General features: G+C 43.2%; 3 protein-coding genes across 5 annotated transcripts; 1 reads left to right on the top strand and 2 right to left on the bottom strand.

Moving 5' to 3' along the window:
* Positions 1–13,693: 13,693 nt before the first annotated feature.
* LOC106573602 (ATP synthase subunit delta, mitochondrial) lies at positions 13,694–33,984 on the bottom strand. The gene is made up of 5 exons (XM_014148792.2): positions 33,714–33,984; positions 32,581–32,734; positions 21,474–21,562; positions 17,441–17,584; positions 13,694–13,830 (listed from the first exon to the last, which is right to left on the bottom strand). The coding sequence occupies exons 1-4, from the start codon at positions 33,828–33,830 to the stop codon at positions 17,462–17,464; spliced, it is 483 nt and encodes a 160-aa protein (XP_014004267.1). The 5' UTR covers positions 33,831–33,984; the 3' UTR covers positions 13,694–13,830; positions 17,441–17,461.
* Positions 33,985–62,726: 28,742 nt separating this feature from the next.
* Positions 62,727–104,698, bottom strand: LOC106573605 (serine/threonine-protein kinase STK11). 2 transcript variants are annotated; one of them, XM_014148796.2, is made up of 11 exons: positions 104,406–104,698; positions 102,527–103,422; positions 102,041–102,124; positions 99,976–100,065; positions 98,159–98,291; positions 97,856–97,992; positions 97,634–97,761; positions 97,249–97,306; positions 82,337–82,536; positions 67,000–67,280; positions 62,727–63,291 (listed from the first exon to the last, which is right to left on the bottom strand). In XM_014148796.2, exons 2-10 carry the CDS (start codon positions 102,805–102,807, stop codon positions 67,042–67,044), a joined length of 1,350 nt encoding a protein of 449 aa, XP_014004271.1. In that variant the 5' UTR covers positions 102,808–103,422; positions 104,406–104,698; the 3' UTR covers positions 62,727–63,291; positions 67,000–67,041. The 2 variants fall into 2 exon arrangements, with proteins under 2 accessions (XP_014004271.1, XP_014004272.1); XM_014148797.2 differs by lacking the exons at positions 99,976–100,065; positions 102,041–102,124.
* Positions 104,699–106,625: 1,927 nt separating this feature from the next.
* Positions 106,626–113,948, top strand: LOC106573607 (follistatin-related protein 3). Of its 2 annotated transcripts, none has more exons than XM_014148798.2 (5): positions 106,626–106,910; positions 107,695–107,880; positions 111,673–111,888; positions 112,056–112,283; positions 112,431–113,948. In XM_014148798.2, exons 1-5 carry the CDS (start codon positions 106,838–106,840, stop codon positions 112,481–112,483), a joined length of 756 nt encoding a protein of 251 aa, XP_014004273.1. In that variant the 5' UTR covers positions 106,626–106,837; the 3' UTR covers positions 112,484–113,948. The 2 variants fall into 2 exon arrangements, with proteins under 2 accessions (XP_014004273.1, XP_014004274.1); XM_014148799.2 differs by having other exon boundaries at positions 112,056–112,327.
* Positions 113,949–121,171: the final 7,223 nt, after the last annotated feature.

The raw sequence follows: 121,171 nt of genomic DNA, 5'->3' as shown, positions 1-121,171 counted from the left end.
CCATTCAGCCACAAGAGCATTAGTGAGGTCGGGCACTGATGTTGGGCGATTAGGCCTGGTTCGCAGTCAGTCTGTGTTTAAATACATCCCAAAGGTGTTCGATGGGGTTGAGTTCAGGGCACTGTGCAGGCCAGTCAAGTTCTCCCCCATCGATATCGCAAGACACTTCTATATGGACCTCGTTTTGTGCAAGGGGGCATTGTCATGCTGAAACAGGAAAGGGCCTTCCCCAAACTGTTGCCACAAAGTTGGAAGCACAGGATAATCTAGAATGCCATTGTATGCTGTAGCATTAAGATTTACCTTCACTGGAATTAAGGGGCCTAGCCCGAACCATGAAAAACAGCCCCATACCATTAGTCCTCCTCCATCAAACTTTACAGTTGGCACTATGCATTTGGGTAGGTAGCGTTCGTCTGCATTCGCCAAAACCAGATTCGTCCGTAGAGCTCACTGCAGAGAAAGCGTTGCCACTGCTCTGAAGTACAATGGCGGTGAGCTTTACACCACTCCAGCCGACGCTTGGCATTGGGCATGGTGATCTTAGGCTTGTGTGCGGCTGCTTGGCCATGGAAACCCATTTCATGTAGCTCCCGGCGAACAGTTATTGTTCTGACGTTGCTTCCAGAGGCAGTTTGGAACTCGGTAGTCAATATAGCAACTGAGGACAGACAATGTTTACGCGCTACGCACTTCAGCACTCGGCTGTCCCGTTCTGTGAGCTTGTGTGGCCTACCACTTCGCAGATGAGCCGTTGTTGCTCCTAGATGTTTCCACTTCACAATAACAGCACTTACAGTTGACAGGGGAAGCTCTAGCAGGGCAGAAAGTTGACAAACTGACTTGTTGGAAAGGTGGCATCCTATGACGGTGCCACGAAAGTCACTGAGCTCTTCAGCAAGGCCATTCTACTGCCAATGTTTGTCTATGGAGATTGTATGGCTGTGTCCTCGATTTTAAACAACTGTCAGCAACAGGTGTGGCTGAAATAGCCAAATCCACTAATTTGAAGGGGTGTCCACATACTTTTATATATGTAGTGTAAGAGAATACATTTATGGCACTGAGCACCACACACACAATATGGTTAAACACTGCTCCTATTGAAGCTGAGGCTATAGGCTACCTCATGATTGCACACACCCACCCGTGCACACACACACATGACTCAGCTTCCTGGCACTGATACATATGTTGGTTGTCCAGTGTTTACAGGACAAAAAAAGGGTTTCATAACAGCCTGTTCTCCTCAGGGGGCAAAAAACATTCTTGGCTGAGAAGCGGGCATTTGTTTTAGAGGGAGTGACACATTCTACCATCGCCCTTTGCTTATTTCTTAAAAGTTTAATCCGTTGGGTGAGGGTGGTTCTAAGCTGGCATATGGAATTGTTTAAAGAAGGTCATACCATACATCATTTAGCTAGAATTTTAGGACCCCTTTAGGTATCTTCCAAAGATATGTGAAGTGATATTTTTTGTTGTTGGCACAAAACTACCTTCACACTTCCATTCATTTGTATGGGTTACCTTTAAATGAGTCCCGTGACACTTGTGGGGGTCGTAGAGCATACTAACAGAGTTACCATATACAGTATACACAGCAACTTCTCACATACTTCTGGACAGGAAAGAGTTTATTGACAAGGGAGCATGAGAGTGGTGTGGGTGGGTTGTAAACATTTCACATTTGATATCAGATGTTTGTGACAGTGAGTATGTTTGTGGGAGTGTGACACTGTGAACGTGTGTCTGTGTGTGTCTGTGTGTGTGTGGGGGGGGCCTGTGTGGGCATATGTGTGTGGGTGAACGGCATTCCAGTCCATCAAAGTCACCAGTGGACCGCCCTCGGCTTCGGTGAAAGACACAAGCCGGATTTAAGCGGTTCACGGCTTGTTAATCTCAAGCGATGATATCCTCCTGAATCACACGGCAAGGCAGTGGGACACACCTGCCACAGCCTAATGACACTGTATATAAAGACAGTAAGTGGATACACAGACACAGATGAGTGAGCCTTATAGATTTACGATGTGGGAAGTTAACCAACCTGAGAGTTTAGAGATGAGTCTGAACTTGAGTTATTCAAGTATGTCATAGGTGCACCTGTATACTGGAGGGCAGAATATTGGTATTCAGATCATATAGCCCATGGCAGATCATCAAACCTCTTAGAATACATGGAATTTACCTACAGGAAAGCTCCCACTCACCACTAGAACCAGTTATCTGACCCCCAGGCCTGTTTGAAGAGAGAGCCTGGGAAGTACAGTAGTAGGGCTGGAGGGCTGGGCTGGGGTACAGTCAGGGCTATGATCCCATACCTGCACCAGGAGGAACTCCTTTCAACTGAAGTGGTTCACAGCTCAGTCACAGACGATTGATGACACATCAGTGGTTTTCCAGACGACAGCGCAGAACATGCGATTGAAAAATTGTCAAACGTGCCAACTAGGTTATTCAATGTTCACATTATAAATGGTTAGACTAGTAAGTCAAACACAGTTTCCAGAATAAGTAATCAACCCCATTTGTCATGTTTTAAAAATGTATGTGTACTGTACACTAAAAATCCATACAACAACAAAACAATTCATATATACTCTCGCACTAGTGAGTTTAACTTTGAACCAGAAACCTGGTAGCCTCTTGATGGATATAGTCCAAGCATTTCACCATCAGGCTGACATTTACTCCATACAACATATGGCAGTTATGGTGTATCTTGGCACACTGTTCTTCTGTCTTTCAACTGCCACTGAACAACATTTGAGGTGTCATCACACGATCACAGTCTTGGTCAACACATTCCTAAGTGTCAGTTATAACAGGATAAATGTACATTGTCTACTGTGTAATCAAAGAAACCATTTGTCAATAATAGGTAATTCAACTGTTGAGTAACATGACTAGCTCTTACACCTGGACCAGTGTCTATAGGCAGGTCTGTGTCAATCAGGAAGAGAAGTGTGGAGCTATGAGCTTGGCCCTCCAGGCAGCACTGTCAATGATGGCTATCAAAACATCAATTACCTCACCATCCATGACTAAGAATTCTGACTTGAATTCTAACTATTTGGTTCAGTATGTAGTGTACTGCTGCTACATCATTGGACAAACACCAAGAAATGACTCAAAGCTGGTGGTGTTGTTTTCAGATCATGTCCTGAGCCATAATAATTTATCTTATTTCACAGCACATCCCAGTTCGGAAGGCAGACAGTTGGACACCCTGACTGGCTCCTCAGCCGGACATCACCCCTCCATCCCAGCAGCCACTCTTACAGAGCACAGCCAGATCCAAACGTCGTAAACTTAACACCCCCACAAAGTGGACCTGATAATTGCTGCCTTTTATGGCAGTGGTGTTGTCACATTGAAAGGCACCACAAAAAGACTCCCCGCCCACCCGAGCTCGATAAGAACCTTTATAGCGGTGAAATTGGTCACGCCGGGAGGGTGTTAACTCAATTTGTTTATATGCTTGTTTGGCAGCCAGATGCAGTGTGTCATAGGGACATAGTGTGGACTGGAAAAAGGTTAAACGTCAGTTCATGGAATGGGAAGTGCCCGGCAGAGTAGAACATGGGACACCTTGGCACTGAGGAATGAACTTCTGGTACATCACTCATTTCTTCTGTTAAGTCTTAGTGACTTCTTTGAGACTGGCCTTATGAATATAAATCCCATTAGTTTTACCACACCTTTCCAGCCAGCGGTCATTGACATAATAGACACTGCCATGTTGCTGTTCCTGTGTTTTCTAAAGGAGCAAAGTACATATAATAGGTCAAATCGAAGTGTACAGGTACACACATTTGCAGGTGCAGCAAAATGCTTATATTTCTAGCTTGAACAATGCAGTAATGCCGAGCAATACAAAACAATACATACATAATCCAAAAAGTTAAAAGAAAGAAATTAAGAAATATCAGAACGAGCAATGTCAGAGTCCTGAATATAGACAGTATGGACAGTATATGAATAGAAAAGGTGTGTACAGCAGTAGTTATACAGGATGAGCCTTGACTAGAATACAGTATATACATATAAAGTGGGTAAAACAGTATGTAAACATTAAAGTGAAAAGTGTTCAATGACTATGTACATAGGGCAGCAGTCTCTAAGATGCAGGGTAGAGTACTGGGTGGTAGCCGGCTAGTAACAGTGACTAAGGTTCAGGGCTGAATTAGGCAGTATCAGGGCTGATGCAGATACTGTGCACAGATATACTGTGTACAGTACACAATGATCAGTACAAGATACACCCATTTCCTATCTCGGTCCAAACAAGTTGAGAAACCACCCACTCACCCTCCTCCCACACACATGCATGAACACATCCACACCTACATGCCTGGACTCTGCAGAATCCCCTGGCCACTAATCCTTGATTATCCTGGGCTTAGCGTTGGACTAGCTAGGCTAATTTAATCAGCACTGGACGGGCACTCCTCCCCCTTTTTTCTCTCGCTCTCTTCATGCAGTCTTTATTTACTCCATTTCTCCTCGCAATCTCTCTCTTTCCCTGCATCTCCCCCTCTCATGGTTCTCTCTCAGAGCAGGGGCTCTGCTCTGCAGCGACTGGCTGCAGACCTGCAGCACACTGACAATTCCCCTGTATCCTCTCCTCTCTCCTGGCTGCAGTAATCTAATCATTGATACAGAAGGTCATTATCAGTCACAGGGCCCCGCCTGCCCAGCCAGCCAAGGCTAGCAGAGCAGCCTGATTTCATCTGTGACGTCAGGGGAGTAGAGCGCGCTGGCTGCGGCCTTCTCCCTATCACACGCTTCAAATAGCACACCATCGTCACTGGAGAGAGACGTCATTCATTCCTGTCTCCTTCTGGTTCGGTCCCAGGCTCTCTTTCTCCCCGCCTCCCTCATCCTCCCTGACTTTCCTCTCTCCCTCTGCCAGGTCCTTTCTCTCTCCCCCTTCTCTGATAAAGGGTGGAAAGCTTCAAGTTCCTCGGCGTACACATCACTGACGATCTGAAATGGTCCACCCACACAGACAATGTGGTGAAGAAGGTGCAGCAGCGCCTCTTCATCCTCAGGAGGCTGAAGAAATTTGGCTTGTCACCAAAAACACTCAAACTTTTACAGATGCATAATCGAGAGCATCCTGTCGGGCTGTATCACTGCCTGGTACGGCAACTGCACCGCCCGCAACCGCAGGGCTCTCCAGAGGGTGGTGCGGTCTGCCCAACGCATCACCGGGGGCAAACTACCTGCCCTCCAGGACACCTACAGCACCCGATGTCACAGGAAGGCCAAAAAGATCATCAAGGACAACATCCACCCGAGCCATTGCCTGTTCACCCTGCTATCATCCAGAAGGCGAGGCCAATACAGGTGCATCAAAGCTGGGACCGAGAGACTGAAAAACAGCTTCTATCTCAAGGCCATCAGACTGTTAAATAGCCATCACTAGTCGGCTACCATCCTATATACATAGACTTGGAATCACTGGTCACTTTAATAATGTTTACATACTGCTTTACTCATTTCATATGTATATACCTTATTCTACTGTATTTTAGTCAATGCCACAATGCCGACATTGCTCGTCCTAATACTTATATATTTCTTAATTTCATTATTTTACATGTGTGTGTTGTTGTGAACTGTTAGATATTACTGCACTGTTGGAGCTAGGAACACAAGCATTTTGCTACACCCGCAATAACATCTGCTAAATGTGTGTATGTGACAAATAAAATTTGACTTGATTTGATAACAGCCTAGTGTGGGCTGTAAATCTACAGCTGAGGGTTCATTGCACTCTAGACTGCAGACTGGGAAGTCAGGTGTTTTGAGAATAGTCTAACATTAGCAGGATATGCCAGTAAATTCCACAAAGGGACTGTACTACTGTACAAATAGATGCAAATCAAATGTAGCCATCTTTCCTCACCCGTAACTTCCCCAGTTACATATACATCGCACAAACTGATGACTTACTGCTCTCAATAGATGATTTCTGAGAAGGCATGTACTGAAGATGTTATCCATATGCAGTAACAGCATTTACTCCTGAGAGATTACATTAGAGAAACCAGGAGTGAGTCAGAGCAGCAACTTCAAACTGACCGTCTATATCTACACTATTATATCATATGACTAATGTAGGGGAGACTTGAGAGATCAAAAGGACAGACTTGAGTTCATAAGCAGCCGAAAAGGAATTTGTGGCTCGACTTCTTAACTACCCACTGCCAGAGAAAAGCATCCCGTAGCTATAAAACTTGTGAGGGGAGAATTCTCCACACCAAAGACACTTCTCAATGTTTTATTTCTAGGATTGCATTATTCTCTGAATAATTTATATTAACAGATGTTGCACAAAATCCTCACACTGTCTAGAATAGTCTGGGGAATAAAGACCCTAGTCAAGGTTAATACTGCAGCCTAAGTCCAGCGAGATAGCTATCTGGCTATGTTTAGTCAGGTTGGTGTATTATTTCTGTTGACGTTACTTGATACAGCCAGTCAGCCAAGAAAAACTTCAGAGTTAATTAGTCAGATGTGTCTATTTTTACCGTCCAGTTGACATCTGACATTAACTGCTTGTTAAGGATGTGTTTATCATGCAGGGCTAATATTAGCCAAATTAATTATTTAAGAAAATACTTGGCAAGGGAGTCAGACACCTAATAATGGATAATGTAATACTCCTGGCCTGACAGTATGTTCTCATAGATGCAACACTACATTATTTACTTTGACTGTCAATGAACGATCAGTACCAAGTACCACTTCAAACACACATTTCCATCTTTTATAGCATTTTGGAAAAATCCCCTGAGAATCTATTTGTAGGGAGTTCTGGAATGACCTCCGTCCTTTCCTAACGCACGTGGGGCACTGACCAATGACGGCATTTTGGGGATGCCTGACCGCCCTGGCCGGGGCTGAACACAATCATAACCACTGAAATACAATATGTCCTCTGACAAACAGATAGCTGCAATGGAAAGGGGCAAATTGAACCATATTTGTCCCTGTAGCCCTGTTTGGTCTGACGTATTAGGTCGCTAGGGCACAGGCCATAATATGCAGAGATAAGCAGTGAATGTGGTTTTCAAGACCATGAGGGTGGAAAATCCTAAATGGGCTGACGTCGGGGGGGAATAGGAGGTTGACGCAGGAGGAAAGATGGATATCATTGGGAATCCTCTATGGAACATTCCCCCTTTTGACAGGGATACATTCTGAAGGACAAGCTGGTGGTGGTCTCTAAGCCTATACCAATCAGCACGTGATAACTGTGATAACTGTATTAACAGCCTTCCTTGTAGCTCAGTTGGTAGAGCATGGTGTTTGCAACGCCAAGGGTTGTGGGTTCGATTCCCACGGGGGGCCAGGAAAAAAAAAATGTATGAAATGTATGCATTCACTACTGTAAGTCGCTCTGGATAAGAGCGTCTGCTAAAATGACTAAAATGTAAAAATTTATTCCTCTGTGCCGGGCCACAGCCACACGACAGGCCGCCGGAGCTGACATTGGTGCCAGCACCACTGTGCCCTGGACTGGAAGTTGTTGGATGGAGGTTGCATGCAGGCGTGAGGAGGACAGAGCTGGAATCTGGGCCCTGTCAGAGCTGGTGTAAGCGTGTTAAAGGAGTTATGCCTGCCTTGGTGGAAACTAGCTCGATGACATATTTTCCAAGTGCTTCAGCAGAGAGGCATGTGATTAGGGAACCACTGAGCACTCAGTCACACAGGGAGAGGAGGGTCACCAAGTTAGCCAGGGGGAGGAGGTGACGTGAGTGACAGACCACACATTGTGGGCAAATTCTGTTTTAAAGTCCACTGAACTTCACTGCTTGTCAAAAGGTTCCAAATAACTCATGAGCCAGAAAAATGAAACAATATACCCAAAAAGGTGTTCCCCCTGGTATCCGTTCCCTTTGGCACTAACCCCCAATAAAAGTTACTTCCAATCATATAACCACATTATACTTGTCTGGACCTACCAGGCTATTAAAAGTACACTGACATGTCTGAGCCATCACTTGACTCTCTTGAGAGTCCTAGATGTCTGTGTGTGTGTGCCTGTGTATTTGTGTGACGCAAGCTTGGGTGTGTGTAACACAAATGCATTCCTTTGTGGTGCTCTGTGTTATGGAAAGAGAGAGAGCAACCAGAACAGCTTAGTACTGTAACCTTGATACAGAGGAAAATGGACAGCTCATATGGGAGTGACTGATGGAGAGTTGGAGGAGAGGGATATAACTGGACAGGAAAGCTCCACACAGCCAAAATATATGACTAAGACAAACGGCTAGTGAACTCAGGCACACTGAACCAGCATGGCTACCACAGCAATCTGCAGTGATACGCCATCCCATCTGGTTTGCGCTTAGTGCGACTAACATTTGTTTTTCAACAGGACAATGACCCAACACACCTCCAGGCTGTGTAAGGGCTATTGGATCAAGAAGGAGAGTGACGGAGTTCTGCATCAGATGACCTGGCCTCCACAATCACCCAACCTCAACCCAACTGAGATAGCTTGGGATGAGTTGGACTGAAGAGTGAAGGAAAAGCAGCCAACAAGTGCTCAGCATATGTGGGAACTCCTTCAAGACTGTTGGAAAAGCAATCCAGGTGAATCTGGTTGAGAGAATGATAAGAGTGTGCAAAGCTGTCCTCAAGGCAAAAGGTGGCTACTTTGAAGAATCTAAAATAAATGATGATTTGTTTAACACTTTTTGGGTTACTACATGATTTCATGTGTTACTTCATAGTGAAGACATCAAAACTATTATTCTACAATGTAGAAAACAGTACAGTGGCTTGCGAAAGTATTCACCTTCTTGGCATTTTTCCTATTTTGTTGCCTTACAACCTGGAATTAAAATTGTTTTTTTTGGGGGGGGTTGCACGCACCACTTTTCTATTGTTTGTTTTTTAGAATTTTTGGAACAAGTCATTTTTTTCATTTCACTTCACCAATTTGGAATATTTTGTGTATGTCCATTACATGAAATCCAAATTAAAATCTATTTAAATTACAGGCTGTAATGCAACAAAATAGGAAAAACGTCAAGGGGGATGAAATGAGTAGGTGTCCAAACCTTTGACTGGTACTCTCTCTGTGTTTTATTGTAACATACACTGGATTGGTGCAGTGAAATTTGTTGTTTTACAGGGTCAGCCATAGTAGTACGAGGGCCATGGAGAAAATTATGGTTAGTGCCTTGCTCAAGGGCACATTGACATTTTTTCACCTTGTCGGCTCAGGTATTCGAGCCAGCAACCTTTCGGTTACTGACCCAATGCTCTAACTGCTAGGCCACCTGACGCCCTAGAAGAGGCTCTCCCAATGGACCAGGCCACCATGCAGTATAATGGTAGTAATACGCTGTGAATAACATGTAGAATTGACTGTGCGTGATCAGTAATGATAATACATCACAGGATAAAAAGGTTACTAGGACATAGAAAAACATGAAAGTGTTCGCTCATCGCAAAGTCCCCTCTCCCTCCCAACATGATGACATCACTGGCCAAATGGACATGAATGGCTTGGCAAATTAACAACGTTGGGGCAACGTTATATTTTTACCGCTGTTGCAAAGTAATTTTCTACCAACCTATTTATTGACTAAATCTAAATGTACATAGGCCTACTATTTTAGTGGGAGCATGAAAGGACATGCTGCTTGCTCGATGAGCGCTTGCCCCCACTTACACAGTGAATCACACAAGTGTTAGTAAGTGGAGGGGGTTAACACACTTCTAGACCCCTGTGCCCATAGCCTCACCCAGGCACTCCCCAAATCCCTCTAGAATGTGACACCCCTCCTATTGGAATGAAACACTGAAACAAAAACATTGTCAGCAGCCCCAGGAAGAGCCGGGGATATTTTACACATCGACCCCAGCCAAGTCACAACCATGCCTAGACCCAGACAGAGACACACCCTTTCAGCCATTTTGTATTGCACAACGTCAGAGAGGATTCATTAGGCCCTAATCTATGGATTTCACGTGACTGGGAATACAGATATGCATCTGTTGGTTTAAGATACCTTAAAAAAAAGCACCTCACAATGGGCCTCAGGACTTCGTCACGGTATCGCTGTGCATTCAAATTGCAATCGATTAAATGCAATTATGTTCATTGTCCGTAGCTTATGCCTGCCCATACCATAACCCTATCGCCACCATGGGGCATTCAGTTCACAACGTTGACATAAGCAAACCGCTCGACCACACGCGGTCTGCGGTTGTGAGGCCGGTGGACGTACTGCCAAATTCTCTAAAACGATGTTGGTGGCTTATGGTAGAGAAATGCATATTAAATTCTCTGGCAACAGCTCTGGTAGACATTCCTACAGTGAGCATGCCAATTGCATGCTCCCTCATGACATTTGTGGCATTGTGTAGTGACAAAACTGCACATTTTAGTGGCCTTTTGTCCCCAGCACAAGGTGCAACTGTGTAATGATAATTCCATTTAACACAATTCTTGATATGCCAAATCTGTCAGGTGGATGGATTATCTTGGTAAAGGAGAAAATGCTCACTAAGAGGGATGTAAACAAATGTGCACAAAATGAGAGAAATAAGCTTTGGGTGTATGGACAATTTATGGGATCTTTTATTTCAGCTCATGAAATATGGGACCAACACTTGTTGCATTTATGTTTTTGTTAAATGTACATTGCTTTTATACCAATAAAGAGGTCTTACAAACAAGTATCCAGTGCGCCCTTATACCCAGGAGACACTTGAGCGGCTTTAGGGCTGAAAGTAGTCTGTTCATGAGATGACTTATCTACTATATAAACATCATTTGGTCATAGCTACGGTACCATTTATGCAAGATTTTAGTTGTGGGTTAAACGAGATTAGTAAATGAGTCACCATCTATCAGCATAGACTGAAATAGAAGTTCAATAAGCCTGGTGCAGTTAAGGGGGACTGACAAAACGTTTAACCAGCGTATGGCATCATATTATGACATATTGTTGAGCAATGCTATTGCAAAACAAGAACTCTATACCCCTGTTCTCGGCATTCACTTGATTCAGTTTCCTCAGATCTCATTCATATGTCACAGGACAAACCTCAAAATGTCCTCCCCTTCCATCTGTACAATAACTGGAATTCCCAAAAAAGTGACATACCGCTCTAGATGACATCTCGATCCACAGCGTCACCACTAAGAAACTAATATGTAGAGAGTAGTTCACAGCCAACAGACCAGTAAGGGAAGAGAATAGAGTATGCAGGATGTGGAGACTTTAAAAAAATATCCCATGTTAATGGAAACTGGTGTTTCTACTACTGTGAATCACAGGACTGTACTCTGTATACCATTTAGTATAACCTTGCTGAGAATGTGGTTATGACAGTTGTTGAATAAACAGTGCAAGGGGGCCTCTGTCTATCAATGGATACAGTTGAAGTTGGAACTTTACATATACTTAGGTTGGAGTTACTAAAAATCATGTTTCAGCCACTCCACACATTTCTTGTTAACTATAGTTTTGGCAAGTCTGTTAGGACATCTTTGTGCATGACAAGTCATTTTTCCAACAATTGTTTAGACAGATTATTTCACTGTATCACAATTCCAGTGGGTCAGAAGTTAACATACACTAAATTGACTGCCTTTAAACAGCTTGGAAAATGTCATGGCTTTAGAAGCTTCTGATGGGCTAATTAACATCATTTGAGTCAATTGGAGGTGTACTTTTGGATCCATTTCAAGGCCTACCTTCAAACTCAGTGCCTCTTTGCTTGACATCATGGGAATATCAAAAGAAACCAGCCAAGACCTCAGAAAAATAATTGTAGACCTCCACAAGTCTGGTTCATCCTTGGGAGCAATTTCCAAACGCCTGAAGGTACCCTGTTCATCTGTACAAACAATAGTATGCAAGTATAAACACCATGGGACCACACAGCCATCATACTGCTCAGGAAGGAGACGTGTACTGTCTCCTAGAGATAAACCTACTTTGGTGCGAAGTGCAAATCAATCCCAGAACAAACAGCAAAGGACCTTGTGAAGATGCTGGAGGAAACCGGTACAAAAGTATCTATATCCACAGTAAAACGAGTCCTATATCAACATAACCTGAAAGGCCGCTCAGCAAGGAAGAAGCCACTGCTCCAAAACTGCCATAAAAAAGCCAGACTACGGTTTGCAGCTGCACATGAAGACAAAGATCGTACTTTGGAGAAATGTCCTCTGGTCTGATTAAACAAAAATAGAACTGTTTGGCTATAATGACCATTATGTTTGGAGGGAAAAGGGGGAGGCTGGCAAGCCGAAGAACACCATCCCAACCGTGAAGCACGGGGGTGGCAGCATCATGTTGTGGGGTGCTTTGCTGCAGAAGGGGCCGGTGCACTTCACAAAATAGATGGCATCATGAGCGTGGAAAATTATGTGGATATATTGAAGCAACATCAAGACATCAGTCAGGAAGTTAAAGCTTGGTCGCAAATGGGTCTTCCAAATGGACAATGATCCCAAGCATACTTCCAAAGATGTGGCAAAATGGCTTAAGGACAAATAAGTCAAGGTATTGGAGTGGCCATCACAAAGCCCTGACCTCAATCCAGAGAAAATTTGTGGGCAGAACTGAAAAAGCGTGTGCGAGCAAGGAGGCCTACAAACCTGACTCCGTTACACCAGCTCCGTCAGGAGGAATGGGCCAAAATTCACCCAACTTATTGTGGGAAGCTTGTGGAAGGCTACCCAAAACATTTGACCCAAGTTAGATTTAAAGGCAATGCTACCAAATACTAATTGAGTGTATGTAAACTTCTGACCCACTGGGAATGTGATGAAAGAAATAAGCTTAAATAAATCATTCTCTACTATTATTCTGATATTTCACATTCTTAAAATAAAGTGGTGATCCTAACTGACCTAAGACAGGGAATATTTACTTGGATTAAATGTCAGGAATTGTGGAAAAACTGAGTTTAAATGTATTTGGCTAAGGTGTATGTAAACTTCCGACTTCAACTGTACTTGCTCACTAGTAAAAAAAATAATTAGAAGAGGCGAGAGTTGATATCCATAAAACCGGTTGTGGTTGGAGGACTGAAAGTCTTGAGTCAGAACATGATTAGAACTCTGGAGTGCTCCTGTGAAGATGAAACCTATGGTTGAGACCAGAGGCCTGTTTTAAATGGGCAGCACCACAGAAACCTGAGGTAACCATATTGACTCCCAGAACATGTCCACACCGAGAGACAAAGAGGGAGTGATGGAGATCTTTACACGGTCAACATCCCCCCCATTACAGACATTGAGTAACACCAAAGCTAACCACCTGCTGACAAAATGTGAAACAAAAATCAAGCATACCACTAAAATCAGTATGGACAAAAATAACACTTGATGCCTTCATTAAATTAATTATAACGCTTGAGAAATCACAACATAGCCAACTCAACAAAGGTGATTATAATAGCTACCCTTGGTTAATGGGTTTGTCTCACCACAATAGAACAGACTTTGTTCCATTTGCTACTTGCTGTGACTATGAAAACACTGTCACCAAGTGGCAGAAAGGAGAACTGCATTAACTATAACCACAAAATACGGGAAAAACACATTGTACACAGAATACATCTATGTTTGGTCTCTTTTCCCTTACAAAATATAGCACACAATACCAGTCCTTGAATCCTACATAAAAGGAACAAAAATACAGAATAATTGGCAGGTAGATCCAAATAAATTTATTGGTCATTTCATTCCACTGTACAAAGCAAGCATGAGATCATGCAGTTACTGACTTGACTGGTCCGGGAAACAGTTGGAGAATTTTCATTTCCTTTATACCAACACGCCACCTGGAATAAAGGCGAAAATATGATTACCATAAGTATACAGTCATCCAGCAATAAAAACAGTCTGACATAACATTGGGGTGTGCTAAATCCTTACTGAACCATAGAGATAAAATGGAATAGACTCAGCTTGATCCCCTCGGTCAAGGACACTTGGACCTTTGATATTTTCAGTGGTATTGTTAACAAAACACGTCCCCATAAAGAAAACACAAATAAAAAAAAGACATGTCCAGCCCCTGGTTCGACTGTGATCTTGCAGTTACTCCACTTCTGTTGATCTAACCCCAAGAAGTTCTGGAAAACGGTTAAAGACCTGGAGAATAAACCCTCCTCCTCACTGCTGCCCATGTCCCTTAAAGTTGATGTGGTTGTTACTGACAAGAAGCACATGGCTGAGCTCGAATCACCACTTCATTAAGTCAGGATTCCTATGCCTCAGCCATGCCTCCTTGCCCGTCCAATATTTCCTCATCTCCCACCCCTTCTAATGCAACTATACCCGATGCTTCTCTTTTTCCCCTGCCCCTCTACAAAGTTTCTCTCTGCAGGCAGTCACCTAGTCCGAGGTGCTAAAGGAGCTCCTGAAACTTGACACCAAAAAACTGCTATTTTTATTGACTTGGCCAAAGCTTTTGATAGTTGGACCATTCCATTCTTGTGGGCTGACTAAGCAGTATTGGTGTCTGAGGGGTCTTTGGCCTGATTTGCTAACTACCTCTCTCAAAGAGTGCAGTGTATGAAGTCAGAACATCTGCCGTCTCAGCCACTGCCTGTCACCAAGGGTGTACCCCAAGGCTCGATCCTAGGCCCCACGCTCTTAATTTACATCAACATAGCTCAGGCAGTAAGAAGCTCTCATCCATTTATATGCAGATGATAGGCTTATACTCAGCTGGCCCCTCCCCAGATTGTGTTAAATGCTCTACAAAGATTTTAGTGCCCAACAAGCTCTCTACCCTTAACCTGTTATAGATAAGAGGCAGTATTTTCACGGCCGGATAAAAAAAAACATACCCGATTTAATCTGATTATTACTCCTGCCCAGAAACTAGAATATGCATATAATTATTAGCTTTGGATAGAAAACACTCAAAAGTATCTAAAACTGTTTGAATGGTGTCTGTGAGTATAACAGAACTCATTTGGCAGGCCAAAACCTGAGAAGATTCCTTACAGGAAGTGCCCTCTTTGACCATTTCTTGGCCTTCTACACTCTCTTTATTGAAAACTGAGGATCCCTGCTGTAACGTGACACTTCCTACGGCTCCCATAGGCTCTCAGAAGGCGGCAAAACGCTGAATGATGCCTTTGCAGGCCCAGGCTGAAAAACAGTAGCGCATTTGGATAGTGGTCGATCTGAGAACAATGAGACTGAGGCGCGTGCACGAGGCGACACCATGTTTTTATTTTTTCGTCTTTGAACAAAAACAGGGTTTCCCGGGCGGAATATTATCGCTTTTTTTATGAGAAAAATCGCATAAAAATTGATTTTAAACAGCGGTTGACATGCTTCGAAGTAGGGTAATGGAATATTTCGAAATCTTTTGTCACGAAATGCGTCGGGCACGTAACCCTTCGGATAGTGTCTTGAACGCACAACAAAACGCCGCTATTTGGATACATCTATGGATTATTTGGAACCAAACCAACATTTGTTATTGAAGTAGAAGTCCCGGGAGTGCATTCTGACGAAGAACAGCAAAGGTAAGCCAATTTTTCTTATAGTAAATCTGACTTTGGTGAGGGCTAAACTTGGTGGGTGTCTAAATAGCTAGCCTGTGATGGCGAGCTATCTACTCAGAATATTGCAAAATGTGCTTTCACCGAAAAGCTATTTTAAAATCGGACATATCGAGTGCATAGAGGAGTTCTGTATCTATAATTCTTAAAATAATTGTTATTTTTTTTTGTGAACGTTTATCGTGAGTAATTTAGTAAATTCACCGGAAGTTTGCAGTGGGTATGCTAGTTCTGAACGTCACATGCTAATGTAAAAAGCCGTTTTTTGATATAAATATGAACTTGATTGAACAAAACATGCATGTATTGTATAACAATGTCCTAGGAGTGTCATCTGATGAAGATCAAAGGTTAGTGCTGCATTTAGCTGTGGTTTTGGTTTTTGTGACATTATATGCTAGCTTGAAAAATGGGTGTGATTATTTCTGGCTGGGTACTCTGCTGACATAATCTAATGTTTTGCTTTCGCTGTAAAGCCTTTTTGAAATCGGACAGTGTGGTTAGATAAAGGAGAGTCTTGTCTTTAAAATGCTGTAAAATAGTCATATGTTTGACAAATGGAAGTTTTGGGATTTTCGAGGACTTTGTATTTCGCGCCACGCCCATCATTGGATATTGGAGCAGGTGTTCCGCTAGCGGAACGTCTAGATGTAAGAGGTTAACCTTGTTCTGAACACCTCCAAAACAAAAAGGTCATGTGGTTTGGTAAGAAGAATGCCCCTCTCCCAACAGGTGTGTTTACTACCGCTTGAGGGTTTACAGCTTGAGGTAGTCATCTCATACAAGTACTTGGGAGTACGGCTCGAAGGTACACTGTCCTTCTCTCAGCGCATCTCAAAGCTGCAGGCTAAGATTAAATCTAGATTTGGAACGCTCTATCGTAATCGCTCCTCTTTCACCCCAGCTGCCAAACTAACCCTGATTCAGATGACCATGCTAGATTACGGCATTTATAGATTGGCAGGTAAGGGTGCTCTCAAGTGGCTAGATATTCTTTACCATTCAGCCATCAGATGTGCCACCAATGCTCCTTATAGGACACATCACTACACTCTATACTCCTCTGTAAACTGGTTCTCTCTGTATACCCATTGCAAGACCCACTGGTTGATGCGTATTTATAAAACCCTCTTAGGGCTCACTCCACGCCCATCTGTGATACCTACTGCAGCCCTCGTCCTCCACATACAACACCCGTTCTGCCAGTCACATTCTGTTAAAGGTCCCCAAAGCGCACACATCCCTGAATCGCTCATCTTTTCAGTTCACTGAAAATTGATTGTCAGATCCCTCCTGATGACCCGGTTGGATCAGCCAATGAAGTAGAAAGTCCAACCCAGTTGACTACATTAAAACGTTATAATCCTTCAATGGCGCTACCCATGCCAATAAAACCTTTTTGCTACCAGAGGCCTCTATCATTCTTTATGGTCCCACCTAGTTGACTACTTCAAAATGGTGAAAGTACTCAATAGCGCTGCCCATGCTGAAACAAGCTCTGAACTCACTTGCGTGAGATCAGTGATCAAGTCATGGAAATCTCTCCTTCAAACAGAACGCATGATGGCAATTCTGTTAGCCAATGTCAAAGCTTGGTGACAAGATCTACCCTGCACTGAATGGCTGAAATGTGCATAACTCGTCATCACCCATTAAGTCACTATGGGTTGTCTGCTTTCATAAAAAAATAGCTGGTAGGCAATTAGCTCAGCAACTGTAAGCCTTTAAAATACACACTGATCGCTTCAAAGGTGGATATGAGCAAGGATTGGATGCATTTTAAAGCTTTTCCAACAGCGTCTAGGTCAGATGTGAAGCTCATTCTCTACACTTCTACCACCTCACAGAGGTACATGGTTGCAATACGTACCACAGAGACCAGTCGCGCGGCCTACTCCAGGGCTTTGACGATTGCCTCGTTGGCGTCTATGTTGATCTGGACCTCAGCCCTGGCAGCCTCGTCAGACACAGACGCCATTTCAGACTGGGCCTTCTCCAAGTTGACCTTGGCAGCCTAAAAATCAGAGAGGTCAGATACACAACAACCATATCCATACTACGAAGTGCTGGACATCATGCATACTAAATATGCTAGCACAGTACCAGTCTATTTTTTACATTCAACTAAATAACCAATTAAGGCTAATAGGGATGCGTTTACACAGGCAGCCGAAATGTTTCATCATTGGTCTTTTGACCAATCAATTCAACTCTTGCCAATAATTGGGCAAAAGAACTGGGCTGCATGAGTAAACACAGCCTTAGACAAGGGTCAGAGCTAGGCGGCAGGTCCCTGTAAGCATAGTTTGGGGAAACACTGCTTCATAATCCAATCCTGTACAGATAAATCTTTGAGCAAAGAACATAGTACAAAAAAAGGACAGCCTGTTCTTTATGCTTCTGCCAGGCAAAACAAACTATTTTCAGTGGGTTTGATCCTAAATTAAATTGAAGTGGTATCAATAACTCATTGTTCTAGGTTATATGTAGGGGTAATGACTATTCTAATTAATAGGTGTCTTTATGTGGATAGTCTAGTGAAAACATAAACTGGCTTAATTTTGTTTGGGGAGATTTTTTTTTTTTTTAATAACTCAATTACTGGATGCAATGTAGTAGTCTAGCTTACGGTAGGTAATTTGGACTATGAAACTGAACTAGGCCTATGGGCTTGTTTCAGATCTCCATCCCTGACCTAATCCATCAAGTTAGGTGTGATTACTACCATTCATTCAACATGCCTTGTCATTGGTGAACTGACTATTATCACATCATTAGCAGCCGATTGTTGACATTTGCCAATTTTACAAATATTCCAAAAACATGCTCCCTGTTTGCAACAAGGCACTATAGTAATATTGCATAAAAACAAAGCAAATCACTTTTTTTCTTCCATGAATACCAAGCATTATTGGATTTGCCCCAAAAGTACAACATTACTGAGTACCGCTCCATATTTTCAGGCACGGTGGTGACTACATCATGTTATGGGTATGCTTGTAATCGTTAAGGACTAGGGAATTTATCCAGGACAAAAAAGAAATGGAGATAAACACAGGCAAAATCCTAAAGGAAAACCTGGTTCGGTCTGATTTCCACCAGACACTGGGACATTAAATTCACCTTTCAGCAGGACAATAACCAAAAACACAAGGACAAATCTATACTGGAGTTGCTTACCAAGAAGACGGTGAATGTTACCGAGTGGCTAAGTTTTACTAGATCAAAGTGTGCCTTTGGAAAATTTGTAGTAAACATACCTTTGACAAGATATTCTAAATATTAATTTATAGTGTCAACGTTTTTATTTAGGTCCTTGAACTGCACAACAGGCAATAAGCGTGAACAAAAAAATATATGAATAGAATCAAAGCCGTGGGGGTGTCTACTAGGACAATATGGGATTGTTTTAAGATAGCTAAATGATCGATGGTATGACTATTGGAATTAGAATTTTAGGACGCCTTAAAGTATCAGAACTGTTTTTATTTGATGAAACATTGAATTTGGCCTTAGTGCTATTCGCCCATAGAAACCTTGAATAACAGCTTCATGCATGGATACATTTTTTTTTTTTTTTAATGGTTTGTTCTGAAGTGTCTGTCCTATAGCTGAGAGATAAGGATCACTATTTGTATTTATTTAGACTAGCATTTAACCCCTTATTTTAAACATTAAAATATCTCCATATATAAACTCAGCAAAAAAAAGAAAATGTCCTCTCACTGTCAACTGCGTTAATTTTCAGCAAACTTAACGTGTGCCCAATCTATTCGGACACTACATTCAGAACTTGGCAGATCGGCTGTACCGACTACAAAACGAGTCCCATGATGCTTGTGGGGGTCATAGAGCACTATCGTGAGGTTCTCAGACATCGTGTTCATGGGAGCTACATCTTTCCATTTGTGGGCCAAACCTTTCGGACTCCGCACTAGTTCTGTCACACTTCACCGCAGACACGGAAGGGCAACGTCGGCAGATGTGGTGGATTGAGACGCAGCCCATGCAAAAAAATCTTTCAAACTGACAAGATTGATGGGGATTCTTTTATTATGCCAATTAGATTCCCGCGGAGAGCAGACAGCGACTCTAGGGGGCTAATATTCTATTTTATTTTGTTTATTTTAAAGGTAGGAAAATCTGATTTTTTGTGAAGTACAGTATCAGCAGAACAGCTCTCTGCCATGTCTGTTTCCATCCGTGCAGCAACGTGCACTGAACTATCGCAACACCACATTTCCTTTCTCGACAATGCGCTCGCACCTACTGTTGCAGAGATTAAGTGCTCACAAGAAAGCATTCTCTTAGTTGACTAAACGTCGTAGCTAACTACTTCATCGTAATGATGCCTTAGCGAAGGAGACTACTACAAAAGTGGTTGTGCTCGACTAAGACCCAATTATGGAAAAAGTATTTAGCGAAAGGCTCGTTGTCCATTATCCCTATCTATTTTCATCACAGTGGTATAAATGGACGAAGTGGAACTCGAGGGAGCAAAACAGTATTAAGACTGGGGGGGGCAGGAGGGTAAAGCTAGAGATTTTTTCTCCTCGCCAAAGTCTTCCGATTGGCTCAGTTCCAACTTCAGAGACAGTTGGGTCAAAAACCACAAGGTGCCAACGAGAAGACTATTTTAGGGCAGTTTCTCATTCCAGCGTACTTTAACCTAAAATTGTGTGTATGTTGGCAGGTCTGGAAGAGAGAGACTAGCATTGCAAATTCACATTGCCTCTTTCCTGTGAAAGGCCCATTTGTTACAGTAGCGATTACAGCGTAGAAATGCCAAACATAGCTGGGAGTTAAAGGTCTCCCAGTGGGAACTTGGCACATCTGCTATAACTCAACAGTGACTGACCTTTCCTGCCTTATTAACAGCAGGGTTTCTCCTGTGCATTGTTCACAGAGGAAGAAAAAAAAAGTCATCCATTTCTTTGGAGTCAACTTGACAGTGTGTGCCCTTCTCGGACAGGGTCAGAGAGAAAGAGGGAGCTCCTCTACGATGAACGTTTAGTCGGCTGATGGGGCTGCGAGTAATAAAGAGCAACATGGCCTTAGGGACAATTCACACAAATACATATTTAGACTGACATTTGAGCCAATGCTGTGCGGAATTCTGTTGAGTAAGGGATTTGGTCATTTCATGGAAGGTTTCCTTTTACAAAACTAAGGTCTGACTGAGCAGAGCTGCATACAGTTAACATCTTTATAAAAGGTTGGGTTTCAATCAATGACTGGCATCATTCAGCCAATGCAGTCAATCACAACTCTAGCCTAGCTTTTCAGAGAACAAAGCAATCCTAATGTAGAGGATGGGAAATGTTCATGCAATTGTTATTGCTCTGATGAAGAGCATCTTGTGATTGCTCTGGTTCAATGATTTAAGGGCATTCTGCTCCCATTGGCGCAGGAAACATAAGTAGCCCTCCGCGGCCCTTCTTCCTGCCCAGCTCTAACACACTACACCAGGTGTGTAACCATTAGCCAAACAGTTGAAAAAAAGAACACGACAAATTCAGGTAGGTCCATCAGTTGTTTGCTTCCATTAAATAAATGTTTCGAGACAGAATTGAATACGTCCCAGGGGTGTAATCATTCCGCCGATGCTTTTGCAAAATATTTTGTCTGTTGCAAAACGTTTAGCAACAGAAACCGTTTACTCCAAAAGGAAAACACAAATGAGAGTTTCTATTTGAAAAATTCAGGTAGGAACCTCCGTTTCGTTCTGGTTCTTAAAATGGTAAACGGTTCCCGTAACGAACACACCCCAGTCCAACTAGACAACTATGATTTGTTTATTACTAGAAATCAGGTGTGATGCGGTGGCCTGCCCACGCTGTGGCCTGCCCACCTGTTGCCATAGAGATAATAAATAGGTTTATGAGTGGGTGCTGGGTACTTACAGCCACATCCAGCTGGTCCAGGGGGAAAGCCTCTTCAGCCAGCAGCTGCACCGATGAGTCTGCGTTCACTGTGATTGACCCGCTGCTCACTGAAAAACAGACCAAATTTGAGTAAAGCAACCCATTTCATTCAGCCACCCCACCAATCATACCAGGCCGACTCTTCTCTGTATGCATCAATGATGTCGCTCTTGCTGCTGGTGATTCTCGGATCCACCTCGACGCACACGACACCATTCTGTATACTTCTGGCCCTTCTTTGGACACGTAACTAACCTCCAGATGAGCTTCAATGCCATACAATTCTCCTTCCATTGCCTCCAACTGCTCTTAAAATGCAAGTAAAGCTAAATGCATGCTCTTCAACCGATCACTGCCCGCACCTGTCCACCCATCCAGCATCACTACTCTGGATGGTTCTGACTTAAAATATGTGCACAACTACAAATACCTAGGTGTCTGGTTAGACTGTAAACTCTCCTTCCAGACACACATTAAGCATCTCCAATCCAAAATTAAATCTAGAATCGGCTTCCCATTTCGCAATAAAGCATCCTTCACTCATACTGCCAAACATACCCTCGTAAAACTGACCATCCTACCGATCCTCGACGATGTCATTATCAAAATAGCCTCCAACACTCTACTCAACAAATTGGATGCAGTCTATCACAGTGCCATCCGTTTTGTCACCAAAGCCCCATACACTACCCACCATTGCGACCTGTATGCTCTCGTTGGCTGGCCATCGCTTCATACTCGTCGCCAAACCCACTGGCTCCAGGTCATCTACAAGTCTCGCCTTATCTCAGCTCACTGGTCACCATAGCAGCACCCACCCGTAGCACGCACGCCAGCAGGTATATCTCACTAGTCACCCCCAAAGCCAATTCCTACTTTAGCCGCCTTTCCTTCCAGTTCTCTGCTGCCAATGACTGGAACGAACTACAAAATATATATATATATATATAAAAATAAAATCACTGAAGCTGGAGACATATCTCCCTCACTAGCTTTAAGCACCAGCTGTCAGAGCAGCTCACAGATCACTGCTCCTGTACATAGCCCATCCAACTACCTTATACTGTATTTATTTAGCTCCTTTGCACCCCAGTATCTTTACTTGCACATTCATCTTCTGCACATCAGTGTTTAATTGGTATATTGTAATTACTTCACCATGGCATATTTATTGCCTTACCTCCCTCATCTTACCTCATTTGCACACACTGTATGTTTGTTTATTCCATGTGTAACTGTTGTTGTGTGTGTCGAACTGCTTTGCTTTATCTTGGCCAGGTCGCAGTTGTAAATGAGAACTTGTTCTCAATTAGCCTACATGGTTAAATAAAATATACCGGCCAGCCCCATGTAGACAACTTACTCTATTGAAATTAAATAAATGCATTTCCTTCATGCACAGACTGCAACAGTCTCTTAAAGTTCAGTCACTAACATGCAGAAGTTTATTTTAGCTGATTTCAATCCAGGGAAGTAGACTACAATTTGAAAGTGTTACGCTAAGTCAGATTTCTCCAGGCCTAGGATGCAGTCATCCCCACAAGACAGGACTGACCCCTGCTGGAAGTTCCATGTTAAAAGAGGTCCAATGAAGCAGTTCTCAATATCAAATCATTTCTGGGTAACAATTAAGGCCCTTTCTGTGATTAATTGAAAACAAATTGTAAAAAAAAAAATAACAAAGAACAATCAAGCAATAATGTTGCTAGGACTGGAGAAAACTGAGAAGGAGCTGTTATTAGTAGATGGGTTTGAACTGTTATTTGTTTATTAAATAATTCACCGCCTGGTGTTATCACCAGACATGCCAAAACTCCATCCCACCAAAACAGGCTGAAATTTCAGGCATTTTTTTTTTTTTTTTTTTACAAACAGCTCCCCTGTTAGGGCTAGGGGGCAGTATTGACACGGCTGGATAAAAAACATACCCGATTTAATCTGGTTACCACTCCTACCCAGTAACTAGAATATGCATATACTTATTACATATGGATAGAAAACACCCTAAAGTTTCTAAAACTGTTTGAATGGTGTCTGAGTATAACAGAACTCAAATGGCAGGTCAAAACCTGAGAGATTCCTTTACAGGAAGTGGCCTGTCTGACCATTTCTTGAACTTCTTTTCCATCTCTATCTTTTACTAAGGATCTCTGCTCTAACGTGACACTTCCCACGTCTTCCATAGGCGCTCAGAGCCCGGGAAAAAACAGAATGTCGTCATTCCAGCCCCAGGCTGAAACACATTATCGCCTTTCTCAAGTGGCCGATCAAGGGACTCTGGGCTTATGCGCGTGACCCGACCGCCCCCGCCTTTGTGATTTTTTTCCTCTGTTTGCCGAAAAGGAGATTCCCTGTCGGAATATTATCGCTTTTCTACGAGAAAAATGGCGTAAAAATTGATTTTAAACAGCGGTTGACATGCTTCGAAGTACGGTAATGGAATATTTAGAATTTTATTGTCACGAATTGCGCCATGCGCGCGACACTTCTTTACCATTTCGGATAGTGTCTGGAACGCACGAACAAAACGCCGCTATTCGGATATAACGATGGATTATTTTGGACCAAACCAACATTTGTTATTGAAGTAGCAGTCCTGGGTGTGCATTCTGACGAAGACAACAAAAGGTAATCAAACTTTTATAATAGTAAATATGATTATGGTGAGTGCTTAACTTGCCGGGTGTCTAAATAGCGAGCCCGTGATGCCTGGGCTATGTACTTAGAATATTGCAAAATGTGCTTTCACCAAAAAGCTATTTTAAAAATCGGACATATCGAGTGCATAGAGGAGGTCTGTATCTATAATTCTTAAAATAATTGTTATGCTTTTTGTGAACGTTTATCGTGAGTAATTTAGTAAAATGTTAGCGAATTCCCCGGAAGTTTGCGGGGGGTATGCTAGTTCTGAACGTCACATGCTAATGTAAAAAGCTGGTTTTTGATATAAATATGAACTTGATTGAACAAAACATGCATGTATTGTATAACATAATGTCCTAGGGTTGTCATCTGATGAAGATCATCAAAGGTGAGTGCTGCATTTAGCTGTCTTCTGGGTTTTGGTGACATTATATGCTGGCTTGAAAAATGGGTGTCTGATTATTTCTGGCTTGGTACTCTGCTGACATAATCTAATGTTTTGCTTTCGTTGTAAAGCCTTTTTGAAATCGGACAGTGTGGTTAGATTAACGAGAGTCTTGTCTTTAAATATCTGTAAAATAGTCATATGTTTGAGAAATTGAAGTAATATGATTTTTAAGGTTTTGAAAATCGCGCCACAGGCTGCAAGTGGCTGTTACGTAGGTGGGACGCTAGCCCATAGAGGTTAAACTAAAAAGGGGCATTGTACATTTTCAGAATTCCACAGTATTATTCCAACCTCACCGTGGATGGAGAGAGGTGTATCTCTATATAAATAAAACTTGAAAAATACAAGTTTGACTGCACTGGGACTTTAAAGTAAGGACGGGCAATATGTAGTCTTAAGGTATACTGGTATGGATCCACATAACGATATTCATACTACCGTCTATTTCTACTCCCCAACTTCGTTTCACATACACCCTTTAAAAATGTTCAGTGCAGACACTTTTGCAAATGTGCCATTTTGTTGTAGTGGATTTCAAAGCAGGGGAAGTAGCGTAACACTTAAATGTAGGCCAAGTTAGATTTCTCAAGGTCTAGGATGCAGTCAACGTCTTACCCACAATTCGAGACAGGACTGACCCCTGCCGCATAGTCCACATTAAAGTGGCCAGTTATTGATATGGAACTGACCATTGCGATCACCTTGAAAAACACAGAAGGCATGCTCAAGCACTGTCCCCATTTGGTATGTAAGTAGCTTAGAAATCATTGCTTTTATTTAATCAGATATCACAAGATCATTAAAAATGTAATCAAAGCTTCCAAAATGATGTATCGGCCTACCACACAGACACTGGCATTTGTACACATATGGGTGTCAAGAGGAAAAATCTAGCCATAGTGAATCAAATCAATTTTAGGTGATACCACTAGTCCCTCTTGCCATAAACGTCAGAAGTCAGACAGACTCACCCACCATTTCATAAAGGGTTAAAAACAGTGGAACTCCCACCATGTTGCAACACCTATCGAACTCTAACCCTTTTAGTTAGAGCTCATACAAGGGGCTAGAGGTTAGGGACAGAGCCTATGAGTCCTATTGTGGATTGGGCGATCCTGAACAGCACCGTGTCTCACAGCATAGACTTGTGATAAGAGATTTTACACTATAAAACAGACAAGACAGGCGCACACAAACATCAACGACATCACTCCTGCCCAGACCCGCATGCTCCCAGCACCTGCAAGACTATTCCATATGACCTCGAACTGCTCCACTGCCTTGGTTACCCACACCCTTTTCAACACTCAAATAATAATGCATTTGATTCTTCTACCGTCGCAACAATGGAGGATCACTTGATTTCCAGTTAAGCAAAAGTTTCAAAATGATTGAGGAGAAAAGTACAGTCCAACCCATTTCCAATCTCAACCCACCCTCATATACCATCACTTGAAACATACAGAGAGCTTACATTTTTGTTAACTGTAATTTTGTTCTAACACCATCTTTAGTTGGATAGGCTTTCTGCAAGGTTTTGTAGGTATCTGACCCATCATTTTAGTATTATTTTCTGACTCAGAACTCCCTCTACATTGCTCTGATGTCCAAAGATTTCAGCTCGAACTTGTGATAAGTTGCATGTACAGTTCAAGTCAGAAGTTACATACACTTAGGTTGCAGTTAATAAAAATTGTTTTTCAACCACTCCACAAATGTCTTGTTAACAAACTATAGTTTTGGCAAGTTGGTTAGGACATCTACTTTGTGGATGACAAGTAATTTTTTCCAAGAATTGTTTACAGACAGATTATTTCACAATTCCAGTGGGTCAGAAGTGTACATATACTAAGTTGACAGTGCCTTTAAACAGCTTGGAAAATTCCAGAAAATTATGTCATGGCTTTAGAAGCTTCTGATAGACATAATTTGAGTCAATTGGAGGTGTACCTGTGGATGTATTTCAAGGCCTACCTTCAAGCTCAGTGCCTCTTTGCTTGACATCATGGGGAAATCAAGAAAGCCAAAAGTCAGAAAAATATATATAATACATTTAGACCTCCACAAGTCTGCTTCCTCCTTGGGAGACATTTTCAAAACACCTGAAGGTACCACATTCATCTGTACAAATAATAGTACACAAGTATAAACACCATGGGACCACGCAGCCGTCATACCGCTCAGGAAGGAGACACGTTCTGTCTCCTAGAGATGAACATATTTATTGCGAAAAGTACAAATCAATCCCAGAACAGATGACCTTGTGAAGATGCTGGAGAAAACACATACAGAAGTATCTATATCCACAGTAAAACAAGTCCTATATCGACAACTTGAAAGGCCGCTCAGGAAGGAAGAAGCCACTGCTCCAAAACGTCCATAAAAAAGCCAGACTACAGTTTGCAACTGCACATGAGGACAACGATCGTACTTTGGAGAAATGTCCTCTGGTCTGATGAATCAAAAATAGAACTGTTTGGCTATAATGACCATTATGTTTGGAGGAAAAAGGGGGAGGCTTGCGAAGAACACCATCCCAACCGTGAAGCATGGGGGTGGGGGGGGGCAGCATCATGTTGTGGGGGTGCTTTGCTGCAGGAGGGAGTGCAAAGTAGATGGCATCATGAGCGTGGAAAATGATGTGGATATATTGAAGCAACATCAAGACATCAGTCAAGAAGTTAAAGCTTGGTTGCAAATGGACAATGACCCCAAGCATACTTCCAAAGTTGTGGCAAAATGGCTTAAGGACAAATAAGTCAAGGTATTAGAGTGGCCATCACAAAGCCCTGACCTCAATCCTGAGAAAATTTGTGGGCAGAACTGAAAAAGCGTGTGCGAGCAAGAAGGCCTACAAACCTGACTCAGTAACACCTGCTCTGTCAGGAGGAGGCATGGGCCAAAACTCACCCAACTTGTGGGAAGCTTGTGGAAGGCTACCCAAAACGTTTGACCCAAGTAAAATTTAAAGGCAATGCTACCAAATACTAATTGATGGACGTAAACTTCTGACCCACTGGGAATGTGACGAAGGAAATAAAATCAACACTATTATTCTGACATTTCACAACCTTAAAATAAAAGTGGTGATCCTAAGTGACCTAAGACAAGGAATGTTTACTAGGATTAAGTGTCAGGAATTGTGAAAGACTGAGTTTAAATGTATTTGGCTAAGGTGTATGTAAACCTCCGACTTCAGCTGTATTTTGTAAATGTCTACATTGGTCAGTCCAAAATTCCTTTTTAATTCTGTCATTGAAATGTTATTTCATATTAAATCATTTACAGTTTCTATGCCTTCAGGCTTTCCATGTGGGCGAATTTCAGAAATACTATGTATCATTATGCCATTTGATTCTGAATTTTAGGACGCCTTTAGACATCACGTGCTGTAGGCACCCATCCAGGCGCTAGTGTGTCGCACTCCTCGCTGAATGACAAATGGATGAACAGGTAATAATTGAGCACCTTACTTCACAATTCAATTTAAAATTAGGCCTAACTGAATGATGAGGGTGAAGAGGTTGATTTAAACTTAGAAAGACAAATTGTGTAATGAGTGTGTATGCCTATTCAAATCAGCAACAAATAATTTGACAGCGCGCCTTGTGGGTTGATACTGTTCTCTTTTACGTTTAACTTTGTAAAAATAAGCAGTTACAGGATTGTTTTATTTACTGTAACCATTACTAATCAAATGTATTCTAATGGAAATGAAAACATGCTGTGTTGCAGTAGGCCTTTAAAATAATGCAAGACATCCTTGACTCTATCCAACTTGAGCAGGAATCAAAATATGCCAGTCAGCCTGCACATCGAAACTAATTTCACACAATAAGAGCCTATAGACAAGATAAAATTGACAATCTGATGAGTGACAATATTAGGCTTAACAGCTGTCAAATTGTACTAAGAGATGGGCACATCTTTAAATTTAAAGATGCAGGAAAGGATCATCACGATCAAATCGTCCTTCAGAGTCACATGCAGGTAAAACACTGATTTCTATATAGTATAAGAAAACAATTTGGTGTTTCGATGACACTTAACTTTGTCATAATTCAAGAGGTGCAGCTCTATTTCCAAATGTCACTTTTGCAAGAATATGCGTGCCGCTCACACAGCCAGCACGGCCGCTCACACAGCCACTCACACAGCCACTCACACAGCCACTCACACAGCCACTCACACAGCCACTCACACAGCCACTCACACAGCCACTCACACAGCCACTCACACAGCCACTCACACAGCCAGCGTTGCTCTGGCTACTAAGCAGAAATATGTCATTCATCCCTTACAATTGTTCATGCACTGGTGCTTTTGTTTAGGAAGACAGAAAATAAAATTTCACTTGGGCACCTGTCTGGTTATATTAATACATTTGTTTCTACCATGTCAAAAGAAGCTGTAACTTGACTATAATGAAATCTACAAATAAAGTTGATCAAATGGATTACAATGTTTTTATTGTAAAGGGAACTAAAATAAGTTAGTTATAGGCCTTGTTGTTTTCTAGGACTGTAGAATTATACAACACATATCCTTAATTAACAAATAACTTTTTCCAAACGTGTATATATTCCCACGAATAAACTCAGCAAAAAAAATACATCCTCACTGTCAACTGCGTTCATTTTCAAACTTAACGTGTAAATATTTGTATGAACATAACAATATTCAACAACTGAGACAAACTGAACAAGTTCCACAGACATGTGACTAGACATGTAACTAACAGAAGTGGAATAATGTGTCCCTGAACAAAGGGGGAGGCAAAATCAAAAGTCAGTCAGTATCTGGTGTGGCCACCAGCTGCATTAAGTACTGCTGTGCATCTCCTTGTGGAGTGCACCAGATTTGCCAGTTTTTTGCTGTGAGATGTTACCCCACTCTTCCACCAAGGCACCTGCAAATTCCCAAACATCTGGGGGGGGGAAATGGCCCTAGCCCTCACACTCCAATCCAAAAGGTCCCAGACGTGCTCAAAAGGATTGAGATCTGGGCTCTTCACTGGCCATGGCAGAACACTAACATTCGTGTCTTGCAGGAAATCATCCATACTGCTCTTTCTGTGCGTGGTGGCATTGTCATGCTGGAGGGTCATGTCAGGATAAGCCTGCAGGATGGGTACCACATGAGGGAGGAGGATGTCTTCCCTGTAACACACAGCGTTGAGATTGCCTGCAATGACAAGCTCAGTCCGATGATGCTGTGACACACCGCCTCAGACCATGAACCCTCCACCTCCAAATCGATCCCGCTCCAGAGTACAGGCCTCGGTGTAACGCTCATTCCTTCGACGATAAACGCGAATCCGACCATCACCCCTGGTGACACAAAAGCCACGACTCGTCAGTGAAGAGCACTTTTTGCCAGTCCTGTCTGGTCCAGCGACGGTGGGTTTGTGCCCATAGGCGACGTTGTTGCTGGTGATGTCTGGTGAGCACCTGCCTTACAACAGGCCTACAAGCCCTCAGTCCAGCCTCTCTCAGCCTATTGCGGACAGTCTGAGCACTGATGGAGGGACTGTGCGTTCCTGGTGTAACTCGGGCAGTTGTTGCCATCCCGTAGCTGCCCCGCAGGTGTGATGTTCAGATGTACCGATCTGTGCAGGTGTCGTTACACGTGGTCTGCCACTGCGAGGACAATCAGCTGTTCGTCTGGTCTCCCTGTAGCGCTGTCTTAGGCGTCTCACAGTACAGACATTTCAATTTATTGCCCTGGCCACATCTGCAGTCCTCATGCCTCTATGCAGCATGCCTAAGGCACGCTCACGCAGATGAGCTTTCTTTTGGATGTTTTTCAGAGTAGAATGGCTCTTTAGTGTCTTAAGTTTTCATAACTGTGACCTTAATTGCCTACCGTCTGTAAGCTGTTAGCGTCTTAACCGTTCCACAGGTGCATGTTCATCAATTGTTTATGGTTCATTGAACAAGCATGGGAAACAGTGTTTAAACCCTTTACAATGAAGATCTGTTAAGCCATTTGGACTTTTACGAATTATCTTTGGAAGACATGGTCCTGAAAAAGGGACGTTTCTTTTTTTGCCGAGTTTATTGATTCATGCAACTAATCCTTTAATTATTAAGCATTGGCGCTTATGTTTGTAGACGCCCGGCAATGTTCTCTAGCGGGTACTTATAGCCTGAAAGGCCAGGCAGTTCTAGTGTTGAAGGATTGCTGTAGATCCTGAGGTTGTCTTTTCCCTATATTAGTTTTTTTTTTTTTATCTCAGGATATAAAATTATTTTCAAAATATTAAAAAAGGGGGCATTGAGTTTAATATCAGTCAGTTATATCGTTGGCAAATATGCTTAGTTTATATTCATCTGTACCAATACCTGTTACGTTTGGGTCCTGTTTAGAACTTAACAGCGCCTAATATTTATTTTTGGGTGATACCTATTTTTAGTGATTCTTGGTCTGCTGATATAAATCTGAAGAAACTATAGGTGCTTTTAAAATGTTTAAGTTCAGAAATTGTATTTTCTTTACCGTATAAAAACTTACCAAGACATTTCAAAAAAAATATACAGTCTTCAACAATCCATGATATAGGATCATTCTCCTGTATCGCGCAGAATTACACCAACAGAAAATGCTGTTAAATGCACTTAGTGACAGAATATGGAGAACAAACAGAGCAAAATTTCTTAAATGCGTAAACGTAAAAATAAAGACCTTTTACCATTACAAATATAGACTGAGGAAAGCAGACACATGACATAATTTGGGATCCTTTTTATGCACACTTTAGGGGAATGATAATCTCATACTCAGTTAAATCTGAGTAAAGTAAAAAAAAAAAAACACTAAATGTTAGAAAAAGCCCATAAAGTATTTACAAGATAAAGAAAATAACATTTCTGGACATAAGCCAGAATATGATATTTTAATTTTGAAGAGAGCCAAACTACAGATTAAACAAAAATAAAAACACTGCAAATAAACCTGGTAAACACATCAGACATCCCAGATTTCATTGTCATTCAGATGTCAACTCTGGAGTTCAGATAGCAATCATGCTATATTAGAGCAAACCCAAAAGGAACTATTATTTTGGCAGGGGACCTAAATCACAGTCGTCTCGTTTGACATGGCAATAAAGGAAAATAAAATGATTGTTTATAGATAAATCCTTCTTGCCCACTTTCACAAGCCAAACATGTCCCTCTCCAGCTCCCAGTTCTTTCCTCCTTAGCAGACAGGTCCTGGACCAATCAAATAGTCTGGCCCTGGATTTTGACCAACTTCCCCCTTGACTTTGGTCTGATAGTTCCATAGTTTGATGATACCCATGAGTGGGTATTTAGCATTCTTCTGTTTCACTCCGATCCAATGGTATCTTTCCAGAGCCTCTGGTGATATACCCACGACAAGTTCCTCTGATATCAGTTTGACCACGTTGCTGGAAGGTCTCCTTTTTCGTTATCTTCTGGTCAGGACAATACTCATGTTACGTCGGCTTGTGTTTTCTTGCTGGTCCAATTCTTCTAAAATTCACAACCTTGTTCCCAAAAGGCAAATTTTGTTAATTCATGCACACGCCTTGTTTGTGCGCATCTGACACAATATCCTCCGTCTTTGAGCGAATCTGCTTTTTGTTCAACAATTGTAGCAGTTTTGTTGTGCATTGAGAGTATTAAAGCTATGTTTTCCTGGACAGCATTTAACTGTTCATAACTTTTGTTTGCATCTCCAAGTTGCCATTTCCTTCGAAGGTGGCAATTGTCTGTTGGATTCATGTCGCGGCGCTGTTTAACAAATGGATTGCTCACTCTCCCAGTTTCTTGGGGACTTGATTAATCAAGAGGCTTGCTTTAAAACTTTATCTGATTTCTACATATAACCACAGTTGACAGTACAAAACAGAGCTACTCACACCCCATGCATCCAACCGGTACACTCATGCACCTCCTCTTTGCTCTTTATGTTTGATGCATAAAATCATAAGAGGTAATCAGACCACTGAGCCATCAAGAAAAATCTCACCAAAGAACTTTGTTGCGGAGCCATCATCGTTGAACACGGTGACCACTCCGGGCCGGAGAACCTGCAGCGTGGGGACGTGGGCAGGGAGGATACCGAAAGCACCAGTCAGCGTGGGCACGTCAACCTGTTTCACACTGGCCTCCTTGAAGTACACCTGGGAGAAGGAGAAACACACATTACTGTACATTGACTATTATTGATTTTCTTAGAATTGAAGTTGAATATTAAGTGTGGAAATATACAGTATCTGCATGCAGTACTAGATAATTGTTCTAATGGATAAAGTCCATGCATATTTACTGAGGTGTTATGTTACTATATTTTAGTTGAGGTTCTGGTAAGGTACATTGCAGTTATGTTATCATACGTTATATAATATGCCATTACAGCCTGACAGGTTGAAAAGCAAACAGAATTATCTTCAATTCATATTTAATGTTGACTTGAGTTATGTAACTAGGTAAAACTGTTTCCAATTAGCTAGTAAATTACTGTCAGATGCACTTCAGTGACATCTAGCTAGCTATAACGCTAACTTGTACCTAGCTAATTAACGAACAGAATAGCTAGCTAGTTATGTGGGTGACTAAGGTGGAGTCAGCACACTCCTGAAGATTTAGCCAAACTAATTATTAAATCAGAAATAGTTGCTAACAATTGAAGAGTACTGTAATCCAGTTCTAGTCCCAAGGTGAAATAATAAGAAAGTGCAAGGGCCTGTGACCCATTGTGGTAACTAGCTTTGACAAACAGTTTATTTATTGCAATCTAACGTTAGCTGGCAAGTGGCAACACAGTAGGGGCATATTGTTGCACAGAACAATTTAGGCATGCCAAACTGATTTGGCGAGGCTTGATTGGAAGAATATACACGCGCGAGCGTCAATTTACAACTAACTGTTACATGCAGAGGTAAAAAGTAGGTACGCTAACGTTACCAAGTTAAACTAGCTAGCCATTGAGCGGTGTGCACGCCACAGGCATTTGTCGCTAGCTAACTGTATGGTTAGATAATGTGTCTTTATTATTAAGAGTGACGTTATATCTGTCTTTGGCTTTATCATTGGAGATAGCTAGCTAGGAATCTACCGTAGGCCAATAACATAAGCCTTGTCAACCCCGGACTATTTTACCTGCGTTGGCGAGGCAAATGTGAAGGACATCTGGGCAGAGCCCGAAGCTGCTTCGGCGTAGCATCTTGCTTGCCTCAATACAGGGAGAGAGCGACGGAGAAACCTTGCTGCCATCATTTTGTCAGAATGACTATAATTCAAGCACAAACGAATCCCCAAGCCCTTGCGCGAAGTCAGTCAAACAGTGTGCGTCTGATAGGACAAGGACATCGATTGAACCGACCCACAATGCCTTATGAGCGTTCAAAGGATGACGGGGAATGTAGTTATTTTCTAGAGGCAACACATTCAATCCAAGGATTCGTATCCACCAGTGTTCAATCAGAAAAGGTGTCTCGTTCGGTGTTATCTTTAACACGGAATATTTCATATTTTGGTTATCTGCCGTTGTAAATAGACAGATTTATTAAAAAAGTGAGGCATGTGTGGTAGTGTGGAACATTTCACAGCCAGGGGGTGGCGCCGTTAGAATGTCAAACAGGATCCACTGATGACATGATTGATAAGATCATCACTGGTCTGTCAGGTGCCAACTGACCCATCAAGGTGAACAAAATCAAAGTTAAAGTGTGATTCTGTTTTACCAAAAGCTGCAAAAGAATACAGAGCTTGATACTACAGTATCCACTATGGTTGCTCAGATAATAATGTTCAATATAAAGTATAGCCCATATAATAAAATATTAGAGCTCTATATATAATATTATAAATAATAACGTATCAACCATTATTCTAGCCCTATTAGAATTCTTTATTCCGAACATAATGTGAATGTACATATTTGCATTCTGTTCCACCAGAAGCGTGTTCATAACGTCTCCCCCCTCCCCACCCCCTCCCCCCTAACAGCCTACCTTTGAATGGAAGGATGCTGATGATCTTCAGCGCACGCCTCCTCCAGCTCTTCAATCACTTACGTCACGTGGTGCGTCCCGGGTGGTGGGTGTGTCTTAAGCCATAGGGTTTCATTCATAAATAGTTTTTGCTTTTAAATCAGACTTTAAGTGTTCGGCGAAGGTTTTGGCGCTATTGGCTTCTGCCTAAGTTCCCTCACATGGACCATCTCAATTTTAATTAGGTGAGTGGCATTTCTTTTTTTTTTTGTTGCAAATTCACGTTTGTGATGGACATCAAACCTTAGCCTATCGGTTCCACATTAAAATCAGGAGATTTTAGTATTATATTTAATCGATTACTGTCGGTATGACGATTTCAAAATCCATCTCACTGTTTTCAATGAATACCAGTTTAAATCGGTGATATTGCAGACAGTCCCTGTAGAAAGAATGGAAACAGCTGGCAGCGCAAGGGCCGTTTTTCTATAATTATTTGACATAAATATAATCAAATATAGAATAGAATAGCCTGTAGATTATCAGGCACGCACAGAGACGCGTTCTTGCTATAGGAATATGCAGTCGATACGCTATTAGCGATCGCTATACTTTTCTGTTGATCAAAGCCAATTCATCCCAACGTCATGGACTGTACAAAGGAAATATCAGAAAGAGACGATCAATTCAGATGTTATGTGCTCTTTATAACAACAACGGCAAACAACATAAGGTAACATTTGGGATTCAAAGTATTTTGAAATGTCTATTGCGTAGCAGTTTATGAGGAATGCAGCAGATCCAGGGAGAGAAGAGAAGGCTGATATATGAGATGTAAAAGACTAGTGGAAAATGATCAATAATCATTTTCAGTTTACTACCACCAAGCAGTCAACTGAGCAGTCACACTGTAAATCATAGACATCATGGATGATTATGCATGTAACAGCATTCAGACAGGTGGTGAACTATAAATAATGAGTGACTTATTTGCATGCATGGTTTTACAGTAGGCTACTTAACATATAGGCATAATATAAACGCAACATGCAACAATTTCAACGATTTTACTGAGTTACAGTTCATGTAAGGAAATCAGTCAATTTAAATAAATGATTTAGGTCCTAATCTATTTTTATTTATTTCACCTTTATTTAACCAGGTAGGCTAGTTGAGAACAAGTTCTCATTTGCAACTGCGACCTGGCCAAGATAAAGCATAGCAATTCGACACATACAACAACACAGAGTTACACATGGAATAAACAAAACATACAGTCAATAATACAGTACAACAAAAGAAAACAAAGTCTATATGCAGTGAGTGCAAATGAGGTAAGTTAAGGTAATAAATAGGCCATGGTGGCGAAGTAATTACAATATAGCAATTAAACACTGGAATGGTAGATGTGCATACGATGAATGTGCAAGTAGAGATACTGGAGAGCAAAGGAGCAAGATAAATAAATAAATACAGTATGGGGATGAGGTAGGTAGATAGATGGGCTGTTTACAGATGGGCTATGTACAGGTGCAGTGATCTGTGAGCTGCTCTGACAACTGGTGCTTAAAGCTAGTGAGGGAGATATCAGTCTCCAGCTTCAGAGATTTTTGCAGTTCGTTCCAGTCATTGGCAGCAGAGAACTGGAAGGAAAGACGACCAAAGGAGGAATTGGCTTTGGGGGTGACCAGTGAGATATACCTGCTGGAGCGCGTGCTACGTGGGTGCTGCTATGGTGACCAGTGAGCTGAGATAAGGCGGGGCTTTACCTAGCAGAGACTTGTAGATAACCTGTAGCCAGTGGATTTGGCGACGAGTGTGAAGCGAGGGCCGACCAACGAGTGCGTACAGGTCGCAATGGTGGGTAGTGGCCACCCTGTGGCTCAGTTGGTAGAGCATGGTGTTTGGAATGGTGTTTGCAATGTGGGTTCGATTGTGGGTTTGATTCCCACGTGGGGCCAGTACAGAAAAAAAAATGTATGAAATTAATTGAAATGTAAGTTGCTCTGGATAAGAGTGTCTGCTAGCCTTCCCTGTAGCTCAGTTGGTAGAGCATGGTGTTTGCAACGCCAGGGTTGTGGGTTTGATTCCCACGGGGGGCCAGCACAGGGAAAAAAATAAAATAATGTTTAGAAATGAAATGTATGCATTCACTACTGTAAGTTGCTCTGGATAAGAGTGTCTGCTAAATGACTAAAATTTAAAAAATGTAGTGTATGGGGCTTTGGTGACAAAATGGATGGCACTGTGATAGACTGCATCCAGTTTGTTGAGTAGAGTGTTGGAGGCTATTTTATAGATAACATCACCAAAGTCGAGGATCGGTAGGATGGATCACGACTGGGTAGAGGCACATCTGATTGCCGATGCCTTGTTGTTGTTGCTTCCTAAGCAGCTGAGCTTCTGGTCAGAGCCTAGGCAAGCCTATGCTGAGAGGACAAAACAGCCCTGAGAAGGCTGGCCAGCCAGGTGGGTGGGCAGAGGCAGGCTGAGAATGCAGCAAGGGAGCTGAGGAAGAGTTGAGCAGGGAGACCCCAACATCCAGAGCTGCTGCACACAGCCCTCCATCAGGGTAAGACACTACGACAGGCAGCTCCAGCACGTCAGGTGCGTGTGTACACTGTATGCAGTGTGGTCGGAAGCAGCAATGGCTAGGATCTGCTGTGTGTGAGGGAACGCGTCAGGCCATAGCTGAGAGAGAGAGAGAGAGAGAGAGAGAGAGAGAGAGAGAGAGAGAGAGAGAGAGAGAGAGAGAGAGAGAGAGAGAGAGAGATGCTAGGCTAATGACTCTTACCATTCAGCAGACACTTTTGGTTATGCTTTTTGCCACAGTCTTTTATAGTCTCTCATGTCTGGAGATGTTGACATTTGTAGTCGTTCATGTATGGACAAATATGTGAAGCTACAGTATATGTATATATATATATTGGTATATGTTCTTTACTGTATATGTTCAGTTTAAAAGGCACTTTTCGAACAGGTTGATAAAGTTGGCCTATGACTGGCCTGTATTATTCTGTTTTGCTTTTCTGCATATTCATCAATTATTTTAAAGAGGAACATGTATCTGCAGATATATGTATAGTAGATATCTGCGATATCAAACAAACATTTCTACCCAGCTGCCTGTGTTCTGACTGCATGTCTGTCAGTGAGGAGAGCAGAACCGGTGTCCAAATCTCTCCGGAGTGTTTTGTGGTGTGTTCCCTTAGCTTCCTAACTTCCTGTTGTCTGTTGTCTCAGGGGGACGCTCACGCTCGCCTGGACCATGAGCAATGAGTCTACTGTCTGGATCAGACTCACCGAGAACTCCACCGTAAGTCATTGCCAAGACCCCCTCCTCATCCTCCTTCCGTTGTGTGTGAGCCGTGTGTGCATGCCTGTGTGTTTGCATGTGTGTGCTCTGCTAACTGCTCGAGCTGACTGTGTTCTCCTTCTATATAGCCTTACTGGCTAATAGAGAGAACATCCTGGTCTGTGCCTGAAATAATTGAATCCCTGATCTAATCTCGAGTTTAATTTCCCCTTTTAGAGAATTTACAATCTGACATCAGTGTCAGCGGTCATTAACGCTGGGGTACCATGCATATTACTGAGTGTATGGTACAGTTGTTAACCTTGGTTACTATGTGTCTGTGGTATTAAACAGATGTACTTGAGCAGCATACCACTGTATAACAGCTGTGTACTGCTGCTTCTCTTGAGCGCTTTGCATCTAACAATGCAATGGATCAAAGAAGCTGCAGAAATTAGTTTCTGATTGAACTAGCTAGTTTCCAAGCATTTGTTTTGATAGTAGGGCATCAACAGAGCAGATGCCAATGCTCAGCTATGTTGCCTTTTCAATTACCCACACATAGCACACACCCTAGAGCCAGAGCGACTTGATGTGGTGCTGGCAAGGTAAAATTTTACTATCTGGCCAGTGGAAAAGGCATTCTGCCTTGGCTGATCCAAAAGCTTTTAGATAGACTACACATAATTATATCGAGTCCAACCTCATTCAGAGTCTGACATTTTTTGTCTTAGTCAGACAGCTAGACACCCTAAAATCTCAGTCAGTTCCACCCCTCAGAGCATATTGTCCTGTCTTAGGTGCAGACAGGTTCATAGCACAGGCCTCAATGGATTAATACCTCTGTGGCGTTTATAGATTCATGGTGCACAAACCAGTGGGGGTAAATCAATGGCTTTAAGCTGCATGCTGTAATTGGTAAGGTAATGCCTCTGCCCAGTGGGCTGTTTAGGGAGGCCTGTCTCGTAGCATTGTGTGTTTTTCACATCCAAACACTTCCTGACTGAGATGTGGCTTTTTTTGTGATCAGTCTAACCATTCCTGGTCTTACCCAATAGGTATAAGTATGTATGGAGTGTAATAATTGCTCTCTAACAAGATAAAGCAATTAAAAGAAAAACTGTTACAGAGGGAAGTGCAGAGAAGCGCAGTGTTGCTTTTTTTCTTCCATTTAGCGCTCCTGCTGCCTTGTCTCACCTGAATAGCCTGCTCACAAAGGGACCAGCGGAAGAGTTAACCAAGAGGCCCTTCTACAAGTGGCTTCTCTCTGGGCTTTGATGTTCATGTGGGAAGATGCATGGCTCTGTGTTTTTTCTCTTCTCTTCCCTCCACACACACACACACAGTCTTAGTGACTCAGGTCTCCACCCTGTCTCCCTCTCAGTAAACCCCCATACCTCTCAGGATCTTATAGCCGTGCACTTATCGTCTAAACCCCAGAACAATGAGCACACCTGTGCATACTCTCCCTCCGCCCACTCACCGCTAACCACAGTAGCATGACACACAGGCAGGGTATGATCTACCAAACCTCAATCTGAAACAATAGATTGAATAATATATGGAGATTAAATGTAATTGTCTGAAGGGGGGCATGTTTTATAGTTCCAAAGGTTCTTTTCTTTTTATCCCTGGTTTAACCACCTTGATTAGTTCTATTATATTCCATTCTTCCATCAGTCCTTCACATCCCTACAGCTTTGTCTCTAGTCTACAGTTCCTGCTTTCCCTCATCCTCTCTCCCATGTTTTTCCAGGGGGTCCCATTTGAGCCTGGTAAACAACAGGATGGTTACGTCCTACTGCTGGTGCTCCTGTCTATCTTCCTGGGGGGAACACTGGTCCTGCTGTCTGTCCTGCTGATCGTCTGCAGACGTTGCTGTGATGGAGACTGCCGCCATGCCAGGTCAGACCACTAGTCCAGTGGTTCCCAACCAGTGGTACTAGGACCCTGGGGGTACTTGGCCTATCCACACGGGGTACTTGAGAAGACTCATGAGAACATAGGCTTAGTGGTAAAATGCACATGAGAGGGTACTCCGGGCAGAGTAAAATTCCGTTGGTGGTACAGTAACCACGGCACTAGTATGCATGGTTTAGTGACTATGCATGTCTATGAGTGAGATGGAGACCATTCAAATCCTGTTTGCACGTGTGTCCATCCCTCTGACATAAAGAGTGCATGCAGAGATGTAACAATGCATGTTGTAAGTATGGTAAAAAAAAAGACTGTACAGTGCATTCCGTTATTATTGGGTTCTATTGTCTGTCTACAGACCATTGTTGATCTAACATGGAAACATCATTATATTCATTTGTAAGTGATTTTTAATCGTCTTCGTTTAGAAATAGCACCTTTTCTGTATATATTATGTCTGAGAGATACAGACTTCTATTTGTATATGATATGTTTATTCCATTTCCATGCTCCTCTCTTCTCAGTACACAGTAGCAGAGTCAGGCAGTGGCAGGCTGCAGGCTGGCCGGGATAGAGTAGTGCAGACTGGTACAAATGATGAGTGTAATGAGATTTCATAGCAGCCATCAACGCTGATTCATTTTGCGTCTCATACTGTCATAAGCTCTAGCTGCAGCACACACGCACGCACACACACACACACACACACACACACACACACACACACACACACACACACACACACACACACACACACACACACACACACACACACACACACACACACACACACACACACACACACACACACACACACAGGAAATGAAAGCACAGAGCCGGGCAGCCAGATAAATCCCTCAAGTCATTCTCACACAGATATTATGAACTGGGTGGCTTGAGCCCTGAATGCTGATTGTATATCAGACCGTAAACCACAGGGATGACAAAACATTTATTTGTACTACTCTAATTACGTTGGTAACTAGTTTATAATAGCAATAAGTCATCCACGTTGCGTCGTACCTAAGAACAGCCCTTAGCCGTAGTATATTGGCCATATACCACACCCCCTCGTGACTTTTTACTGAAATATCAAATCACATTTTATTTGTCACATACACATGGTTAGCAGATGTTAATGCGAGTGTAGCGAAATGCTTGTGCTTCTAGTTCCGACCATGCAGTAATATCTAACAAGTAATCTAACCTAACAATCTCACAACCACTACCTTATACACACAAGTGTAAAGGAATGAATAAGAATATGTACATAAAAATATATGAATGAGCGATGGCAGAACGGCATAGGCAAGATGCAGTAGATGGTATAGAGTACAGTATATACATATGAGATGAGTAATGTAGGGTATGTAAACATGATATAAAGTGGCATTGTTTAAAGTGGCTAGTGATACATTTATTACATCCATTTTTTCATTATTAAAGTGGCTAGAGGTGAGTCAGTATGTTGGCAGCAGCCACTCAATGTTAGTGATGGCTGTTTAACAGTCTGATGGCCTTGAGATAGAAGCTATTTTTCAGTCTCTCGGTCACTGCTTTGATGCACCTGTACTGATCTCGCCTTCTGGATGGTAGCGGGTGAACAGGCAGTGGCTCAGGTGGTTGTTGTCCTTGATGATCTTTTTGGCCTTCCTGTGACATCGGGTGCTGTAGGTGTCCTGGAGGGCAGGTAGTTTGCCCCTGGTGATGCGTTGTGCAGACCTCACTACCCTCTGGAAAGCCTTGCGGGTTGTGGGCGGAGCTGTACCAGGCGATGATACAGCCCGACAGGATGCTCTCAATTGTGCATCTGTAAAAGTTTGTGAGAATTTTTGGTGACAAGGCGAATTTCTTCAGCCTCCTGAGGTTGAAGAGCCGCTGCTGTGCCTTCTTCACCACGCTGTCTGTGTGGGTGGACCATTTCAGTTTGTCCGTGATGTGTACGCCGAGGAACTTAAAACTTTCCACCTTCTCCACTGCTGTCCCGTCGATGTAAATAGGGGGCTGCTCCCTCTGCTGTTTCCTGAAGTCCACGATTATCTCCTTTGTTTTGTTGACATTGAGTGTGAGGTTATTTTCCTGACACCACACTCCGAGGGCCCTCACCTCCTCCCTGTAGGCCGTCTCGTCGTTGTTGGTAATCAAGCCTACCACTGTAGTGTCGTCTGCAAACTTGATGATTGAGTTGGAGGCGTGCATGGCCACGCAGTCATGGGTGAACAGGGAGTACAGGAGAGGGCTGAGAACACACCCTTGTGGGGCCCCAGCGTTGAGGATCAGCGGGGTGGAGATGTTGTTACCTACCCTCACCACCTGGGTGCAGCCCGTCAGGAAGTCCAGGACCCAGTTGCACAGGGCGGGGTCGAGACCCAGGGTCACGAGCTTAATGACGAGTTTGGAGGGTACTATGGTGTTAAATGCTGAGCTGTAGTCGATGAACAGCATTCTAATATAGCATAAAGGAACCACAGACACTCTGACAGAGAAGAGATCTCCGCTGCTCTACTGCTCCAGAATAAGGCTATGGTGGGAGTCAAAAACACAGTGCATCAATGAATTTAGGGCAATTACAGATAATATAATAGGGAGAATTCCTCCCCTTAGAGAAGTTATTACGAAGAGAACTGCATATATTTCATTTGTATCATAGTAGGCATTAATAGAGATCTAATTTGTAATATTTATTAGTAGAAATAATACCCTGTATTAGTATTAGAAAGAAAACCCATAGTATAGAACTGACATCCCATTCTCTACTGAAGAGGTCAAGAGGCCCATTTTCCCTGAAGGTTTCCATGTCACCTGACATGATTTACATGAGTATTGATTATGCTGCTACTAGTCAGATTGACCTTGCTGTGAGAGTATGTTTGTCCTCTCTATGTGCTCCTGTCAGCTCGCCTACAGTCTAGGGCTTAGCATATGGCTATATTTCAAATGACACCTTATTCTAGATGTAGGGCACAACTTTTGATGCGACTCTGGTCAGAAGTTGTGCACTACATACAGAATAGGGTGTGATTTGAGACGTAGCTATAGACTTCAGGGGTAAAGATGTCTGCATTGATCGGTGCTCCTCTGTGCTGCAGGGCCAGCGACGACCCTGAGAAAACCAACACCAGCTACATGGAGGAGTCTCAGCCAGTACATGGTAAATCAAAACCCCCGTTTCTCATTTGTCAGCACTTGGAAAAATAATGTATAGAAGCTGAATAAAACACTCTTGCTTCAATGCAAATTATTGATTTAAAGTCACTAATGTTTCGGCTTGCCTCCATCAGGGTTTCTTTGTTGTCTCCAGTAAACACCCATGGGCATTGACCATATTGCTATCTACTGTACTAACCCAAGAACAAAAGGTTCTGTGAAAGTGAAGCCGTGCTCCTCTGCTACAGTATGCAGTCATGCCATGTACGGTGCATTCGGAAAGTATTCCGAGCCCTTGACTTTCTCCACATTTTGTTAAGTTATGGCCTTATTCTAAAATGAATTCAATATTTTTTTTCCCGCATCAATATACACACAATACCCCACAATGATAAAGCGAAAACAGTAAAAATACAAAAAAGTTAAATACCTTATTTACGTAAGGATTCAGACCCTTTGCTATGAGACTCGAAATTGAGCTCAGGTGCATCCTGTTTCCATTGATCATCCTTGAGATGTTTCCACAACTTGATTGGAGTCCACCTGTGGTATATTCAATTGATTGGACATGATTTGGAAAGGCACACACCTGTCTACATAAGGTCCCACATTTGACAGTGCATGTCAGAGAAAAAAAACAAGCCATGAGGTCAAAGGAATTGTCTGTAGAGCTCCAAGACAGGATTGAGTCGAGGCACAGATCTGGGGAAGGGTACCAAAAAAATTCTGCATCATTGAAGGTCCCCAAGAACACAGTAGCCTCCATCATTCTTAAATGGAAGAAGTTTGGAACCACCAAGACTCTTCCTAGAGCTGGCCGCCCGGCCAAACTGAGTAATCGGGGAAGAAGGGCCTTGGTCAGAGAGGTGACCAAGAACCCGATGGTAACTCTGAAAGAGCTCCAGAGTTCCTCTGTGGAGATGGGAGAACCTTCCAAAGGACAACCATCTCTGCAGCACCACCAATCAAGCCTTTATGGTAGAGTGGCCAGACGGAATCCACTCCTCAGGAAAAGGCACATGACAGGCCGCTTGGAGTTTGTCAAAAGGCACCTAAAAGACGCTTAGAGAACGCATGAGAAAAAATATTCTCTGGTCTGATGAAACCAAGATTTATCTCTTTGGTCTGAATGCCAAGACTCACGTCTGGAGGAAACCTGGCACCATCCCTACGGTGAAGCATGGTGGCGGCGGCATCATGCTGTGGGGATGTTTTCAGTGGCAGGGACTGGAAACGGAGCACAGTACAGAGATCTTTGATGAAAACCTTCTACAGAGCGCTCAGGACCTCAGACAGGGGCGAAGGTTCACCTTCCAACAGGACAATGCCCTAAGCACACAGCCAAGACAATGCAGAAGTGGCTTTGGGACAAGTGTCTGAATGCCCTTGAGTGGCCCAGCCGGAGCCCGGACTTGAACCCGATCGAACATCTCTGGAGAGATCTAAAAATAGCCGTGCAGTGACGCTCCCCATCCAACCAGACAGAGCTTGAGCGGATCTGCAGAAAATAATGGGAGAAAAAAACTCCCCAAATACAGGTATGCCAAGCTTGTAGCATCATACCCAAGAAGACTTGAGGCTGTAATCGCTGCCAAAGGTGCTTCAACATAGAACTGAGTAAAGGGTCTGAATACTTATCTAAATGTGATATTTCTATTTTTTATTTTTTTGGCTTCATTTGCAAAAAACATAATCAACTGTCTTTGCTTTGTAATTATGAGATATTGTGTGTAGATTGATGTTGAGAAAAAAACTATTTAATAGATTTTAGAATAAGGCTGTAACGTAACAATGTGGAAAAAGTCAAGGGATCTGAAAACTTTCCGAATACACTGTATATACAGACATTTCAATGTGGTTTATCTGAGGATCTCAGCTCTCTCCTGGATATGATAATTCTGGAGTACATTTACATTCATTAAGCGAGACAAAGTAATTACCTAAGGCAAGGGACATTTAGTACACAATATCATATCTGCTTTGTCCTGAATATATAGGAACAAACAAAGTTCTATTTTGAAAAATGCATGTGACGGAAAAAAGTATTTGATCCCCTGCTGATTTTGTACGTTTTCCCTCTGACAAAGAAATGATCAGTCTGTATTTTTAATGGTAGGTTTATTTGAACAGTGAGAGACAGAATAACAACAAAAAAATCCAGAAAAACGCATGTCAAAAATGTTATAAAATGATTTGCATTTTAATGAGGGAAATAAGTATTTGACCCCTCTGCAAAACATGACTTAGTACTTGGTGGCAAAACCCTTGTTGGCAATCAGAGGTTAGACATTTCTTGTAGATTGCCACCAGGTTTGCACACATCTCAGGAGGGATTTTGTCCCACTCCTCTTTGCAGATCTTCTCTAAGTCATTAAGGTTTTGAGGCTGATGTTTGGCAACTCGAACCTTCAGCTCCCTCCACAGATTTTCTATGGGATTAATGTCTGGAGACTGGCTAGGCCACTCCAGGACCTTAATGTGCTTCTTCTTGAGCCACTCCTTTGTTGCCTTGGCCGTGTGTTTTGGGTCATTGTCATGCTGGAATACCCATCCACGACCCATTTTCAATGCCCTGGCTGAGGGAAAGAGGTTCTCACCCAAGATTTGATGGTACATGGCCCCGTCCATCGTCCCTTTGATGCGGTGAAGTTGTCCTGTCCCCTTAGCAGAAAAACACCCCCAAAGCATAATGTTTCCACCTCCATGTTTGATGGTGAGGATGGTGTTCTTGGGGTCATAGGCAGCATTCCTCCTCCTCCAAACACAGCGAGTTGAGTTGATGCCAAAGAGCTCAATTTTGGTCTCATCTGACCACAAAACTTTCACCAAGTTGTCCTCTGAATCATTCAGATGTTCATTGGCAAACTTCAGACGGGCATGTATATGTGCTTTCTTGAGCAGGGGGACCTTGCGGGCGCTGCAGGATTTCAGTCCTTCACGGCGTAGTGTGTTACCAATTGTTTTCTTGGTGACTATGATCCCAGCTGCCTTGAGATCATTGACAAGATCCTCCCGAGTAGTTCTGGGCTGATTCCTCACCGTTCTCATGATCATTGCAACTCCACGAGGTGAGATCTTGCATGGAGCCCCAGGCCGAGGGAGATTGACAGTTCTTTTGTGTTTTTTTCATTTGCGAATAATCGCACCAACTGTTGTCACCTTCTCACCAAGCTGCTTGGCGATGGTCGTGTAGCCCAATCCAGCCTTGTGTAGGTCTACAATCTTGTCCCTGACATCCTTGGAGAGCTCTTTGGTCTTGGCCATGGTGGAGAGTTTGGAATCTGATTGATTGCTTCTGTGGACAGGTGTCTTTTATACAGGTAACAAACTGAGATTAGGAGCACTCCCTTTAAGAGTGTGCTCCTAATCTCAGCTCGTTACCTGTATAAAAGATACCTGGGAGCCATAAATCTTTCTGATTGAGAGGGGTCAAATACTTATTTCCCTCATTAAAATGCTAATCAATTTATAACATTTTTGACATGCGTTTTTCTGGATTCTTTTGTTGTTATTCTGTCTCTCACTGTTCAAATAAACCTACCATTAAAATTATAGACTGATCATTTCTTTGTCAGTGGGCAAACGTTGAAAATCAGCAGGGGATCAAATACTTTTTTCCCTCACTGTATATACATGCACACACTTAGCATGGTGCTTGCCTGGATCATAGGTTCGATTCTTCCATTGACCAACCTTCCACCAGACACTGACCTCCCTCCCTCCCTCTCTCACCCCCCCAGGACAGATCACCATCCGTGTAGACGAGTCAGACTGCCTATCGGCCGCAAGCTCCCACGTGGACATGGAGACAGAGCGCTTCCTGTCCACAGGCACCCAGGGTGGCCGCCGCGTCTCTTTCAATGAGGTGGCACTCTTCGACCACGGCAAGAAGGCCCAGGAGAAAGGCCGTAGGTCAGACAGATTCCTCCGCCAGACACCCACTCACTCCCCCGCAGTAGACTACTCTGAATACGCTCATATTCTACAATATAATACAACGATGGCCTTAGCAACAAGCTGTTTGTGTGTTTATAACCGGTGAAAAGATTGGCTCTTACTTTGTTACATTAGAAGACATTATGGAGACACTTTGTAAGAGCCATCTGTGTAATACATTATAAAGGCAGTTGGAAGAGCTGTTATGATGCTTTATTATAGGATAATAATAGGGACTGATGCTCTGAAAATGCATCATACACACATTAATCATAGAAAGGATTTCCAAAATGCAGACATACTTGCATAACATAATTTTGCGGTGTAGCCTACTTTCATAATGTATTATGTATGGTATGGTAACAAAGCTCTGTATGATCCAATGACTGAATATATGAATGGACAAAGCCATTGATCACATGACACCATTCATTCCTATGTGAAGCCTCAATAGCGCATTGAAGCCAAATGTCGGTTATGATGGCTTCTCAGGGAGAAATAAAATCAGAGAGGAAGAGGTGAAGCGAGAGGTTTTACTCAGCCCAAAATCTGTCCACGAAATAAGCCCACGAAGATTCGTTTTTTTTTTTTTTTTTATGGAGGTGGGATGACTTGGGAGCAATCAGCCAATGAAAAATAAGAAGGCCTGAATGGCACTGTCACAGATGCTATAATGGTGCAGTTACAAAGATGACTCATATATCTATCTCTATGTCCTGCTGTTCATACGCATATCTACCCTGTCATTGGTTAGAATGGTCCCACCTGATCTTGCCTCATCCTGCTTGCCTTCCATCTTTGAGGACATGTATTTCCATTCTTAGATCGGTCACTTGACTATCTTGTCAATATAATAGACAATCTTTGATAACGTGCAGTTTGAGCTACTCCAGGAAGTGACGTTGCAGGCTAGCACAGTGCTACCCCCTCTCAATGAGTAAATCAAGTTGAAGGGCGACCGGAGTACTACAGGCTGCCATTAGCAAATAAATTATCCTTATTACTACTTCTCTATGCAATTTTTAATTAATTGGTTTAAAGACATACACTACATGACCAGAAGTATGTGGACACCTGCTCGTCAAACATCTCATTCCACAATTATGGGCATTAATATGGAGTTGGTCCCCCCTTTGCCTCCACTCTTCTGGGAAGGCTTTCCACTAAATGTTGGAACATTGCTGCGGGGACTTGCTTCCAGTCAGCCACGTGCATTAGTGAAGTTGGGCTCTGATGTTGGGCAATGAAGCTTGGCTCGCAGTCGGCGTTCCAATTCATCCCAAAGGTGTTCGATGGAGCTGAGGTCAGGGCTCTGTGCAGGCCAGTCAAATTCTTCCACACTGATGTCAACAAACCATTTCTGTATGGATCTCGCTTTGTGCACAGGGGGCATAGTCATGCTTAAACTGGAATGGGCCTTCCTCAAACTGTTGCGACAAAGTTGGAAGCACAGAATTGTCTAGAATGTCATTGTATGCTGTAGCGTTAAGATGTCCCTTCACTGGAACTAAGGGGCCTAGCCCGAACCATGAAAAACAGCCCCAGACCATTATTCCTTTTCCACCAAATTTTACAGTTGGCACTATGCATTGGGGCAGGTAGCGTTTTCCTGGCATCCACCAAACCCAGATTTGTCCATCGGACTGCCAGATGGTGAAGAGTAATTCATCACTCCAGTGAACGTGTTTCCACTGCTCCAGAGTCCAATGGTGGCAAGCTTTACACCACTCCAACCGACGCTTGGCATTGTGCATGGTGATCTTAAGCTTGTGTGCGGCTGCTCGGCCATGGAAACCCATTTCACGGAGCTTGCAATGAACAGTTCTTGTGCTGATGTTGCTTCCAGAGACAGTTTTGAAATTGGTAGTGACTGCTGCAACCGAGGACAGACAATTTTTACACACTTCAGCACTCCGCTGTCCCGTTCTGTGAGCTTGTGTGGCCTACCACGTTGCGTCTGAGCCGTTGTTGCTCCTAGATGTTTCCACTTCACAATAACAGCACTTACAGTTGACCGGGTCAGCTCTAGCAGGGCAGAAATTTTAGGAACTGACTTGTTGGAAAGGTGGCATCCTATGACGGTGATATTTTGAAAGTCACTGAGCTCTTCAGTAAGGCCATTCTACTGTAAATGTTTGTCTATGGAGATTGCATGGCTGTGTGCTCGATTTTATACACCTGTCAGCAACGGGTGTGGCTGAAATAACCAAATCCACTAATGAATGGGTGTCCACATACTTGTGTGTATGTAGTTTATATCTGTTTTTTTAGAAGCAATTATTGGTACCATGATTGTCTTTGAATTTTTATTTATTTACGTACACAAACATTGACCATGAAGATTGCTATTTTTCCATTCACTATAATGGGGGATCCTGTTTTCTGCTAACCATGCCTACGGTACCGAGGTCGGCCTTGAATTTCCGTGGCTTCATTGAGAGGAGGCGGTCCTTCTCCACTCATGTGCTGTCTCTCTCTCCCGCTCTCTAAATCTTTCTCTCTCTCTCTCGCTCTCACTCTCTCTGACTGTCCGAATTCTTTGCTTGAGCCCCACCTCATTCTGATGTGCAAATGAGGTTGAGACAAATTCTGTAGGGCAAAATACACAATACAGCTGAGTCTTGAGTTTGAAGTGAGAATTCCTCAGTGTGTTCCTGCCCAGTACTAAAAGGCTTGATCCAACAAATGAAACACTTGATGATTAGTGAAATCAGGTGTAGTGATAGTTGAGAAGAAAACCCTTCACTCCCTGCAGGTCCCAAGGAGTAGGATAGAATAACATTCCTTGAAAGTGACAGCAGCACTTCTATTGTGTCAGCCTCTAACTCTCTGAACTGTTTGTCATGTTTCTCAACCCCTTTCCACCTCAGGTTTACGTTGACCGAGGGTGACTTCCACCACCTGAAGAATGCGCGACTCACACACCTCCACATTCCGCCACTGGCCCTCAAGATTGTCACCATCCACGAGTGTGAGTCATCCGAGAACAGCATCGCCATGACGACCCGCCCCGCCGCCAAGTCCAGCCTCTCCATCTTCCAGGTGACAGCCGGTCTACTGTGCTGCTATTAGCAGTGATACATCATTAGTCATGACTGGGCCCATTAGGCCATCCATCAATGTGGGGCCCACAACATGTATCAAGCCTATCAAATGCAGCCCATGGATAATTCTGCTTCCTCATTCCAATGGGCCATATACATTGATTTTGCAATTATCTGAGGTTTCTCAGTCATTTTGCAATGGACTTGCTTGAACTTGATTTGTCACTAGCTAGTAGGCTAACGTCCTCTTCCAGTCTCAATATAGAATTCAGTCTGTGTATTTGTATCCTCCTGGCTGTGCCTTGATGGTGTATATTCTGTGTATGTGCATGTGTTTGCGCGTCTGTTTGCATTTGTGTGTGTTGGCGCGTGTGTGTAGCCGGCTTTGTGTGCCCGACGGCCCCTGTGTCCCCTGCCCCAGACAGCATTGACCAGTCTGAGTGTCAGTCCCAGCTCAGCCCTCCCTGGGGACACCCTTAACTCGGTGGTGGACACCAGCTTCAGTGAGGGTCCCCTGGCCCCGGGTCCCAAGGAGCCCAGCACCAGCAGCGTGAGTCACTTACCCCTATCTGTCAATCAACCCAATAATCAACCAATCACATTTTATATTATGTGCAATATTGAACACTACGTTAAGGGACTCGGTTAATCATTCATCATCACATACAAAGTGTCTACCTACATATGACAGGGCTGAATGGCAGTGTTGTTGGGTTGAATCTAAACCTTTATGTTTTAATTAACATTTTACTATGGAATACAGTTAGCCACTAGTCATGTGTATGATGGGTCTGAATAGAGAATATCATTTTTATTTGATTAATTTCTTGGATCAGCTTTGAAATGTGCATATAGAATTGGAGTTAGATCATTTAAATGGAGATTTGACATAATTGCAAATATACAAATGTGTTGCACACACACAATAGCACACACTAAGCTTGAGTGAACATTGAAGCCGAGAGGTTATTATGAAGCCTCTGATGTGTGAGAGGAGAAGTAAGGAGTGTGGATCCACAGTGTCCCTAGTCTCTCTGTCTTAATGACAACAGTGGTGGAGGATGATGGATAAATAAGGGAGAGCCTCTGGAACAGCCTTGTCAAGGGAGATTACAGACACCGCTGCTCCCCACATTTGCTCATCGCTCCTGGCTGCTCACTGGCCCCACTCTCCCTCTCCGTGGTAGATAGAAGAAAGTTAACAGTTGCATGGAAAATTGTATAATTTTTGTTTTTCTTAACCTTGGGAGGAAGGAGAGAGAGATTAAAATCACATATTTATATCAACTTCTATTTGTTCTTAGAGTATCTGTCATATTTTGTTGTCCACACAATATGGACAACTCCCTTATATCCCCTCCCTCTCTCTCCCCCAGATTGAGGTGATGGTGTCTGGCTCCAGGAATGGGGGAAGTCCGTCTTTGAGTGAAGGGGCGTCGGTGACGTCTGTGACGGGTGCATCTCCTGGCGCAGGGGTGGGGCAGGGCCCTGTGCTGCAGTTCTTCACCAAGCTGAGGCGCCATGCCAGCCTGGAGGGAGCCAGCCCATACTTCAAGATCAAGAAGTGGAAGCTAGACAGCAGCCAGCGGGCCTCCAGTCTGGACACCAGAGGTACAGGACACTTGGCTTTTAATATCTATTATTATGTTATGATGATATGCTTATGTACATATTGATGGAGCATCAGCTTGGATTTACATGATCGTTTGTTTTTTGGATTTAGTGTACAAATTCTATTTTGATCTGGGCCTGGTTTAACAAAAGCATCTTAAGGCTAAGTTCATCATTAGAACGACAATGAACTTAACCTTAAGATGCTTTTGGGAAACCGGCTCCTGTTCCCTTGTGGAAAAAGACAATGCCTCTTAAGAATGAGGTCCCACTTTAAGAGGCTTCACCATACTGGCAAGGTGCATAGTGCACAATAACACACAAACATGTACACAGGGCTCTCACACTGTGCTCACACGCTAACAGATGGTTTTATGACGTAGGGCTCTTCTCTTCCAAGGCATTGTGAGTCTAACTGAAGCCTCCCCACAGATCCCCTCATACACAAACACACATACCACTCCCTTTCCCGCTTCCCCTATACTCAGGGAACAACAGAGCACACAGGACTAACACCCCCAAAATATCTCAAAGCCTGCTGGGATCTCTTCATGACATCATTGTGACACATATGTCACCTCCAGATCAATTTTGATGCTGTCTTCAGATATGCTGAACATTCACTATGGTGAATGTTTGTGCCAACGTCCTTTTCCATCCCATGTCCCTCTGTACCCTCGGACTAATGTGTAAGGTCCTCTGTCTCTGTGTGTCAGGGTCCCCTAAGAGGAGGCAGTTCCAGCGGCAGCGCGCTGCCAGCGAGAGCATGGACCAGGAGGATAGCGACGCCCACCACATTGACCTCATCCAGTACATTGCCAGCACCCAGGACGCCACCTATCACCCCTGCCGCCCCTCAGCCTCGGCCTGCCTCCTGCCCCCCTCCTCCCCCCCCACGCCACCACCCTCCCTCGGCAGGTATCTTTAATTCCCTCACCATCCTTCCACCCCACTGCTTTGCCTCCGTCATCACTACAGTAGATAGTGCCTCTCTCCTTAACGGAAGAATTAGTCACAGTTGCCTCTAGACACTGATAGAAGGTCAGTTTTGCATATTTTTTCCTGTTAAGGTCAGGATTTGGGGAGAGTAAGCTGATCCTAGATCTGTGCCTAATGGCAACTTTTACCCACAGCTGCTTAACAAGCTAGCCCATTCCATCGCTGACTCAGAGTGATGGACAGGAATGGTTGTCAGGGTCAATGGCTGCGTTTCAACTCATGAAAGACACACCCTTGTCCGCTTACACTCGCTTATGCCCTTGGGGGAATCCCCGCGCCATATCTGTCGTCGGTCCAAATGATTAGCCAAGCAAGGGAAGTTTGCAACGTAAGCCCCTCAGCCCTTGTTTTTAATGGAGTTTGCGAATGTACAATTATGTTCACTTTGGGGCCTGAAATGCCTCAAAATTCAATTTGCGATGATTGTACATCCTCTAAGAAAAGTCAGTCAAAACTTAAAACCTCAACGTCAATATGGAGTCAACATACAAGTGTAGGTAAAAACGAATGTAAATAAGTTAAATTGTGCTACTAATGCACATGGCGGAACAAACACATCTCGTAAAAGTAATGATGTTTTTGTTTGGTTATCTTTCGGAAATTGTACAAATAAAACATTTTCCTCCTAAATAACCGTGACCAGAAAGATCACAATGTAGGGAAGTTCAACACATTTGCAAAGCACATGACATTGGTGCATTGCAATTCAGTGGTTCGTGGACAACATGCTAATACCATTGCAAGTCATGGTGACCACTTGTAATCACAGCGGCTGCAAACATCAGACATCAGATGTGTGTATGGGCGTCATGAGAGTGCTCTGTGTCTGACTCTTGTACTGTGTGTGTGTGTGTGTGTGTGTGTGTGTGTGCGTGTGTGTGTGCGTGTGTGCGTGTGTGCGTGCGTGCGTGCGTGCGTGCGTGCGTGCGTGCGCCTGTCTTCGTACTTGTGTGTGTCACCACAGGTTAGAGGTAGAGGTGGTGGTGGAACCCAGCTGCAGCAGGGGCCAGGGGCTGGAGGTGATCGGCTTGTCCCCGGAGCCCCAGGACGAGGCAGCGAGCCTGGGGGACTGTAGACAGGAAAGCTCGGCATCAGACCACCAGGCCCTGTACAGAGACATCTGGACACTCCGGGCCTCCCTGGAGCAGTACGGCTCCTCAGACCAGATCAACAACAACGACAGGGACTCTGTCCGCAGCGATGCTGACAGTGTCTGCTCTCTGAGGGGGCAGACCAAGAGGGGGGGGCTGCCCAGTTACCTCTTCCAGGACATCGGGGATGGGCCCGAGGGGGATGTGGAGCTGCCCATGGATGAAGGGATGGGAGAGAAGGAGAAAGGGGGGAAGCAGGACAGTGTGAAGTCAGAGAGGGGCAGTGACGGGGAGTCAGGGAACCGTAAGTTAATGCAGATGGACAGTGGCTATATGTCTATAGAGGCTCCATCACGGGCGCCAGAGGAGCTGAGACTGTTTGGCAGTAGTGGCAGCAGTGGCAGTATAGACAGGTCGGCCTTGGAGAAGAGACACTACTTCACCAGTGCAGGGCGCACTGGCACGGTGGTCGAGAGCTTCGAGGCCCGCATCTTCGAGGAAGAGCCAGACGAGGAGACGCCGGCGGGTGCAATGGGCGGCATGACCATAGAAACGGCCAGGTCTCCCCTGGGCTGGTCTCCGTACGGTCAGATGTTCACCCCGCGAGAGGTGCAGCCACACCCCCACCCCCCCTTATTAATTCACCACCGTGACTACAGCATCGACGAGAAGACAGACGCGCTCTTCCACGAGTTCCTCCGCCACGACCCCCAGTTTGACCAGCAGGAGACGCCGAAGAAACATCGCTCGCGCATCCACCTCCGCAAGCAGTGGCAGCGCCACAAGCAGTACAGTGACCCAGGCGTTCGCTACCAGTACCACTCCTTTGAGAGGCAGCGGAACCCCCTCCGACGAGGCGATAGCGTCAACTACCCGCTGGACACAGGCTACCACAGCACGCTTCCACGCATCATCAGTGCGCCTGACGAGGAGGCCAGCGAGGGGACCCCCAGCACCCCCCAGACGCCCAAGGCTGAGGCAGTGGTGGCGGGAGGGGCAGAAAGTGCTGAGGTGGAGGAAGGAGACAGGAGAGAGAGTCCCAGCAGTAGCTGTGGCAGTAGCACCGTGACCATCACAGACGACAAAGGGATGGCGTCCTGTTCCCCTCCCCCTGTCCCGGAGAGAGATGGTCTGCTAGAGGAGCAGCCCGACCCCCAGGAGGACACTAGGCAGGCAGAACACCCCCTTGAGCCACCTGATGAGCCCCCCCAGCCCCCTGAGAAGGGCTACGGCCCACAGACCATCACAGCCGAGCTGACGGACAAGCTGAGCGCCACCCTGGATGAGCGGCTGTACACGGGCCTGCGACGGACAAAGGACCCGACGGCGGTGACTGAGTGTATGGTGACAGTCACTCACGCCTCCCCCGACCACAGCCCAGTGTAGCATGTCTCCAGTCCTCCACCACTCCTCCCTGATCTTTGTGTTTGATTTGATTTCAGTCTGCGCCAGGTAACTGCGATGTCTCTGTATCTGTCTGAATTAGCATGTTCCAGACCCGTAACATGAAAACAGGCTACACTATACAGTATCATGTAGACTAGCTGAAGAATCCACCCCTAGATAGTGTCTACAGTACCGTGGTGTCTCTGACTGCTATGATTCCTTTCTCCTCTGAGAGAAGTGACGATGTTAAAGGGACACGCCACTCAAACTATCTTTTGGTAATTTTTTTTCATTAGTCCACTGTTGATACAGTACCAAAATGTTTAGCATGTGTCACTGGCCACATCATCATGATGACACTTTGCTTCTTGAAAGGCCAATAACATTTTGGGACTGTATAAATCATGAATCAGTCGATTAATGGAAAAAAGTTGAATAATTATGGATTCTTTTGGGGGGGGGGTGGATTTTCCCTTTAAGAGCCAGTATGCCCACTGCTCTAGTCTATCCACTGTGAAACCAGGTGCTATTAAACATCTAAAGATCTGGATACAAACTTTACCTGGGCCCTATAGACCAGTCCTGGCTGAATATCAAAATAGGTTTATCTATGTTTCCATGACTTTTTCATCACTTAATTTGTTACATATGGCTCCGGATATATGTTGTCTTTGGCCATTGACATATGTCATATTCTTTCCATGTGGCATTTTGACTCTTGAAGTCATCATAATTGTTTTACAAATGATTAGGTATCCCTGATATTTTTTTGAAGCCACATTTCACATTGTCCACATATTAGTTTGAACATGTTTCTCGGGACATATGAATATAGTAATCTACTACTTCAGTACCGTATTGGTCATTAATTGAAGCAATTCCGTAAATTGTAATGTATGATTGAATGTTTTCGTACAGATTTCTGTTGAATCTTGATGTAATTGAATCAGAATCTATGGTACTAGGAACAGATGACAGTCCACCATGAATTTGATGGAGAAGATGAATTGTTTCTCATACGCTGTCATTAAATGGATATGACGCGGGCCGAGGCTCTCCTAATTTGGACACTGACTATATTACAGCATTTATATAATTACAGCCTCATCATATCCACTCTGGATCAGAGCATTATCCTTCATCAAATGTCCCTGTCGCTGAATGTCTGGACTCATGTTTCTATTCAAAGATGTTCTTAAAGGGGAAAACTGCTTTCCAGAAAAGTTATGGTTGTTAGGACATGTTGTTCAATGCCATTGTATTTATTGTTGACAGATTTGATTTAAATGTGTCTATGCTCGTTTTATATTTCCTCTGCTTGTGACAATAAGTGGCTTACAGGAGGCCAGGGTGAGAGTTAAATTCCAGGTTTTTGACTAATTTCTGTGTCAGAAAAACCTAGTCTGCAAATAGAGGGATCGCAGTAGTGTTACTGACAACTCTGTTAGGAGCACATATCAAAGGCAGGCTCCCTTGGCCTCCCCCAACAGTGTTGGTTAGTGCAGGTCTATAGCTGTAACAGTTTAAATTAAGGCTTTGAATGGGACCAAGGTTGCTCTCGCAGACATTTGCGTTAATTGAATTTCTTCATGCTTTCTCGTGCATGGGTTCACCGAACAGGCTTTTTTTGTTTGCTTATATTCTGTTGTTTCCCCCTCCTTCTCCTGTGAAAGTAGACAACGCAGCAGCGATCCCCCTGGGCTATAAGGACTGCACTTCCAAACCAGAACAAATTCCACATTTTCTCCTCTGACTTCCTCTGTATAGACTTTGCCACCCAATGCTGCCATTCAAGTATAACCGCATTATCAGATTATGTTTTATGGGCCAAAAGAAGGCAAGGAATGGCATGCCCATTCCAGAATTACCTTGGAAACTATTTTGCACTTAGCTGTGTAATGGCTGGGAGTGTGCTACTTCTCCCACATGCTACAGTCAGCAGCAGCAGCTCTGGCTCCCAGCTCTCTGACCCAAACTGTAAAAAAATCCAGTTGTTTTTACGGTAACTTACTGGCAGCCAGTTACCTGTAAGTTACTGTAATAAAAGGTACAGTATGTTATCGTAAATTCAAAAGAAACTTTGGTTTAACAGTACTGTAAACTTTATCCCCAGTTTCCTCAGAAGCTAGTTATTGCTTTACGTTCAGAGGAAAATGCTGCAGGAAAAGGTGCTGAATATGAATCAAAAAACGAAGGGGAGTCCCCCTCCCTTAGTAGTCCTCTCTGCTTGGTCTCTGGCTGAGGGTGTAACACAATTAAGATTAAGATCGCTTTATTGGTCAATTGTACACAAGGTCCAACCGAAATTTGACTTCTGATTTATCCCAACCCCTCCGAAAGATACGCATACAGATAACTGCCAAAATGATGGATTCAATGTATATTGAAAGCAGGTGCTTCTGAGTTAAACGATTAACATCCAAGCATGCTTAGGGTCATTTATCTGACTTGCCTAGTTAAATAAAGGTTAAATAACAATTTCAAATAAATGTATAAAAGTGCTGGGGAGGCCATTATTTTGGCTACCATGGAAACGCTCCCATAGAATGACAATGCCCCCATCCACAGGGCACGAGTGGTCACTGAATGGTTTGATGAGCAGGAAAACAATGTAAACCATATGCCATGGCCATCTCAGTCACTAGATCTCAACCCAATTTAACTCTTACAGTATGGGAGATTCTGGAGCAGCGCACGAAACAGTGTTTTCCACCACCATCAACAAAACACCAAATGGTGGTATTTCTCATGGAAGAATGGTGTCACATCCCTCCAATAGAGTTTCAGACACTTATAGAATCTATGCCAAGGTGCATTGAAGCTGTTCTGCCTCATGGTGGCCCAACGCCTTATTAAGACACTTTATGTTGGTGTTTCCTATGTTTTGGCAGTTACCTGTACACACACCCATACATACACACACACACACACATATATACATACATATGAATACATATATATATATATATATACACACACACACAGGTTGGAGCAGGGGGCTGCCACACTGGGCACCTGTGGAGCAGTTGTTGTGGGGGAGTTAAGTGCCTTGGTCAAGGGCACAACGGCAGGCAATGGCATCTAGGATTTGATATTAGCAACCCTTCAGTTGCTAACTCCGTTCCTGACAGATTTTTCCCAGCAGACCTGGGACTCAAACTGGCAACCCTCCAGATGCTGGCTCGCCTCTCTAACGGCTAGGCTACCTGCCATTGCAATAAAGATAGACATTTATGTAATTAGAAAAGAGGGAGATATTTCTAGCTGTCATTTCCCTATGTTTGGGTGTGATTGTGCTACTTCACAGCCCTGGGGAATCAGATCTGTTTCCTCTAACATGGAGATCAGACAGCTCCTTGTTATAGCAGAGTGGACTCACAGGCAGAAGGCACCTTCCCTCATTAGACAAACAATGGTCAAGATGAAAGGTGGTGAGAGGGCTTGAATTTGTCTTCTAGTGTGGAGAGGCTAGTGACTCCTTCACTTAGCCCACACATCAGTGCACATTACGTCACCATGGGAAACCCAGGGGCTTCACGTTTCAGCACCATTTTGTGTCATTACCAGGTGCCTTTATGGAGGTGTTGGAACATCATCAAGGAAGGAAAAAGGCCAATCCTTCAGCCAGTCACCTTAGGAACAAACAAGATCAGATGCCTTTGAGGTTACTGGTTACTTAGCATTCTCTGATTATTGTCAGAAATTAGAGGAATAGTGCATAATTTCTGCCATTTAGTTGAATTGATGGAAGAAAGGGGGTGAAAACTCCAACTTAATGAAAAAGACTAGAGGGGCGAACAAATTAGTACATTTGTACAAAAATGTACTTTGTTGTGAGATACAAGCACAATGTTGGAGGAGCTAATGTAGTCTATGCCTTTTATTAGGTGTAGACGTAACTGGAGGAGATAATGTAGTCTATGCCTTTTATTAGGTGTAGACGTAACTGGAGGAGATAATGTAGTCTATGTCTTTTATTAGGTGTAGACATAACTGGAGGAGATAATGTAGTCTATGTCTTTTATTAGGTGTAGACGTAACTGGGGACACTGGTCAAATACTTTTTGTATACTAACAAGTAGCCTGTCCAATGCATTGGTGCATAGGTTTGCATGACAATTAACCATTTTAATACATATCGCCATGTTTCTCAGAACTACTGTACCAAATGATTCCATGGTTGTTGGTCGACACTTTGTTTGAGGCAGAACATAGACATTTAAATCAGCACTGGTACTTCTAGAGGTTTTGTATTCTATGACATCTACCTTTGTTTAGGAGTCATGCAATGCTAACTGATATGCTATGATTGTGAGATTTATTTCCATGAAAGAAAAATATATTTCTGTATTCCTGCTTGTTAGTTATTACTGCTCAATTTCTCAAAGAACTAGTTAAAAAAGTAGAGCTTTATAAACAACTTAGCCTTTGTTGACCCAGACCTATTTGAGCCTTGAGGGACCAAACAATTTAAAATGTTATTTTGGGGTTTTCCAATCAGTAAATAAATGAATGAAGCATTAATGATTGTGGTTTGTCTCATTTCAACCTTTTAATGGTACTCAGAGGAAAAAGAAGAGGAGGACGAGAAGAGGAGAAAGGCAAAATGACTGCAACGCTTTCCTTTAACCTCCCTCACTTCTTTCTCCCATCTTTCCTTCCCACTCCAGTGTGTTGTTCCCTCCAGGTGTTGAGGGTCGACACATGTTGTTACGTTACAGCCTTATTGTAAAATTGATTAAAATATCATGTTCTCATCAATCTACACACAATACCCCATAATGACAAAGAGAAAACAGTTTTTTTAGAAATTTCAGCAAATTTAAAAAACAGAAATACCTTATTTACCTAAGTATTCAGACCCTTTGCTATGAGACTCGAAATTGAGCTCAGGTGCATCCTGTTTCCATTGATCATCCATTGAGATGTTTCTACAACTTGGAGTCCACTTGTGGTAAATTCAATTGATTTGACATGATTTGGAAAGGCACACGCCTGTCTATGTAAGGTCCCACAGTTGACAGTGCATGTCAGAGCAAAAACCAAGCCATGAGGTTGAATTGTTCGTAGAGCTCCGAGACAGGATTGTGTCGAGGTACAGATCTGCAACATTGAAGGTCCCCAAGAACACAGTGGCCTCCATCATTCTTCAATGGAAGGAGTTTGGAACCACCAAGAAGACTCTTCCTAGAGCTGGCCACCCGGCCTAACTGAGAAATCGGGGGAGAAGGGCCTTGGTCAGGGAGGTGACCAAGAACCCGATGGTCACTCTGACAGAACTCCAGAGTTCCTATGTGGAGATGGGAGAACCTTCCAGAAGGACAACCATCTCTGCAGCATTCCAACAATCAGGTCTTTATGGTAGAGTGGCCAAACGGAAGCCACCCCTCAGTAAAATGCACATGACAGCCGGCTTGGAGTTTGCCAAAAGGCACCTAAAGGACTCTCAGACCATGAGAAACAAGATTCTCTGGTCTGATGAAACCATGATACAGAGTACAGAGATCCTTGATGAGAACCTATTCCAGAGTGCTCAGGACCTCAGACTGAGCACTCCAACAGGACAATGACCCTAACAGCCAAGATAATGCAGAAGTGGCTTCAGGACAAGTCTCTGAATGTCCTTGAGTGGCCCAGCCAGAGCCTGGACTTGAACCCAACCGAACATCTCTGGAGAGACCTTAAAATAGCTGTGCAGCGACGCTCCCCATCCAATCTTCCAGAGCTTGCGAGGATCTGCAGAAAATAATGGGAGAACCTCCCCAAATACAGGTGTGCCAAGCTTGTAGCGTCATACCCAAGAATACTTGAGGCTGTAATCGCTGCCAAAGGTGCAAAGTACTGAGTAAAGGGTCTGAATACTTATGTAAATGTGTTATTTCATTTTTTTATTTTTTTGTTGACATTTGCAAAAATGTCTAAACCTGTGTTTGGTTTGTCATTATGGGGTATTGTGTGTAGATTGATGAGGAAAAAAAACGATTTAATACATTTTACAATAAGGGTGTAACGTAACAAAATGTGGAAAAAGTCAAGGGATCTGAAAACTTTCCGAATGCACTGTATGCACCAGAGCCAAAGCACATCAATTAATGATGATTCCACAGTGATAAGGATTCCCTGTCTATAGCAGAGCGGAGGGAAAGTATGGTAGCAGTCTCAGGCAATCAAATTCAGATTTATTTCTCACTAATTGGTCTTTTAACCAATCAGATCAGCTCTGGAAAAGAGCTGATGTGAAAACATCTGATGTGATTGGTCAAAAGACCAATTAGTGGAAAAAAATTGGGCTGCTTGTTTAAACCCAGCCCATAAGAACCTTATAACCATCAATATCAGCAAATATGACAGAATGATAAATGCCAGCATTCAATCAGATTCCCTGATAGGTTATTTTAATCAATGGAGTAAATCTTAGTCACATTATCACTATAATAAATAATAAACCACTAGCACTAGGGTTGCTAAACTACTGGTAATTTACCAATTTACCATTTACCGGAATCTTCAGTAATTAATAGAATCTATGGTAACTTTTAAAACATGTATTCATATATACTATTCATTTATTATATCTGTTTATATTGTCCATGAGTTTCTAGTAGATAAACCATACTGTATGATTTAAGAAAAATAGCCAAATTAATTTAAAAAGCATCTAGTCAACAATGGCATTATTTAAAATTAACACTGGAACTCTTGCAACGGTTGACTTTTTTCACAACTGCCACCAATTTGGCGCCAAAACATTTCAAACAAAGACATATTTCTATAAATAAATAAAAGTGCACAAAAAAAAGGATATTTCATGCTGAGACCCTCATATTTAAACACCAATGGTATTCACTAAGTTGATGGTTTATATTTAGGATAATATTTTACAGCTTTGACATTCTATTTTTTTTTAATTTTAGAATCATCTTATTTGATTATTTTATATATTCTATATTTGATAGAGCCACAGAGGGCCAGAGATAATTACACCACACCTGTTATAATCTGAATAACCCAAAAAGGCCTCTAGATATCTGATAAAATTCCCCAAAAACTTTAAAGTTACCAAAATGATGGTCGTTTACTGGTAAACTTAGAAAGATTTCAGTAATAAACCCTCCCTTTGCAACCCTAGACTAGCACTAATGTGTGGATTTATTTACCACCCTACAGCAAAGCTATAACTTCTGTTCTTTCCATTTTGCTCTTAGTTTTATTGAAAATCTATTGTTGCATAGTTTGAGAAGCATGTTGGGTCTGTGTGAAGATTCCTCTGTTGTGCTCCAGTTCAGGATAAAGTAACACCCTGGATCAATACCTTGGCCAGGCCAGTTCTACTAAAACAAGCCCGTCACAGCAGGAGCCACATATCATCTTATCAAAGTAGGCTGCAGCCAACCCTCCCACCAGCCAATAGACCAGTAAGAATAATACATCAAAGTCAAGGTGAAGCGATCTGCAGTACAGTGCTGTGCCTCTAGAGCAGCCTGCAGGGTTGACTGCAACAGCACACTCATGTAACCAATTACAGCTGTTCTTTAAAGAAGCTGGAGAAGTGAAAAGCAGACCAAATGAATTTATGTCAGTGAAATGTCATAAGGTTTGTAATCTCGCCCATCAGTCAGCTCTCTTTCTCTCTCTCTCTGAACCTAGAAATTGAGCCTGGGGACTAAAGTTTCAAACTGCCTATTGTTTGATTGACCAGATACATTTATAATACAGCCACAAATAAAGAGAAATCACTGAAGAAACACAGCTGGTGAGGTTGGGGTGCGTTTTATATAAATAATAATGATAAACATATTGTGGGGAATAAAACCCTGAAACAAAACCCAGACGCAAAATTAAAAACCAAGCCAAGACATTCCTGAATAGTTATGTATGCTTGGAGTATCTATAGATCCCTTTCTTTTATCCTGCATAGCATGCAGTTTATGCATTTTATATCAATTATCATTATTATTACCAATATTGTAATTTATTGAAATGATCAATGTCATTCAATACACATCACGATGTGCGCTTTAATACAGAGTAACTGTAGGATAAACAGTGTAGTAGTCTAAAACGAGCTACATTAATACAGAGGGATCCCAGAATATGATTTGCAGAGAGGGGGAAGACCTAGTCCTCCTACCCTCTTCTTCATTTCTTTCTGGTGCTTCACTCTTGGATCATCATCATCATCGTTATGTTGTCAGTCTTCAGACAGGCAGATCATGTGAAACAAACCACTGTAGTGCAGCATGTCCTGCTATCGCATCCTGTAGGCCAGGCTGTCAAAACATGAATCTCCCCAACATCAGGGAGCAGGGAATTAGAGACCTACGAGGGAATCAAAACACACAATTAGCTCAAGACTTTTACAGTATTACTCAGTCAGTCATTTAACATTTACACAATACAGTTAGAGATGTCTGAATAATGGAGGATTCACATAGTATTACAGTCTATGACACCAATGGAACCAAGGTTTTATGGATAGTGTCCTGCATCTGTATCTGTCAGCCATTCAGTTGGCGCTGTAAGCCTCCCTGTGGCCACTCTCAGTGAGTGGGATGCCGCCCACACAGAATCAGCCAGCGTGACACGCAGAGACGGATGTGGAGGATTTCCCTCTGTGAACCAACCAGGCAGCAGGCTGTTACCGCTGGACTTTCTGTCAGGCAGCAGGCTGTTACTGCTGGAATCTGCTGGACGTTCTGTCAGGCAGCAGGCTGTTACTGCTGGACCTTTCTGTCAGGCAGCAGGCTGTTACTGCTGGACCTTTCTGTCAGGCAGCAGGCTGTTACTGCTGGACCTTTCTGTCAGGCAGCAGGCTGTTACTGCTGGACCTTTCTGTCAGGCAGCAGGCTGTTACTGCTGGACTTTGTCAGGCAGCAGGCTGTTACTGCTGGACTTTGTCAGGCAGCAGGCTGTTACTGCTGGACTTTGTCAGGCAGCAGGCTGTTACTGCTGGACTTTGTCAGGCAGCAGGCTGTTACTGCTGGAATCTGCTGGACTTTGTCAGAAAGTAAGCTCCAGACTGCAGCCAGGACCTCGATCAGTCCGACTTTTACCAAACACAATATCCTGTCCAGTCCATTACGCCCAGTCTCAGCCGGGCTGTGAGTCATTCATTGCACAAACTAATATAGATTGGATGGTGTCCCCCTCCTCCCCCACGTCCTCCATTCCACCCTTCTCTCCCTTATTGTGAAAAGGCTTCTCAGTATTCTCGGATGTCTCTTGGATGATGCTGTGGAGGAGTGATCACCCTCTCCCCCTCGGCAGACTGCGTGGGAGATGCCTGCATGCCGATGACTCAGAAAGGATGCCGCTCGGCTCGTTGCTGCTATTGGACAGCTATTCCATTTCTCACTGATTAGCTGTGGTCCCAGATCCATCCATGTGACTGACGGCAAAAAACAAGTTGGAGATGATGTCATCTTATCAGTCACACTCAATTACATACAGTACTGTAGATGATGTGGCATTTCAAATATGACAATACAATTAGTTCTCCGGTCTATTTGATTTTAACTCATTATTTTTGAACAAATAGTCAGACAAATCGTTTTTTTCCATATAGCACCATCACAATGTTGTAAACTATGATAAAATGGCCAAAAACATGTGGGTTAGGAAGGAATATTCTTGTCAGAAGTATTCTTCAATCAGCATCAGAATCCCCTATTGGTTCGGGTGATGGTGTGAGGGTATTTGTGTTGGAACACAATGCATTTGTATGATCCTGTTAACCAGGCAGGGGTACAGCAGCACATTTGATGGGATCCTTAATTTCTCCTTCAGAAAGAGGAATGTGAGGCGTGAGGCAGGGGGAGCTTGTTAAAGAGTCAGAGCGCGTACTCAGGAATGACTCATAGAAAGACACTGAGGGAGAGAAAGAAAGGAGTGAGAGAGGAAGAAAGAGAGGAACCCACATGAATAAGCAGGTACCACAGGGAGAACACGGAGAGAGGGAAAGAGAAAAAATAAAAAGGGCCGACAGAGAGAGAAAAATGTATAGAAAAAGAGGGAGAGAAGAGAAAACCCTCGAAAAAGCTGATTATGCTACATCTCCTTTCCACACAGTCCGCCCACACACTCCTCCTCTCCTCTTCGACTCCTCTGCATCCATACAGAGCATCAGCGTCAGTCAGGGCTCTTCCTGCCTCCCCCACCCCTCTCAGTACCCTAAACTGCGTCATCCAGCCCCCATTCAGGCTCTCCACCAAACCAGCCTGCCTCTCCTCTTCTCTCTCCCTGGAGACACCCAGGCAGCACCACTCCACTGTTCTATTTGGCTCCATAATTACACTCACACTCTTCTGGCCTGTTGTTTACATTGAGCGGCTGAGAAGAAAGAAATCAAGGCACTGATGGATAATTACTCCAGGCAGACTAAATCAGAATCTTATTTCCCTGATATGTTGGGTGGGGGCATACATTTTCAATTAGCTGTATGTTTCAGTAGGGGATCAAGGGATCAGTTCATCCTTGTATTTGTATTTATTGAGGATCTCAGAGAAGAGAACATCTCAGATAAGACAACATCTTAGTTGGATTAAGTAGCATCATCATCTCAAGGTCACTGTCACGCCCTGACCATAGAGAGCCCTCGGTTCTCTATGGTGTTTAGGACAGAGCATGACTAGGGGGGTGTTCTAGTCATTCATTTTCTATGTTGCTGGTTTGTATGGTTCCCAATTAGAGGCAGCTGGTAATCGTTGCCTCTAATTGGGGATCATATATAGGAAGCCCTTTCTCCCACCTGCTTTGTGGGATATCGTTTTGTTTAGTGCATTGTGTGCTACGAACGGCACATTCATTTTGGTCTTTGTTGTTTCACTTTGAAATAGAATATGTGGAATACGCTGCGCTTTGGTCCCGTCCTTCCGACGAGCGTGACAGAATATCCCACCAACGCAGGACCAAGCAGCGTGTTATGGAGGTTAAGGAGTTTTGGACATGGGAGGAAATCATGTCCGGATGTGAGACCCTTCCTTGGAAGGAGACACCAAGGAAGGTGGAAAGACAGCGACGATGCTGGGGAGGGGGGGCACGAGGGGTGGTCGGTGGAGCAGCGGAGAGTGGAAGAGCGGGTCATCAGTCCGGTGCCATCTGTGCCAGCTCCCCGCACCCGCCCTGAGGTGCGTGTCACCAGTAAGGTGCCACCTGTGCCGGCTACACGCACCAGGCCTCCAGTGCGCCTCCCCAGTCCCGCTCCAAGGCCGGAGCCTTCCTCTGCGCCGGTGCCCAGTCCAGGCACGGCGTTCAGCCCGGCGCCATGGCCGGATCCGGGACGGCGACCCGCACCGGAGTCACCACCGACACTAGTCACCCCCCCTACCCTCCCCATTTGGTTTCAGGTTTTGCGGCCGGAGTCCGCACCTTTGGGGGGGGTTCTCTATGGTGTTGTAGGTCTGGCCGTGACTAGGGGGTGTTCTAGTCAATTATATTTCTATGTTTGGGTTTGAGTATGGTTCCCAATAGAGGCAGCTGATTATCGTTGTCTCTAATTGGGGATCATACTTAAGGAGTCCCTGTTCACACCTGCATTGTGGGATATTGTTTTTGTGTTAGTGTGTTGAGCGCTACGACTTCACGTTCATTGCATGTTTGTTATTTTCTTAGTTTCACTGTATATTAAAGAACTCAACTCACGCTGCGCCTTGGTCCGTCCTTTCCGACGAGCGTGACAGTCACAGAATCAGTCCCAAAGGGTGTCTCCATACCCTTAAGTAATAAGGCACGAGGGGGTGTGATATATGGCCAATATACCACGGCTAAGGGCTGTTCTTATGCACAACACGGAGTGCGTGGATATATTGGCCATATACCACAAACCCCCGAGGTGCCTTATTGCTATTATAAACTGGTTACCAACAATTAGAGCAGTAACAAGAAATGTTTTGTCACACCTGTGGTATACGCGCTGATATACCACGGTTGTCAGCCAATCAGCATTCAGGGCTCGAACCACCCAATTTATAATTAGATGTAGACCACAACATTGTACAGGTGTCCTGTATGACTACTCCTTCTCCTCACCTGTCCAGTGTGTGTTCAGGGCTGGGGGTCTCGGGGCTGCTCTCACTGCTGCTTACAGTTGGACAGCTTGCGGATGTGGCTGTAGGTGGACACTCCTTTGCGTGAGGGGTTGGAGGAGGAGCTGGAGAGGCGTTCTGATCGGGACCTGGTTCTGCTGGTGGTTGGGTAGTGGTCCTGGTCTGTCTCTGTGCCGCTCACACACAGGGTCCTGAGCCCCAGGCCCGGCCCCACACACCCACCCTGGTACCCGTTCTGCTCCAGCCCGTCCTCATGCACCCGTCCTGGGGAGAAGACACAGAGAGGCAGGGGTTAGAGGTCAGCGGTCTGAGATGGCTCACTAGAGAAACATACAGTATGCTGTCAGCCATCTTGTTAAGACTCCGGGTAGAAGTCGGCTTTATGCACAAATCTAGGATCAGCTTACTCCCCCAAACCATTAGGGGGAAATGACAAATTGACATTAGATCTGTGTCAGATACTGTAAGTGTCTAGTAGGAGAAACTTTTCCTTCTCACCTCCACACACTGTTAGAAACAGGTCAGAGTAATCAAGATAATGTGGGAGGTGAGCACAGAGCAGCATTGAACAACAGTTTGTAGACAGACAGAAAGTCCTGGGAGACTTGCTAAATGTAAGCCTATTTTTACTGTGTGCTTTTACAAAATGTAGGCTTATTTTTAACTTGTGCTTCTGTGGTTTGCATTTTTACAGAGATGGTTGATGACAGGCACTTTTGACTAACTGGCTAATTTCTAAGATTCTTTTATTAGGACATTTTGCATACAGATAAAACGCTGCATTCACAAACACAAGAAAAAGCACATTCACACATTAACTGTCGATGAAAATTAAAATGTCTCGCCTACAGAGAATATATTTAATTTCAAAGTGTTTCATGCTATTTTTGTGCTCTTCACTGTGTGAAAGCACAACCCAAAACAGCCCGCTTCATTTACAGCTGATATAGTTCTTCTGGAGTAAAAAAACTAAATAAAAACCCACTTGCCAAATCAAACCCTCCAGTAGCAAACAGTTTTTCCACTAGCACAGAGCACAGCTATCTACATATAGGGCCAGTTTCTCCTGACACAGATTAACACTAGTCCTAAACTAAAAATCATGTTCAATTGAGATTTTTCATTGAAAAAGTGTTTTATTGGCCAAGACTAGACTTGTGTCCTAGTAAACCGTCCCCTAGTGTAGAGTAGCTGATCCAAACTGAAGTTGTTCAACAACAGAACTTCAGACAGGAAACCCACGTATTAGATGACAATACATGTGGTCTTGGCATTAGGCTCTGCTCCTTCAGGGGAGCTTACTGCCAGAGCAATGCATCAATTATTACCATTATTAATCAACTACAGGCAGTGATTGAGATATATACCAATCCCCCTCTGAGAAGAAAAGCAGCCAAACAGGAGCAGGCTGGGGTACAGGTGAGCTAACAGAAAACAGACTAGTATAGAGAGTAGCAGTAGTTAACAGCAGCAGCAATAAGCAGCTGGTTTCACTTCATTATAGAGAGCAGAACATGTTACATCTGTCAGTCATCTGTTGCTTGAGGAACCAAGATTACAAAGTGTCTAACAGGTAAGTAAAATATGCCAAGTAGAAATAGGAAAATAAAACTCAAACTACATGACATTAATAATGATGAGTCATGATTTTTCATGAATTGGGCGATGAGTTGGCCTGATGTGAACACAAAGCACCAGATGACTAAAGCCACACGCATAACAACAATCATCCCCTTAATTAATCAAAATGTACATCCACACATTATTAGACTTGTTCAATCAGAAATCCAAGCACTCTGGGCATTCTCAGCAAATGAAGACCAGCTAAATGAAGTCAGTCTGGGCGCGCTCTCTCTTCCTTTATCCCCGTGAAGCTGTCGACACTGGGATTACTGATTAGCCTGGGCCATAAATAAGTAATCAAAGGCAGCACAGTGACACTCGGGTTGTCCTCATCAAACTCCCCGTCACAGCGCCTCTCTACCATCCTTGACTCACGACTCTAACAGTGGCTGACCTGTAAAGACCTGCATCTGCCACCCCCTCTTTGACGACAGCAAAGGTGACAAAAGAAAAGGTAGAATCATACAGTGTCAGAGCGAGAGGGAGGAAAGGAGGGAGAGAAGGAAGAGGGAGGGATATACAGTGCAAGTGTGACTAAACTGACCGCAGCGGGATGACTCACCCAGTTGCCATGGCAACTTAAACACTTGCTACTCTCTAATCGGCAATTTCAAACTGCTGCTTCTGGAGCCGGCGAGCGGAGGGAGGAGGGGGGGTGTATGTTTGCGGAAATCATTGAAATAAGTGGTGGTGGTGTTGTGTGTGGGCACAAACTGAGCAAGAAAGGCTTATACGGGGGTCACAAACCAGGACGTTTGACGTCAAATACACCACAGGCCATATGCACACCTCCCTCTCTTTCTCAAAAACACCTCACCGCTCTAATGTAGTCAAGCTATGGCTCCCTCTATAGTGGGATGCATTGTTGCACAGTAAGAGTTGGTGTTCCTGGGGTGGTTTTTAGTCTCTAGATAAGCAGCGGTGGTATACTGAGCTTCCCTACACACATATAAACCCCTTAGGAATTCTAAAACCTCTTAATGCTTCAGCCTTCAGCGGAATGACAAAGAGAGAGAGAGCGAGAGAGAGATACAGAGATAGACAGATATGGATTAATGGAGGAATGATGAAGAATACTGTGTGTTGTGCAGTATAGGAGGCTCAGACTGGGGAGGAGTTGGGCTGGAAAATAGATTACTATATGAACAAATTTAAACTCAATTGAATTTGCACATTTCTATCACACTTCTACATACTCACATTGTAGTTCTTCTTTCTCCCAAATCAGCCTCCCAACAGGCATTGCCCTACAAAGCCACGCTAGTACAAATTATTGTGATTCCAGTTATTTTTAAGCTCTATTCTACATGTTTTAACAGCCACAGCATGGCACAGAGAGCAAACACAACAGACTGACGGCAGCAAGGGAAAATGAAAGTATAGTGGGTATAATTTCACAAATACCTTCCACAGGCCGGCCAACAGCGGAAGCAGCGGTGAATCAAATCGAAAATACAAATAATCTTTTTGTGCTTCCCTTTGAAGGGGAGAGGTGGGAATGACATTTTCCCCCAACATAAACAAGATTCAGGTTTAAATGGGCTTAACTTTGAATAATTGGCAACACATAATGCACAAGAAACCCCAGCAGACAAATGACAAAATAAAAGACTGCTGTGTAGGGGAGGAAAGGTAATTGAGGGAAAGAAGAAATACGTGATGGATAGTCTCTCTCCATGTTGTCCTCATGTAATTGGGTAAGGCCAGATTGGACACGTTATCACAGTTCAAACAAGCTCATAAAACTCTATTGTGGAAAGATGAATAATGTCATCTACTTGAAAGCTAATATAATAAAACAATTTCCATCACTTCTTATCTCTAATATAAGACAAGAAAGAAAAACTAGGAATGATTGAATGAGTTTTGATTTTGAAATTCACTGTTATCAGAGAGGAGGCAGTTTGGGCAGTCTTTTATATGGTTTGGGCAGTCTTTTATATGGTTTGGGCAGTCTTTTACTTTTATGGGTGACAGCGTAGCCTAGTGGTTAGAGCATTGGACTCGTAACCGAAAGGTTGCAAGTTCAAATCCCCGAGCTGACAAGTTACAAATCTGTCATTCTGCCCCTGAACAAGGCAGTTAACCCACTGTTACTAGGCTGTCATTGAAAATAAGAATTTGTTCTTAACTGACTTGCCTAGTTAAATAAAGGTTAAAAAAAAAAGATGACTCAGGTAGGCTAAATCACTGCAGTCAATAGGAAAAATTAGCGAATGAACCCAAAACTAACACACTAGCATGAGTCATTAAAACAGGCAAGTAGCTGTATGGTCTTATGGCATCTATCAAATGTACTGCTATCAGTGAAAAATCTGAAGATTCCTGGGACAAAGGAAGAATTAGATTGTATGGCATCTAGGAATCTCCATTGTATCTTTTGATGTCAAATGCCTGATGTGCTTTTTGTATTCATTCAATACTGGATCCCTCCCGTTTTGAGGTTCTGAAACGCATAGAAATACATTGTTTTGTGTGTAGTGTGCCCTAAAACACAGCCAGTGCCTAGGGCTTTAGCAGTGGGCCAATAATGACTATACTGTGTCTCTAACCAGAGCCATGACACCAACAACATGCAGTAATTAGCCAAGGCAGGCGAGGACATATTGAGTGCTTCTAGCACCTTATGTTACAAAACAAGTACAAGACAGCAACATAAGTCTACCTTCAGGCCACAACTACTGCTATACCAGCCTGTCACATTCAACAATGTTAGTGCCAATGTCATCAAATATAATGAATCAGATATCATGTGAAAGTCCAGGCGAGCACATCACAGCATCTGCCTTGTGTTACTAAGAGAGAAGTTGACTGAGTGATTAGAGAAAGAAATGAGCTCTACCATGGAAAGTGGAAATGAACCCCATGACCACGTCCATGGACATTCTCTGAACCTGACGTAGTCAACTTTACCTGCTCTACTCCCTCCTCCATGGACATTCTGAGCCTGACGTAGTCAACTTCACCTGCTCTGCTCTCCCATGGACATTCTCTGAGCCTGACGTAGTCAACTTCACCTGCTCTGCTCCCTCCTCCTCCAGAATCCTCTCCTATCAGCTCTGACCTTGTTCAATCACTAGTCTCAGCCTGGGCAAAGTGAATCACTGGTCCATAGTGGCTACCAGCCCACATACGCACTAGGCTGACGCAATCACAGACAGACTGACAGACAGCAGCTTGAGCAGATCCTCTGCAGAGATGGACACACCAGAACACACACACAGTGAGATAACAATCCAATCCATACGAAGGAAAAAAGTTTAGTGAGAAGCGAGTAAAACTTTGATTTGAGGATGTGGGCATGACATAACTGTCGTGTTAATGGCACCACTACAGAAGGCTAACTGACAAAGGATTGTGCATCCATGCCAAACAGTGCTTTTGTCATTAAAAAAAATAAATAATAATAGGAGAAAAAACAAGCAACAAACAAAGAAGATAGGCTTTTGAAAAATAACTATTTTTCATAAAATTGTAGTTATCTTAGCTAGCTGAATTGTATACCAGTTGCTAAGCAGTTGCTAGGGACTCTTTTGGAAGAAGCTAGCTAGCTAACGAAGAACAACAAAGAATATCTAGTTAACAGAAGAAAAGAAAGAGAAAATCAGGACAGAAGAAAAAGGATATCAAAGTGAAACAGTTCTCTAAAGACACAGGAGACAATAATACAAGAAACAACACTTCTGTAGCTTGTCAACTATGTGTCTGTCTATCCCTGTTCTCTCCTCTCTGCACAGGCCATACAAACGCTTCACACCGCGTGGCCGCTGCCACTCCAACCTGGTGGTCCCAGCGCGCACGACCCACGTGGAGTTCCAGGTCTCCGGCAGCCTCTGGAACTGCCGGTCTGCAGCCAACAAGGCTGAGTTCATCTCAGCCTATGCTACCCTCCAGTCCCTAGACTTCCTGGCGCTGACGGAAACATGGATTACCACAGATAACACTGCTACTCCTACTGCTCTCTCTTCGTCTGCCCACGTGTTCTCGCATACCCCTAGAGCATCGAGCCAGCGGGGTGGTGGCACTGGAATCCTCATCTCTCCCAAGTGGACATTCTCTCTTTCTCCCCTGACCCATCTGTCTATCTCCTCATTTGAATTCCATGCTGTCACAGTTACCAGCCCTTTCAAGCTTAACATCCTTATCATTTATCGCCCTCCAGGTTCCCTTGGAGAGTTCATCAATGAGCTTGACGCCTTGATAAGTTCCTTTCCTGAGGATGGCTCACCTCTCACAGTTCTGGGTGACTTTAACCTCCCCACGTCTACCTTTGACTCATTCCTCTCTGCCTCCTTCTTTCCACTCCTCTCCTCTTTTGACCTCACCCTCTCACCTTCCCCCCCTACTCACAAGGCAGGCAATACGCTTGACCTCATCTTTACTAGATGCTGTTCTTCCACTAATCTCATTGCAACTCCCCTCCAAATCTCCGACCACTACCTTGTATCCTTTTCCCTCTTGCTCTCATCCAACACTTCTCACTCTGCCCCTACTCGGATGGTATTGCGCCGTCCCAACCTTCGCTCTCTCTCTCCCGCTACTCTCTCCTCTTCCATCCTATCATCTCTTCCCTCTGCTCAAACCTTCTCCAACCTATCTCCTGATTCTGCCTCCTCAACCCTCCTCTCCTCCCTTTCTGCATCCTTTGATTTTCTCTGTCCCCTATCCTCCAGGCCGGCTCGGTCCTCCCCTCCTGCTCCGTGGCTCGACGACTCACTACGAGCTCACAGAACAGGGCTCCGGGCAGCCGAGCGGAAATGGAGGAAAACTCGCCTCCCCTGCGGACCTGGCATCCTTTCACTCACTCCTCTCTACATTCTCCTCTTCTGTCTCTGCTGCTAAAGCCACTTTCTACCACTCTAAATTCCAAGCATCTGCCTCTAACCCTAGGAAGCTCTTTGCTACCTTCTCCTCCCTCCTGAATCCTCCTCCCCCTCCCCCCCTCCTCCCTCTCTGCGGATGACTTCGTCAACCATTTTGAAAAGAAGGTTGACGATATCCGATCCTCGTTTGCAAAGTCAAACGACACCGCTGGTCCTGCTCACACTGCCCTACCCTGTGCTTTGACCTCTTTCTCCCCTCTCTCTCCAGATGAAATCTCGCGTCTTGTGACGGCCGGCCGCCCAACAACCTGCCCACTTGACCCTATCCCCTCCTCTCTTCTCCAGACCATTTCCGGAGACCTTCTCCCCTTCCTCACATCGCTCATCAACTCATCCTTGACCGCTGGCTATGTCCCTTCCGTCTTCAAGAGAGCGAGAGTTGCACCCCTTCTGAAAAAAACCTACACTCGATCCCTCCGATGTCAACAACTACAGACCAGTATCCCTTCTTTCTTTTCTCTCCAAAACTCTTGAACGTGCCGTCCTTGGCCAGCTCTCCTGCTATCTCTCTCAGAATGACCTTCTTGATCCTAATCAGTCAGGTTTCAAGACTGGGCATTCAACTGAGACTGCTCTTCTCTGTGTCACGGAGGCTCTCCGCACTGCTAAAGCTAACTCTCTCTCCTCTGCTCTCATACTTCTAGACCTATCTGCTGCCTTTGATACTGTGAACCATCAGATCCTCCTCTCCACCCTCTCCGAGTTGGGCATCTCCGGCGCGGCCCACGCTTGGATTGCGTCCTACCTGACAGGTCGCTCCTACCAGGTGGCGTGGCGAGAATCTGTCTCCGCACCATGCGCTCTCACCACTGGTGTCCCCCAGGGCTCTGTTCTAGGCCCTCTCCTATTCTCGCTATACACCAAGTCACTTGGCTCTGTCATATCCTCACATGGTCTCTCCTATCATTGCTATGCAGACGACACACAATTAATCTTCTCCTTTCCCCCTTCTGATAACCAGGCGGCGAATCGCATCTCTGCATGTCTGTCAGACATATCAGTGTGGATGACGGATCACCAGCTCAAGCTGAACCTCGGCAAGACGGAGCTGCTCTTCCTCCCAGGGAAGGACTGCCCGTTCCATGATCTCGCCATCACGGTTGACAACTCCCTTGTGTCCTCCTCCCAGAGTGCTAAGAACCTTGGCGTGATCCTGGACAACACCCTGTCGTTCTCCACTAACATCAAGGCGGTGACCCGATCCTGTAGGTTCATGCTCTACAACATTCGCAGAGTACGACCCTGCCTCACACAGGAAGCGGCGCAGGTCCTAATCCAGGCACTTGTCATCTCCCGTCTGGATTACTGCAACTCGCTGTTGGCTGGGCTCCCTGCCTGTGCCATTAAACCCCTACAACTCATCCAGAACGCCGCAGCCCGTCTGGTGTTCAACCTTCCCAAGTTCTCTCACGTCACCCCGCTCCTCCGCTCTCTCCACTGGCTTCCAGTTGAAGCTCGCATCCGCTACAAGACCATGGTGATTGCCTACGGAGTTGTGAAGGGAACGGCACCTCCATACCTTCAGGCTCTGATCAGGCCCTACACCCAAACAAGGGCACTGCGTTCATCCACCACTGGCCTGCTGGCCCCCCTACCTCTGAGGAAGCACAGTTCCCGCTCAGCCCAGTCAAAACTGTTCGCTGCTCTGGCACCCCAATGGTGGAACAAGCTCCCTCACGACGCCAGGACAGCGGAGTCAATCACCACCTTCCGGAGACACCTGAAACCCCACCTCTTTAAGGAATACCTAGGATAGGATAAAGTAATCCTTCTAACCCCCCCCTTAAAATATTTAGATGCACTATTGTAAAGTGGTTGCTCCACTGGATATCATAAGGTGAATGCACCATTTTGTAAGTCGCTCTGGATAAGAGCGTCTGCTAAATGACTTAAATGTAATGTAAATGTAAATAATAATCCAAAAGAAAACACTGACATTTGTCTTCGTGTGGGTCCCCAAGTAGGTCCTAGTGCTGCACAATATCAGCAGCATCTGGTTGGCTCCACCAGGCCTGGCTGTCTCCTCTCCTGCACTAGATAAGGCTCTGGCTATTGGCAACATCACATTATTATGACAAAGACAAAGAGGAGAGGGGGTGGAGGGACTTCATTAACTCCATTCCTCCCTTAAGGTGAAACATTTTGGGAAACTAATAGGTCTAGCAGGTCTAGACTGAAGTAAGAACTGGCTGACACAACACTGCTGTTTGATGTGTTGCTCATATTTGAAACATCCTTCAAATAAAAAAAATGTGCTTTGATGTGAATATGGCATTTTAACAATCATATCCTAAAAACAGGACAGGTCAAAGTAAAATGGACCACATGTAATGGCGTTTGTATCCGTACATTTATGACGAGATGATCATAGGGAAAAACACAATACTTCTGAATTACCCGCTGTGTAAACACATTGATTCTCATTGCAAACAGGCTCAGGATAACTCCTGATACAGTTGGATAGCTGACATTCAGAGCTTAAAGCTGCAATATGTAACTTTTTGGGTGATTCACATAGAAAATATGAGTTACAGATCTGCCATTCTCATTGAAAGCCAGCCTAAGAAGCGGTAGATCTGTTCTATGTGCTCAATTTTACTGCTGCCCGTTCTTAAATTCTGTTTCGGAGTCTTTTACTTTCGGGTTTTGTACACCAATTTCAAACAGCTAAAATACAATATTTTCATTTATGGAAAATATATTTCACAGCGGTTTAGATGTTACAATGATTCTCCACACAATGACTGCTTGTTTTGTCACATACAGTAAACTGAAATTTGGCGCACTACTGGAATTTTAACAACCAGGAAATGGAGAGATTTCTGCATATTGTATCTTTAAATAGCCAAATCGATTAGTCACAGGAATCAGGACTAATAAAGCCAATGCAACCATTCCACAAACGTTAGGCCTACCACATGGATGGCCATTCATAAAATTCAATTGTGGTTCGACACTGTAGGCTACACCACAGTAAGCCCGAACCGACGCCGACATCTTTTGGACGTAAAAAAATTAATAAATGGTGCGGTCTAGACCTTCCTTGAGTTCAACAGTCAGACCGGACCAAATCTGAACCAATCATAGACATCCACATTGATTGAACTGGCCAGATATTAAAATACATTTTTTAGGCTATATTATTATCTTATTATTTCAAGGCTATAGCCTACAAATAAATAAACTGAAGCATTTGCGAGTGCGACACACTAGGCTGGCAGGAACATTATAGTGCTCAGCATTTAAACATTGTATTAAATCATTATAGTCCATAAATTGCGCATATAGGCTGTGACTTAGACTTAAATCAAAATGAAACGAAAAACGCTTTATTAGGCATGATTTTAGTCACAGTCTGTAGCTTCAGACTCATGTGATGGTGCCTGGAGAGTAGTCCAGCAGCAGAGAATACCCTCTCTGCACTTGCAAAGCCACTGGGGATGCTAAATACCCTTCGGGCCACTCTTGCCAGGCTGGGGAGGGATGCGGAGTTGTATGTTTTTTTCTATAGGTAGGCCTAAAAAAAGGTATTTAGGCCAAATAACCCTAATAAAACAGGAAGCTCCTTGAAAGAGGTCATATTTCAGGCCTACAGGGGCAAAATCAATGACAGCGTATTATATATACTGAAAAATATAAAATGCAACATGCAACAATTTCAAAGATTTGACTGAGTTACTGTTCATAAGGAAATCAGTCAATTGAAATAAATGAATTAGGCCCTAATCTATGGATTTCACATGACTGGGCAGGGGCACAGCCATGGGTGGGCCTGGGAAGGCATAGGCCCACCCATTTGGGATTTGGGTCCACCTACTTGGGAGCCAGGCCCAGCCAATCAGAATGAGGTTTTCCCCACAAAAGGGCTTTATTACAGACAGAAATACTCCTCAGCATCCCCCTCCCCCTCAGACGATCCCGCAGGTGAAGAAGCCGGATGTGGAGGTCCTGGGCTGGCGTGGTTACACATGGTCTGCGGTTGTGAGGCCGGTTGGACGTACTGACAAATTCTCTAAAATGACGTTGGAGGGGGCTTATGGAAGAGAAATTAACATTCAATTCTCTGGCAACAGCTCTGTTGGACAGTCCTGCAGTCAGCATGCCAATTGCACGATCCCTCAAAACTTGAGACATCTGTGGCATTGTGTTGTGTAACAAAACTGCACATTATAAAGTGGCCTTTTATTTCCCCCAGCACAAGGTGCACCTGTTTAATGAACATGCTGTTTAATCAGCTTCTTGTTATGCCACACCTGTCAGGTGGCTGGATTATCTTGGCAAAGGAGAAATGCTCACTAACAAGGATGTAAACAAATTTGTGCACAAAATTTGAGAGAAACATTTTTGTGCATATGGAACATATCTGGGATCTTATTTCAGCTCATGAAAAATGGGTTTACATGTTGCGTTTATATTTTTATTCAGTATATATAATAGAACGAAAATGAACACTTTTAAGAGATCTGATTTTTAGTTTAGAAATACTTTGCTCCAATGACACACTTAGCTAGCTAGCATTTACATTTTTTTTTTACATTTACGTCATTTAGCAGACACTCTTATCCAGAACGACTTACAAACTGGTGCATTCCCCTTATGATATCCAGTGGACATTTTTTTTTGGGGGGGGGGGGGGGTTAGAAGGATTACTTTATCCTATCCCAGGTATTCCTTAAAGAGGTGGGGTTTCAGGTGCCTCCGGAAGGTGGTGATTGACTCCGCTGTCCTGGCGTCGTGAGGGAGCTTGTTCCACCATGGGGGTGCCAGAGCAGCGAACAGTTTTGACTGGGCTGAGCAGGAACTGTGCTTCCGCAGAGGTAGGGGGGCCAGCAGGCCAGAGGTGGATGAACGCAGTGCCCTTGTTTGGGTGTAGGGACTGATCAGAGCCTGAAGGTACAGAGGTGCCGTTCCCCTCACAGCTCCGTAGGCAAGCACCATGGTCTTGTAGCAGATGCGAGCTTCAACTGGAAGCCAGTGGAGTGTGCGGAGGAGCGGGGTGACGTGAGAGAACTTGGGAAGGTTGAACACCAGACGGGCTGCGGCGTTCTGGATGAGTTGTAGGGGTTTAATGGCACAGGCAGGGAGCCCAGCGAGTTGCAGTAATCCATACGGGAGATGACAAGTGCCTGGAATAGGACCTGCGCCGCTTCCTGTGTAAGGCAGGGTCGTACTCTGCGAATGTTGTAGAGCATGAACCTACAGGATCGGGTCACCGCCTTGATGTTAGCGGAGAACGACAGGGTGTTGTCCAGGGTCACGCCAAGGCTCTTAGCACTCTGGGAGGTGGACACAATGGAGTTGCCAACCGTGATGGCGAGATCATGGAAAGGGCAGTCCTTCAACGGGAGGAAAAGCAGCTCCGTCTTGCCGAGGTTCAGCTTGAGGTGGTGATCAGTCATCCACACTGATATGCTAGCCACCTCCTTCCTTTCTGTTAGCATGGACACATAGTAAGTACCCATCATGCTTGCAGGATATGTGTCTTTTCAGATCTCACAATGATTATTTAGTGGTGGACACTACATCATTGCACTCCCTCTCTTGCTCTTGGTCCTCCTTATCTTTGTAAGTCACCTTGATTTTTAACCTGTTTGTTTCATCAGTTTATGAAAATATTTAGCGAAATCCATGACAGTAGCTAAGGGGCTATAGCAGCACACAAGTACCCTACAAATGCATGCTGGGCCGGGCATGCCCAGAGCTCGTGAAGTGAGCACTACCGGAGTGTGTAAGAAGGCCGACGGGCCAGTCTTTGGCAAACTCGCTCTGCGCTCCAGTCAAATTGGGCACACTCCACACCTCGCTCTACTCCAGCTCCGCTCACATACTCTGTCCAGGACCTCTACACCAAGCAGTGTCAGAGGAAGGCCCAATAAATTGTCAAAGACTCCAGTCACCCAAGCCATAGACTGTTCTCTCTGCTACCGCATGGCAAGCGGTACCAGTGCACCAAGTCTGCAACCAGCAGGACCCTGAAAAGCTTCTACCCCCAAGCCATAAACCTGCTAAACAAGACTGCTAAATAGCTAATCAAATGGCTACCCGGACAACCTGCATTGACACTTTTTGGACTAACTCTTGCACACACACACTGGACACACAGCTGCTACTGTCTATTATCTATCCTGTTGCCTAGTCACTTTACCCCTACCTACAGTACCAGTCGCAAGTTTGGACACACCTACTTATTCAAGGGATTTTCTTTATTTTTACATTGTAGAATAATAGTGAAGACATCAAAACTATGAAATAACACATATGAAATCATGTAATAACCAAATAAGTGTTAAACAAATCAAAATATATTTTATATTTGAAATTCTTCAAAGTAGCCACCCTTTGCCTTGATGACAGCTTTGCACACGCTTGGCATTCTCTCAACCAGATTCATGAGTTAGTCACCTGTAATGCATTTCAATTAACAGGTGTGCCTTGTTAAAAAGTTAATTTGTGAAATTTCTTTCCTTCGTAATGCGTTTGAGCCAATTAGTTGTGTTGGTAGGGGTGGTATACAGAAGATAGCCCTATTTGGTAAAATACCAAGTCCATATTATGGCAAGAACAGCTCAAATAATAAAGAGAAACGACAGTCCATCATTACTTTAAGACATGAAGGTCAGTCAATCTGGAACATTTCTATAACTTTAAAAGTTTCTTCAAGTGCAGTTGCAAAAACCATCAAGCGCTATAATGAAACAGGCTCTCCTGAGGACCGCCACAGGAAAGGATGACCCAGAGAAATTGCAGCCCAAATAAATGCTAGAGTTCAAGTAACAAACACATCTCAACATCAACTGTTCAGAAGAGACTGCGTGAATCAGGCCTTCATGGTCGAATTGCTGCAAAGAAACCACTACTAAAGGACACCAATAATAATAAGAGACTTGCTTGGGCCAAGAAACACGAGCAATGGACATTAGACCAGTGGAGAACTGTCATTTGGTCTAATGAGTCCAAATTTTTGATTTTTGGTTCCAACCGCCATGTCTTTGTGAGACGCAGAGTAGGTGAACGGATGATCTGGTTTTCACTTAGTGGGACTCTCATTTGTTTTTCAACAGGACAATGACCCAAAACACACCTCCAGGCTATGTAAGGGCTATTTGACCAAGGAGGAGAGTGATGGAGTGCTGCATCAGATGACATGGCCTCAACAATCACCCGACCTCAACCCAATTAAGATGGTTGGAGAGCAGCCAACAGTGTTCAGCATATGTGTGGAACTTTAAATAATGCCACTTTAATAATGTTTACATATCTTACATTACCGTAATTTCCGGACTATTGAGCGCACCTGAATATAAGCCGCACCCACTGAATTTTTTCAAAATTATTATTTTGAACATAAATAAGCCGCACATGTCTATAAGCCGCAGGTGCCTACCGGTACATTGAAACAAATGAACTTTACACAGGCTTTAACTAAACACGGCTTGTAACAAAAAATTTGCAGTAAACAGTAGCCTACCAAGAAAGTCATTGGTCACTATCTTCCTCCTCCTGTGCACTGAAACCACTGAAGTCATCTCCTTCGGTGTCGGAGTTGAATAGCCTCAGAATTGCTTCATCCGATATTGGATCGTTTTCATTGTCGCTCTCATCACTGTTTGACCTTAACCGGTTCGGCAATTTCATTGGTCTAATGAAAGCTTCATGCTGCCAAAAAACTGAGCACGTCACAGAATGTGTTTTTTTGGAGAAAGTAAAAAATGAAAGCGGGAAAAATCCATATATTAGCCGTGTCATTGTTTAAGCCGCGAGGTTCAAAGCGTGGGAAAAAAGTTGCGGCTTATAGTCCGGAATTTACGATACTCATATCATATGTATATACTGTATTTTATACCATATATTGCACCTTGCCATCACTCATCCATATATTTATATGTACATATTCTCATTCACCCCTTTCAGATGTGTGTATTAGGTAGTTGTTGGGGAATTGTTAGATTACTTGTTAGCTATTACTGCACTGTCGGAACCAGAAGCACAAGCATTTCGCTACACTCGCATTAACATCTGCTAACCATGTGTATGTGACCAATAAAATTTGATTTGAAACTCTGTTGGAAAAGCATTCCAGGTAAAGCTGGTTGAGAGAATGCCAAGAGTGTGCAAAGCTGTCATCAAGGCAAAGGGTGGCTACTTTGAAGAATCTCAAATAGACTATTTTGATTTGTTTAACACTTTTTTGGTTACTACATGATCTTTTAAATTGTATTTAACTAGGCATTTCATGTGTTATTTCATAGTTTTGATGTTTTCACTGTTACTCAACAATGTCGAAAAGAGTAAAATAATGAAAAACCCTTGAATGAGTAGGTGTGTCCAAACTTTGACTGATACCGTAAATGTACATAGCTACCTCAATTACCTCATACCCCTGCACATCAAACTCGGTACTGGTAATCCCTGTATAGAGCCATATTATTTTTACTCGTTATTGTTATCCGTTATTCACTGTGTATTTATTCCTGATGGCACTATTTAAAATGTATCTTTAACTCTGCATTGTTGGAAAAGGACCCGTACAGTAAGTAAGCATTTCACTTTTAGTCTACACCTGTTGTTTGTAAAGAATGTGACAAAAAAATGTTATTTATCACTCAAATTCTCTCTCCCAATAACCCTCACTCTCCACCTCAACATCTCTCCACCTCCCTCTATCCCGTGTCTCTCACCTTGCATAGCAAAACCCTGGTTGGAAATGTGGTTTTCTCCATAGAGCAGCTTGTCATTATCGTCCTAGTCCTTATAAACATCACTCTATTAAGTCATGTCTCCATCCTTCTCTCCCTCCATATCTCTGTATCTCACCTGGCATAGTGAAACCCTGAGAATAGATGTCTCCAGCGCCATAGAAGAGTTCATCATCATCCTGGTCGTCCTGGTCGGTGTAGCCGTGCAGGTTCTCCAGGTAAGGCAGTACAGTCATGCTACGCCATGCGTCCCTCCGGTCAGCACTGGGGGGCATTGGCACCAGAGGCTCCATGGCAGGGTGCTTCTTCCTCACCCAACTGAAACCACACAAAGATTGGTTTTAAGGTTATACAGTTGAAGTCGGAAGTTTACATACACCTTAGCCAAATACATAAAAACTCAGTTTTTCACAATTCCTGATATTTAATCCTAGTAAAGATTCCTTGTCTTAGATCAGTGAGGATCACCACTTTATTTTAAGAATGTGAAATGTCAGAATAATAGTAGAGAATGACTTATTTCAACTTTTATTCCTTTAAATCACATTCCCCAGTGAGACAGAAGTTTACATACACTTACCTAGTATTTGGTAGCATTGCCTTTAAATTGTTTAACTTGGGTCAAACGTTTCAGGTAGCCTTCCATAAGCTTCTCACAATTAGTTGGGTGAATTTTGGCCCATTCTTCCTGACAGAGTTGGTGTAACTGAGTCAGGTTTGTAGGCCTCCTTGCTCACACACACTTTTTCAGTTCTGCCCACAAATTATCTATGGGATTGAGGTCAGGGCTTTGTGATGGCCACTCCAATACCTTGACGGTGTTGTCCTTAAGCCATTCTGCCACAACTTTGGAAGTATGCTTGGGGTCATTGTCCATTTGGAAGACCCATTTGCGACTAAGCTTTAAACTTCCTGACTGATGTCTTGAGATGTTGCTTCAATATATCCACATAATTTTCCTCCCTCATGATGCCATCTATAGCACCAGTCTCTCCTGCAGAAAAGCACAACATGATGCTGCCTTTCAGGTTATGTCGATATAGGACTCGTTTTACTGTGGATATAGATACTTTTGTACCTGTTTCCTCAAGCATCTTCACAAGGTCCTTTGCTGTTGTTCTGGGATTGATTTGCACTTTTTCGCACCCCAGTACGTTCATCTCTAGGAGACAGAACGCGTCTCCTTCCTGAGCGGTATGACGGCTGCGTGGTCCCATTGCGTTTATACTTGCGTACGATTGATGGTACAGATGAACGTGGTACCTTCAGGCGTCTGGAAATTGCTCCCAAGGATGAACCAGACTTGTGGAGGTGTACAATTGCTTGTCTGAGGTCGATGGCTGATTTCTTTTGATTTTCCCATGATGTTAAGCAAAGAGGCACTGAATTTGAAGGTAGGCCTTGAAATACATCCACAGGTACACCTCCAATGGACTCAAATGATGTCAATTAGCCTATCAGAAGCTTCTAAAGCCATGACATCATTTTCTGGAATTTTCCAAGCTATTTAAAGGTACAGTCAACTTAGTGAACGTAAACTTCTGACCCACTGGAATTGTGATAGTGAATTATAAGTGAAATAATCTGTCTGTAAACAATTGTTGGAAAAATTACTTGTGTCATGCACAAAGACGATGTCCTAACCGACTTGCCAAAACTATAGTTTGTTAACAAGAAATTTGATGACTGGTTGAAAAATGAGTTTTAATGACTCCAACCTAAGTGTATGTAAACTTCCGACTTCAACTGTATATGTTGTATATACACTACCGTTCACAAGTTTGGGGTCACTTAGAAATGTCCTTGTTTTTGAAAGAAATGCACATTCTTTGTCCATTAAAATATCATCAAATTGATCAGAAATATAGTGTAGACATTGTTAATGTTGTAAATGACTATTGTAGCTGGAAATGGCAGATTTTTTATGGAATACCTACATAGGCGTACAAAGGCCCATTTTCAGCAACCATCACTCCTGTGCTCCAATGGCACGTTGTGTTAGCTAATCCAAGTTTATAATTTTAAAAGTCAGCATGCCAATTGCACGCTCCCTCAAAACTTGAGACATCTGTGGCATTGTGTTGTGTGACAAAACTGTACATTTTAGAGTGGCCTTTTATTGTCCCCAGCACAAGGTGCACCTGCATAATGATCATGCTGTTTAATCAGCTTCTTGATATGCCATACCTGTCAGGTGGATGGATTATCTTGGAAAAGGAGAAATGCTCACTAACAGGGATGTAAACAAATTTGTGTACAAAATTTGAGAGAAACATTTTTGTATGTATGGAACATTTCTCGAATCTTTTAATTTTAGCTAATGAAACATGGGACCACTTTACATGTTCCGTTATATTTGTGTTCAGTGTATAAAGAAGGCTAACCAATGGAATAAGCAGTTACTTAAAACAACTGATACGTATAATTGTGGTGTGCAGTTAAGAGATGGCCGGTCAAATGTGTCTGTAGGATAAGAAGCTGTGTGTAGGGTATAATAGTAAGTGGGTGTGTGTGTGTTTGATTGGACTGTCATTTCTCTTTGCTTATTTGAGTTCTTCTTGCCCTAATATGGACTTGGTTTTTTATCAAATAGGGCTACCTTGTCACAACACAACCGATTGGCTCAAACACATTAAGAACTAAATACATTTCACAAATGAACTTTTAACAAGGCACACCTGTTAATTGAAATGCATTCCAGGTGACTACCTCATGAAGCTGGTTAAGAGAATGCCAAGAGTGTGCAAAGCTGTCATCAAGGCAAAGGGAGGCTACTTTGAAGAATCTCAGATATAAAATATATTTTGATTTGTTTAACACATTTTTGGGTACTACATGATTCCATGTGTCATTTCATAGGTTTAATGTCTTCACTATTATTCTAATGTAGAAAATAGTAGAAATAAAGAAAAACCATTGAATGAGTAGGTGTGTCCAAACTTTTGACAGGTACTGTAGATAGTTTTTGTCATTTGTGGTTTTTGAACCCACAAGTCGTCGTGACATCGTCTGCCCTGTACGGACATTGCGCACGCCTAGTATCCAAACATGCAAAAACGCATGGCTTGAGATGCAGTCACTGGTCGAGTGTGTGTAGCTAGCTACCTAGTTTCAATATAAACAGTAGTGCCAAAGAAGCATAACGTTTGAGTAGCATTTAAAAACACCTGATTTAAATCATCATCATCAATATTTGATCTGGTTGGCTGAAATGCGCCGCAGAGAGAGGAGCAGCTGCATCAACGACCCTCCGACCCAACTTCATCCCTCCTTTAGTCAGGAGTTGCACGTGTGTGTCAGGGCAGCAGCAACACAGCTAGTCTAGACTCAAGCTAACCACCATACACTAAAATATCCACACAAGCCACTAGCCGGCCAGCCAGCGATATATCATGAGTTAGAAGATTATTAATAATAAGAAGTTATGTAAGAATTTTAAGAGCATTGCAGATAAATCACCCAAAAACAAAAATCTACAATCAGCTGATAGCCCAATCTCTTTCCCCAATGTCAGTCATGTCTTTAGGAGGCAATGTAACTAGCTTGCTTACAATTTGTGATGTGTGTTGTTGCAGAAATAAATAGGCCTACGTGCCAAATTTTATTTGCTACAGAGGCAGTTGGTAAGTTAGGAATTTAGATATACAGTATGAATTATGACAGTAATTTTCTTTCAAGCGCTGAGTGCGCCCTGTTTTCGTTTTGAGCACTTGATCCCGGTCTGTGCACGGCCTTGTGTGTGCGCACGGCCCTGTGTGTGTGTGTGTGTGTGTGTGTGTGTGTGTGTGTGTGGGATAATACGTGATCAAGCCTCCATAATGCAGCCTAGTGAAGCTGCTACACCTTAAGAATAGGGTGCACCTCAGGAGCCGGGACATTAAAGTTGCATTGACTCAGCATGGCTACTCTACCCATTGTAATTCCCCTTAATGTTAATATTTGCAGAGCTTGGAAATGAATTTTAAAGACCCATCTGCCCTTTTGCCAGGTGAAATATTTATACAGCTCTTTTTTCCCCAGCTTCTATATACTCCTCCTTATCCTTCCTTTCGCCTTTTGGCATGACCACACGTGGAAGGACCACATGTTAAGGAGAGATTGATTCGATTCTGATTTATTAATTGTTATTACCTTTTGGTATTAACATGCACTAAAATAGGTTAGGTGACACAGGACGCACCACATTCTATCATGGTGTCTAATCTATACCTGCAAGTGAAATAAACTTGTTCAAGTTAAACTCATTACATTTTAGTCATTTAGCAGACGCTCTTATCCAGAGCAACTTACAGTTAGTGCATTCATCTTAAGATAGCTAAGTGGGACCATTACATATCACAGGCATAGTAAGTACACGTTTCCTCAAAAGGGGGGGGATTATTTAAGATACTCTTTGAAGAGGTAGGGTTTTCAGGTGCTTTTGGAAGATGGGCAGGAACTCTGCTGTCATAGCTTTAGGGGGAAGGTGGTTCCACCATTGGGGTGCCAGGACAGAGAAGAGCTTGGACTGGGCTGAGCGGGAGCTACCCTCCTGTAGGAGTGAGATGGCCAAGAGACCAGAGGTGGCAGAACAGAGTGCTCGGGTTGGGGTGTAGGGTTTGAGCATAGCCTGAAGGTAGAGAGTGGCTGCAGCGTTCTGGATAAGTTGCAGTGGTTTGATGGCACAAGCGGTGAGCCCAGCCAACAGCGAGTTGCAGTAGTCTAGAAGGGAGATGACAAGTGCCTGGATTAGAACCTTCGCCGCTTCCTGTGTGAGGTTGGGTCGTACTCTACGGATGTTGTAGAGCATGCTTTGATGTTTGCAGAGAATGACAGGGTGTTGTCCAGGGTCACGCCAAGGTTCTTTGCACTCTGGGAGGGCGACACTGTGGAGTTATCAACCGTGATGGAGAGGTCTTTGAGCGGGCAGGCCTTCCCCGGGAGGAAGAGCAGGTTGAGCTTGAGGAGATGGCCTGACATCCAAGCTGAGGTATCTGCCAGGCATGCAGAGATGCGTGTCGCCACCTGGGTGTCAGGTGGAAGGAGGAAAGTAGTTGAGTGTCATCCGCATAGCAATGATAGGAGAGACCATGTGAGGATATGACGCAGCCATCTGACTTGGTGTATAGAGAGAAGAGGGGAGGGCCTAGAACAGAGCCCTGGGGGACACCAGTAGTGAGAGTACGTAGTGCAGATACAGATCCTCGCCACGTCACCTGGTAGGAGCGACCTGCCAGGTAAGCTGCAATCCAAGAGTGTGCAGAGCCTGAGACACCCAGCCCTGAGAGAGTGGAGAGGAGGATCTGATGGTTCACGGTGCCGAAGGCAGCGGATAGATCTAGGAGGATGAGAACAGAGGAGCGAGAGTCAGCTTTGGCAGTGCAGAGCCTCCGTGACACAGAAGACCTGTCCTGGTTAGGGTAAAGAAGATCGTTCTGAGAGAGATAACAAGAGTTTATCAGAGACAGCACGCTTAAGTGTTTTGGAAATAAAAGAAAGGGATACAGGGCTACAGTTTGAGGTCAGATGAGTCATATTTGCTACCATGTTAAAAAAACATGAATAACCTATTTCAATAACTGATTATTCATAAAGCATATATTAGACATATCTAAACCATGAGAAACTTCCAATGTAAAAAGTAACTACAAATGTTTCTATAACTAGGCTATAACTCTTCAACATACACTACCATTCAAAAGTTTGGGGTCACTTAGAAATGTCCCTGTTTTTCAAAGAAAAGCAAAATAAAATTGTCCATTAAAATGACATCAAATTGATCAGAAATACAGTGTTAATATTGTAAATGACTATTGTAGCTGGAAACAGCAGATTTTTTATGGAATATCTGCATATAAACACTCAACTCCAAGATGGCATAGCAGTAGGACATGTGTGTTTGTCTTCGTCTTATACTGTGTCTTATCTGGTGTAAATATCCGGTCTTCTTCGTATACATCTTAATCTCACTTTCGATCTACGAACTAAATATACTTTCCTGCAACCCGCCTCACCCAATGTGGTACAGATCTGCTATTTTTATTCCTTATAACTGGAATTAACATCAGGAGCTAGCCAGCTAACTAGCTACTAGTTGTTGTTAGCAATGGCTAGCGGTCTTCACCTTTTTCTCGGTCACCCGCCAGCCTTAGCTCGGATAACACCTGCTAGACTGCACAGCGCGATATCAACCCAGAGCATATTGGACTGCTTCTCTCTACAACATCACCGGATTCCTGCTGCTCAGGATCATTACACCGGATCATCGCAGCTAGCTAGCTGTTACTGTTAGCTAACGCCTCTGTCCCGAAGCAAGCACCAGCTAGCCTTGAGCTAGGTCCATATACCAGCTATTTCTAGGGCTATAATACCTCCTTTGCCAATTGGCCTGTACCCTTTATTGTCGACACGGAGCCCCGCCGATCCATCACGACTGAACTGCTGATGTGATTGCTCGATGTGGTCGCAACAGGCTATTCTGTTACGATGTCGCCGAAGAACCATCTACTAGCCCCGGCCCGCTAGCTTTTCTGAACGCAGTGTCCCCTGCTCGCCTAGCGTATTAGTGACTACCGAACGGCACCCTGACTCACCTACTGCTCCTCTTTTGACCCTATGATCACTCGGCTACACAGCTGATGCCCCCTGGACTGTTTCAATAACACGGTACCTCATTTTGTTTACCTGTCGGCCCCAGCCTCAAACTCAGGTCCTGTATGTACCTAACTGACCCGCTCTGCCCATTCATCGCCTTTCACCCATTGTTGTCTTAGTTCTCCTGATCAACACTTGTGATGGCTTTATGCCTAACTCTAATGTCAATATGCCTTGTCTAACGCTGTCTTGGCTAGTTCTTATTGTTTTATTTCACTGCAGAGGCCTCAGTCCCGCTCAAAATGCCTTAGATCGCTCTTTTATCCCAACCTACACACATGCGGAGACCTCACCTGACTTAACTGGTGCCTACAGAGATGAAACCTTTCTCGTCACTCAATGCCTAGGTTTACCTCCACTGTACTCACATCCTACCATACCATTGCTGGACATTATGCCGTGAATCTATTCTACCACGCCCAGAAATCGGCTCCTTTTATTCTATGTCCCCAATGCACTAGACGACCAGTTCTTATAGCCTTTAGCCGTACCCTTATCCTACTCCTCCTCTGGTGATGTAGAGGTTAACTCAGGCCCTGTAGCCCCCAGTTCCACTCCTATTCCCAAGGCGCTATCATCTGTTGACTTCTGTAACTGTAAAAGCCTTGGTTTCATGCATGTTAACATCAGAAGCCTCCTCCATAAGTTTGTTTTATTCACTGCTTTAGCACACTCCGCCAACCCTGATGTCCTAGCCGTGTCTGAATCCTGGTTTAGGAAGGCCACCAAAAATTCAGAAGTTTCCATCGCCAACTACAACATTTTCCGCCAAGATAGAACTGCCAAAGGGGGTGGAGTTAGCCTGCAGAGTTCTGTCACGCTATCCAGGTCTGTGCCCAAACAGTTCGAGCTTCTACTTTTAAAAATCCACCTTTCCAGAAACAAGTCTCTCACTGTTGCCGCTTATTATAGACCCCCTCAGTACCCAGCTGTACCCTGGACACCATATGTTAATGAATTGCCCCCCATTTATCTTCAGAGTTTGTACTGTTAGGTGACCTAAACTGGGACATGCTTAACACACCGGTCGTTCTACAATCTAAGATAGATGCCCTCAATCTCACACAAATTATCAAGGAACCTACCAGGTACAACCCTAAATCCGTAAACATGGGCTCCCTCATAGATATAATCCTGACCAACCTGCCCTCTAAATACACCTCTGCTATCTTCAACCAGGATCTCAGCGATCACTGCCTCATTGGCTACGTCCGTAATGGGTCCGCGGTCAAATGACCACCCCTCATCACATACAAACGCTCCCTAAAACACTTCAGTGAGCAGGTCTTTCTAATCGACCTGGCCCAGGTATCCTGGAAGGATATTGATCTCATTCCGTCAGTAGAGGATGCCTGGTTATTCTTTAAAAGTGCTTTCCTCACCATCTTAAATAAGCATGCCCCATTCAAAAAATGTAGAACTAAGAACAGATATAGCCCTTGGTTAACTCCAGACTTGACTGCCCTCGACCAGCAAAAAAACATCCTGTGGCGTACTGCATTAGCATCGAATAGCCCCCGCAATATGCAACTTTTCAGGGAAGTTAGGAACCAACATACACAGGCAGTTAGGAAAGCAAAGGCTAGCTTTTTCAAACAGAAATTGCATCCTGAAGCACAAACTCCAAAAAGTTCTGGGACACTGTAAAGTCCATGGAGAATAAGAGCACCTTCTCCCAGCTGCGCACTGCACTGAAGCTAGGAAATACTGTCCCCACCGATAAATCTACGACAATCGAGAATTTCAATAAGCGTTGTTCTACGGCTGGCCATGCTTTCCACCTAGCGAGCCCTACCCCGGTAAACAGCTCTGCACTCCCCACAGCAACTTGCCCAAGCCCCCCCCCCATTTCTCCTTCACCCAAATCCAGATAGCTGATGTTCTGAAAAAGCTGCAAAACCTGGACCCGTACAAAATCAGCCGGGCTAGACAATCTGGACCCTCTCTTTCTAAAATTATCCGCCGCAATTGTTACAACCCCTATTACTAGCCTGTTCAACCTCTCTTTCGTATTATCTGAAATCCCTAAAGATTGGAAAGCTGCCGCGGTGATCCCCCTCTTCAAAGGGTGACGCACTCTAGACCCAAACTGTTACAGACCTATATCTATCCTACCCTGCCTTTCTAAAGTCTTCAAAAGCCAAGTTAACAAACAGATCACCGAAGATTTCGAATCCCACCGTACCTTCTCCGCTATGCAATCTGGTTTCCGAGCTGGTCATGGATGCAGCTCAGCCAGGCTCAAGGTCCTAAACGATATCATAACCGACATCGATAAAAGACAATACTGTGCAGCTGTCTTCATCGACCTGGCCAAGGCTTTCGACTGTCAATCACAGCATTCTTATCGGCAGACTCAATGGCCTTGGTTTCTCTAATGACTGCCTCGCCTGGTTCACCAACTACTTCTCAGACAGAGTTCAGTATGTGAAATCGGAGGGCCTGTTGTACGGACCTCTGGGAGTCTCTATGGGGGTGCCACAGGGTTCAATTCTCGGGCCGACTCTTTCCTCTATGATGTCGCTCTTGCTGCTGGTGATTCTCTGATCCACCTCTATGCAGACGACACCATTCTGTATACTTCTGGCCCTTCTTTGGACACTGTGTTAACAAACCTCCAAACAAACTTTCATGCCATACAACACTCCTTCTGTGGCCTCCAACTGCTCTTAAATGCAAGTAAAACTAAATGCATGCTCTTCAACCGATCGCTGCCCGCACCTGCCTGCCCATCTAGCATCACTACTCTGGACGGTTCTGACTTAAAATAGGTGGACAACTACAAATACCTAGGTGTCTGGTCAGACTGTAAACTCTCCTTCCAAACTCCTATTAAGCATCTCCAATCCAAAATTCAATCTAAAATTGGCTTCCTATTTTGCAACAAAAAATCCTTCACTCATGCTGCCAAACATACCCTCGTAAAACTGACTATCCTACCGATCCTTGACTTCGGCGATGTCATTTACAAAATAGCCTCCAACACTCTTCTCAGCAAATTGTATGTATCGATCACAGTGCCATCCGTTTTGTCACCAAAGCCCCACATACTACCCACCACTGCGACCTGTATGCTCTCGTTGGCTGGCCCTCGCTTCATATTCGTCGCCAAACCCACTGGCTCCAGGTCATCTATAAGTCTTTGCTAGGTAAAGCCCCGCCTTATCTCAGCTCACTGGTCACCATAGCAGCACCCACCCGTAGCACGCACTCCAGCAGGTATATTTCACTGGTCATAACCAAAGCCAACTCCTCCTTTGGCCGCCTTTCCTTCCAGTTCTCTGCTGCTAATGACTGGAACGAATTGCAAAAATCAAAGCTGGAGACTTATATCTCCCTCACTAACTTTAAGCATCAGCTGTCAGAGCAGCTTACCGATCATTGCACCTGGACACAGTCCATCTGTAAATAGCCCACCCAACTACCTCATCCCCATGTTATTTTTTTGCTCCTTTGCACCCCAGTATCTCTACTTGCACATTCCTCTTCTGCACATCTATCACTCCAGTGTTTAATTGCTAAATTGTAAATAATTTTGCCACTATGGCCTATTTATTGCCTTACCTCCCTAATCTTACTACATTTGCACACACTGTATATAGATTTTTCTATTGTGTTATTGACTGTATGTTTGTTTATCCCATGTGAAACGCTGTGTTGTTTGTGTCGCACTGCTTTGCTTTATCTTGGCCTGGTCACAGTTGTAAATGAGAACTTGTTCCCAACTGGCCTACCTGGTTAAATAAAGGTGAAATAAAATAAAAATAGGAGTACAGAGGCCCATTATCAGCAACCATCACTCCTGTGTTCCAATGGCATGTTGTGTTAGCCTTTTAAAATGATAAACTTGGATTAGCTAACTGATCATTGGAAAACAGTGAAGAGGCGACTCCGGGATGCTGGCCTTCTTGGCAGAGTTGCAAAGGAAAAGCCATATCTCAGACTGGCCAATAAAAATAAAAGATTAAGATGGGCAAAAGAACACAGACACTGGATAGAGGAACTCTGCCTAGAAGGCCAGCATCCCGGAGTCGCCTCTTCATTGTTGACGTTGAGACTGGTGTTTTGTAGGTACTATTTATTGAAGCTGCCAATTGAGGACTTGTGAGGCATCTGTTTCTCAAACTAGACACTCTAATGTACTTGTCCTCTTGTTCAGTTGTGCACCGGGGCCTCCCACTCTTTCTATTCTGGTTACAGCCAGTTTGCGCTGTTCTGTGAAGGGAGTAGTATACAGCATTGTACCAGATCTTCACTTCCTTGGCAATTTCTCGCATGGAATAGCCTTCTGTTCTTAGAACAAGAATAGACTGATAGGTTTCAGAAGAAAGTTATTTGTTTCTGGCCATTTTGAGCCTGTAATCGAATACACAAATGCTGATGCGCCAGATACTCAACTAGTCTAAAGAAGGCCAGTTGTATTGCTTCTTTAAAATCAGCACAATGTCATGGATCCCTCTGGAACTTTCATTGCGCACACCTGGCCCCTATTTCCACTGATTGTATTTGTGTGTGTAAAAAGGGCATATATATATATGTGCCCTTTGTTCACCATGGTGCTGTCGATTATTGTTACAATGTCCATTGGTGCGTGTGAGTACCTGTGCTGTGCGTTTTGGGCTTTCGTGCCCTTGTGGATTGCGCAGATGATTACGGGTCTCACCCCGTGTGTTAATCATCGTGTGCATGTGTTATTTATTCGAGGTACTCCTCGCTCATTTGTTTGGGTTTCAACCCTGTATTTTGTGAACGTGTTTGTTTGGTCTTCGTTCCTGTGCCTTTACACACCACGCTGTAATTTTGGGTGTAATAAAAAAAAAACGATTACGCATTCCTGCTTCTGTCTCCCGATCCTTCATGCCAACGTGACACACAACAGTTTTTAGCTGTGCTAACATAATTGCAAAAGGGTTTTCTAATGATCAATTAGCCTTTTAAAATTATAAACTTGGATAATCTAACACAACGTGCCATTGGAACACAGGAGTGAAGGTTGCTGATAATGGGCCTCTGTACACCTATATAGATATTCTATATAAAAAAAAGAAAATGTAGTTTCCAGCTACAATAGTCATTTACAACATTAATGTCTACACTGTATTTCTGATCAATGATGTTATTTTAATGGACAAAAAAAATATTTAAAAAAACAAGGACATTTCTAAGTGACCCCATACTTTTGAACGCTAGTGTAGTTCATTACAAGTGTGTGTGTGTGTGTGTGTGTGTGTGTGTGTGTGCATGTCTACACTCTACAAGAATCTGCCAGTTTTCATCATTTTCTCTCATTCCATTTAGCACCCAATACAGTGAGCCAAAATGAAATATGATTTTAAAGCAGTTTCGAGACGCCCACGGCCCCTCCCTCTCTGTTCTCTTTCAGTGGTCTAACATCACACCAGCACACAGATATGCTTCAGTCATTTGTTGCCATGGTAACTGCAGCCGACATTCGCCAAAGCAACAGCTCGTGTAGTCAAGAGTCTTTAAGGGCTGTAAAAAAAAGACTGGAAAGTTAGGAGAGAGAGAGGCAGCGATAAATAGGAAAAATTTCTCAGCCCAGCCAGTCTGACTGATGCCTTTTTAAAAGGTCCAATGCAGCAGTTCTCAAAATCCTTTATGGGTAACAATTAAGTACCTCAGTGTGATTGTTTTCATTCAAATGGTCAAAAAGAAACTAAATAGCTTCTTAGCAAAGGGCAATTTCTCAAGCAAGAATTCTGCTACAACTGCCTTGGAGTGGTCTGAGTGGGGAGAGGAAAACTGAAAATGAGCTGTTATTGGCAGAGAGGTTTGGAATTATCGTTCTTATTGGTCAATTAACTAATTTATCACATGGTGATCTCACCAGGGAAAGCCAAAACTCCATCCTACCAAAACAGGCTGAAGTTTCAGGTGGTCTTTTCAAACAGCTCTTACCCTAAAAAGGCATTATCATAACTTTTACAATATCATAGTACTATAGCAATCTCATAGTGTGAAAAAAGTATTTATAACACACACACACACACGTCTTATTTGTACTTTTTTCTACATTGTAGAATGATAGTGAAGACATCAAAACTATGAAATAACACATGGAATCATGTAGTAACCCAAAAAAAGTATTCAACAAATCAAAATTCATTTTATATTTGAGATTCTTCAAATTAGCCACTTTGCACACTCTTGGCATTCTCTCAACCAGCGTCACCTGGAATGCGTTTCTAACAATCTCGAAGGAGTTCCCACATATGCTGAGCACTTGCTGGCTGCTTTTCCTTCACTCTGCGGTCCAACTCATCCCAAACCATCTCAATTGGGTTGAGGTCGGGTGATTGTGGAGGCCAGGCCATCTGATGCAGCACTCCATCACTCTCCTTCGTCAAATAGCCCTTACACAGCCCGGAGGTGTGTTTTGGGTCATTGTCCTGTTGAAAAACAAATGATAGTCCCACTAAGTGCAAACCAGATGGGATGGTGTATAGCTGCAGAATGCTGTGGTATCCATGCTTGTTATGTGTGCCTTGAATTCTAAATAAATCACTGACCGTGTCACCAGCAAAGCACCCCACACCATTACACCTCCTCCATGCTTCACGGTGGGAACCACACATGCGGAGCTCCGTTCACCTACTCTGCGTCTCACAAAGACATGGCGGTTGCAACCAAAAATCTCAAATTTGGACTCAACAGATCAAAGGACAGATTTCCACCGGTCTAATGTCCATTGCTCGTGTTTCTTGGTCCAAGCAAGTCTCTTCTTCTTATTGGTGTCCTTTAGTAGTGGTTTCTTTGCAGCAATCCGACCATGAAGGCCCGATTCACGCAGAACAGTTGATGTTGAGATGTGTCTGTTACTTGAACTCTGTGAAGCATTTATTTGGGTTGCAATCTGAGGTGCAGTTAACTTTAATGAACTTATCCTCTGCAGCAGAGGTAAGTATTGGTCTTCCTTTCCTGTGGCAGTCCTCATGAGAGCCAGTTTCATCATAGCTCTTGATGGTTTTTGCGACTGCACTTGAAGAAACTTTCAGAGTTCTTGAAATTTTCCAGATTGATTGACCTTCATGTCTTAAAGTAATGATGGAGTGTCGTTTCTCTTTGCTTATTTGAGCTGTTCTTGCCATAATATAGACTTGGTCTTTTACCAAATAGGGCTATCTTCTGTATACCACCCCTACCAACACAACTAATTGGCTCAAACGCATTACAAAGGAAAGAAATTCCACAAATTAACTTAACAAGGCACACCTGTTAATTGAAATGCATTCCAGGTGACTACCTCATGAATCTGGTTGAGAGAATGCCAAGGGTGTGCAAAGCGGTCATCAAGGCAAAGGGTGGCTACTTTGAAGAATCTCAAATATATTTTGATTTGTTTAACACTTTTTTGGTTACTACATGATTCCATATATGTTATTTCATAGGTTTGATGTCTTCACTAATATTCTACAATGTCGAAAATAGTAAAAATAAAGAAAAAACCTGGAATGAGTAGGTGTATCCAAACTTTTGACTGGTAATATATATCTTTTTTTAAGACAGGAAATCGTGTTTTTACTGCACTGGGCCTTTAACTACAGCTCATCAGAAGCCCTCACATCCCAAAAAATACTACCACATGAGTTCTCTGATGTTAGATAGAGGCGTACAAAAGGTTGGAAGATGAATTGGTTGTAACAAACTACAGCGTTTGTGCTAACTAGCAAATGTGAATATTTCCTTTTGGTGTGTAAATTAACACCACGTCATTCCCCATTTGTCCCCACAACATCACAGTATAGCCTAATGAAATTTGCCAAACTATTGTCTACTTGGTGTTCCAGACTAGAAAGTGCATTCCTTGGGCAAGGCCAAAGAAAAGTAAGGTTAACATCATGAAAAGAGATGAATATGTGAATCTGTAAGCAGCAGCAAGTCGTGACTGAGATTCAGAGAGGGGAAGGTTGTTGACCTTCTGTAGCTCCTATTTACCACTGGACAGGAGTCCGCCTCCACACTGAGCTGAGGGCTTGGTCAAGTGCACACACACATGCAGATAAAAGAGACAGAAAACAAACAGATATGCGCTAAATGATCATAAAAGCCTGTTCCAACACAATGGACCTCACATAAGAGCTGCAAATGATAGAGCGAGGAGATGCATTTTCTTTTTTCTCCTCCAGTCCCCTGTTACCCACCATTATCAAAATGAGACAATTTGGCATTCAGCGGAGCTCAGATGCAAATGACAACAAATCTATCACAGAAGAGATGCATATTACATTCATCAACGTGTGTTGAAAATAAATAGACTGGACATCGCTCATCATCGGACTGCTGTTTTCCCCAATTCATCTCCTGTTCAATTTGTACTTCTAGCACTCTCTTCAGCACATATTCTGCTTCAAAGACAAAGGGAGTATGATGACTTACTTGTGTTGTCTAATGTGTTGTATTGAGAACCTCTTCTCAGGGTCATACTCAAGCATTCCTGGAAGAAAAATACAAAATAAAATATTTTCTATCAACTGCATATTCATGAAACATCAAAATGATAATTGTTGTGCTGATGTAAAATTACCACAGTGCCATCTACAGCCCCTAAAGAAAAACCTCCAAGATTGAATCACCACTACTTACAATAAAGTACATCTGAGTGGACGAATTAAGTCCAATAAAGAGGAAAATCTATAATTCTGTGGTCATACCCTTCTTGTAATACTCATACTACTGCAACTAATGCTTTCATCTCTAATAAGGTTTAATACCATGAAATAGAATATCGGGAGTGCCAGTGTTAGTCAGTCTAGACTCTTACCTCTTAGCAGGCCAGAGAGCAGAGGGCCACACTCCTCTGGAACACTGTAGTGTCCCTTCCCAATGTTCTCAAACAGCTTATATATGTTATCCCCTTCAAAAGGGTACAGGCTGGTCGTTATGTTATATCTGAAAGGAAAAATCCAATACATTCCAAAAAAAATAAATCTGGCATGAAATAAATATGCCATCTGAAACCATTAATCTGCGAGTGGCCACTCACAGTGTGACACCAGCAGACCAGATGTCCACTTTGAAACCCGAGAAGGTGTCCAGGCCATTGGCAATCTCTGGGGGCTGGAAGGCCGGAGAGCCCTGGCTCGTACAACATGTGTCGTCCTCCGCAAACGGGTGCAGCGCCTGGGAGGGAGAACACCAGGGGGACACAGACATCATCAGAAGGGCTCAGAGCTTTTCTTGGGCAAGTCTCTTGTTTTGGAGTTTGCAAATGTAGCCCACTGATGTTGAACTATGCCCAAATTGAAATGCAATAAAGTTGACATCAACTATTAGAGAATATAATTACCTCCGCTACACCCAGGTCAGAGATTTTTAGTGCACCGTCCGTCGTCAGCAGTAGATTCCCTGGTTTAATATCTTTGTGAACTATTCCCTGGCTGTGCAAATATCCCATGCCATCTAGCAGCTGACAAAAGTACCTGGGTCAAAAGAGAAATGTATACAGTTCAAGTCGGAAGTTCACATACACCTTAGCCAAATACATTTAAACACAGTTTTCACAATTCCTGACATTTAATCTTAGTAAAAATCCCGTTTTAGGTCAGTTAGGATCACCACTTTATTTTAAGAACGTGAAATGTCAGAATAATAGTAGAGATAATTATTTATTTCAGCTTTTATTTCTTTCATCATATTTCCAGTGGGTCAGAAGTTTACATACACTCAATTAGTATTTAGAAGCATTGCCTTTAAATTGTTTAACTTGGGTCAAACGTTTTGGGTAGCCTTCCACAAGCTTCCCACAATAAGTTGGGTGAATTTTGGCCCATTCCGGCTGACCGAGCTGGTGTAACTGAGTCAGGTTTGTAGGCCTCCTTGCTCGCACAAACTTTTTCAGTTCTGCCCACAAATTTTCTATAGGATTGAGGTCAGGGCTTTGTGATGGCCACTCCAATACCTTGACTTTGTAGTCCTTAAGCCATTTTGCCACAACTTTGGAAGTATGCTTGGGGTCATTGTCCATTTGGAAGACCCATTTGCGACCAAGCTTTAACTTCCTGATTGATGTCTTGAGATGTTGCTTCAATATATCCACATAATTTATCCTCCTCATGATGCCATCTATTTTGTGAAGTGCACCAGTCCCTTCCTGCAGAAAAGCACCCCCACGCTTCATGGTTGGGACGGTATTCCTCGGCTTGCAAGCCTCCCCCTTTTGCCTCCAAACACAACGATGGTCATTATGACCAAAAAGTTATATTTTTGTTTCATCAGACCAGAGGACATTTATCCAAAAAGAACAATCTTTGTCCCCATGTGCAGTTGCAAACCGTAGTCTGGCTTTTTTATGGCGGTTTTGGAGAAGTGGCTTCTTCTTTGCTGAGCGATCTTTCAGGTTATGTCGATATAGGACTCGTTTTACTGTGGATATAGATACTTTTGTACCCGTTTCCTCCAGCATCTTCACAAGGTCCTTTGCTGTTGTTCTGGGATTGATTTGCACTTTTCGCACCAAAGTACGTTCATCTCTAGGAGACAGACCGTGTCTCCTTCCTGAGCGGTATGATGGCTGCGTAGTCACATGGTGTTTATACTTGCGTGCTATTCCTTGTACAGATTAACGTGGTACTTCCAGGCATTTGGAAATTGCTCCCAAGGACTTGTCTAGAATTTTTTTCTGAGGTCTTGGCTGATTTCTTTTGATTTTCCCATGATGTCAGTAAAGAGGCACTGAGTTTGAAGGTAGGCCTTGAAATACATCCACAGGTACGCCTCCAATTGACTCAAATTATGTCAATTAGCCTATCAGAAGCTTCTAAAGCCATGACATTATTTTCTGGAATTTTCAAAGCTGTTTAAAGGCACAGTCAATTTAGCATATGTAAACTTCTGACCTACTGGAATTGTGATACAGTGAATTATAAGTGAAATAATCTGTCTGTAAACAATTGTTGGAAAAATTACTTGTGTAGATGTCCTAACCGACTTGTCGACTTGTTAATAAAAATGTGTGGAGTGGTTGAAAAACTAGTTTTAATAACTCCAACCTAAGTGTATGTAAACTTCTGACTTCAACTGTATCTGTATTAACTTCGGTGTTTGGTCAGATATCTTCAAGACACATATCTACAATTATTGAATTGAGATTAAAGATAAACATACCCATGAGCTTGAAAAACTGGAAACCTTTTCTCATCAACACTGTCCAACATCTCCTGCATTCCACATACACAATATTCCATCACCATATACGTAAGCAGAGTCAAGGAAAAGAGACAAGGTGGCAATTGTTTCATACTGGTTACCTAGCAAGGTATCAAAACGAAAGTGCTATATCTTCATCACCAAAGGAGCTGTATTAATTCAACACAAATGACCTTGAATCCTGTCTACATTACTGATCACTATGTGGTTGACTGACTAGTCACTAATCCATCAAACTAGCTAGACACACAAAATATCGTCAATCCAAGACAACTCTGGAAAAATACAATTTGTCCTTGAGAATAAATTGATCTTCCTGAATGGACCGAAGATGAGACAATGAAAGTGTACAAATGGATTGTGAAATTGAATGTCAAAACAATACTAAATTCTGTATTCACAGTTCTCAGGGTCACTTATAGAAGGCACTTATCTCGCCAGCAGCCCCAGCCAGAGACAAAGGAGAGCAGGGAAAGGTGGGCATATTTCCATCCTGTTGGATTGGGGAGGGTTGGTTGGTTGGGTAAACAGGCAGGTCTATGACAGTAGGAGCCAGTTAGTCACGACTGCGTCAGTGTCCCTCTCTCCCAAGGAGGGGGGCGGGAGCCCAGTCAGCCCACAGTATGAGCTTCACACCCATATTAGAACCCCCATTAACTAACCGCTGGAGGGACTTCACATGACCGGTGAGAAAGGCACAGGAAGGAGCGGGAGAGAGGAAAAGGGAAGGGAGAGGGGGGCTGCCCTCATTGCCGGTTCAATCAGTAACACACATTAGGAGTAAATTGAGTGAATAGATGATGCAGCTGGGCTGCAGTCAGACGAGGCTGAAGGAGCACTCACCACTGCTGGGCCCATCTGACGTAGGAGCAGACAGGGGGTGGGCGGGCGGGCGGGCGGAAAGAACATTTTTGAGAGGCAAATGATTTATGTTTTTAAAGGTAGAATTCTACGTATTCACACTTCTGGCTCTGTGCAAAAAAGACAGGTAACAAAAACATATGGTTCAGTGTTGCTTTTAGAAACTGTGATGTTCAGTTTGCAACTATTCTCTGAGTTTTTTTTAAAGCAGAAGCCAGAGCTCTCATGCCCTTAACATATGTGTTCCACACAAATAACTCAGTCACGTTTTTCATCACTGCTCTTTTACAGCCGCAATGCAAAGTGACCTGTGAGCCACAATGTTCCAACAGAGCATGCCGCGGATGAACAGAACAGACCCCTTCACACTAAATTATAAACACAGAGCGTTCACAAACACGTGTCACTAGTCTAAGCGGAGAGATTCCATCAAGTCAATCTAGCTAGTATGACTCAGCAACTAAAATGAAAACCATGTCATAACTTCTTATAATATGTTCTCACCTCAACAATTACGTAGTCTAAAATGTAAATTGGGATTTTATTTTTTTTACCTGACTGAACATTTGCTGAATCATTCATGGTCTTAACTGTACTAAATCAATTGGGGAGACCCTTTTAATGTCAGACACAAAGGGTAATGAGTGTTTTATGTGGTGTAGTGCGGCAGACTTCTAAGGACAAGCCAGAGATTATTAGAATCAAAGAGTGAGTGAGTTGGGGGGAGGAAGAGAGCAGAAGGTAAAGGCCTTGTGAAGTTAGTTAGTCCATCTAATACTGAGCTTCATGTTGCGTATTCCCCCAACAGGCCAACAGAGACCTCGTGTGGTCATACCGCTGAATTACAGCATGATGACATTTCCGGTGAAAGTGACTATTGGTGCATTCAAACTCATTTGAAGGACAGTGCACACTTGTCTTTACAGTTGATCTGCATAGCGTACTCTACTGTTCCATGGGAAAACAATAATTCCCTAACTGTGAGAAAAGAAGCCCCAAAATAGACTAGCTTATCCCACTTTCCACACATTATTATGCTTGGACAAAATCTTATGCAGTGCTTTGAAGGCTTCGTTAGTACAATTTGTACAACTAGTGAGACTATGGTTTAGATAGACTCCTGCTAAAGAATAAAAACACATTCATCATTTTTAAAGGATATATCTTTTGCTTCTCCTCATTATACAAAACTTCGACCAACTGGATAATATTATTGTGCCTCAATCTTCTTAACAGCTGAATCTCTCTGTAAGGAAAAGTTTTTTCTCAACTGTTTAGATATATGGCATTGGGAAAACGGAATTAATTTCACTACGGAATAACTTTGCAGTTTCATCAGCACCGATAACAACAACAAAAAACACAGAGGGCCAAAGTAATTTGAATAACCTCAAAGTTGTTTTATCTTCTGACCTTTTAAAGGCAGGATTTAGTGAGAAAACCATAATTACTCTTAAAAAGCTCAACTTAATCACTTCAATTAATAGTGGTTAATATTACTCTCAGTGATTCTTAAAAGGCACAGTAACGCCTGAGGTACATGCACTGATTAGAAGCACATTCACACACCAAAAAAACACAACTAGTCTATTAGGCATCTATCAACACAAAAATTACTGTGAAGACCGTTGCAAAGCGTCTCACATACTTTTTGACATTTTGCTCCCCGTTTGGGATGCGTCTCAGTTTCTTCTTCTTCAGGATCTTGACAGCCCTCCTACAGAGTGTCTCAGAGTCCAGCATCTCCTTCACCTTCCCATAGGAGCCCTCTCCCAGCAGGTCTCCCATCAGGTACCTCCCAATCAGCTTGGCCCTCTTCCTCCGCGGCTCGTAGATTACTTCTGTGGAGTCGATGCGATGGATGAAGGTGTCCATGGTCAGGTGATTCTCCAAATAGTCCATGTGTTCATGGAAGTCCCCGTCTCTCATGGTTGCCCCTTTCAGCGATGTGACTGTTTTTAATACTTATGAATTGTATGTTCCTGGATATCCTGGGTCGGACAATACTCCAACACTGAATACGAATGCAGACTAATGTATTGAAATGTGGGATGCTGCAACTGCAGAAATGCAACAGAAGGTTCTCCTTAACCTGCTGACAATGTAGCACTGCTTGAGTATGTTGACCAGAGAGGTGAGTGGACTTGGTGTCCAATATTACAGGTCTACAGAGTTTGGCTCTGATAAGAGGGAATGTTTGGTTCTCTGTCTATGTTCTCAGATGATACAGGCTTATTTCATCCTTCTTAGCCATGTCCTTGTGACACCTGGAAACTGCTGTGATGTGTGCTTTGGTTGTTGGTTAATGTCATCATGTTTTGGGCAAACCATGTAATTACGTTCTGTTTGCATAATTGCTATTATTCAAGTGTAATAATGAATTGTGAATGTGGTGTACATGATAGATTTTCAATGAGGTCTTTTACAAAGCTTGGATAATCGAATGTTCTACTTCCATCCATGTTCTGAATAAATCCTGGGTACTTGCCAAGCCTGCACAACTGTCTGTCCAGTTTCAATGAATCATTGTAGGGATCCTCAGATCTGCAATACAAATGCACAATCACATGCAAAAGCATTTTGATGAAATTCACGAGACTGAAATGCATGGAAAGTGCAAATGCACTTGTACACCACCATGTCTATCCACACTACGATACTACCATGTCAATACACACGACCAATGATGAGGATGTGCTATCATAACGGTATACATTTAAATACTAGTTAACTAGCTCCTATCATTACAACAAACAATGCTGAATATTTTTATGAACATCACATCCACTCAACAACATAGCAGGCCATGAATAGCATAATCAGTGTCAGTGAGTGAGGTCAGAAAGTGCAAACCAGCGGTCTTTGTCTGTCGTGACTAGCTACAACATAGCTGATTAAACTCAATTTCACGATTTGAGCGGCGACAACAGTTAAAATTGGAGTTTCCGCGTCTCAAACAATCTAGTTTTTATCCCAAACTAGTGATTTCAGCACCCAAAGAATAGCCCACAATTACACACGACATTGTTCTGTGTAATTGCTGGCTATTCTTTGGGTGTTGAAATCAATAGTTTGGAGTAAAATCTTCATTGTAGATGTGACGTCGGAGCACCAGTCCGCCCACACTGGTTGCCGCTCAACTCCATCGTAAATCGTTGAGTTTAGTCGGCTAGCTACAACACAAAGCATATTGAAACAGCAAGGCTAGCAAACGTTAGCTAGATAACGTTTATTGTTTTGCTATAAGGGCACACATATAAATGAACAATAACAATTCTGAGAAGACTCATTGTAGCAGCCGACTCTTGTGCAATAAACATCTCCTCAACGAGCCTGCTTGCCAGCTAGCTATCTTATCTACTGCAGTCGCATCCACAAACCAACCAATGTTACAGTATTAGTATTTCGCTATCTCTTAGTAAGCTATTAAGTTAGCTAACGCTACATTCATTTCCTGTCCTGTCATTTTGCATTACATTTTCAGGTATGGGGTATATTGTCTGTATGTTGAAAGAGGTCAACTGTACCTTGTATGCTCCTTTACCGGTGTCATCGATTGCCTATGAAGAAGTGTTGGCTGTCAGAAACGCCTCCATCTTGTTTACATTATCTATGCTCCAAACATAGACATTCACAATGCAGAAATCTATAAGGCTGCCTGCTACTAAGGTTGGTTATGGTAAAAAAAAAAAAAAGATTTACAAAATGTGTAGTTTCTTGTAGAAACAGGACGGTTTCAGTGAGTTGACCTCAATGCAAACTTCTGTCTATGACCACAGGACCATTGAGGTTAAAATTTCACTCTGTGATTATTCAGTGTCTCAAAGCCACAAAAGGGTAGGACATATTTCAAACGTTGTTTATTAGGGGGAGATGGGCCCTGTCATGACATGGGCCCTGTCATGTCACTATCACAAGTGATTATTGTTTCTGAGGCTGTGTGAACGAATTATTGGATTATGCTAATAATTATAAAAACATTTTTATTCAGCCTTCCCTTATGTGGATGTGATGTTAACACTCACCAGTTGATGGCAGCACTGGTAAATTATATTTTTCTGGACCAAATGTATAGTCACAGCAATGATACAGTGGCACATTAAACAGAGAAAGACAGACAAATACAAACAGAATTATGATTGATAGAATATGTCCTTAAACTATAGTCATATAACTTTTAGAAAACCCTAGATTCTACACATGCTTCATAGTCATGTCGTTTTACAACATTTCTCCAACTTGAAAGGTCATAACAGTATTGCATTGCCATAGATACATAAATAATAGAGATAAGAAGTGGCTAGTCTGGGTTGCCAAACCGTAGCCTATTCATCTGCGTGGCCCAATGATCCAAACCATGTGAGCTGCTGCAGTGACCCAGTTCTCCAGCCCACCCACTGCACCACTCTGCAGGGTCAGCATTCCAGCTGTGCCCTGGGGATCTCTGTACAGCAACAGAAGGCAACATCATTCACCACGACTTACAGAAACAGCATATGCTACTTTCATTTTCTCCACCACCAAAGGGACTACAAGCCGGAGACAGACAGATGGGAAGATTGGCACAATTTTGGCTCCCAAGCAATATCATACTCCACAGAAGAGAGGCGGTGATAGGGGACAAGAGAAAGAAAGGGGATGAAAGATAGATGGAGGTCTACATGTAGATGAAATAACACTCAGGCTCACTCTGTCATTCTCACGTAGGGGTTCTATCAGTGAAATGAGTGCCTCCTAACCATCACAATCACCTGCCATCGCTCTCACTGATGCTTTGCATCTGCTTCTGCTTCTCTGTGTTGGTGGAGACTGACTTGGGGCCACAAATGTATTTTATCACTTATTAGCTTTAATGTGTCCTCTCATAAAAATTGAAAATGTTGGTATTTATCTAACCACATCTAGCTTAGTGGTATTGAGACTGTCTATAGGCTGGATGTATCTTACTTCATATCTTAGTTGATGATATGGATTAACTTAGCATATTGTTAAGGTTCATCTACATTGCAATAATAGTGTGTATAGTTGAGGAAATTAGGCATGTCTGCACTGAGGGAAATTAAGAATGATTGATGTTTTGAATTCTTGAACTGTTCTTTATTTTTTGTTAATTAATCCATAAGAAAAGTCTAACACACATCCCCAAAGCACAATGTACTTATACAGCAACAGTCTCCCATAATCACATCTCACACTCTGTGGATTTCAATTAGGAGGAGAGGACATGCAACCTAAACCAGACAGCACCTAGACAACAGAGCCAGACAAGTTTAAAGAAAATATGATTTATAAGTCACTATGGTCACTACAGATTTAAAACAATCTAGGCTATAATCAAAGCTGCAAGTCATATATCCTGTTATCAGTTAAAAGATCAAAAATAAAAAAAACAGAATTGTGATATTGTTCTTTTTGATTATAGCCAACATTGTCTAGAGAGATAATTATTTCCTTGTAATACAATTGAAAGCTATATGATATGGACTGAAAAGTTCTGAAGTGGTTCTACATTATTTGAAATATTTGAATGAAAACATTGTTATTATCTATTCGCATATAATAATTTTAAATGATGTAAAACCATTTCGAAATATGCTAGGCCTACTCTACGTTCACAATACCACCGTAATCAGAAGACGCATGGTCCAGTTGCGTTTGTTGCACTCTGGTGAGGGGACGTCTCTTGTCTGGAAATTGAGTCCGAACGTAGAACACGTAGAACACTGTCCGTTCCAGCCCTGTTCCAGCATTATAACTGGCTGAGAGCATCGCCCATCCCAGCAGCATAATTTCGTCTGGGCAAAATATTTATATAGAGGGGAACGACCTTCATTTACAACACATTCATTCACGTGAGAGAACTCTGCGAACTTCATTGCGAAGTTAACATTATTTGAAAACATTTGGAAAAGTTTTGCCCAAAGTTTTATTTTACAATTATTTTTAATTTTTTATCACCATGGGCTTTTTGATTGCTCTTTTCGCTGTGACAGTTGCTTTGAGTCAAATGTTTGGAAGATATACTGTAAATGGTGAGTAAAGTATAATTTTATTTTATTTATCAAAAATTGCGGTTTGATATGTAAACTAATTATGAAATAATTATGTAACCAAGTTTTGCTTTAAGAAGTCTAGCTTGATATCTTAATTTAAAACGCTTAAAACATTCGAAAGTACTTGATTGACAGGATTTGTGAATAATGACCATTAACTAAGTTAAACCATAGTTTTGCTGGCTTGATACTGAGAATTACATAGTGCAGGTGCGCATTGTGTTACTACGGCGTAATAACATATGTATTACGTGCAAACAGTTACTTAATCACTGGTTGGCATTAGTATGCAGAACTGCATGTTTATTCCAAAGTAACCTTATTCTCTCATTTAGGTACGTTAGAATACCTTATATATTACAAAGTAATATGTGAGCGTTTATGGGTTGTGGCAGTGATGCGTCCTAAAACCTTTAAACAAAACTCCACGATTGTGCAAAAGGTCTCTCTATTCTCCTGTATGAATTGGTGGATTAGATGCTGCTAAAGTGTATTGCGTGTGGACAGAGAGGTCAGCCAGGTCTGGCTACGGACTGGTCTGGTCCATTCAGCCCAGTTTGATGTAAAGTAAACAGAGTCCTGGCTATTGTACAAGTGGGCCAGAGCTATAAATCTATATTATGGCTCTGAAGAGGACTATTTGTATTTCCAGTAGGCCATTGTATCCATCAAAGTATATCTACTTTAAATATGTCAATCATGTATATCAATTATGTAGAAAAACTCCAACTATGCGTTGTTGTGTTTGTTGTGGTGTGTTCAGCGGGGATGTGTTGGCTGCAGCAGAGCCAAGAGCAGCGCTGTGACATGGTGCTGATGCGTGGGGTCAGCAGGGAGGAATGCTGCTCCGGAGGCCGTCTGGACACGGCCTGGTCCAACACTAGTCTGCCTATCAATGAGGTCAGCCTGCTGGGCTTCCTGGGAATCGTGTCCTGCAAACCCTGCAAAGGTAACAACGCAGTAGAACTTGCAGAATTACTTGCTGTGAACCAACTAACAAAATTACAGTATCATATCTCTATCATTAATACGGGTGTTTTGCTATTTCTCAAACCATTTGACTAACAGAAATAGATGCTGATTTCTTGACTCTTGTTATGGTAAACCACCATCGCTGGAAGTGTACCAAAGGTGCCTCAGACAAGTTAGATGGTTTTAGGTTCTCCATATGGTCCCCTCATAACTGGCAATGAATGAAGCAAAGACGTTAAGGGGTCACATTTTGATCATAGTTCCAAATGGCAGCTCATTTGACTATAACTAGACCACCTGTCTTCTTCTTGGGATAACTTTGATCCATATGGAATTTCCAAGTTAAGTTAGTTTCCAGAGGTTTCTAAATTTTGTGAAATGTGGATCTCGGCCAGTCATTCCATCTAACTCTGTCCAGCTGTTTTGAGTGGCTTCCACTATTGGAAGCCTTCACCATGGGTATTCAGGTTCACTCAAGGATATATTCCTGTTTTTATAAACTAAGGTTGCGGTGGCACTTTATTAACAAGTCCATGTGATCTCTTGCCAGGGTAGTGGATTATTTTAAACCGTGTGAGGATGATTAGTGTCAGCAAGGCTGAAGCCAGCATGTACCAAATAGCAATATAATTCTAGTTTCAAAATGTAGTAGCATTCCTGCTAACTACTGTATGATCGATCATGTTTTCACTTCTATGGAGCAGTCTTATTTTAAGGGATATAAAGGCTATTCCAGCATGCTGTTGATTACAAAAAGGTATAAACCAACTAGTTGAATTAACAAGCATAATTGTACGATGGCAGCAAAAGTAAATAATGAAATGTTCTCATCAAGTATGTGCTTAAATGATAAGTGGATAACCTCAAGTGATCTAGAATGACAAAAGTAACAAGACAAGTTGTAAAAGACAAGCTATACACTTCAATAATTTAGCTACATTCGTACAATGCCTTCGGAAAGTATTCAGACCCCTAAACTTTTTCTACTTTTTGTTACGTTACAGCCTTATTCTAAAATGGACTAAATAAGTAAACATCTCAGTAATCTACACACAATACCCCATAATGACAAAGCGAGAATAGGTTTGTAGAAAGTTTAGCAAATTTATTTAAAAAAAAACAAAAAAAACAGAAATATCTTATTTACATAAGTATTCAGACCCTTTGCTATGAGACTCGAAATTTGGCTCAAGTGCATCCTGTTTCCATTGATCATCCTTGAGATGTTTCTATAATTTGAGTCCACCTGTGGTAAATTCAATTGATTGGGCATGATTTGGAAAGGCACACACCTGTTTATATTAGGTCCCACAGTTGACAGTGCATGTCAGAGCAAAAACCAAGCCATGAGGTCGAAGGAATTGTCCGTAGAGCTCCGAGACAGGATTGTGTCGAGGCACAGATCTGGGGAAGGGTACCAAAAAATGTCTGCAGCATTGAAGGTCCCCAAGAACACAGTGGCCTCCATCATTCTTAAATGGAAGAAGTTTGGAACCACCAAGACTCTTCCTAGAGCTGGCCGCCCGGCCAAATTGAGCAATCGGGGGGGAAGGGCCTTGGTCAGGGAGGTGACCAAGAACCCGATGGTCACTCTGACAGAGCTCTAGAGTTCCTCTGTGGAGATGGGAGAACCTTCCAGAAGGACAACCATCTCTGCAGCACCACCAATCAGACATTTATCGTAGAGTGGCCAGACTGAAGCCACTCCTCAGTAAAAGGCACAAAAGGCAAAAGGCACCTAAAGACACTCAGACCATGGGAAACAAGATTCTCTGGTCTGATGAAACCAAGATTGAACTCTTTGGCCTGAATGCCGAGCATCACATCTGCAGGAAACCTGGCACCATCCCTACGGTGAAGCATGGTGGTGGCAGCATTATGCTGTGGGGATGTATTTCAGCGGCAGAGACTGGGAGAGTAGTCAGGTTTGAGGGAAAGATGAACAGAGCAAGGTACAGAGAGATCCAGAGCAGGTTCACCTTTCAACAGGACAATGACCCTAAGCACACAGCCAAAACAACGCAGTAGTGGCTTCGGGACAAGTCTCTGAATGTCCTTGAGTAACATAGCCAGAGTCCGGACTTGAACCCAATCGAACATCTCTGGAGAGAGCTGAAAATAGCTGTGCATCAACCTGACAGAGCTTCAGAGGATCTGCAGAGAAGAATGGGAGAAACTCCCCAAATACAGGTGTGCCAAGCTTGTAGCGTCATACCCAAGAAGACTCGGTGTTGTAATCGCTGCCAAAGGTGCTTCAATAAAGTACTGAGTAAAGGGTCTGAATACTTATGAAAATGTGATATTTCAGTTTTGTATTTGTAATAAATTAGCAAAAATTCCTAGAACACTGTTTTTGCTTTGTCATTATGGGGTATTATGTGTAGATTGATGAGGGAAAAAACGATTTAATCAATTTTAGAATAAGGCTGTAAAGTAACAAAATGTGGAAAATGTCAAGAGGTATGAATACATTCTGAAGGCACTGTATATCCCTATCGAGATGTGTGTCCATCCCACCTTGGAACTGGTCCCCAATATGTCCCTGCAAGTTGCAGTGCAATTGAATAAAATCGAAATAATCAAATAAATGGACAATAATCCTCCTCCTTCTCCTCCTCCCTCTTCTCATTCACTCTGCATTAATTATTTCCCAATGCTGGCTGAGACACAGGCCTGGCTGCCTCCCCTCAGAGAATAAAAAAATGAATTCCTGTTTACCACAGGAGAAATGTTTGCCACATGCCCAGACGTCTGTTTCTCATAATGTGGAGCACTATCTGGATCATTAAGCAGACTGAAAGAACAAAACTACAGCATCAATGTACATGTGATACTGTGGGGAAGTGCTGGTCTATTATCATAGTACTGCCTGTCAGAGTCAGACTGGGCCCAACAGTTGATCCTCCCCATTGGGGCTACTGATTTCCAGTGCTTCAAAGCATTCCTGGGTGTTGACTAGTGCTCCATGTCTGACCTATATTTAAATCTGCATTGATTTGTGAAAACGTATATGAATTGCAACGAGCTGCCAGTGAACCGGAGAAAAACATAACAGAAAAAGGGATTTTCTTGGATTTCCCTGGGAGGAATGGGGACAAATCTGATACTCGTTTGAGAAATCCAGAAGTATCAGAGTTGGCCTCTCTGGAGATGGAGAATAACAGGATATTAAAGCAAGCGCTCGCAGAGAAAGGCAATAAAGTCCTGCTTTTTACAGGATCAGGTCTGAATATCACTCTCTATTAGGATCAAACAGGTCCTGAGAAGCCTGTTGAAAGGTGGCGATGGTTTATCTGTGTTGTTTTAGGGTTACAGTACTGGGTGACTTCCTATTGACCTGGCTGGGCCTTGGAGAGTCAACTAAAGTCAGTTGATCCTGCGTTTCCTCCTGCCACATCTCTCAGCCTGTAAAACCAAGTGACAGGCCTTTGAACTGGTTGGTCTGCTCAAACACCCTTCCATCCATCTAAGACTTAGCCCTGCTTTCATCATTACAGGGATCCTACAGTCATGGAAACAGGCACAACCTCAGACACATTCTTACACACTTGACATCCTTGTGTATGACCATAAACAAAGTATGCGTTTATTGTAAATGTTTTTCTGGATAAATCATGCTGCGGTTAAAGACAACAGTTTTCAGCAATTTGTTCTGTTTTGTTGAGAATGAATCTTAAGCAGCAGTGGATATGGATCACTTAATGACAGACCATTTAAGATGAGTAAATGCTTCGACAGTAATACTGACTTTTTACTCTATGTTTTGCAGAGACCTGTGATGGTGTGAACTGCGGCCCAGGGAAGGTGTGTACGTTGAAGGCTGGACGTCCTCAGTGTGCGTGCTCTCCCGACTGCACTAACATCTCCAAAAAGCATGCTGTGTGTGGCAGCGATGGGAACTCCTATCGTGACGAGTGTGCCCTCCTGATGGCCCGCTGTAAGGGACACCCTGATCTGGAGGTCATGTACCAGGGAGAATGCAAAAGTGAGGACACGCCTGTACTTCAAGAGTTATCTTGCATGTCAGCAGTTTGGTTATTTCAAATACTAATTGTGCTACTGCAGCAATATTACACACATTCTTGGATTCAAATCAGTATTCCTTTGTAGCGATACTATATTACTAATGCTCTATGTTCATGTTCTGTCCAGAGTCTTGCTCCAATGTGGTGTGCCCAGGTACCCACACCTGTGTGACAGATCAGACTAACAGTGCCCACTGTGTCATGTGCCGCACAACCCCCTGCCCAATACCGCTGAAGTCCGAGGTGCCTATCTGTGGCAACGACAACATCACCTACCCCAGCGCCTGCCACCTCCGCAGAGCCACCTGCTTCCTGGGGCGCTCCATAGGAGTGCGTCACTATGGCAACTGCTCTAGTAAATCCCCTTCACCGTTCCTGATCTGTCAACACATAGCCTAAGTATAATCAATAAATTAATAAACAACCTAAATTGAATGGATTTTCGAACTTTAGATATTTTGGCATGTGTTGGATGTGTTTTGTCTTGTGTCCTCTCTCTCAGGTGTTCCAAGAAACACTCTGGCTTTGGAGGGCAGTGAGGAGAATTCACTCTAAAGGGACAGTTCTTGTGTGGTCCAACTGGTTCTTCAGTCCACCTGGCACTAGACTTAGCTTAGTCCAACCGGTATGAAGATTTCCAAGAGATCACCTTCGAAACGTGAACCAACATTGTCCCGATGTTCACTCACCAAGTTCTGATTTATGTTGACTACTTTTTTTACAATCACTTATCCCCTCCATCCCTACCCCCTGTACATAGAACAATGATACATTTGATGTGGGGGAACCCATTGGAAGTAGCAGTTTGTTCTTCCAAAAGGAAACCAATACTGTATTTGTTGATGCATGCAATGTATGTTAAATAGGATGATTTGCTCATGAAACTGTGGAGAAATATGTAGGGGGCTTTAAGTATAGGAAAATATGTGTATATTGTAAATAAATACTGCTACTATTTATTGAAGAAGGTATCAAATCTGTTCTATTTATGTTTTGACCCTGTATACAAATCCATATATCAATAGGTCAGCTGTATTTATTGTATTTTGTTTTAAGGCACATGCATTTGGTTTTAAGGTACATGTATTTGAATGGCCACTGCCATTCTTTTATTTTGGCAAGTTGTTTTTATTTTTGTGTATTTTTCATATCCCTAAATAAAGTGCTTTGTCCCTTTAAAAGCAGCATGACAAAAAAACTAAATTTGTTTGGATACTGGATACCACATTTAGAGGATGACAATATATATGGTTTCAATTCACTCTAAGCAAAACAGGGTAACTGCTGTCTGTATTTCGGTGTTTGTTTGGAGGTGATGAGAGACTTACCCAAAACAAAAGTGCACAGTATGTCTCCTCTCACTCTGCTTGCACAGAGTACGAAACTGTTTACGCTGGAGCCCAATCAAATTTATAAGCCTCCCACTGATCACTCAAATTAACAGTTTAGATCAGTGTGCAGCAATTTTATTAGACTGTTGGTTCAACTCCAAGCCTTTACAATACCTCCACTGTTGAAGTCTTGGCTTTGTTTATTTTGTATGTTTGTGGGTAATATGAGTCCAATATAATGCCATTTGGGTTGTTGAATACACCTGTGTAACTGAAAAATCTGACAAATGTTGTTAGCCTTATCAAATTGAAAACATGATAATGCCAAATTACATTAATTTACTCAAAGTTAACTCACCGGATCCCCAGACTGTGCAGCCTAATGTATCTGTTCAACGTTTAAGTACTAGTGGCCATTTGAACCAAATGGGCATATAGCTATTTGCAAATAGCTATTGGTTATTGTGATGTGAATGAATAGTGCTGCACACCCATTTATTCTAGATGATTTAAGAGATTTTTTATTAAAACAAATACTGTTTTTGAACAATTTACACTAGTTTCTTGTAAATAGAACTCAATTTCATGTACCTGTGTTCCTACTGTGAAATTTGAATGACAAATGTATCTACTTATTTTTGTATTTTTGTACTGCCATTTTATCTCAACATAAACTATAGTATTTGTCATGATGCCTCTTTCATTTCTGGTGCGACTTCGACAGTCATTAAATTCATGTTATACTAGTCAGAATAGTCTCTCTAGTCTAGTGCATAATTCCAGATAGGCTTTGTCCTACCCTCTGTTATTAATTCTTTATCATACAAAATATCACTTACAGTACAAACATACACAGTAATTGCCATACTAGATTCTAGACATTTACATTTTTTTACATTTTAGTAGACGCTCTTATCCAGAGCAACTTACAGTAGTGAATGCATGCATTTCATACATTTTTTTCTCCATACTGGTCCGCCATGGGAAGCAAACCCACAACCTTGGCGTTGCAAACACCACGCTCTACCAACTGAGCCACACAGGACTTTTGTCAGTCTAAAAATACACACAATAGTAAAGGCATTTATCAATGGAGTAATTTCAAGCCTCAAGGGGCTGTCGTGACAAGCTTATATGCACATCGTCTATCCCTTACTGCCTAAAGAAGATCATGGCCATGGTTATGAAATTTAGTGAACTGTCTACCTTAACTACCCACATAGAGGAGCAGCAGGTGGGCTAGAGTGATGGACGTCTTTTACTATGCTGCAACCTCTGTGCGTGCAATGGCCTTGGCGACTGACATCCAACTGACAATCCTCAGAGGAGGGGAGAGGAGACCAGTGAAGAGGGGCGGTGGAGCATTAAAGCAAGTCACCCCATCTCCTGTCCCTGAGGAGCCCACTCTGGAGGAGAGGAGATGGGTGAGGTAAGCGACAGAGGGCCACTGACTGACTCACTTTCCTATATGAAATATTGTCCTTATTTTCCCTGCTCTGACTGAGAACCACTCCTAGACTGACTGGGCCAGCATCTGGCCTGACTGGGTCAGCATCTGGCCTGACTGGGCCAGCATCTGGCCTGACTTGGCCAGCATCTGGTTTAACTTTGGGATATGTTTATATTGTGATCCAAGCACCCTTTTAATACATTGGGAATGGAATTAAAGGTTTGCTCGAACAGGCAATAACAATGCTATTGAAAAGTGATTGTTTTTCTGATATGCATGCATCTTATTTCTGCTTTCTGATTCTACCATTTCTCTATTGTAAATGCTGTTGTTTTGTTTTCTGTTTTGTAATTAAATGCTACATTATCAGATGGCATAGAGGGAACCCACCCATTCCCTAGTTTATAGAGTTCTGGTACAAACTGTAATGGTCTGATGATCTCGTCAAACATGACCTCAATGTGGTCCAATGGCATGCACTACTCTTTTCTTTTTATCTAATTGCTCCAATTCTTAGGAAGAAGGAGCTCCCATGCCAGCTCAGTTTTTCATATAGTGATAATCGGCATATAAAAGTACAGTATATGAAAGATCCTCCCTAAAATGTAAGGAATTTAAATTAAAGTTTCATTATGGAGAATGCGTGGGAAAATTAAATGTTTAAGGCATGGTTCCCAGACCATTTTGGGGATATGAGTAACCCATGTAAAGCCTTTTCAATTGTCTTGTGACCCACCCAATAAACAAAACCAATGTTTAACCATTCTAGACTAAACTGTGACCCAAAGGAATATCTGTGACCCAACAGTAGTATAGAATACAACTTTATTGTAACTTGGTTAGAACTTAAATGTTAATTCTGCCTTTCCCAACACCCCTAGATACAAACAAACACACACACACACACACACACACCCACACACACACATTGAGAGGCACAGGGTCAACAGCAGTACAGCACCCCCTGGATGGAGAGCAATTGTGGGGGGGTGAGTGCCTTGCTCAAGGACACAAAGGCAGGAAATGTTACATGGGATCAGAGACCAGCAGCCTTCCAAATGCCAGTTCATGTCCATTCCCATTTTTGTGTTGCCCGGCCCGGGGCTTGAACCATGGTCCGCCTCTCTAACTTCAAGTCTACTGCCATCTCCGGTCCCCCAGTAACAGCTTTAAAGGGATAGTTTGAGATTTTGGCAATGAAGCCCTTTATCGGTTACATGTGTAAGTCTTCATAAACCATTGTGGGCCACCATAACAGCCATCCCTGTTTTGTAATATACATTCAGGAAGAACAACCTAATCCCCAACACAGTGTATTATTACAGCTAATGTCTTCTGAGTCACAACGGAAATGATGTTCCCCAATCCCAAAGTGGAGGTATAACTTCAGGGTGCACAGACCATATGAGGCATTTCAAAGCAATTGTAATTAGGTTTAGCGTGAGACTTCTGAGATTCGTAGCACACTATGATCAGAAGGTCCACAGTGTCATCTGTTTTCAACACGTAAGGGGGCAGTTCTGAAGGCCATTAAGTATTCCCTTCACTTCCTGAATTGAAGGAGTCTGTAATCCTGCTCTAGATTGTGTCATGCACTGCCGTGGGTTTTACCAGAACACACTGATTTGTTGCTCTGAATCCAACAGATGCACACTGCACAAACCTGTCTGTCATGACTCATGAGCTCCAAGTAAGATGTTTAGACTTTCAAACAAACACTTGTAGCAACTCAAACACTCAGGTTTGAGAGATCTATTTTGATCAGAAAAAGTCCTCATTGCTCACTCTCCATGCCTCTTTTTGTCCATTTCTTGTCGTCCTGTTGCTGCAGTTGACTGACAACTTCCAGTAAGTTACGCCCAACAGTTTGATCGGCGTAGACGTCCTGACGAAAACATGCTGGGGCGCTCCCAAAGACCACCCACTCTCCACATCATGCCTTGATTTAAACAGTCCCGACCCCACATCTGAAACGGATCAATGTGACTTCCTTCCAATTTATTACCTTTCCATATAGGTCTCCAAAGTTTATAGATATCATATGAAAAAATCTCCTTCAAAAAAACAATTTATGGATCCAAATAAATTAGCCTAATATAATTTATGTGGCCCAATACATTTACAATATTAGCTTTTTGCATTAGTAGCATAGCAGATGGCTATTTTATATAATGAGGAGTATGCACCTATCTTTGAGTCTGTTTGCAATTGACTTGAAGTACAGCAAGGGATGTATCCCTTTGATTCCATCAACAAGCCCATCTGTAAATAGCCCATCCAATCTACCTACCTCATCCCCATATTGTTTTTTATTTACTTTTCTGCTCTTTTGCACACCAGTATTTCTACTTGCACATCATCATCTGCACATCTATCACTCCAGTGTAAATTTGCTAAATTGTAATTACTTCACTACTATGGCCTATTTATTGCCTTACCTCCTCATGCCATTTGCACACGCTGTATATAGACTTTCTTTTTTCTATTGTGTTATTGACTGTACGCTTGTTTATTCCATGTGTAACTCTGTGTTGTTGTTTGTGTTGCACTGCTTTGCTTTATCTTGACCAATTCGCAGTTGTAAATGAGAACTTGTTCTCAACTAGCCTACCTGGTTAAATAAAGGTGAAATAAAAAATACATAGACCACTGGGCCTTGAGATCTGTCAATAAGTGGTCAACATAAACTTGTCATCCACAGTGCCAAAAAATAACATATTAGCAATTGAGGGCCATGCTTTCGATTTTGAGGGGAAAATCAGATCATCAAGACAAGAGAGCAAAAGATTTAGGAAGTTGCGCAAAATAAAATTGTCCCCAATTATGCAACTTGTTTTTTCCTGTATGCGTCTACTGGGACAGACTGACCTCTGGCTGTGTCTGTGTGTGGCTTGATGGAGTCAGTGAAGACGGTAGCTGGAGTGTGATATAATGTGTGATATAATGTCCATACAGATTCTTAGCAATACATTACAGCAGCGACAGAAAACCATTTGTTTGGTCTAGGAATGGCATAGGATTACTGTTGACCTCTGCACCCTGTGATGACAAGGTCACTGATTGAACCCAGGTGTGGGCACAGGTTGAATGTGTCATTGGGGGAAGTACAGTATGTTAACTGAATGTTCCCAGTCTTACCCAAAGTCAACTTACGTAACTGAGTAGATCTGTACATATCACACCATCAGCAACATCACTGCCCTACTTTCAGGTGGGCTAACTAAGACATATGCAGTAACTATATTATAAGCAAGAAATGGCCAAAATGCCTGGCTATTTATCACCGAAAGTTGGTTGTATTTTTTGCATAACCTTTTGACAAGTGAACATTCAGCATCACAAATCAACATTTAGAAGATGCAAGTAAAAGGTGTCAATTTATAACAACTTGATAGCTTAACGATAAGAACACTAATAGCAAAAGCAACTGCAGAGAATTCCCTTCTCATCACAAAGGAACAATATACCCCCAGTGAACTCCTGGAGACATATGGGATCTATTTCCTCTGACTACTCAAAACTCCAAGATGGCGTAGCAGTCGGAAGACTGTTTTGTCTTGTCCTGTCCCGTCCCATGTATATATTGTTTTCTTCGTATATATTTCGTATATATTTTTAATATTTGTAATCTCAATTTTCATCTACGGACTGAACATACTCTCCTCACCCAATGTGGTACGGATCTGCAATTATTTACACTTTAGAACCGGAACCCCCATCAGGAGCTAGCCAGCTAACTATCGACTAGCTAGTAGACAGTTAGCCACTGCTAGCGGCCATCACCGTTAACTCGAACATCAGTCAGCCTCAGCCCGGTCAATTCCTGCCAGTCTGCACAGCGCTATATCAACCCAGAGCATATCGGACTGCTTTTTCTCTACCACATCTCCGGATTCCTACCCCAAGCGCTGAACCTTTACACCGGATCATCGCAGCTAGCTAGCTGCTGTCCGAGTGGCTACTCCTGGCTAATGTCTCTGTCCCGAAGCAAGCACCAGTTAGCCTGGAGCTAGCCTCGAGCTAGGCCCATCTCCCAGCTAGCCAAAGAGGTCCTTCAGCCAATTCTTGGGCTACAATACCTATTTTGCCAATTGGCCTAGACCCTTTTACTGCCAACATGGAGCCCCGCCGATCCATCACGACTGCTATGCCAACTGTCCTGGGGGGTTTCAACAGGCTCTTCTGTTGCGACGTCCCCCAAAGGCCAAACTGCTAGCCTGCTAGCCCTGGTCCACTAGCTGTCTGAATCGCCGTATCTCCAGCTTGCTTAGCTACTCACTGGACCCTATGATCACTTGGCTACACATGCATCTCCCTAATGTTAATATGCCTTGTCTATTGCTGTTTTGGTTAGTGATTATTTACTTATTTAACTGTAGAGCCTCCTGCCCTGCTCAATATGCCTTAGCTAGCCCTTTTGTTCCACCCCCCACACATGCAGTGACCTCACCTGGCTTAAATGGTGCCTCTAGAGACAAAACCCCTCTCATCGTCACTCAATGCCTAGGTTTACCTCCACTGTACTCACATCCTACCATACCCTTGTCTGTACATTATGCCTTGAATCTATCCTTCCGCGCCCAGAAATCTGCTCCTTTTACTCTCTGTTCCGAAACGCATTAGACGACCAGTTCATATAGCCTTTAGCCGTACCCTTAATCTACTCCTCCTCTGTTCCTCTGGTGATGTAGAGGTTAACCCAGGCCCTGTAGCCCCCAGCACCACTGCCAATCTCCTGGCGCTTTCATTTGTTGACTTCTGTAACCATAAAAGCCTTGGTTTCATGCATGTTAACAGTAGAAGCCTCCTCCCTAAGTTTGTTTTATTCACTGCTTTAGCAGACTCCGCCAACTCGGATGTCCTAGCCGTGTCTGAATCCTGGCTTAGGAAGGCCACCAACACTCCTGAAATTTCCATCCAAACTATAACATTTTCTGACAAGATAGAACTGCCAAAAGGGGCGGAGTTGCAATCTACTGCAGAGATAGCCTGCAGAGTTCTGTCATGCTATTCAGGTCTGTGCCCAAACAATTCGAGCTTCTACTTTTTAAAATCTACCTTCCCAGAAACAAGTCTCTCACCGTTGCCGCTTGTTATAGACCCCCTTCAGCCCCCAACTGTGCCCTGGACATCATATGTGAATTGATTGCCCCCCATCTATCTTCAGAGTTCGTACTGTTAGGTGACCTAAATTAGGACATGCCACCCCGGCCATCCTACAATCTAAGCTAGATGCCCTCAATCTCACACAAATTATCAAGGAACCTACCAGGTACAATCCTAAATCCGTAACCATGGGCACCCTCTTAAATATCATCCTGACCAACCTGCCATCTAAAAACACCTCTGCTGTCTTCAACCAGGATCTCAGCGATCACTGCCTCATTGCCTGCGTGCATAATGGGTCCACGGTCAAACGATCACCCCTCAACACTGTCAAGCGCTCCCTAAAACACTTCAGCAAGCAGGCCTTTCTAATCGACCTGGCCGGGGTACACTGGAAGGATATTGACCTCATCCCATCAGTAGAGGATGCCTGGTTGCTCTTTAAAAGTGTTTTCCTCACCATCTTAAATAAGCATAACCCATTCAAAAAATGTAGAACTAAAAACAGATATAGCCCTTGATTCACCCCAGACTTGACTTCCCTTGACCAGCACAAAAACATCCTGGGGCACTCTGCATTAGCATCAAATAGCCCCCGCGATATGCAACGTTTCAGAGAAGTCAGGAACGAATATACTCAGTCAGTTAGGAAAGATAAGGCTAGCTTTTTCAAAGAGAAATATGCATCCTGTAGCACTAATTCCAAAACGTTTTGGGACACTGTAAAGTCCATGGAGAATAAGAGCACCTCTTCCCAGCTGCACACTGCACTGAGGATAGGAAACACTGTCACCACAGATAAATTTACAATAATCGATAATTTCAATAAGCATTTTTCTACGGCTGGCCATGCTTTCCACCTGGCTACCCCTACCCGACCAACATCTCAGCATCACCTGCAGCAACTTGCCCCCCCGCTTCTCCTTCACCCAAATCCAGACAGCTGATGTTCTGAAAGAGCTGCAAAATCTGGATCCCTACACATCAGCTGGGCAAGACAATCTGGACCCTCTCTTTCTAAAATTATCTGCCGAAATTGTTGCAACCCCTATTACTAGCCTATTCAACCTCTCTTTCGTATCATCTGAGATCCCCAAAGATTGGAAAGCTGGCGTGGTCATCCCCCTCTTCAAAGGGGGAGACACTCTAGACCCAAACTGTTATTGACCTATATCCTTCCTGCACTGCCTTTCTAAAATCTTCAAAAGCCAAGATAACAAACAGATCATCGTCCATTTCGAATCCCACCGTACCTTCTCCACTATGCAATCTGGTTTCCGAGCTGGTCATGGGTGCACCTCAGCCACGCTCAAGGTCCTAAACGATATCATAACCGCCATTGATTAAAGACAGTAC

The sequence above is a fragment of the Salmo salar genome, chromosome ssa16 (assembly GCF_905237065.1).
Source record: "Salmo salar chromosome ssa16, Ssal_v3.1, whole genome shotgun sequence".
Classification (NCBI taxonomy): Eukaryota; Metazoa; Chordata; class Actinopteri; order Salmoniformes; family Salmonidae; genus Salmo; species Salmo salar.
The sequence above is the reverse complement of the archived record's forward strand: the minus strand, read 5'-3'. Positions and strand labels throughout refer to the sequence as shown.

Excerpts from the sequence above, each read along its gene's own strand:
- LOC106573602 (XM_014148792.2), bottom strand. The coding sequence starts at position 33,830 with ATGATGGCAGCAAGGTTTCTCCGTCGCTCTCTCCCTGTATTGAGGCAA. Across the intron at positions 32,735-33,713 it reads CATTTGCCTCGCCAACGCAG|GTGTACTTCAAGGAGGCCAG; the intron begins GTAAAATAGTCC and ends TCCTTCTCCCAG. Across the intron at positions 21,563-32,580 it reads CTCCGCAACAAAGTTCTTTG|TGAGCAGCGGGTCAATCACA; the intron begins GTGAGATTTTTC and ends TCTGTTTTTCAG.
- LOC106573605 (XM_014148796.2), bottom strand. The coding sequence starts at position 102,807 with ATGAGAGACGGGGACTTCCATGAACACATGGACTATTTGGAGAATCAC. Across the intron at positions 102,125-102,526 it reads GGGGAGCAAAATGTCAAAAA|AGAGATTCAGCTGTTAAGAA; the intron begins GTATGTGAGACG and ends TTTTCCTTACAG. Across the intron at positions 67,281-82,336 it reads TCAGGGTTTCACTATGCCAG|GACGGGTGCATGAGGACGGG; the intron begins GTGAGATACAGA and ends TCTTCTCCCCAG.
- LOC106573607 (XM_014148798.2), top strand. The coding sequence starts at position 106,838 with ATGGGCTTTTTGATTGCTCTTTTCGCTGTGACAGTTGCTTTGAGTCAA. Across the intron at positions 107,881-111,672 it reads GTCCTGCAAACCCTGCAAAG|AGACCTGTGATGGTGTGAAC; the intron begins GTAACAACGCAG and ends TATGTTTTGCAG. Across the intron at positions 111,889-112,055 it reads GTACCAGGGAGAATGCAAAA|AGTCTTGCTCCAATGTGGTG; the intron begins GTGAGGACACGC and ends TGTTCTGTCCAG.